This window comes from Osmia lignaria, chromosome 2, assembly GCF_051020975.1.
Source record: "Osmia lignaria lignaria isolate PbOS001 chromosome 2, iyOsmLign1, whole genome shotgun sequence".
In the NCBI taxonomy this organism is placed as follows: domain Eukaryota; kingdom Metazoa; phylum Arthropoda; class Insecta; order Hymenoptera; family Megachilidae; genus Osmia; species Osmia lignaria.
The window spans coordinates 2,710,998-2,855,176 of record NC_135033.1 but is presented as its reverse complement, the minus strand read 5'-3'; the positions used below and the strand labels follow the sequence as shown (position 1 = coordinate 2,855,176).

The 144,179-nt window shown below is 32.4% G+C and overlaps 12 protein-coding genes, 1 long non-coding RNA gene and 1 pseudogene across 44 annotated transcripts in view; 7 read left to right on the top strand and 7 right to left on the bottom strand.

Annotated features, from left to right (window-relative positions):
* VGlut (Vesicular glutamate transporter) overlaps nucleotides 1-5,631 on the bottom strand; it is a 29,606-nt gene extending 23,975 nt beyond the window's left edge. Inside the window, exons 1-2 of the mRNA XM_034327693.2 lie at nucleotides 5,540-5,631; nucleotides 503-635 (exon numbers count right to left, since the gene is read on the bottom strand). Of these exons, the coding sequence (XP_034183584.1) occupies nucleotides 503-576 (74 nt within the window). The 5' untranslated portion in view covers nucleotides 577-635; nucleotides 5,540-5,631. The remainder of the gene's footprint in view (nucleotides 1-502; nucleotides 636-5,539) is intronic.
* A 5,816-nt stretch (nucleotides 5,632-11,447) lies between these two features.
* On the bottom strand, nucleotides 11,448-17,655 carry LOC117605896 (uncharacterized). Its single transcript, XM_034327692.2, has 3 exons — nucleotides 17,432-17,655; nucleotides 15,678-16,111; nucleotides 11,448-15,290 (listed from the first exon to the last, which is right to left on the bottom strand). Exons 1-3 carry the CDS (start codon nucleotides 17,495-17,497, stop codon nucleotides 11,807-11,809), a joined length of 3,984 nt encoding a protein of 1,327 aa, XP_034183583.2. The 5' UTR covers nucleotides 17,498-17,655; the 3' UTR covers nucleotides 11,448-11,806.
* A 14,295-nt stretch (nucleotides 17,656-31,950) lies between these two features.
* Nucleotides 31,951-36,378, top strand: 7B2 (Secretogranin_V domain-containing protein 7B2). Of its 3 annotated transcripts, XR_004581797.2 has the most exons (6): nucleotides 31,951-32,086; nucleotides 32,564-32,653; nucleotides 33,283-33,634; nucleotides 35,257-35,447; nucleotides 35,743-36,162; nucleotides 36,242-36,378. XR_004581797.2 is itself a non-coding variant. In XM_034327617.2 (5 exons), exons 2-5 carry the CDS (start codon nucleotides 32,582-32,584, stop codon nucleotides 35,812-35,814), a joined length of 687 nt encoding a protein of 228 aa, XP_034183508.1. In that variant the 5' UTR covers nucleotides 31,951-32,086; nucleotides 32,564-32,581; the 3' UTR covers nucleotides 35,815-36,378. The 3 variants fall into 3 exon arrangements, 2 of the variants coding, with proteins under 2 accessions (XP_034183508.1, XP_034183507.1); XM_034327617.2 differs by having other exon boundaries at nucleotides 35,743-36,378; XM_034327616.2 differs by lacking the exon at nucleotides 31,951-32,086 and adding an exon at nucleotides 32,136-32,196 and having other exon boundaries at nucleotides 35,743-36,378.
* Trf (TATA-box binding protein-related factor) lies at nucleotides 36,305-37,888 on the bottom strand. Its single transcript, XM_034327612.2, has 5 exons — nucleotides 37,754-37,888; nucleotides 37,569-37,675; nucleotides 37,141-37,384; nucleotides 36,853-37,051; nucleotides 36,305-36,772 (listed from the first exon to the last, which is right to left on the bottom strand). Exons 1-5 carry the CDS (start codon nucleotides 37,850-37,852, stop codon nucleotides 36,696-36,698), a joined length of 726 nt encoding a protein of 241 aa, XP_034183503.1. The 5' UTR covers nucleotides 37,853-37,888; the 3' UTR covers nucleotides 36,305-36,695.
* A 269-nt stretch (nucleotides 37,889-38,157) lies between these two features.
* IFT52 (intraflagellar transport 52) lies at nucleotides 38,158-41,869 on the top strand. Of its 6 annotated transcripts, XM_076689012.1 has the most exons (8): nucleotides 38,158-38,293; nucleotides 39,442-39,731; nucleotides 40,155-40,321; nucleotides 40,390-40,607; nucleotides 40,685-40,793; nucleotides 40,871-41,153; nucleotides 41,228-41,476; nucleotides 41,550-41,869. In XM_076689012.1, the coding sequence occupies exons 3-8, from the start codon at nucleotides 40,182-40,184 to the stop codon at nucleotides 41,817-41,819; spliced, it is 1,269 nt and encodes a 422-aa protein (XP_076545127.1). In that variant the 5' UTR covers nucleotides 38,158-38,293; nucleotides 39,442-39,731; nucleotides 40,155-40,181; the 3' UTR covers nucleotides 41,820-41,869. The 6 variants fall into 6 exon arrangements, with proteins under 6 accessions (XP_076545127.1, XP_034183494.1, XP_034183493.1 ...); XM_034327603.2 differs by lacking the exon at nucleotides 38,158-38,293 and having other exon boundaries at nucleotides 39,034-39,727; XM_034327602.2 differs by lacking the exon at nucleotides 38,158-38,293 and having other exon boundaries at nucleotides 39,034-39,731.
* Nucleotides 41,870-42,136: 267 nt separating this feature from the next.
* Nf-YC (nuclear factor Y-box C) lies at nucleotides 42,137-43,708 on the top strand. 4 transcript variants are annotated; one of them, XM_034327611.2, is made up of 6 exons: nucleotides 42,142-42,332; nucleotides 42,424-42,556; nucleotides 42,618-42,938; nucleotides 43,035-43,085; nucleotides 43,167-43,340; nucleotides 43,419-43,706. In XM_034327611.2, the coding sequence occupies exons 1-6, from the start codon at nucleotides 42,310-42,312 to the stop codon at nucleotides 43,590-43,592; spliced, it is 876 nt and encodes a 291-aa protein (XP_034183502.1). In that variant the 5' UTR covers nucleotides 42,142-42,309; the 3' UTR covers nucleotides 43,593-43,706. The 4 variants fall into 4 exon arrangements, with proteins under 4 accessions (XP_034183498.2, XP_034183500.1, XP_034183502.1 ...); XM_034327609.2 differs by having other exon boundaries at nucleotides 42,138-42,332; nucleotides 42,618-43,085; nucleotides 43,425-43,708; XM_034327608.2 differs by having other exon boundaries at nucleotides 42,618-43,085; nucleotides 43,419-43,705.
* A 13-nt stretch (nucleotides 43,709-43,721) lies between these two features.
* LOC117605851 (uncharacterized) lies at nucleotides 43,722-45,587 on the bottom strand. 2 transcript variants are annotated; one of them, XR_013062366.1, is made up of 3 exons: nucleotides 45,498-45,587; nucleotides 44,783-44,940; nucleotides 43,722-44,247 (listed from the first exon to the last, which is right to left on the bottom strand). It is a non-coding gene; the product is annotated as an uncharacterized LOC117605851 (long non-coding RNA). The 2 variants fall into 2 exon arrangements; XR_013062365.1 differs by having other exon boundaries at nucleotides 45,410-45,581.
* A 6,369-nt stretch (nucleotides 45,588-51,956) lies between these two features.
* eya (eya transcriptional coactivator and phosphatase 2) lies at nucleotides 51,957-95,916 on the top strand. Of its 4 annotated transcripts, none has more exons than XM_034327830.2 (9): nucleotides 51,957-52,559; nucleotides 80,708-80,829; nucleotides 84,390-84,555; nucleotides 86,698-86,881; nucleotides 87,523-87,658; nucleotides 88,066-88,152; nucleotides 88,600-88,865; nucleotides 93,065-93,521; nucleotides 93,581-95,916. In XM_034327830.2, exons 2-9 carry the CDS (start codon nucleotides 80,718-80,720, stop codon nucleotides 93,760-93,762), a joined length of 1,590 nt encoding a protein of 529 aa, XP_034183721.1. In that variant the 5' UTR covers nucleotides 51,957-52,559; nucleotides 80,708-80,717; the 3' UTR covers nucleotides 93,763-95,916. The 4 variants fall into 4 exon arrangements, with proteins under 4 accessions (XP_034183721.1, XP_034183719.1, XP_034183722.1 ...); XM_034327828.2 differs by having other exon boundaries at nucleotides 88,066-88,164; XM_034327831.2 differs by having other exon boundaries at nucleotides 51,958-52,559; nucleotides 88,069-88,152.
* Nucleotides 92,362-92,483, top strand: LOC117606043 (5S ribosomal RNA; annotated as a pseudogene).
* Nucleotides 95,889-99,285, bottom strand: 26-29-p (C1 family peptidase 26-29-p). The gene is made up of 12 exons (XM_034327823.2): nucleotides 99,227-99,285; nucleotides 98,532-98,581; nucleotides 98,302-98,454; nucleotides 98,053-98,225; nucleotides 97,877-97,981; nucleotides 97,641-97,800; nucleotides 97,373-97,565; nucleotides 97,094-97,308; nucleotides 96,922-97,022; nucleotides 96,717-96,848; nucleotides 96,437-96,626; nucleotides 95,889-96,365 (listed from the first exon to the last, which is right to left on the bottom strand). Exons 1-12 carry the CDS (start codon nucleotides 99,268-99,270, stop codon nucleotides 96,181-96,183), a joined length of 1,701 nt encoding a protein of 566 aa, XP_034183714.1. The 5' UTR covers nucleotides 99,271-99,285; the 3' UTR covers nucleotides 95,889-96,180.
* Nucleotides 99,286-101,113: 1,828 nt separating this feature from the next.
* Nucleotides 101,114-111,710, top strand: LOC117605953 (electron transfer flavoprotein regulatory factor 1-like). Of its 12 annotated transcripts, none has more exons than XM_034327839.2 (7): nucleotides 101,126-101,295; nucleotides 101,477-101,605; nucleotides 102,107-102,145; nucleotides 102,207-102,379; nucleotides 102,461-102,548; nucleotides 102,629-102,708; nucleotides 102,785-102,827. In XM_034327839.2, exons 1-7 carry the CDS (start codon nucleotides 101,257-101,259, stop codon nucleotides 102,825-102,827), a joined length of 591 nt encoding a protein of 196 aa, XP_034183730.1. In that variant the 5' UTR covers nucleotides 101,126-101,256. The 12 variants fall into 12 exon arrangements, 10 of the variants coding, with proteins under 10 accessions (XP_076546819.1, XP_034183730.1, XP_076546810.1 ...); XM_076690695.1 differs by lacking the exon at nucleotides 101,126-101,295 and adding an exon at nucleotides 103,307-111,710 and having other exon boundaries at nucleotides 101,505-101,600; nucleotides 102,055-102,145; nucleotides 102,785-102,816; XM_076690694.1 differs by lacking the exon at nucleotides 101,126-101,295 and adding an exon at nucleotides 103,307-111,710 and having other exon boundaries at nucleotides 101,601-101,726; nucleotides 102,055-102,145; nucleotides 102,785-102,816.
* Nucleotides 111,711-114,482: 2,772 nt separating this feature from the next.
* On the bottom strand, nucleotides 114,483-127,304 carry tyf (twenty-four). 6 transcript variants are annotated; one of them, XM_034327814.2, is made up of 10 exons: nucleotides 127,094-127,304; nucleotides 125,579-126,220; nucleotides 122,249-122,362; nucleotides 121,817-122,179; nucleotides 121,401-121,664; nucleotides 120,915-121,308; nucleotides 120,344-120,778; nucleotides 119,892-120,267; nucleotides 118,064-119,751; nucleotides 114,483-117,682 (listed from the first exon to the last, which is right to left on the bottom strand). In XM_034327814.2, the coding sequence occupies exons 2-10, from the start codon at nucleotides 125,840-125,842 to the stop codon at nucleotides 117,612-117,614; spliced, it is 3,969 nt and encodes a 1,322-aa protein (XP_034183705.2). In that variant the 5' UTR covers nucleotides 125,843-126,220; nucleotides 127,094-127,304; the 3' UTR covers nucleotides 114,483-117,611. The 6 variants fall into 6 exon arrangements, with proteins under 6 accessions (XP_034183705.2, XP_034183706.2, XP_034183707.2 ...); XM_034327815.2 differs by having other exon boundaries at nucleotides 125,579-126,063; XM_034327816.2 differs by having other exon boundaries at nucleotides 125,579-125,979.
* A 910-nt stretch (nucleotides 127,305-128,214) lies between these two features.
* On the top strand, nucleotides 128,215-130,523 carry Pis (phosphatidylinositol synthase). 2 transcript variants are annotated; one of them, XM_034327833.2, is made up of 5 exons: nucleotides 128,215-128,369; nucleotides 128,446-128,551; nucleotides 129,229-129,517; nucleotides 129,631-129,794; nucleotides 129,869-130,520. In XM_034327833.2, the coding sequence occupies exons 2-5, from the start codon at nucleotides 128,506-128,508 to the stop codon at nucleotides 130,018-130,020; spliced, it is 651 nt and encodes a 216-aa protein (XP_034183724.1). In that variant the 5' UTR covers nucleotides 128,215-128,369; nucleotides 128,446-128,505; the 3' UTR covers nucleotides 130,021-130,520. The 2 variants fall into 2 exon arrangements, with proteins under 2 accessions (XP_034183724.1, XP_034183725.1); XM_034327834.2 differs by having other exon boundaries at nucleotides 128,259-128,305; nucleotides 129,869-130,523.
* Nucleotides 130,524-131,689: 1,166 nt separating this feature from the next.
* LOC117605951 (leucine-rich repeat-containing protein 47) lies at nucleotides 131,690-135,939 on the bottom strand. The gene is made up of 5 exons (XM_034327832.2): nucleotides 135,521-135,939; nucleotides 134,745-135,426; nucleotides 134,198-134,674; nucleotides 133,795-134,122; nucleotides 131,690-133,652 (listed from the first exon to the last, which is right to left on the bottom strand). The coding sequence occupies exons 2-5, from the start codon at nucleotides 135,331-135,333 to the stop codon at nucleotides 133,451-133,453; spliced, it is 1,596 nt and encodes a 531-aa protein (XP_034183723.1). The 5' UTR covers nucleotides 135,334-135,426; nucleotides 135,521-135,939; the 3' UTR covers nucleotides 131,690-133,450.
* Between the last annotated feature and the right edge of the window lie 8,240 nt (nucleotides 135,940-144,179).

Below are 144,179 nucleotides of genomic sequence, written 5' to 3'. Positions count from 1 at the left end.
ACAGAACCTAACCAAACCTAACCTAACCTTAGCACGACATCTCGAAAACGGTAAGACATCCAGGTCTGAAACCAACTTTAATCGGTTTCTTGTAATTAATTTAGGTTATATACCGAACCTGAGTTCCCAGTTTTGGTGGGGCGATTCGGAAACACAGCTCAAAATTTAAACATCTAATTTAAATCAAAATACATTTTGTGAGTTTGAGTCACGATTAACCGTGTATATCCACTGTTAACTGCAGTAAAATAGGTCACGATAGCCTAAAAACCGTCAATGCTCGCATTACTTATGGAATGACCTGATTAAAAATTCAGGGTTATCAGATTAACAAAGGATTATCAGGGCAAGATCGATTATTCCCATTAAAATAAGACGTTATGCATATAAACAAGCCAATAATTACGTGTACGGACAGAAACGAATGAACGCTGGCTATATGTATATAGTCTTAAACGATTTTTCAGTTGTCGAAGAAGGTAAAGAGCATGCGTGACATTACCCAGCAAACTTTTGCGATGCTTTAGACTTGATGGAATCGAAGGCCACGAGGCCCGCCGCCGCAAATCTGGACATTTTCCAATTATTGGGGTTGCTCACAGGCTGAAAATGATCGCGCTGCTAATCGACAGCCCCTGAAGCAGACAAGCAATCGTAAGTCTTCGACGAATCATTTTCACTGAAAGAATTCTATTATTAACCCTACATTAGTGTAGCAAATAAAAAATAACAAAGATCGCGTTTAGGAAAGAGCAGGTACCCGAGCAGGAATCGGGCGACACCTCAAAAATTCGTTCAGGTACTTGTAATTTCGGGATCCGACACTGCATTCGAGGCATGATTTTTTAAATTCACCTTAAATTTCTAAGTTTTTGAAAATCTTTATTATGTGTTATCGCGTATAATCAGATGTAATTGATTTTCGGGTCGAATTCGAGTCCCAAGATGATATTCGAGTCCTGAAATCACAGGTACTCGTATAAATTTATGTACTAGATAAACTTTCGAGGCCCTGTAGGAATTCGAAAAAAATTAGAATACCCTTAATTTTCCTGTGATTATGCGAAATTTGGATCTTGATCTATTTATTATACATATTTGAATTCCACGCTGTTTTCTTTTACCCTCAACTTACTCCTTTTTTAAAAAGGAACTTGTGTGTTTCTATTCACCTGCCATTGGAGTGCATAGAAAGCCACTTTGCGTGAAGTTTATTTTCTACGTTGTCAGGATAAATGGAATTAGCAGATATTAATTATACTTTTACTCCTGTTTTAAAACAGAATTCGTTTCAATTAATAATCTACAAATTATGCACATAAAATATTTTCATTTTTTCATAAATGGTAATTCATAACAAGCATCCCAAGAAACGTACATTATCTTTGATTTCCAACAACCTCTGATTCATTTTAAGCGATTTCAACGAACGAACATTCATTTTTTAATGATCGTCTATATTTTCTCTTCCAAACATCCAACACACATATACAAAAACGTCTCTCCCCGATTATAAGGCACATGGGGAACTTCAGAGTAGGGATGTTTATTTGGAGTGGTAGTCTCTTCAGCCCTAATCCTCGAACTCCCCGGGGAACGTCTTCAAGGGGTAGAAAAATGCGAGAAGAAGCGTACAACCTACACCGGGGTCATATTTTTCACTTAAGCTTCTCGTAGAAACATTAGGAGGGTTGTGATAAAATAACAGAAGAAGACGCAAAAAAACTCAGAACTTAAATCAACGTGTTGAATTTTAAAGACTTTTTCATTTTAATTTCTTTATGGGCTTTTTCTACAGAAATTTGAATGTCTAATAGAAGTGTCGTTGTATAGGTTTTTTATATGTCTGGGTCACGATTGATCAGCCTCCACCGTTCCCGGGTTTATAAAGCATTTTCAGACACAGATTCATATGAACTTTTTTCATCTACTCGACCTCATTAACACGCTGTATTAATTTGAAGCCAACCTTTACCAACGTCCTATGTACAGGGTATCATTTAGAGAAAGATTGAGATTCTGAATATAATTTTTCTAATGCTGCTTATAGAATTGTATTAGATAAATGCTTACATTGACGTAACTAGGTAGGGGCAGGATGAACCTGACCCCCATAAAATGTGAACTGGCCTCTTCCCAAAAATGAGGACCTTCAACATACTAAGATTTTACAATTTCAGAATACCGAAATTCCAGTACAGACTTCCTGAATTTCAGATTCCAAAAATTTCAAAATTCCAGTTACGCCAATGAATGATTTAAAAATATACTTTCAGGATAGAAAGACATTTACAGCTACAAAATAAATATACAAGTAAAATAAAAAATTAAAATATGTTAATGGACAACGCTTTTTTGTCCAAAAATAAAAAATTGTTACGAGAGTATATTTCTCGAAAGGAGTAACTTTAGAAAGTTTCATTCAAAGTTTCTATATTTATGAAAAAATATTATAAAACTTAACCTTGTGGAAGTATAATATAGTTAGAAGTAGTAGTTTTAATTTAATAACTTGAGAACTATCATAAATATGAATTGTTTGTTCATTTGGAATATGGCATAGTACACTGCAACTCCATCATGGACATTTTCAATGTTATTAGTTCACTGCTTTCTCAGCAAAATATTGAGAAATATAAGTGTAATAATTTCCCCAATTTTAACTTAATTGACATCGTATGATTGATCTTAAAATGCATAGTTCACCAAAAATGCAATCCAACGAACAATATCCTGATCTAAAATACCTAAGAAGTGGCACGGTATATTGGAAATAAGGGAATGCATAAATTGCTGCATTTCAAGTTGGTATACCCTCGATTGTCGAGGAATTGAGACCACTATCAACAGCCAAGAAAATTACACAAAATATTGAAAATTATTGCATTGCTTTGATAAAATTATAAAATCGAATTTTTCATTAGCACTTGTATCATTACAGTTCTAAAATTGAAATATTATAATATATTGAATGTCCATAATAGAATGACCGGATACTATATATATTATTAATAAGTATAAAGAAGTTTCTATCGTTTTTAAGACAGTTTTCTCTATTAATATTTTATATTAAAAGGATAATTTTAATCAAGATATTTAGCCACTTTTGAAGCACAGAATGAAAATATAGTTATCAACCAATTATTGATTAATATTATTTAATTATTTTGAAAATTATTATTGTTATTATAATTTTGTAAATGTTTCTATTTGATTGTTATTTAATCATGAATATGTATATTATGAATTTCTTTTTGAACTTTAAATAAAAAAAATATTATATTAGCAAAATATAGCTTATTTTGCGTCACTTTTTATGCAAATATTAACATAATCGAACAAAACATGTTACAAATTGCATTAAAATACCTAACATTATTTATATGTAGCCAATTGAAACTTTTGTATACTCCAAATAAAATAAACTACCAAAATTGATTTCTTACAACTAAATTTAAAATTGATTTCTATATAATTAAATAAAGTACAGCATAGATCACTTCATTTTTTCAATTCGCTCATTTGTTGCAATAATTTCACATTCTAAAATCATGATTGTAAGGAAAATGAGTTTGAATGTTTCGAAGTGTTACAACTTTGTCAGGCCGTTAAAAGAAAACAGTAATTTTTAAAAAATTCACTTTCAAAACTCGACTGGTTCAAAAGTACAAGTAAGAACCGTTCCTTCCAGACTAATAACTCAAAACCTATAAATTGTTGCACTAAATGAGCAAAATGTTGTACTAAAAGCAAAGATCGATAATAAAGGAAGAATTTCCTATCGAAGGGGGTAGAAGAGAGTGACGGATCCTCGAAGCAAAAAATTGTTGGCAACCAACAAAGCGTGATCACAAAGAGACGTTTCGAGAGACAATGGCTGTCGGATATTAAAACGGCACGTGACAGACAAAAGACAGACAAAATGCACAGCACGTGTGCTAACCAGTTAGGATGCAATGGTGGTGATGGAAACGGCTGATTTCATTTAATGGACGTCATGGGGGACGCGGCTCCCCTAATATTCTTCATGAAAAACGCTATTTACATGGGTCGCCGAATGAAACACGTTTGGATATTGATTTCTGAAATTTTTGATTAGAACATTTGTTAATCAAATCAATTACGGTTTTTTTTCTTTCTAGATATTGGAGTGTATCGTATTACGAATTGAATATTTATTAATAAAATCAATTAAATTTTCCTTTTTTTTTAATTAAAAAATACTGGGGTGTAATATATCGTGAATTGAATTACTGATTTTTATCATCTTTTTCAATTTATGTTTCTCTGACACTGATTAAAATTTTAAATTGAAAAATTATATGAAATAATAATAAAAATGATAATTAAAATATGCACTTTTATCCAGTCATACTTTTAGATAATCCAAATTTCAATTTTATCTATATTCCACATGAAACTATATACTCTAATGAATATATTCACTTCAAAATTGAATACTTTATATGCCACATTAAAATTATAGAAAATTCTGGCAGTTAGTAATTTTAATTCGATATTATTACATTTTGATGATATGTAGGTCTTTATACCCATCTATTCTATCAGTCCCAGAGCATCCATCTTTCAAGGATTAAAGTAGGTGACAGATCCATGTAAAGATTCACGTATGAATTAACTCTTGAACAGCGGAGTCTGAGTTGATTCATTGATTGAACATACACAAACTTACAAAATATACACAAGGATATTAACATTAAATGTATAATTTTTAAATCAAAGTGTTTCATGTATTGAAAGAATAATTTTTAGAGCAAAAAGATTAGAAACAGAATAGAAAATTAAATTAAAATTGCGATTCTCTCGATAGTTTGCTGCCGGAGGGTGTAAAAAAACATCAAATTATTAAATAAATAAATAAATGAATATTCAGGACACGAATCAAGTAATACGACAACAAAACATGTCGCATCAAGTGTTTTTTAATAAGAATTTATAAATTTAAGTGTTTTGAAAGGAAAAGAATGAGACTGGATGAAATGAACCCAGATGCCCAGTACATTTCCCGATCAATACGATAAAGTCTCTGAGATTTTTCTGATCTCTGACATTTCCATGATCCAACCTTGAAAAAAAGGTATTCCCCTCAATGTCGATTCAAAGTTACGATTCACCAGCTAAATGAACCCCTCCGTTCACTGTTCAACACACATACCCACCCACACACTCTCACGTACACCGACGAAAAAATTTCACGATCAATCGTCACTATGAATCACGCTTCACCCTCTAAAAAAGTTCGAGTCCCATGGATTTTTGTCGAGGACTATCGATGGAACGATCCTAAGCCTTCCGTCTAATATTTCAACAACAACAAATCTCACTTTGTTAAACAATTCACAAGGAACAAAATCACAATGCTGCGGGTCCATCTTTGTTTGACACAACTGCACAGAACCGTTGGACCAACCCTTTCGAACGAAGGGTTGGCTATTTTTCGAAAACCACCACTTACGATTCGTGAAGAATTCAGTTCAAGAGAGATTATATTGTGAAATGAAAGAAACTCACGACTCACCAATAATTAAGTCCAGATATGGTTACGAGCGGAGTGGTACGCGACGGAGAACGTCGTCGACGTCGCCTGACGTCGTCCTCGTTGACGGCGGCGGCATCCACGGCAGCAGCGGGGTACCGCAAAGTCAGCTCCTGGTCACGGAGTCAGCGCAAGCCGGAGTCGCGACGCTATTGGCCCTCTAGTTGCGACGCATCGATATCATTGACCAATCGTGCCCGGTTGCAACCCCCTTTAGATAGAACCTAGGCGGAGCATTTGCACCCCAGATCAGGAGTTTTGCAACAACAAAACGTTACGCAGGAACAGGAAGCGTAACGGTATTAACGTTAACATCCGCGCACGATCGTCCTGAAACAGACAAACAACGATTCCACGATCCCTGACGTATGTAAGGGATGTAATTTATGGCGTACTACGCTTATCATGTTCTAATGGATCGATATGAATGATTGGAATCGAAGTATAAGGGGCACGATGGTAGATGAGAAGGTGCGGAGGGTGAAAGGAGGTATTCACTTGGGTACCACTTTTTTCTTCCATTGTAGTGTATTTTAATTTCTATCTTATGTTAGATGTAATTACCGTGATAATTCAGTAGATACTGTGTATCCAATCTATCATAATGTGATATGCATCATTGGCCTCGAAGTAAATACACCCAGTATTGTGCGACAATGATATTACATAGTCAGCTAAACCTGAAGGAGATCTGTTTAGTCTTTTACGTTATTTAGAAGTATTCAATAGATTTGAGACCAAGTTGAAGAAGTGATTTTATTTTTTGGACAAATTACAGACTGTTGCCCAATGGAAATTTGGTCCTTTGATGAAATCAATTCATCAATCTATTTCTTGTATCTCGTGCAATAGTTTAAAATAAATATTAAATAAACTGTTTTGCATTGACTGAAACAGATGAAAATTTAAGAGAGCTATGCCTAGTAAACACTTGGGGCGAGATAAAAGATTATAATCAAATTCCAGTAGTACATATTACAAAATAACATGATTTTTAATTATTAAATGTTGTATAATTTAATATATAATTAAGGAATATCAATAATGAATACATATCAATTTAAATTTTCCTACGTAAAAGGCTACACGCACATTATAGGGCCAGACTTCTATACATATGTATGGGGCCCCTGCCCTACACAGTGATGTGCTTTCGTGGAACTTTTTCACCCTAGGAGATTGCGTACGAATGCGTAAGTAACATTAGAGCTGGGGACACTACGTGATGCTATAGCTGTATACATTAGACGCATGAAAGTTTCCCTAGTTGTAATGTTATTTACGCATGCGCACCCAGCATCCCAGCGAGAAAAAATCCCACGATAGTGCATCACTGGCCCTACACACAGCCGACTCTAATACTAGCCATGCTGAACAACGTGGCAACACCGCTCACGTGACAATCGGGAGTCCTATTTTCAAAAACAGAGTCCTGTGCTCGGAATTGTAATTAACGTCTTTTTTAATTAAAAGCTGTAGTAATGTACACTATTTTGTGTTAATTATGTATAAACAATATATAAACGTTGCAATTATGGCAAATAGAAGTGATGTGGTAGTATAAAATTGTTATAAATGTGATATATATTTTGTGTACTCTCAAAGTAGTTTGGTGTTGTGAAGCATGATATTTGAAATATTTACAGTGGTTTCAAGAAAATTTAGGTATGAAGCAAAATGAAACCATCTTTGGATCAAATTGAAACATTTAAGAACTGATAAACGTGTATATAAGTTAATAAAAACCTTGAAACAAGCGAAATTATTGGAACAAAACCAAAGAGGTTATGTGAAGGCCAGAGAGTAGCCGGGGAGTCTGACGATGTTGATTGGCTAGGAGTCCGGGAGGCAGATAGAGTAGGGTAGGTGTTGATATATTCAGGCCGGACTCCCGCGGTGTTGCCATTTTTACATCAGCACGGCTAGTTCTAGAGTCGGCTGTGCTATAGAAAAAGGCGAGGACCTGGGATATCACCATTTTTCTTTGTGGTGCTTAATTTGAACACCAAGGTACCTAGTCAATTGGATAAAGTAAGACATGACTAACTAGGTTAACCATTTTTATTCCAATATATTGATTTTTATTAATATTTGCATATGTCAGTACTATAATATGATACGATATGTTGTGCTTTAGCAGCAGTTTATCCCTATTGATATCCGTATAGGTATAGATATTCTATTTATCGATTGTCATCATTTTATTGACTGCCAAAATATTGATTAATTTTTTGAGTTAAGATTAGACAGACTTTTTTCTAAATATAGCTACAAATTATCAACAAACAGAATACGAGTGGGAGTATATTTTTGAACTAATTTATTAATTGTGAAATTGAAATTTAAGACCGTTTCAACAATTTCTTGAAAATGTTACATAGTTGGAAATTGTTAATGATCTGCTATAAATTGTAATTGGTAGTATTTCTTTTTATAATACAATTAAATATTTTAAAAATTAAAAATTATTAAATGATACTTAAATGTTTCTGTTTACCTTCAAATGTAAACATAATAATACAGTGTGTTATTACGTATTTCACTTCGTGTCCAGTAGATAATGATGTCCATTTCTATTGCAGTAGATCTGTCAGCAGCACACATACCATTTCTATAATTTTTATTTTCGAGCATTCACGTAACAGTAAATCATGACTTTTATTATTATATCTCCAAATGTCATACTGCTTTTATATGACATTAAAAGTCATTGTTTTTGGAAGAAAGCTGGGCTATTTCACTTTCCAGTTATTCCTAACTCATAAATATGTTTCAAAATTTGATTTTATGATACAAAAGTATCGCAAAGTATCACTTATGGCATATTCATTTGAAGCTTAAAGTTAGATGCATACGACTATATAAATGTTTCATCAACCAATTTACAGCGTAAAATCATTCATTCGCGAAAATCTAATTTTCAATAGATTATATCTCACTGAATTTCGTTCGAGGATATGATCAACTTTAACACGTTAATTGCTATAATGAGACACGAGTTTGAAACGCAGATCACGCGCGGCTTCAATATCGGCCAATTTGTTAATAAAAATAGACTTTTTCAATTTTAAGCCTTAATAAAAAAGTTTAACATTAAGTAGTATTATTTAAATCAATTTATGCATTAAAAAACGTAGGTATTTAAAAATTAATAAGTTCTAAATAATATGTTATATTACATTTAATTTTCAACAAAATCTCAACACAGAAATTTCCATTATTTATCAATACTCCTTCCATTATGCATACTTACATAATTTATACACAAAATTGTTTCTCTTATTCATAAATACTATTTCAGTGACGCAAACCATGACCTCATTATTATGCAAATAATTAAGAAGGTAATTATACCCTACGTTTGTGTTTTCTTAAACTATTCTTATATTTAATTTTTTGCGGAATTATATTTTTGATAAAACTGAACTAATAACGTTGGCAGCTCAAATCTTTCGCTAGTTGTTTGATGCCGACTTGCATTGTTACAAACACAGAGTAACTGGGGTGGGCACCCTCGCCGGTGGTTGCCAAGAAATATCGATCTGGCCAAAGGGATGGATGCTGCTGCTCTCAATGGTTGGTCTACAATACTTTATCTCCTTTTCGTGGTCGGCACGCCTTAAATAACTCGGATTTCACTATCATTTCATCGTGATAAAGCACCAGCAGTAAGTGTTCCTCCTTGAATGCCTGTGTCAGTTACTTCCCTTTCGTTTGAATTGAAAATATTTTTTTTTTTATTAGAAAACGTGAAATACTGCATGCCACAGATAAAATTTTAAATATTATGTTGTTGCATATAAAATGGTAGATTTCGAAACAGAAAATCTAATGCAATTTGGAAATTCAATAGTATTACAAAGTAGTACTTACGTCAATGCAAGATTAATCAATATGCAAAATAAGCACGTGCTTAGAGCATCACGAAAAATCTTTTACGTAACAATAATATTACTAATAATAAGTGAATTTACAAAAAATAAACTTTTCGGTGATTGAGGGCATAGGTGCAATAAAGGCGTGGAGTTATTTTTAGCCCTTTTTGGGTACATCGACTCAATATCTCCTTCATTAAAAAAAGTTTATCCCTCTATTGTAGTTCAAAGCAGTATCTTTCAAATTTTAGGAAGAATGATTCACTACTATTTCAGTAGTATTACATTCAATTAATTGAATATAACAATGTAATCAATGTTCTTCCTCACTTCAATAATATCTCAGTCTTAAACATTGCAATTTATAGCTGATTGAAAATTGATTAATTTCTATAAGAAATACTGTTCTGTCAGATTACAGGAGGTGCCTGAGGAATTGTGTATTGTATTAGAATAAACCAACTGTATACAGGAGACAAAATCTGTTACTGTTAAGCGCCTGGGGCCTTCGTAGATTTTAATCCGGCACTGACTTATGGTATATCAATTTGACTACATAATGACTTCATCAATATTTTCGATACGAATTAACAATAAACAATAAATTCAAACGAAATAAACAATAAATTAACTCTTAATTACCATTATGTGTTTTTTATGATATAACTAACATCGAGGGTGGATTTAGAGTTCAGGAAAATTCTCGATGGGCCGGTTGGTTTTTGGGCGTAATTAATTAAAATTAGGACCCGTATTCTACAAAAAGGCCTAAGTGATAAAAATGAATAAGTAATAAAATATTTACTTGTTTCTCGCTTTAATTTTAATTCCTTATATCAACTGTTTAATACATTGAATAACGTAATTTACATTTGAGAGGAATATCAGTTAAGGGATGATCAATGTACTTACAAACTTTACCCTTTCGTTTTTATGGAGGCCTATATGCCCCGCAGAATTAGAGTGAAAAGCCAGTTTTGTTTCGTTGGAACGAATTATCAAATAAGAATTTCGTTATTCGTCACATTGTTTTTACTACTGATGGGTCATTATTATCTTATAAAAAATACTGTTGAAACTAAACAAAAATTCCATAAACTTACAACAATTTTGGAATCAAATTACAATAAACAACCCTAACCATCCTCTATAATAAAAATTTGAGATCTCAATTTTTGCAAAATTTAAAAATTAATATGCTAACAATTTTCACAACTTTTATATCACATACGCTGATAACTATTTATAATTCATTTTAAGAAAAAAGTCATCTTTTCAACAAATACTAAAATACATATATTAAAACGTTCGTTCTCTGCGTTAGATGTGTTTTAAAAGGGATGAAAATCAAGTTCTGTCATATAATTGAAAACATAACATAATATATCAACGACGTGCATAGTCTAACGCTACACTATTCTAATTTATTTTTGATTACCTTGTAAAAACAGAAGTAATCTATAATGGAAGAATTTCCAAATGGGTGTTGGACAGCGGACCATGAAGACACCCACAATTTTAATTTAATTTTATAATTCATATTATTTTCCACTATTTTCTAAATTTTACACTGAGATTTTAAAATTATCCCTTCAACATATAAAACACTTTCGTTTAAAAATTATTCATTTAACTTTAGGTTAATATCCTTGTATATAATTTGTAAGTTTGGGCCAGGATTGACCCAAACTCTACTGTTCAAAGATTAATAATGTTTACCTTTCATTTCTTTTTTGTAAATAATCATCATTGGCATAACTAGGATTTAATTCTAAGGTGAGAAATATGAGAAATTTTCCTCAAAAATTTTTTAATTGGAGTTTTTCAATTGTTTAATTCTGGAATTTTGAAACTTTTAAATTTTAGAATGCTAAAATTCTAAAATGGTAATCTCCCCGGTCAATATTTTGGATAGGGGGAGGGGGGCACCTTGAACCTTACTTAGTTACGCCAATGATAATAAGTTGGTAATTAAATTTGTGATTTATCTATTTTAACGTACAAAATTCAAAAAACTATTAATTCAAATGGTACTTACTTTGATCCAAAAATAAGTTAAATTTTTATAAACAAATTATAAACATTAAAAAGTAAAGTTTTGCTAAATTATTGTGAAATTTTAGTAATTTATCAGGGAAAGTTTAATCAGTTCCCCCCTATGGAGGAAAAAATGTGATGGTAACGAATTTAATTGCCAATCTAATAAAATAATACCCATAACATTCTTAAACTACATGAAACGAACTAAACAGAATCACAGGAAACAAATTCCTTCGTGGAACCAAGTTATCGTGCAGTTAACCATTTAACACGTTGTCCCATCTAGTACAATCGAGTCATCGGCCTGTCATTCATTGCAGATCAATATCCTTTGCTACATAGAACTCGAGCTACCCTCGTAAACGTCATCGGGTCGTGGCAGCCTCTTCATCAACAGATCCTTCACACTCCTGCAAAGTGCCACATACTGCAACAATTTCAACCTAAAATCAGCATCCAAATCACTGATCCTTCTCTCGTAGTTACCAAGGAGATTCATAAAATCATTGTCATCGTCGTAGTCTTCTATTTTATAGTATTTGAACAAACGTTTCTCGAAAGGCCTTGGTCTTTCATCGCCTAGGGCATCTCCTCCTTCTCTTCCTCTTCTGTGACAATTCTTTCTAGAAATAATATTTGGAGAAGCAATTCCCTCTTTCAAAATTCCTTTCGAAAATTTCCTTCCATTTTTGCGTTTCGTTTCATCAAGGTCGTCGAAGAAAATCACCCTGGTGGAACCAAAAGACTCCATACTGGAACGTCCTCTTCGTTTTCCATCACGATAAAAAGGACAATGCTCCTTCTCATCAATCATTTTGTGATTATCCATCATCGAGCCACTCTTCTGACCTAGAAACCTTGAAATCTCTCTGAGTCTGATCTTCCTGAAGACCTCGTTGTCCTGGATCATCCTTCTGCATCGATCTCTAACACCATCTTCAAAAGTATCTTTCTTCTTCTTCTTCTTCTTCTTCGTCAAGGAACTTCCTTCTGAGAATGTCGTCTGAGAACTTTGATTCCCGACTTGATTTCTAGTCGTAAATGGACAACGAATGGAAGAACAAATACGTTCTTCGTTCAATTTTCCACTCGAGATACTGACTAAGTATCTGTCGTTCTTCAGGTATGTCTTTGAAGTTCCGGTCCCTTTGTCGCGTTCTTCCAGCAACAATCTTCGGAGTTTTTTGCGAATTAGGTACTTTATTCGATCCAAGGCAGGAAACGAGCTGCAGAAGCTTCCTGGGACGATCGATCTTTTCCAGAAACTATTTTTGCGTCGAGAGGGAAGGTAACTGCTGTCTTCCTGAGTTTGGCATCGAGTTTTGCTCGTCGACGAAGAGCAACATGGTTTCTTGGAAAAATTCGATCTAAATTTAGTGCTTTTTAAGTTAAAATTCTTTTGTAAGAAATTCTGAGTATCCATATTTGTTCTGGTACTTGAATTGCTTGAACATTTACAAGATTCAAGGACTTCAGGGTCACGATCATTATTGATTAAATTTTTATTGCAATTCCCTGGACATAAATTAGATAAATTTTCATTTTTCATTATAAAGGTTCTACAGGTTGTTTTCGTAGAACAAATCGAAGGAGTTTCCATAGATTCCTTCAAGTTCATATTTCTTTTTGAAATAGAGTTCAAGGTCCTGCAAGTTTCAGTGTCGAAAGACTTTGTGATATTTTTGCTCCCTTCCTCGGATAAGTCTTTGCCACAACGAGAACACTTGCTGTCGCAACTTATTTTCGAATTATTTTTGGAAACGGTCGAAGAAATGTAATCAATGCTACGTGTTTCCTTCATTTCAGAATTTTTCTTCGTTTCTGAAATTTCTGTTGTAATCAACAGTTTCTGTACTTGAAGAGTACTACTTCTTACAGTGACAATATTTCTTTCCAATTTTGAAAAATCCTGTACTCGAAGGTCGTTACCTTTTGTTTTAGAAATGTCTTCTTCAGCTTCTGGACAATTCTCCAGCCTGTTATCTTCCTTTTCGATGATATTTTCTGATCGAGTAACACACTTTTCTTCCTTCATAGAATTTTCCAACTCTAATTTATCTTTGTTTGTACACAGAACGTGACAGGAACACTGCTCAGGATCGCAAGCCCCTATCGTCGAATTGTCTTGTCCTATCGAACTACGCGAAGAAGAATAAGTGCAAATGTCATCCATTCTTTGATTATCATCCTCCGTAATCGATGAATTTGCATAGCTGTTATTTTTTCCTGCATTTTCTTCGTCATAAACTTTGATGCAATTTCCCTTCGTGCAAGAAATGAAATTTTCTTCAAGGTCCTCGTTGATCTTCGATCTCGTGAAAGAGGAAGACAATACGAAGTCAACTTCCTTTGTCTCTTTCTTCAACCACACAAAATTCACCTCTTTTCCCATAATGTCTTTCGGAGACCTTTTCTTTTCCATCAAATCATGATTGGAGCACTGAGAGTAGAAAGCAATCTGTCGTTCCTGAAATTCCTCCTTACAGCAGTAATCAAGATTCTTATTCGTACCTTGAGATTCTTCAGATTTTATGTTTTTTCTGCAAGAAGATTCACGCTTGTGGACGCTCAAACAGATTGGCACTCGTGCCAAGAACAACCGGACTTTCGATGACCCATCGTCACGTTGGAGGTTCAAATCAATTCGACCCGGATGTATCTGGCAGTTCAGACACAGTCTCTTCATCGTCGAATTATCTAACTTCTTGAAAATATCGTTAAGACAGGAGCAAGCATTGCGAATATCGTGCTCAAATTTTCGTTTCATGAGGATCAAACAGGAGTCTGATAAAGATGGATCTGCCTCGAAGAGACGAACAATTAAGTGACTAGATTTGCAAGGTACAGAAAGACTGGATACCTTTGCAGACTTCCAAAGTGTGCAACGGTTTGTGTTTGTTGTTTTATGAATTACCAGCTTTAATTTGGAACTTTTTGGACACAAATTTTGATCACAATTTTCATTACAGTTGGATAGTAACTTTGTACTTGGGTTTAGAATGTTTCTTCTTGTTTGAAGAAGTTTGGGATCGTAGGTGGTGATTGAAGCTTCATTTGATGGGTTCACAGAGTTTTGCTTAAAACAAAAAGTGATTTCTGATATCTTCGTACTTGATTTTGGTAAATTTCTTCGTGTTTGAAGAGGTTTGGGTTCGTTAATGATAGTTGAAGCTTCTTCTAACGGATTCAGATTATTCTGCTTTGAACAGCAACTAATTGGTAGGTCGTATGGTATTCTTATACTTGATTTTGGTAAATTTCTTCTTGTTTGAAGAGGTTTGGGTTCGTTAATGATAGTTGAAGCTTCTTCTAACGGATTCAGATTATTCTGCTTTGAACAACAACTAATTGGTAGGTCGTATGGTATTCTTGTACTTGATTTTGGTAAATTTCTTCTTGTTTGAAGAGGTTTGGGTTCGTTAATGATAGTTGAAGCTTCTTCTAACGGATTCAGATTATTCTGCTTTGAACAGCAACTAATTTGTAGGTCGTATGGTATTCTTGTACTTGGTTTTGATAAGTTTTCTCTTGTTTGGAGTAATTTGGGTTCGTTGATTGTGACTGAAGCTTTTTTTGATTGGTTTACAATGTTCTGTTTCGAACAGGAAATGATTTCTTGGTCACATTGATACTTTGTTTCAATTTTCTGTTCGCGACAAGTGTCCTTATTGAAAATTTTTTTACAAGTGACTTTAGTTGGAACTTCTTGTTTACTTGAACCGATTTCAACGTCCAAATCACTGCTACTATTTTCTCTTTTACACTCTTGAATTTGAGAATTGATTGTTGGTGGCGGTTTGCAAGTACTTGTAGTTTGTCTGCTAAGGGATATTAGTATAAATTACTAATTTGAATATTTTTATACAAACCAAAAATAGCAATGAAGAATTGGAATAAAAATATTTTTAAAACTAATCGAATGTTAACGTAAGTTTCTTGGTAGTCTTTTATACAGAATAAAAAAAAATGTTTATATGTACATATTTACTTGAAGAAAAATTATATAATATTATGTAAAACAAAAATTACAAATGTTTAAAAAATACAAGAATTTCATAATGCAACTAGATTTTCATAATTTACAGTTTTTAATCTTAATAATAAATTATAAATTTTACACTGATATGTTAGCAAATTAAAATTTATTTCTACCAGAAAAACCGCAAAAATCTTTTTTGATACTTGATTAATAACACAATGCTCACTCTTGATCATGGCACAACCAATAATCTTTTTCCTTGATAAAGCTCCACACGTTCCTATTCTTCATGGCATTCTGCTCGGTCAAGGAATCGAGGTCCACCCTATTTATTCCAGCATTCAGAACGACCGGATCCTCTAAATGTGTCACTCGGCCGTCTTTCAGCAGATATTCGATCGCGTGCTTAATCGCTTCCTCCTCGATGTCCTTGGTGCGAAACGCGTCTAAGTAGTTCAACCAAGCGGCAACTGCGTCCAAGCATCTCTTCAGGCGTGGGAATCGTTTAGAGTACCTGGAACTCGATTTACAAACAAATTCCTCCAATCCAGAATTAATTCTCTTCTCCAGGCACGGACCCAAAAGTGGCTTGATCCTATCAGCGAGTAAGCGAAATCTTTCCAGATCGTACACCCCATTGTTTATCGTGTAAGACGGATCCTGGAAATCATTAGAAAATAATTAGGAAAAGTGTAATTGACTTATAATGTAAAATCCTACTAAAAACCTAGAATCTTTACATTTTATTCGAAATTTTCAGTAGAAGAAAGTATATACAGCATCGAGAAAAGTAGACTTCCCTAGGGAAAACAACGTTGTACGGGTATGAATTCTCCAAATCTTAATGATTTAGAAACAAATTATGTAATATTATAAAATTTAGTATTTAATTGAAAAATATGAATAATAACATAAGTATCAATTCAAATTCTCCCACGTAAATGTTCATACGCAAGTGGTGGAGGGCCACAAACTTATATACCTGTATATGGGACTCTCCTCGGGACCACTTATGGGAAGGAACAGGAATACGAAGAAAGGGAATCCGACGAGGAGAGTTGGAATACATTCGGGAAGGGATGCAAACCCGGGAATATTAGGGAAGGGGGAACTCGCGATATCGCCATTTTCCCGAGGGTAGCTATCCATGCTCGATACTATACATTTTTGTAAAATAACTTGATTGGAAAAAATGGCATTTACAGAAGAATTTTTCTTTTATTTATCTTTTGAAACCTTTTAAATTATGTATAAAAATTTTCTTGCTACTGCTATATTTATAAAAGATAATTAAGTGAATTGTCTTATGTAGTCCAACCTGTACCTCGTACATGTAAGTCATGTAACTAACCATAAAAGTAGAAAAAATGTAATACTTCCTTCACAATTGAACTAAAAATAAAGGAATTATATGGTTTTTATATAAAATTTTATTTTTGAAATAACCAACTTGGTTGTTTCGTCAAATGTAAAATACTATTGATATTTGTGAACGTTGTCTTGAGTTTTATGAATCAAATTAATAAATTTCAACAATGTATTTATTTCGTTTAATTACAAATTGTTGAAAATATTTCTTTCTTTACTGCACAGGTCAGAAACCTATCTATGTATTCACGATGTAATTATACTCTTTATTATCCACAATAAAGTATCGTAGAATATTTGCATTTATTACAAATAAAATGAATTAAGTTATTTTTATTCGTAATTTATTAAACGAACCAGTAAGGCTACTACAGCGAGTCACTACCGCTCTTAAGAAATTAGAAGTATTTTTGAAAATTTTCGATAACGTTATTAAGGATAAATAAAAAAAATAAAGAAAATTAAACTTAATATTATCATGGTACTAATAAGAAATGAAAAAATTTGTTTGACCCCCTTTCAATTAACAAGGTTGATCAAAAAACTTTTTCAAAATCATATGCAGAATAAAAATAATAGGTTATAAATATAAACTTTTTTCTTTGACATTACCAGGAATGCTTGGTCAGCTTCAAATCGTGCATGGGTCAATTCTTCTGTCATGACACGTTTACACATCTGTTTGTAAGATATTTATTAATCTTTCACATTATTCAACAATTCAAGTTTCGGTTTATTTTCAATCCATATGTGGTGGTCTCTGAAGAAAACCACTAATTGTAAATCTTACACGAAGTTGGTTCATCAGTTTCATTTTCATGAATCATTTTTATGAATAATTGTATGTGTATGTACGTTTATAAATTTGAATCCAACAATATTATTGCTGTAGAAATATTTCAACTGGAACTTATTTTATTTCAAAGGTGACATCTAGTTAGAGGCACTATTAAAATTTTAGAAATATCTTTTGAAACATTTTATTAGACTAGATAAAAGAATTAAATGTTTATAAGTTATTTTAAATTCGAAAGTGAAATATTTTATACAGAAATTTGAAATATTTTACTTATTTTGTTTTCACGAGAACATTTTATTGTACAGAGTGTCCCAGAAATAAGATAGGACCCGTGGAGGGATGATTGCTGAGGTAATTCTAAACAACCTTTTCTTTTACCAAAATGTTGGTTAAGGCTCCGTTTTCGAATTATTAACGAAAAACACTGGCCAATCAGAGTGCGCCTTTAGCGCGGGCCGAACCGCAAGAGTGTTAGGCATGCTCTGCGTCACTAGCCATGCTGAACAACGTGGCAACACCGCTCACGTGACAATCGGGAGTCCTATTTTCAAAAACAGAGTCCTGTGCTCGGAATTGTAATTAACGTCTTTTTTAATTAAAAGCTGTAGTACTATACACTATTTTGTGTTAATTATGTATAAACAATATATAAACGTTGCAACTATGGCAAATAGAAATGATGTAGTATAAAATTGTTATAAATGTGATATATATTTTGTGTACTCTCAAAGTAGTTTGGTGTTGTGAAGCATGATACAATATTTGAAATATTTACAGTGGTTTCAAGAAAATTTAGGTATGAAGCAAAATGAAACCATCATTGGATCAAATTGAAACATTTAAGAATTGATAAACGTGTATATAAGTTAATAAAAGCCTTGGAACAAGCGAAATTATTGGAACGAAACCAAAGAGGTTATGTGAAGTCCAGAGAGTAGTCGGGGGTCTGACGACGTTGATTGGCTGAGAGTCTGGGAGTCCGGGAGGCAGATAGAGTAGGGTAGATGTTGATATATTCAGACCGGACTCCCGCGGTGTTGCCATTTTTACTTCAGCACGGTTAGTACTAGTAGAGTCGGCTGTGTCTGCGTTCAAGCCGTGGTCGTGATCAAGTGCATCAGCACCACGTCGGTATAATAGGATTCGGTGGGCAAAAGTTGTATCGAATAATGAATTAAAAAAAGAAAGGAATAATAGTATCGAATTATTGATTGCTCATGAACAACGAACCCTACTACACCGACGTGGTGCCGATACACTTGATCACGACCACGGTTTGAACGCAGAGCATACCCAACACTCTTGCAGTTCGGCCCGCGCTGAAGGCGCGCTCTGATTGGCCACTGTTTTTCGTTAATATCTCGAAAACGAAGCCTTAACGAACATTTTGGCAAAGGAAAAAGTTGTTTAGAATAGCCTCAGCAATCATCCCTCCACGGGTCCCACCCCAGTTTTGGGACACCCTGTAGACACAGTTTTTCTTTACATGGAGGCATTTTTTATTTCCTTAAATTTTTTTTACACAAATTGATTCTGTGGAACAAATAATTGTTCTGTAAACAAATGATTGATTTTGTGTAAAAAATGTTAGGGTGCAGCAATGGCGGGGGTTAGAAGAGTCAGTCGACTCCCCATTAATAAATTAAAAACCTTTCTTTTCTTGAAAATGAAAAAAATTAAACTGATTATTATCATGATTCTAATGAGGTACACCCATACATTTTTCACTTACCCTATCCGATAATTAATTACGGTCGTTGCACCACTGAGGTATAATATAAAAGAAAACTGTTTATGAGGTGTTTCAAATTTTTATATTTAAACGTTATTCGTATATTCGTATATTCGTATATTTAAACGTTAAAAAAAGATTTATATAAACTAAGAAGAAAAGTTCTATCACAGTTTTAATGTCCAATGTATTGTTTCATTAAACTTACTAGTACCGCACTTAAGTGCTTTGGCTTATTCATTATGACACTGCCTTGTTTCAATTATGGCATTACATAATTAGTAAACGCAAAGCCTAACAAAGTTGACAGTCCATTTAAATCAAGGAGAATTGAATTTATGTTGTTAAAGCGCCCTGATTGAAACAAACTACCCTTTAGCATTTGATTCAAGAACCAACACCTTTAATCAACGTAATTTATAATAATTCTTCTTCAGTAAATGTTACGATAGCAATCAGTTTCTTAGTTAATTAACTTTCCAACCGTAATCAGTCTTTAATAAGAATGATTGAAAATTGAAGTGAAAGAAACTAAAAATTCTTTATCACAATATTTATACTGTAAGTATAATAAAATTCTATAATCTGTTTATTTTAATTATGACATAAATTTTAAGTATTCTATGAATCTACATTTCAACAAGGAAAAATTGTATAAATCTTTAAATAGTAGTTTAATTAATTAATATTCAAAGTTTATGAATTCTAATTTCAAAATGTCAAGACTTGTAAATTAAACTTTGTAAGAATTCAAAATTGTGGTAATCAAAAATTTGTTATAATTATTATAGTTGTTATTACAGTTATAATTATAGTTATAATTATGGCAATTATAATATAGTACTTACAATTATAAATATTATGACATTTATTTTGGTAAAATTGTTATAGTTCATGATTCAGAAGATGAAAATAATATGAAATACAAGATTAAATTAAAATCGGATCTCTTTCCATGGTCCGCTGTGCGAAGATTTTAAATTTAATGACAAAATAATTATTTTCATTAAACTTTTCACTTTAAATTGATATAGCACATTTATTAAATTGATATGCCATTTTATGGTACTTTTATGTCATTAAACCGTGTCAGACATTTTATATTTCGAAATGAACCATTTGATATGTAACAATCTAAAAATCTTCTAATTCCTTATTACTTTATCTTCAAACTGTCAGTAACACAAGTTTTAAACAAGAATATTAAAATTCACCACGATGTGATAAGTATAAATGTGACGAGTATAAAAATCTCGCCGTTTACGAATTTCTAAGAGAAAGTTTTCGTTATAAACTAATTTTAGTTGAACGAGCTGAAGTTCGTTATCTGGAAATAGGGGTCGGATAGCAAAATTGAGGCCCCAGCAAATATGCTAATGTGCTTTGGCTTAAGTGCGGTATCGTGTAGGCAAGGGTTCTTTCAAAGGGGAAGAATGATAAGAGAGAAAAGGAAAATGGAAAGGACTACCTTCTGAAAAAGAGCCACGCGAAAGACAAACTCGTCGACACTCGAAGTGACCTCACTTCAGACGACAGATGTAATTACCGACGAATGAATATTGTGAGATGTGCAAAAGATAGGGAGAAAAGAAAATGATTTTTGAGAAAAGAAAGGTAGAGGAAATAAAAATTATATTGATTATCAAATCGTGAATTCTAGAATTGCACACTGAGGAAACACGTTATCTTACATCTTCAATTAATGTTTTTATAAATTAATCGATAAATTAACACTTTGATGCCTGCTGTCACATATTTTTAACTTTGATACCTAACATTCTACAGCTGCATTTTTTACTTTATATTTATTTATTTATTGAGTTGAACTTTTCAGCCAATTATTGACTTTTTTTATACATTCTAATAATATTCGACATTTTGCATGTGTTAGGTTACTTTTTTTACTGCATTTTGATGCTCCTCTCTGCGAACCAAGCAGATTATACTGACAAGGGAACATCGGGGACTGATACACCCCGATTTTGATGAAACTTTGCATAAATATTTATTAGACCTGTTTATGAAGATAACTGTAATTCGTTGGTGCCCGTTTTTCACTTTGAGGGAGATATCAACCCTTTTATCCGAACCGCCCTTTCTATATACGTGGTTATAAATCGTAAACAACCAAAGATATCAAAAAATAGTTGAAATAAAAGTTATACCATTTCTTGAGGTCTATAAAACTGCGTGAAGTTTTTCAAAACGGAGGGGGAGGGAGAATTTAATTTTGCAAAAAGGATGATTTAAAAAAAAAACTTACACGCAGCTTTATAAACCTCAAGAAACGGTATAACTTTTATTTCAACTATTTTTTGATATCTTTTGTTGTTTACGATTTATAAGCAGGTATATAGAAAGGGCGGTTCAGATAAAATGGTTGATATCTCCCTCAAAGTGAAAAACGGGCACCAACGAATTACAGTTATCTTCATAAATAGGTCTAATAAATATTTATGCAAAGTTTCATAAAAATCGGAGTGTATCAATCCCCGATGTTCCCTTGTGAGTGAAATAGATTAACCCTCTGACGCCATTCTCTCCCCTGCACTGCGTCCTGGCAGCGCCGAATTAAGGGGAGGTCTAAGGAGGGCTGCAGCCCCCGGCCCCACTTTGAAATGGACCCCATTATAAGTCTTCCATTTACCATGTCAACAAATATTGAATAAAGTTTCTTTTTTACGATTACCTATTTTCTTTACAACTAACGTATATAAGTGTTGTTTTATTTTATTTAAAAGAAATTTCTATTTTTGAACTAAGTTTATCAACCAAGGGGACTCTCGAATATTTGATAGCCTCGGACCCCAGGAATCTTAAGCCATTATCCTGTACCCTGGATACCATAATGTATTGTTAAAGAAAGTTTATCGCGTAGTAAATACACGTTATTTCTTTTTTTCTATTTTAATTGAAACTGCACCTCAAAACACATGGTAATGTTTTTTTAGATCCACCTAAAAATGATCGGGTGATTATATTTGTGGCTTGGTGCAAGAAATACCAATATTAATATTTATAAAGTTCAAATGCTAAAAAATTCAGGTTAATTATTTTCTGACAGAGAAGTTTGTGCAGTTTCAAATTTCTTTTCTAATACAAAAAGAAATAATTAAAACTTATGCTGTTTTTATACATCTTACAAAAACTGTTTCTTAAACAATTTTATTTTATGAAAAATTGTGATGTTAACATATACAAGTGCCATTATAGTCATTTCTAGATAAAATTAGCAATTGTCGTTTTTATAAAGGATATACAATTGTATACAAACACAGTGACAGTTTTAACTCATTTTTGCAAAAATATTGACATTGGGATTTCTTGTACCAAGCCACAAGTATATTTCTGTGGAGTACTGTAAGTATCTAAAAAATTAGTCAAAGAAATGGTCTTATTGTTACTTGTGAAAGAAAGCTAAAATAACAACGAAGTAAAAGTACAAGAAAAGCTCAGAATTAAAATAATTACGTTACGAGAAGAAGAAATTAAGAAATTAAATGAATTAGACAAAGGAAATGATAAAATCTTAATATATTTAAAATAAACACAAATGAATATAAGGAATGAAAAGTCAGAAATAGTACATAACTAACTTATAATAGGATAATGAAACAAAAAATAACTTCGCTTTTCTGGCGCTTCTACCATGATGCCCTTTTCTATAACATGGCAGACCACTCTACTACCAGACGCAAAAGTAACTAGGCCCACAGCCGGCCCCAACAGAGACCGCCAACGGCAGCACCGTTCGGCGCCCCGCCAGATTCAAAAACATCACTAGACAAAGTGAAGATGGCTGAAGCGCAACATCCATCAGGAAATATAATAAATTCAAAGAACGGAATTAGAGAAATAGAGAAAGAGCTAGGTCAGAGCCAAGGGAGAAAGTACATAACGGAGTTTCAGTGCCAAATAAAGACGAGAAAGAACAAAATGAAAAATCAATTAAAATGAAATAAGACCAAAACCAAAACCGAAAATAAAATAGTGGAGCAAGAAAAGAAGAAGAAAATATAAAACAGAATAAAGAAAATAAAAAATGGTATCACAGTCAAGACAAAAATTTAATGAAGCAATTGTAATCTTCATGTCGAGTAAAACAGATGTAAAGCAAACAAAGTCAGGTACAAAAAAATAAATAAATGCAATGGATAAAGGAATTATAGTCAAGAGTGAGATGAAATGGAGTATGTACATTCGTGATTAAATCAAACTTCCTTAGGGAAAGCGGTGGTATAGGAGAAGCCAGAATTCTGAAAACCTTAATTTTGACGATGTAATTATTAAAAATAATTTAGCAGAAAAATAATATAATTTTTAATTATTAAATAATACAAAATTTAGTATATAAATGAGAAATATAATTAGTGAATAAATTTTAATTCAAATATTCCCGCATGAACGTTTACACCAGACTTGTCTAATCTGCAGCCCGCGGGCCACTCGTGGCTCTTTCCCCTACCACAAAGCTCGCGCTCGGCTCCTCCCACTCTTCCAATATTTGATGCGTATTCCTAGTCCTAGCAGATACAGGGTGATTTTCTCGCAGCCGGAACAAAGGAACACTGGCGACAATGAACCCCTTGACCACACAATGAAGAGGTCCGCATTGTCACGTCCTAGCGGGGACCTACCCAGGCCGAGATGACTCTGTGAGTGTACGGTTCTCTTCATGATGGTCAAAGGGTTCATTGTCGCCAGTTCCTTTGCGTCCGGCTGCGAGAAAATCACTCTGTATAGCATCAACTCAGAAACCGTTGTCCCACTACTGACACTACTGAATGGTGGGGGAAGTCTGAAGCGGTAAGAATGGGAGCACTGGCTCTTTAGCTTCTACAGGGTGAACCTCTCGCAGTCGGACACAAAGGAACTGGCGACAATGAATCCCTTGACCGCACCATGAAGACACACCGAGTCGACTCGGCTCGGGTAGGTCCCCGCTGACACGTGTCAGTGCGGACCTCTTTATGGTGCGGTCAAGGGGTACATTGTCGCCAGTGTTCCTTTGTGTCCGGCTGCGAGAAAATCACCCTGTATCTGCTAGGACTAGGAATACGCATCAAATATTGGAAGAGTCGGGAAACCAACTGGAAGAGTGGGAGGAGCCGAGCGCGAGCTTCGTGGTAGGGGAAAGAGCCACGAGTGGCCCGCGGGCTTCAGGTTAGACAAGTTTGGTGAATAAAGTAATGAATCATTGTTCATGTAGAATGAATAAATCGAATTGATCCAACACTTTTATTTGTTGTACGATAGTAGTTCAAAAAAATACTTGGTAGACACTTTTGAAAAAAAATGAGGAAAACGAATACACGTTTTGAAAATCAAAATAAATTTGAAAATAATAAAAAAAGAATTGAATGTAAATGAAATTTACCAATTCGTCTGTAAATGACCTAGCTGAAAAGAAAATGGTTTGCTGTCACTGGGTCATTGGGATGAAGTTCCGAATACGACCGATCGCCGATCAAGATGAAATTTTGAGGGGCAGGGGGAGGGGGGAGGGGACCCCAAATATAAAGTGGTATCTTCGGCTTCCTATTAATATCTTGGAAACTAATAGGAAGCCGAAGATACCGCTTTATATTTGGGGTCCCCTCCCCCCTCCCCCCAGCCCAACAAAATTTCACCTTGATCGGCGACCAGTCGTATTCGGAACTACAGCCGGTCATTGTGCCGATCCTGAACATTCAAGAAGGAAATACAGACGGGATCATTGAACTCACTCAACCACACGGTCACCATCACTTTTCACAGAATTTCACTACATAGTCCGAAAGGGACCGATTCTTTCAACTAAATAAACATTTTTATTCACCATCACGTTGCTATTGCACTGGACACAAATGAAAAACATGTAATATTCAGCACTACTTCATACGACGTTATAGGTCTCCCTTTCCAACTTCAAATGGGACTTATAGTCAAATGAATTTTAAATGAATTTTAGTAGTAACAGTGGTTATACTTTCCTCCAAAAGTTATATCAACTTTTTCGATGTGGCAGAAGCACCTCATTTGCTCTCAGTTATCAAAAATATGTTGCAAGTTGTATGTAAAATTCTGACTTGTTTGGGGGGGGGGCAAAATAGTATAATACAGGAGCACAACTAAGGGGAGAATCAAGAGGATCAAATCTCCTATTAAAAAATTAAAAACCTTTTTCTTTTAATATTTTGGAAAATTATTTATTATTATTATTAAATTATTATTAAATTTAGGAAACCATTGTCGGAAGTAACTGCAAATGAAAAAAATTAAACTTAATATTATCACGACACTAATAAGGTTCGAAAAAAGTTTAGTATCCCCTTTTAGCGAATTACGGCTGCGCCACTAGTATAATTCTATCTTTGTTAATAAAGTAAAGTGTCCGACAGAAGAATTTTAGTTCATTTTCATATACAGGGTGTCTCAGAACTTGCGTTGGTCCCGTGAAGGGGTGGTAGCTGAGGTGAGTCTGAACAACTTTTTCCTTTGCAAAAAAGTCGTTTGAAGCTTCGTTTTTGAATTATTAAGGAAACACACTGACCAATCCGAGCGCGTATAGGGCGCAGGCTCAGGGACGGCAGCATCGGCTACGAAAGCGGGGCTTGACGTAGGTCGCGATCGAACGACTCGGCACCCCGCTGGCATTGTACAATAAAAAAATTCAACTGGTTGAACATTTTTAGTTGTCGTTTAGAATCTTTAGAATTTCCTTTTTTACATTATGACAGGCGACAAGATTCGTATTCATTTTAAACAACAACTAAAAATGTTTAACCAGTTCAATTTTTTTAACATCTAAATTGTGATGCAAAAATGATTAGTAAAAACTGAACAAAAATTTTTCGAAAAATAAAATTACAAAAACTAATATCATAAAGTTTATTATGTATAAAAGTAGCTCTGTTATTCTATTTTTAAATAAATAAAAAAATAGCTTCAAATGCTCAATACTTTTTTAATCCTAGAACGACCTAGGAGGAAGCCCATCGAATCCCTCAGTTAGACAATGTTTAAAAATATATTATTTTTAAGATTAGTGCTAAAGAAGTGTTTTTGATTTAGTATAAATATTATTAAAAAAAGGAAGTGTTAAAAATGAATTGTTATGTATGAGGCTCAGACTTTCAGTAGACTATTTGACTCTGCCTCGCAGAACCAGTAGAAAAATGGCACTCTATCTTGAAACAAACAAGGAGAAAACGAGAAACAGAACGAAAGTGAAGCAGAACCAAATTTCTCCATCCTTCTCTTTGTGAATATGAAGAGCGAGCAGTATTTCGAGGGAAGGGATGCAAAGAAGAGGATCCTATGGAACACGACAGCGACAGAGACGAGTCTTCCCAGAATCCACGGTGAGATGGTTATAGCCCATTCACGCAGTGGCTGTACAGAGATCAATACTCGTGACACCGAGACGCAGCGTAACAACCCCCCGCAAACGTTTAAAACCAGATCAAAAAATTATACCCTTATGCCTATAATAGAACGCTCCAATAAGTCGTGTAAGTCGTGTAATTGTAAATCAATTATTTATATCATTTCATTAATAAACCGCTTGTTTGTCAAATCGATTAGCTTCACAAAATAAAAGAATTCAAAATTTTTAATAATTCAACAATTTGGAATTAATTACTTTGGCCTATGAATTAAATAAAGTAATCCATATTGACAAAAACCTTAAAGCATTAACACATTCTTCACTAATGAAATTACTAGCCCACTAAAAAAAAATTAAATTTTAGTATAAAAATATTGTTTTTCTCCATTTCATTATAGCAATTAAATGAAATTTGTTTCTAATACTTAGTTAGTGAACATAACGGTTTTAACAGCAATGCTGTTAAAATATGATTTATAGCATTTTTGTATATTGAAATATGTGACTTCGTGAAAATAAACATTATCTTCTTGTAATAGAAAATACTAATTGAATTGTGAATATGCGTAAAATATGTTCGTGATAAAACGAAATAAAAACTCACCCCATTCTGAACAAATTAACGCGGATGTCCAGGAACGTTTTAGTCATTTGGCTGCCGATAACACGTCCATTTACATAAATGACAAGTCCATATACGTTTTGACATACGATTAGCAGAATATTTACAGCGTTATAGAACCATTTCATGTCTAAGCTTATGTTTAACTAGAGATTTAATAAAATTCTTGTTTTTAAAGTATAAGGATTTTAACTTATTTTTTATGTACAGCTTAGTTACCGTATATTTAAAAAAATTAAGATTATTTAAATTTTACTTATTTTATAAATTTTAAAATTAACTTCATTGCTTAAAAATAAAAATATTAAGTAGTTATAGAATTATTTATTTTTCACACTTTGGATATTCTAAGAAAAAGGATGAGCGACAAAAGCGTTTTTCATTATTTTATCCTTAAAACAGATTTCGAAATGATGCAATTATTTTCCTACCACGAAGAGGTAAGCGGATCAGCAGTCAAGCTTGAGATGAGAAGGTGCACCTAATGATCGAACAGCACTACCTTTATTTTCTTCTGTCTTTCTTCATTTTTCTCTTTTTATTGTTTTATTTTCAATCTTTTGTTCAAAAGAATTTTGATTATTGAACGTACGTTACAAAAACTAAAGAAGTTAAAAGCCTACAGTATTTAAGCATTTATTTTGATATAAACGGGTACTAAACATTAATGTTAATTTTAATATGAAGCACTTCTTGGTTGCATAATTAAAAACGTGAAGGTATACAAAATTAGTTATTACCAAAACCTACTGTTAAGCTGTATAGTCTCTTAGCTTTTAGAATATTAATTCCAAATATCAACAATGTGGTATTATAAATTTTTAGTAAGTACCATATGTACAGTCATGGTCAAATCAAACTTCCCTATAAAAAATGGCGACGTAGGGGAGGAGGCCCCATATATTATACATAGGTATACATGTATATGTATAGGTCTGTGGTCTCCCACCACTCGCATATGAACATTTACGCAGGAAAATTAAAAATGATACTTATTTATTATTCATATTTTTTACTTATATACTAAATTTTGAAAATGTACAAATTTTGAAATCACTTGAAAATTGAAAATTATATTATTCTTTTACTAAATTACTTTTAATATTAATATCGTCAAAATTAGGATATTTAGTATTCCTGATCCTTTATATCGCCATCTTCCTTAGGGAAGCATGATTTGATTACTAGTGTATAACCATTTTTCTTAAATTAAGTAGCATTAACTTAAATATAATTTGTATATAATCTTTGACTTTTTTTTATTAAGGGTATGTCAAAATTACTATCGTCTATTACATATTTTACGCTTTCAATACGTAATCTACTGAAAAATATTTCTGTATTAAGAAATATTAATTAAAAAATATTCAAATTTAGAATAGTAATGATAAAGTTATATAATTATAATTAATATATATTACATGAATTTGAACAAATACTATATAAATATTTATGAATCATATACTAAAATGTATAGAATTTATTCATTTATACAATTTTCTATAAAAAATAATATGCAAAACAATGTTTATATCACAAACACGCAATCTAATAAAGAGAACAGTTTCCCTCAACCAGTAGGAAACACGGTAGCAATTTGATTTCAAAAATTGAGTTAGAAGTATGCAAAGCGGAACCATTATTAATGGACGTTTATATACGACCATAATGAGAATGAGGGGTCTTTTGATCTCTCAACCCTCCTGCAAGTTCCATTTCGTGTTTTAGTCATACCCCCAATGATGCTTCATGAAATTGTAGTTTGCAATAAACATTTGCTGCAATGTGTACTCTTCAAAATATAGAAGTTATATTAATTTATATTAATCATAAAAATTTATAACAACAATTTTTGTAACACCATATATTACATAAAACACTAGTTAAAATTAAAGGAATGCAAATATTTTCTTTTTTTTTATTTACATTATATTTATTGATTTAACCAAACATTCCTCTTTTTAATTTATAATTTTAAAAAACAATCAAAACTGTGGTTCTAAGTGCCAATATTAAACAGGAAGGATAAATTAAATCTTTGTCATTTCATGCAGTAGACTCTCGTTATATTGCCGCGACCGACGCTGTAGGAGTGACAAATTTGTTAAACTCCCAAGCTTTTATTTGAGGGGGGGGGGGGGGGAGATAGAAATGTATTATTTTAGTAGGTTATAATGGTGCAGATCTCAATAGAGTTCAAATCTCTCACGCGGCAATATAACGAGAGCCTACTTTAGATGAGAAACTTACTATAAAATATATTGTCATAGAGGTCACTAATAGCCGACATTATAAATTTAATTTAATTAAATAACTAAAAAATTAAAAAACACATAGGTATACAATATCCAAAATAATAAACTAAGAGATTAGATTGAAAAACTAGTTCTGAATACTTTGACAATCAAGAAGTCAACTTATAGTTTCTGATAGAACTCCTTTAAATATATTGTTAAAATCTAATTCTGTGGCAATAAAAAGTGTTTTCAATTTACCCATTAGTCTGATATAATTCCAAAATGACACTTATATCGTATCAGTTTGAAACTTAACACGTTCGGATCCACTTATTGTTAGATAGATCTACTCATACCAGAAAAGCGGTGGAGTTTAAAATCACTAAAATGGACAATATAGTTATCAAAGGAGCAATATGAACCTGAAACATCAGACTGGAACCTGACACACAATATTTTATAGAGTTTTGATATATTCCATGTAATCTTCGACTACGTTATGCGATACTGTGAAATGAGAAAGTAGTAAAGCTTTCTTATAATTTATAAAAATTTTCTAATTTCAAATTGCCAATTTTTTTTACGATTTATATTACAAATAAATATTTGTTATAAATTATATAAAAATATATGGTTTACACATATATATGTATTTTAAAAACACAGACTAAACTCCGAAAGAGTTAATTTATAACCTCTCTTTATCTCGTCCGAGCTGCATCCGTTACTGTGAACTAAAACATTTTAACTCTTCTAATTGAGCCATTCACAGGCAAAAATGATTAACTCCATTTTTTGATCCTTTTAAAATTTTAATACCAAAACACTTGATTTTTCTACCTTTTGTTTTTTGAAGTTAATCAATTTGACAAATGAGTGGGCTAATAATGTGTCATCCATCGGTGTAAGTGAAATGTTTATCTAGGATGGATCAAGTCGCCTAGCCTCATTAAAAGTATCAAGTATATACAGGGTTACAAACTATTATCTCGGAAATCAGCCTAATTCTTTTTTCAAATGGTACAAAGTGTCTGGTTATGTGATGTATAAAAATAGTTGTCTAGAATAGCTATCATGGGGTCAAAATAAACTGACGTCGTCTCTTTTAAATAGAATGCCATATTATTATTAATATCTTTTAAATAGCATTTATCAAACTGAATAACATTTATTCAAACCATTTTTTTACATTCCTAATAATTAACGATTTATGGTAAAGGGAACATCAAAGAAGCGATTACGCGGAGGCATCGAAAGAGAACCAAAACAGACGTATTTTGCCTGAAAATTTATTTTATTAAATATTAAAAATGACGACTATTTATTTGTAAACATGTATTTCTTCCTTTTCTAATATTATGACTTTTATAATATTGTATATCAGACAACATTATTGCAGGTACTGACTTACAAGAATTTTGCATTCGATTTTTTCTTGTGAAGGTATTTGAAGCACAAAGAAGGTATTCTAACTAGCACAAAAGATGATATAAAAACTTGAATACAAAATACTTGTCAGTTGGTAAATACAATAATACTGTCTGATGTACGTTATAACGTCATCATTTTTAATATTTTATAGGATAAAATACGTCTGTTTTAATTCTACTTGACCACCTCTATGTATTCGTTTCTTAAATATTTCCTTTGCTTTAAATCGTTAACTATGAAGAATATCAAAAAATAGTTCAAGTAAATGTTATTCAGTTTGATAAAAGCTGTTTAAATAAAAAAGATTAACACAGCATTACGTTTAAAAAAGACGACGTTCGTTTATTCTAACTCTATGATACCCATTTAAAAAAAAAATTTATACACCACACAATCAGGCACTTTGTACCATTTAATTTGAAAAAAGAATTAGGCTGATAGCTGTTATAGTTTCCGAGATAATAGGTTGTAACATTTTATTTAACTCACCCTGTATATACTAACTTAGCTTTTATTAATGATTTCAAGTAATAAGAACATTATCGTATTACGTATTGCATTTCGATCCAAATATTTATTTCTATTGAAATGAAATTCTACAAATTCACGAAAATTTTATTATTTATTTAAATAATTCTTGATAGGAGTTCAGTCCACATTTTAAAGGAACCAGTTTGGGCCTAATTATTATACCAATGGTGTGCACAGAATTAAATATTTAATGGTTTTGCAGAAATGCTAAACGATACGCTTTTCTTAAGTCGAAATGATCCCTAACATCACGGCGAGATCTCCAAAGAGGCTAGGAATTAGCCTATACTCATTGCTAATTGTCGAAACGACGTCACGAAGCTCGGCCATCGGTTGACCTCTGTTCGTAACTCGCTTTTACGAATGTGGGTTGCGGGGGCGATTGTAGGCGGTGGAGAAAAGCCGCGTGGAAAACGTGGATCAATACTTTGATATTGGACGAGTACAGCGCCACTTCCGGTCGTCGAAGACGCGTGTGCAACCGAAACCGAAGAGCGCAACTCTGAAGAAGCTCTTCGTCGTTCTTTCTTGACAATCGTTGCACAGGTAAGTTCTGTCATCATCTGTGTGTATCTTGAATCTTTGAGGCTGTTATAAAAAAAATTCAATGTTATACCTGTAGAAGATTAATTTTGAAACTGCAAAGAACTTTCAGGGTGATTTTCTTATTGTGAAAACAATTGATGGTTTTAATTTTATTATGATTAATGTTAAAAATTGTGAGCAGGAAATTTAGTGAATTGTTGGTGTTTCTTGACGTTCTTTGAAAAATTTAATCACTGATTAGGACTGACAATGAGTACAATAATGCTATTAAAGCATTATGTAATAACATTGTATAATATAATTATGGTATCAGTGTTATTATTGTTATGCAATATGTTTAACCGAAATAGCAATATTTAATAATGAAAGCAGTTGTGATTGGACAAAATGTTCTTTCTTTCAGAAAATGTGACAATACTTTACTACAACAATTTACTTCAATTGATATTTAATTAACATATAGTTACTAACTTACAGATATCCACATTTGAAACCATGTACTGGATCCTGTTTCTGTCTGTGGCTGTTGCTGTTCAGGCATCAATCTACTTGCCTCCTCCAATTAAGGTAACACTTTACCTTTAAAAATTTAACCAACTTTGCACATTTCAATTCATTAACGCGATCAATCTAGGTAATGATCATAAGATGCCAAACTGTTCGAATTCAACGTCCTGGTGATATCATAAGATTCCTCGCTCAACACGCAGAGTATTGATAAAAAATATTGACCAATCATTGCTTCCGCCAGGCGTAACAGAAGTTCTAGATTAGGATAACAGTTCAAAAGCCATATAAGTCCAAGAGGGCCTTAATCCTCGGACGGCGGACTATGGAAAGAGCCCCAATTTTAATTTAATGTGTATTTCATATTATTTCCATTTTCTTAATTTTACACTATTCCTCTAAAAATTATTCTTCCGATATATACAATTTTTTCATTTAACTTTAGATTAATATCCTTGTACATAAATGTTCTATAAGTTTGTGTCTCGATTGATCCTCACTCTACTGTTCCGGCTGAACGTGTTAGTCCTTCCGCTACAGTAATCAATCATAGTCGTCCAACGTAAAGAATTTATTTTTCCTTGTCATTTGAACTATTTAAAACATTTTTATTTTGTATATTATAAGGAATCATGCTGTATATACTTAATATAAACATTAGGTACATGATAGTTGCCCTCTGATTCAAGGAGGATCAATTGCTGACCGATACTTTTCGGGAATTAATCAACCAAATGGGAAATGAGCTCGTGGACGCAGCTGACTCATATCTAGAACAGCAAGACAAACCTAAGGAAATTCGTATCGAACTACCCGCTGATTACGATGATATGGACACGTTGAACCCCAATCCCAGCATCCGTGATCAGGAATATTTACGGCACAGTACGTTATGGAGCCATCAACGCATGAACAATAATGATCAAGCAAATGATAGACAGATTAAACCTGGAAATATAAAATATATTAAAGATGAGAAGACGGAGAGTGCTTTGCCGGCATATTGCACGCCTCCGAATCCTTGTCCGGTTGGATATACAAGTAAGTAACTTATTGCTATTATTAGTATTGAGTTATTAACCCTCGGACGGCGGACCATGGAGACAGCCACAATTTTAATTTAATTTTGTATTTCATATTATTACACTGTTTCTTTAAAAATTATTATTTCAATATAAAAAACATTTATTTTACATTATTATACATTTCATTTTGGGTTAATATTCTTGTACAGTAATCCCTCCATCTGCACGGTAGATACGTTCTACAAAAACAGCGCGCAAACCGAAACCGCACACTGTGAACTCTACTATGTATGGAACTATGGGGTAAAGTTTGTACAGTAAAGACTCGGTAATTGCGAAACGCTCGGGACCGTACTTTCGCTTATATTGAATTACGTCGTATTTGATATCATTTTAATCAGAAGAATTCCACAATTTTGTTAGTAAAAGTTATATAAAAAGAAAACTAAATATAAAAAAGTTAGCATCCTCATGGTAGTTAGAACCATATAATACGCTTTTGATCTTTGCCGATTGTCGCGATCGGGGCTTCTTTTTCTTTTTAACCGACTTCGAAAAGGAGGAGGTTACTCAATTCGATCAGTATGTATGTTTTTTTGTGTTTTTTTTTTTCTGTGTGTGTTCACCGATTACTCCGAGATGGATGGACCAATCGGAACGAAACCTTTTGCATCTTGTAGGGTATGTCTTCCGATTGGTCCCATTAAAAAAAAATTTTTCATTTTTTCATTGTTATTGCAAAATACATGAAGTTTTTAATCTCAAGATTGGACGATTTCAATGATCTTTTAATATGTTGTCGGAGGCATGATTCTGAACAACTTTTTCCTTATACTTAATTAACGGAAAGCTTTAGTTTTCGAGATATTCGTGAAAAACTATTGTTACTAATACATTGAATTCTACGTATGCCTACGTGTCTCTACCAGTGTATGAGTCAGCATGCAGTCGCCGGTTCTCTACTGTTTCTTGTATACATGTATACTCTGCAAGGCAATTTCCGCGATGATCCTACTTGCAAAAATATATGGAACTTGTTAGCGTTGAAAACTATCGTTATTGCAATTAACCAATAAGAACGTAAACCACCTTACGGCATCCTACAAATACTGCTCGTTCCACTAAAAAGTGTGAAATAAAATAATTTTTAACAAAAAATACAACCGATTTCGAAATGCACTAAAAAGTATGAAATAATTTCTACTTCATTTATACAAATACCCAACAGCTATTAATAAAACCTATTTACTCGTTAAATCGTATACTAAATACATTTCAACCTTTTCGGAGGCGGCGCAAAATTAATAATACCCGAATATACGATGATGCCAATAACGATTTGATAGGTTGCTGACGCCTGAACTAGGATCTTCCTAGTAGAAGAAAGTTTTTAATTTTGCGCCGCACTTGATCCCGACCACGGTTTGAACGCAGAAGATACCCAACACTCTCGCGATTCGGCCCGCGCTAAAGGCGCGCTCTGATTGGCCAGTGTTTTTCGTTAATAACTCGAAACGAAGCTTTAACCAACATTTTGGCAAAGGAAAAAGTTGTTTATATAGAATCACCTCAGCAATATATAAAATATAGCAAACTGTCTGTTTAAAAAAATGTTATATTAAATGCTGTTTGTTACAGGTGAGAACAACTGCATTGTAGATTTTGAAAATACAGCTGCATTCAGCCGGGATTACCAAAGTGCACAAGATTGCATGTGCGACACCGAACACATGATGAATTGTCCTGTTGATTCTACGAATAGTAACAGTCTACCAAGCATGCACATTCCAAATGCCAATTTCAATCAGATTGTCGATCAGTTTCAAGCTGTAAGATACACTGCGATCAATATTTTTGTTTTTTACTTTTAAATTAAAGTAAATCAGGTCATCATAAAGACCTCTACATACCTTGTTTCTTGTATTACTGCATTTCCATTCATTTCTGTTTATCATTTATATTTATAATTTATATTAAATACAAAGACTGCAAACTGCTGGTACATCTCTGTATCCGTAATGAGTCTAAAAAAGATTATAGCTATATGTATACTATATACATCAGTTTTTAATATCTTATTTATTGTTAGTTAGAAATAAACATATTTCCAACTTTTTATTTCAGGAGGATAATCCATTTTTCCGAGGTGAAAAGTTACCAATTGCAGCGAAGAAAGGTTTAAATGTTGTTTACTAAAATATACGGCATACCTCCTAAAACTACTTTAACGTATGAACCAAAAATGTTTTACAATGTATCAATAAATATCTTAGGTTCAGTATACCATTCCATAAAAGATACAAACATCAAACGACAGATGAATTTATACCTATAAAGAAAGATATTACATAATTTAACGATGGTGGTGCTAAGATTACACAAATATTTTAATATTATAATAATAGTATTACCTCCAATGAGAAATGACTTAGAATCAATGTGTATATGTGTGTACATATTTTAAATCTAATATAGATGTGTGTTTAAGAATTAATCGTTTAAGAGAATCTTCAATTATAAAAATTACTGTTATTTCGTGGAATGGTAAGTAATAGTAAATGCAACAATGTTAAATAATTTATCTATCCGTGAAATATTTATGTATTTTCTTTTTCTTTAACAGGCAATATATCTCGTGAGATAAAAGATTTTATGAATTTTATAAATGTACTACTTGTCGACTGTATTTTAGTTCCACAGCGATATAGATCAAATACTTTCATCACTAAAGCATTCAGAAATACATTTTTTTTTTTAAAACAATACCTTGCATTTATTTTTCTTATATATAAAAGATATTTATCAACTAATTTGTCAAGAAAATAATATATATATATATATATATAATATTTTTACAATATTATTGTACTTCATTTATTGTATAAGATTATTTATAATTTGTTCAACTGTTGCGAACAGAAATCACATTCGTACAAAGTTCCTAATTATTAATAAATAACGTTCGCGTCGCCAATAAATTATGTTAATGACTGTAATACCTAATACATGCAGAACATTATCTATTTTCAAATAAATTATGTATAATCGTAAAAAAATTTTAACTATTAAAAATATTGTTACTGTTTTCTGAAACTCTTTAATATTGGATATATATTGTTTAATGCATCTTGCAGCTCAGTACGATTTTTTGCTCCTGAAATGTATATTACTTTATAAAAACCATAACAATTTTGTTTTTTCTTTTTAAATTAATTCAAATTAATTATATCTCACCAGTCAATACAATTTTCCCATTGACAAATATAAGTAATACCACTCTTGGCAATACCATTCTGTATATAAGACCCGGATAAAGCTCAGGTTCATAACTAGAAAATTGCCCATGTATATGATTTAAATTTTCCAGTTTGATTGGAAATTTTAAATCGCATGTGGCAACTATATTTTGTATTTTAAAGTTATAAAATTTAACCTGTAACAAATGCAGTTCAGTAAATTATACAGGTGATAAAAAATAATGAGATTATATTTTTGTTAACACATCGATACAAAGCATCTTACTTGAAATCCTAATTTTTGAATTATTCGTGCAAACTTTCTTGTTGCTAAGTAAGAATCTTCTTCGCACCTTGCTCCGGTACATACTAATTTTCCAGAATGAAAGATCAATGCTGTAGCTCTAGGATTTCTAATTCTCATAATTAAACCTGTGAATCTAGCTGGATTATACTCTGAGTTCCTTGTTCTTGTGTTAATATACATGAGTTTTAATTCTGTACCTAAGTTAACTGTAGAAACTACATTTCTACAACAAAAAATAAAAAAGATTACTTTACATATCATAAAATTGTATTCAATCTGTAATAACTTGATTATTGTTTTTAAATCCAAAATAATTAATTTATCTTAATTATTACAAAATGTAGCCATGCAATAGTCCTTACCAGAATAAAATAAAACTTACAAACTTCAGTAACTTTCTCACTTACTGTAAACATGGTTCTATAACTTCTTTTGTACTATGAGCAGGAGTCAGTGGATTAATCATTAACTGTGGATTAACATTTTGCGATGTGCTCGGTCGTGGGACATTTGTCTACAATTTACACATTAGATTAAAATTAAAAAATTAGAAACAAGTGGTTCAACGCGTGTAACATATTTTGTAATTTACCGATTGCGGCGGAGCCATCGAACATTCCTCCCCAGCATTTTTTGCAGGGTTATTCAATAACCTTTTTAATTCGTTGTCTTCTTGTACAGCAGTAGTCATTTTATCTATTTTCGTTATTAAATGAACTCTTTCCACTCATATGGACCACTAACTATTTTGAACGCCATTTACAATCATTCTGACATCTTAAACGCCATCTGCATCTGATCAGCTGATCATTTAAAGTACTTACATTTAAAGCACACTAACGATAAGGTCAGATCCACACTATCGGTTCGGTTACGGTCCGTTCTCGGTCCGGTATTTTACCGTACTCATACTGCTATGCCACTTTCGAGCCGCTCTCGATCATGATAGTGAATTATAAAAAGTTTTTTTCGATTGTATTTTTGGCATTAATAGATGTAAATTATAAATTCACTACTGTAGATATGGATTCATATGGAAAAAATAATAATGGTGGCATTTTCGCAAACTCTGCTTTTGAAAGAAATTTACAAAGTCGCAAATTGAATGTTCCCGAGGATTCTCCGCTGTCAGGTACAAATACAATAGCACCTTATGTGATATTAGGTAATAAAGTATTTCCATTAAAGAAATATTGGTAATTATTGAGATTAGGTTACACCTCACCGATTTTGATGAAATTTAAATATGTTGTAAAACTCAATATTTTGAACAACCTTTTCCTATACACATAACCGCCGGCCTTAGTTTTCGAGATATTTTCGAAAAACTGCTACTACTATTCAATGAATTCTACGTATACCTATGCATGTACGGCGGCGTATGCGTTACCATTTGACCGCCGCTTATCTACTGTTTTCACAAATACATCGCGGCGGTCGAAAAGCCATAGATATAACGGGTGATCTTTTTAACACGGTATTGACGGTTTATATTTCTTTAATCTATAGATACATATTGCGTCCGAAAAAGTTCAAAATCTAGACGCATTGGCACCCCTTTCCCATAAATTATAACCTAACCTAACTTATTTACCCTATTTACATATTTACACAGTTATGCATCCTCCATCAATAGAATAAGAATGTAAGGTTAGGTTAGGTTATATTTTATGGGGCAGGTGTGAGGCCCCGCCTACGCCTTTAAGAATCCAATGACTGCTATTTGTTCTACTGACTTTGTAAGATGGTTTCGTAACCATCATTTGTTTTAAAACATTTATCCGTTATATCTATGGCTTTTCGGCCGCCGCAATGTGTTTGTGAAAACAGTAGATAAGCCGGATAAGCGGCGGTCCGTTGCTGTCGCATACGCCGCCGTAGATGCATAGGTATACGTAGAATTCATTGTAGTAGTAGCGGCAGTTTTTCGAAAATATCTCAAAAACTAAGGCCGAGCGGCGGTTATATGTATAGGAAATAGTTGTTCAAAATGTTGAGTTTTACAACATATTTAAATTTCATAAAAATCGGTGAAGTGTAACCTAATCTCAATAATTACCGAAATATTGAATGCGGGCTTATCTAAAAGATCAAAAAGTATAGAAGATATTGAAAAAAGAATATTTAATTATCGATTATGTAGAGGAAGAAGATTAGTCGTGTGGGCATTTGGGATTTTATCACAATAACATTCAGAGTTTATTGTAGAAGACTTATAGCTGATCCTGAAAATGCCACTACAATTATTTTAACGACATGCATTCTGCATAATATTATTAGAAATTGTCGATCTATAATTTGCGAAAAGAATTCGGAATATATTGAGACAAATCATGTAAATACAATCTACGAAGCCAAGGTGGAAATGCACAAGCTGAAGCATTTTAAACAAGGGAGCGCAGTCACGCCAAATCACGCTCCAGGAAAATATTCTTCGTGAGTGAACGGAACCTGACCGCGATTGGAGCGTGATCTGATCGGAGTTGGTGCGGACGCTTTTACCGGACAGAGAGCGGACCGACCGTGACTGAACCGATATTGTGGATCGGGCCTAAAAGATATATATGTAAGTAAGTACTTACACACATGTAATTATGCGTAGAATAATACAGAATTTAAATTTTCAAACTAACAATAAGTGTTATTTAATAAGATAATACAAATAACATAATTTATTATATTAATAAAATGTATAAAAGATTCTGTAATAATTTTCTATTTTTGAATCAAATGTTGTCACACTTACTTATGTCGTCGGGTACAGGACCAAGTTTTGAAATTATTATTTTGTTTATGTATATTTAACTATTCTATACATACTATACTATATTATTCTAATCACCAATCATATTCAAAAGTTTGATATGATTACAGTTGCTATTAGCAACCGTAAACTAAAATATAAGAAGACATTTACGAAGAGTATTTTAATTGGTACACAATATAAAAATACGGTGTTCTTTAAAAGTTGATTTAATTGGGATAATTATTAGATTTACAGTAATAAAGTGACAGTCATCATGAGCTTGATCTTTGGTAGCGGTGACAGTAACAATAATTTGAGTGTTATTATTTTTGACGCTTCCAAAAACGAAAGAAAATTGAATGAAGAATTCAAAGTGTTGCAAAGAAAATTAAAATCAAAATGGAAATTCATTGAGTGTGTAAATACATTGATATTATTTTAACTAAAAGTAAAATATTTTCTATAGTTTTAATGTATTTTAGAAATAACGATGTCTTAACAGAAGAGTCATTATCAACAGGAAAAATATTGATACTACCAGAGCCGCGAAATAAATTTACCGAATTAGAAATGAATTCTATTAGAGCATTTTTAAATTCTGGCGGACACGTATTAGTTATGCTCGGTGAAGGCGGTGAGAAAAAGTCAAATACAAACGTGAACTTTTTATTGGAAGAATTTGGCATAATGGTGAACAATGGTGAACAATATTATCACCTTACAATCATTCAAAATGATACAAAGAATTGAATATAACTTTAATTACTTAATTTTTAGATAGTGTAATACGTATGAGTTACAGTCAAACAATGCATCCAAAGGAATGTTTTATTTCACAAGGAATGTCAAATAAATCAATATTTTCGAAAAATCATAATGAATACATGTAATTTTAATCAAATATGAAATACCAGTTAAATTATTTAATTTACAAAATAGAAATAATATGACTATTTGTTTCAGGGATATGAATTTTTTATATCCATATGGCGCAACTTTAAATGTCGCACAACCTTCTGTAGTTGCATTATCCAGTGGATCTATCACCATTCCAACAAATAGACCTATTTGTGCATATCATTACAATGAAATAAATGGTGGAAAATTACTTGTTTTAGGTTCATCAAGAATGTTAACTGATACATACATTGAGAAAGAGAAAAATGATTCATTGAGAGAAATGATATTTGACTTTTTTGAATCAAAAGAAATTGTGGTCAAAGAATCACAAATGGATGAAATAGATGTAAGCTTTAAAATTCTATTATCTGTTTCTATTTTTTGTACATATTATTACTAATAATCACATTGTTTATCCAGTTCTGGGAGTACAACTTAATCCCAGATATAACACAGCAAGCAGATAATCCAAAAGTGTGTACCCATGACATGGATATGATGGATAATCCTCATGAATATACTAAACTGTTTAAACATCATTTTTATTCAATAAATTTAGACATGGTACCAGCTTGTATAAAAGCTTATGAAATTTTAGGACTGAAACATGAACCACTCACCTTAATTCCGCCACATTTTGAAGCTCCTTTACCACCTACTCAAGCTTCAGTAAAGTTTTTTATTAGTATATTGATTTTATTATTATGTTTTAAAAGATGTGATTTAAAAACTTTGTTTACAGGTCTTTCCACCAAGTTTTCAAGAATTACCACCACCAGCCTTAGAATTATTTGACTTGGATGAAGCATTTAGTTCTGATTTATTGAAACTATCTCAATTAACAAATAAGTACATGGCAACAAAAGATTTATCAAAACATATGGAACTGAATCATTACATTAGGGAATTTGGAAGTATTATAAGAATTAGTAATTCTGATACTGATACTGCAAAAGAAGTATTAAACTCTGTCTTTCAAAGTATTTGCAGTTACAAAGCTATGCATGAATGAAAAAAGGTCATATAATTGTAAATACCGTATATTTTTGCTTTGTATTTATTATATTTATATGAAATAAGTGTAAATATGTATATTTATAAAACAAATTTATTCTGTAATATCATGTGTTGTAATAATACATTTTTGAAGTATACCTTACCATTCCATTTGGTCATAACATTATTTTTTGAATTTTAAATTATATATTATTTCCAATTACAAAACAGTTTTCAAAATTCTTCAAAGCAGCTTGTATGTAAACATTTGTAAACTATACATTTCTGCCATCTACCGTGAGTATACTAAACTTGAAAGTAAAATAAAATTGATTATAATCATGGCAGTGTTTTGCTAGTGCAAACAATAATTTTGTTGTGAATATCTTTCATAGCGAATAAACCAAAATATTTACACTTTATTTAGTGTTACTTACAGTTAGCAGGATGATTTTCATAATTTGAGGAATTTTATTTTGTATTATATCAAGCATTAGCTGTAAAACATGTCGGTATTTTTCGTAAATGCGTAAGTAATAATGTTTATTTCTATATTAGGTTATATGCATTTAAGTTTATTATAGTTAACCAAGTATTTATTAACATTACTAACCATTCAGTAATCAAGATAGTGAAGTTGAAGGAGATTCCAATGGAGATCTTCAAATTGCATCACCAGGTAGTTCTGAAGCTCAACAAGCTTTGGCCCAATTTTGGCCAAAGGTTACAGAAGAAATTAAAAAAATTACTACTGTACGTAGGGGGTTAACTGTTACATATATTTCATAATTATTAATAGTTTATAAATTTGTAGATGGATTTAAAAACACAGTCATTACCATTGGCTAGGATAAAGAAGATAATGAAATTAGATGGTGATGTAAAAATGATAAGCGCAGAAGCTCCTATGCTGTTTTCTAAAGCTGCAGAAATATTTATACATGAGCTAACCTTGAGGGCATGGGTTCATACAGAAGATAATAAAAGACGTACTCTTCAACGGAATGATATAGCCATGGCAATAACTAAGTATGATCAGTTTGACTTTCTCATTGACATAGTGCCTAGAGATGAATTGAAACAAAGTAAAGCACAGACCGAAAGTACTGTACGCACTTCTATGAACTCGGATCAGGTACATTATTATTTTCAATTAGCGCAACAACAAGCTTCTGTTAATCAAAATGTACAAAGTGGTAACACTGCTACACAACCTATACAAATTGTACAGCCTTCTACTGGACAGATACAAACAATCAATATTGGTAGTCCTGTAGAACAGGTATATTTTCTATTTTTTATAGAAAAGTATTTTAATTATTTACACTCATTATATTCATTAATTATTATATTTTGATTTCAGGAGACTACTGGTGGAAGTACAACACAGACTGTAACAGTGCAGAGTCCACAACAATCGTCAGGACAACAAATTATACAACTACAGCAAGCTCAACAAACACCTACTACACAAACTGGAGGGATACAAATTGTGCAACAAATTGTGACACCTAGCGGCGAAATTCAACAAATACCTGTATGCACATTTCTCATCGTAAAATTGTTTATTTGTAAGTACTTTGGTATTCGTACAGAAATTTGTATATTATTTCAGATACAGTTGACACCTCAGCAACTTCAAATGATACGTATGCAAGTACAAGGTGGAAGTAATCAGCCAATCATAATACAAACTGCTCCGATACAAGCTCAACCTCAATTAATACAAGTTGCACAAGGTGCCCAAGCACCAGTCTTCTTACAAACTAGCGGAACTGACAATGAGTAAATATTAATTAATTTTAAGGAATATTTAATATCTAGTACAACAATCTTAAATTTAAAACAGGATAAAACAGTAAAGATAAGCTTGTATGGTAAGGAATAAAAATTTTTTTAAATTATTCCTAAAATAAAAGCATTTCCATTTGTCTGTTATCCCTGGTATACCACAATATCTTGAAACAAAAAGAAACATTAAAAAAATTGATGGATATTTGTTTTTTATTTGACGTTACAATGTAGTTATCATTTGATACAACCTTGCTTATTGTTCTCTGCAAACAGATACTTGCAGAAGGTGCTCAACAAAATGTAAAATTATTAAATAGTGAAAGTGTAGTTTTTGATCGTTTAAAGTGCTGATCGTCGAAAGTTTTGATCGTTTAAGAGCTGCGTCCAAGGACGAATATGTATCACGAGCCGGTTATAAGATGCCGATCGAAGGGTTGTCACTGAAGCGAAATGAAGTGAATTGAAGCGAGGTAAGGTGAAGAATAAAGATAAGCAGCCAACGCAAGATGTAATCTGATTCGTACGTCGCGTTCCTTAGCCGCTGGCTGCTTCGCATGGCTGAGCTTAGGACTGGCTGGTGCAACTTGTATTATGTTTCACGTTGCTGCGGTTCTTGTCTGGCAAGTCTTGAGTTCGAAGCCTTCAACAATCTCGAAACGTCACGTAATAATAAATATATTAAAATTTATTTACATATTTGTAAGTCACATCGAAATACATTTCATAATTTAATCAAATAATAAGACAATTCCGTAAAATATTTTACAAACGTTTATGTATAAGTTTTAAAAATCCTGCGCAAATTTGAAAAGCTACGAATCTGATTCTATAACGTCATTTCAAAGATACAATCATCGTCGAAAAATAATTATAGTTGATATATTTTCAAAAGTTAAGAAAATATTCTTTGGAAAAAAAGTATCGAATAAACGGATATTATCTTGGTATCAGGAATATTTTTATAGCAATGCACAGTAACAGAAGGATGAATGCCCTAAGCAGGAAGACTAAGAGACAAGGAAGAGGGTAAGGAAGATGGTGGCACCTACAGAGGTCCTTTTATTAGCACGGAACAAAGATGTGCTCCATTTAGTGACGTTGCCACTATGGCCCTGGTTGCCAGGGTAACCATGTACTCGCAATGTTGCAGTCTCAACCTTGCTCGTCGAAGATTTTAATTCTTACTTCGAGAAGACTCCGACGGGTCCTTCCACCTCGCGATCTACGCCACTGCTTGAATACTCGGATTTCACGACATGTTTACAAAGATCCTAGAGATAAGTTGAGAATGGCCGCCGCAGCCCATGCCTCCTCCATGGGTGTAAGGTGACAGCTGCCTGCGCCTGCGTTACAAGCACACAAGGTGTCCGAAAATTAGCTTCCTATCTTGTTCGTAATTTATTCACCCACCTCTTACTTAAAAATAACCTTTCTTAAGTGCGTTTAAAATTTTAGAATTTTAAAATATACAATAAACCAAATGTGACAATATTATAGAATAAATTAAATACTATATAAATTCATACATGAATTGACTTCTTAAAAAAGTAATTACGAATTAAATTTTATTGAACAGCTAGATAAAGGAAATAAATTATTCACATCAGAAAAAGATTAATGAGATTATTGGCGAAATTCTCCAGGTCCGATAATATCTGACTCAATGACTTTTATTACTGTCACTAATGCCGGAATTTCTGAGTTGTATAATCGTAAAAATTTCGTATTCTGAAGGCAGTAAATTATGTCGACAACAGCAGCGACACTTTTGAATGGTACACCCCATATAAGCTAACATACGTTCGTACATACCTACCAGGGCGAATCTTCTAGTTGTGTTTGTGCGCGACCCCCACCCCCACTCACACATACACAAAAAGGAGAGAGATATCTCGCTTACTTGGCCCGGACTGAACTCACCCGCAGGATCTCTACACGTGTGTGCACTTATTTTAACAGGATCTTACCGTGAGGATGTATACGGTTCGACAGAAAACAAAAGGCCACCTTTTTACCGGAAAAAGAAAGCGCTTTCACTTTTTTTTCCCTCTTCCTGTTGTTGTTAAGGTTAATGGTACTTCGCCGTTAACGAAATTTGATCTAAAATTGCGTGTTTCTATAGATATTTTCGATTTTGAAATAATTTCAGTTGTTTAATTCTTAACATTAAAGAAATACATACTGCAATATAAAATAATTGCATTTAGCAATAAAAATAAAAATCTGGCATATTTTATTAACCCTCGGACGGCGGACCATGAAGAGAGTCTCAATTTTAATTTAATTTTATATTTCATATTACTTTCATTTTCTAAATTTTACACTGTTCCTGAAACTCTTTCCTTAAAAATATCATACATCTAACTTTAGATAGTTCAAGGATTAATAGATACAAAAAACTTTTAAAAATAAATTAATTGCCCTGATCATGTAAGTGCTTTTCAAGTACTTGTTTGCAAAATGTTTCACCTTTTCTGGTTAACAAATACCAGTTGAATTTTCACAAATTTGACATTTATTTTTACAATAAATATCTATAGCAATAGTGTAATTAATTTACTTGAAAACCAAAATTCCTAGAAATTCATGATAATATTTGGACCCTTCTGGATAGGCATAACCATTCTTTTTAACCGACTTCGAAAAAGGAGAAGGTTACTCAATTCGATCAGTATTTTTATTTTATTTTTTTTCTTATGTTACATCATATAATTTAATTAAAATCAATAAAATAATTTTAACCAGCTTTACGGCACAATTACTCCTCTGTGCAACAGTCGATTTCCCTGAAGAGAAAGAGGAATGAAATCAGTCGTTTGGACATTAAAAGGTGTATGTGCTATACCTGGACCTCGACAAAGCAAACACTGTGCCCCGTACTCGTACATTTTTTCCTAGAGCGTTCGTTCGTGTGTGCACCCTTGGGTGGTCGCGTACGTAGAGCATTTATACACATGTACGTACGTTAGAGAAATAGACCGCAAGCATCCCGCATACTTGGAGAAGAGCACGGTTACTTGCATCGTCGTATTTATCTGTACAACACAAGGGTTGTGTCCTGCGAACGTATATAGATTCACGGTGGCATTATATCATAAAGGTAGTAACCCCCATTCCGCCTCCTTTTTCTCCAGCGAGGCAAACCCGGCTGCCTTCGACCAACCCACAGGATGTTGACGCCATTTCTCCTTTACGTGCCTTCCTTTATTACCTTCGATCTTCGTCGAACGACTCTTGGGAAACTCGACGACATCCATTTCGCGTAACACTCCCCCGCGAAGTATATTGAATTTGTATATACATACCCCTGGGCCATCGCGACACCACGATTACGTGGACGTTTTTTAAAGAACTGCGACTCAATCATTATTGACACATACAGCCGATGTTGAAATTATTTTACAATGATGTACGAATAGTTATGATTAACTAAAAACCACGCTTTATTCGGCAATTAATCTCTCTGATATAGAGAAATTTTATTATAAATTCTTACAATTTGTAAATTTTTTTAGTTTGCTCGTGTTTTGCAAGGAAGTTCAAATACAAATCTTATATACTTAAAACTATATTATACAATATATTAATTTTTAATTTTGAAAAACTCCTTTAGATGCACTTTTTGTTTATATTTACCCTTTAGTACTTACAATACTAATTTTTACATTTTTTTAAATAAAATCCTTTTAAATATACATAGGTATGCCAGGTTCAACATGCATTTATTGAAGCAAAAGAAAACATTAATATAATTTACTGAGACAATCTTTTAATCAACTCAATATTTACGATATCTCCTAGATTATTGTTTTTCTGATTATAGTCAAAATAAATGGATACCTTAATACTTAAGTTTCAAAACAATTTAGGACACCTACCAAAATTTTATGACTGAAGTCATTAAAACGTTTAAATAAAAGTAATCTTTTCTCGTCATCAATATTTAATATATTTCTTCTATCCAATCATCCAATTATCCAATCATTTTAAAATTCAATACACAGTTTTCTATGATACATTTCTCAAGCTTTCGATAACACAATAATTTAGCAAAATAAATAATTATTAGCAAAATAATTTAGCAAAATAAATAATTAAATAATTAGAGACGAAGAAAGAACAAAATTAAAATTTTGAACCCAATATTTAACAAATCGTAAGGTATTTATATACAATAATTTATTTAAAAACCTTAGTAACATTATTAACAATAATCGAAGCTATCTCATAGAACCTCATATACATGTCCTCCATATTTCTTAAATATCACCTCTACTAATTTTGATGTTCCAATAACTAGTACATTATTATTTTACAAAATACAGACAAAAATTTTGTGCCCCTTGACCATAGACGTCTTTCGAATATTAAATGTTTTTATTGCTTAGAACATTATATTTTCTTCAATTTAACTAATATTGAACACATGTATACCTGTAAATACATACAACAATGAAACTACATAATCTAAATAATTTATATTATATAATTAAAGATTTAAGATTATCAAGTATATAAATGTCCTAAGATTTTTTATATATTTAAATAATCGTATAAAACTAAATAATTATAAATGAAAAAAAAGAAGAATCATTTTTCAATGTTTGAAATTAGTTCTTTGAAAAATGTTGAAATTAATAAAAAATGTAGCTAGCATATGACAGAACCCATATAACCCATATGAGCTTCAAATTTTAATATTACATATATAAAAAAATAATCTTTTGTTATAAAATTTCAATGAGCAACCATTAGTTAGATTTTAATACGATAAATAAAAATAACAGCATCAGTTTAGAAGAAAGAGAACAGGTATCCAAACTATAACTGAAAATCTGTTTAGAACTTCCCTAAAGGATCTCCAAGTATTTTATTTGTCCAAAATTTGGAGGAAGATTCCTTGCATCCGCTGTACCGTAAAACTACGGTCAGATTAGGCGTACTTATCCGACCCTCCTGCACTTATCCGTCCTTATGTAAAAATACTAATCTTCTTTGTCGTTTGTCGACGGGTCCTCGATCGAAATCGCTTTTGTGTTTCAGTTATTTTCGCTTATCGGTTCTACAGGTACATAAACATGATCGAAATGTACGCTTGACGTTCTCTGCGGTAAATAAATACGAACCATGGCGACCAAGAGGAAACGAATTCGCATAATCACATTCGCTATCGTGTGCACTTTGATACGAAAAATATTACGTATCAGGGATGAGAGAGAGATAATAAAGCAACCGTGGCACATTCTCATCTGTCCCGCGTTCTAGCACATTCTTCTTCATCTCGCATTCTATTCCGTTCTTTGTTCAACCCTAATACGAGGATAATTATTTATTTTGTCGAATTATTACTCTATCGAAAGTGTAATTTATCATATAAAAGTGTATTTCCAATGAAAATTTGAAATATATTTAAATTAAAAATGGTAAATGTTCGGAAGTGTCACTCCTGTCAGAACCGAGCTGATTATTTTTTGTGTGGTTTCTTACAGTTAAAAAACATCATATTTAATATTATTATGGCAGCGCATCAACAAAAACAATATCAATAAATATTTTTTTAAAGATTTTTATTCGTAGATCTTTCGAACTTTTTTTCAAGATTTCTAAAAGAAATATTCTGTTCTTTCAAAATACAATAGACATACAAACTATTTTGACAATTCTTCATTATAAAATTGCTGAATAGCATCGAAGATGGCATGTACGCGTTCACTGTGCGCGGTGAAAACTCGACGGAATAGAAAATCGGCAATATAACCAGCCATGTGGTAATCACGTCGTCCGAATTTTGGGATATTACCACGGCAATTCCAGATGTAAACAAAAAACAAAACATCCCCCACGAGTTGAACAGTAACATATTAAATCCGTTTTGCTGACTGGGGGGCTGCCCCCCCCCCCCCAATAGCTACACTAACTAATACCGATAAATATGTTACTTTGTAAATTGTGTTTATTATTTCCTTATATTAGATAATGGGTATATTTAGGGGGGCTCTGGAGGGCTCAGCCCCCCAGTCAGCAAAACGAATTAAATATGTTACTGTTCAACTCGTGAGGGATGAAAAAAAAATCTTTAAAAAAATATTTATTGACATTGTTTTTGTTGATGCGCTGCCATAATAATATTAAATATGATGTTTTTTAACTATAAGAAACCACACAAAGAAAAATCAGCTCGATTCTGACAGGAGTGACACTTTCGAACATTTACCAATACGATAAACATATCATTAAGGCAAAAATTAAACGAAGCAAAAATTTTATGTTTGTTCTTATAAAGATAATTATTTATTTTACGAAATTATTGCACTATTGAAAGCATAATACATTATAGAAAACTGTACATACACTGAATTTTTAATAATATTTAATAATAGTTGAATAACTAAAAAATGTATTTGAAAATAATATTTGTACCAAATATTGTAAAAGGATATGACGAATGTATCTACTATACATTGAAAATCTTCCGCTTATTTTGAGAAGGTTATTTGCACTTAAAAACCCATAAGTATGTTGCTAAATTCAAAATAACTAAAAATATATTTGTATCAGATATTATATCAGAGGATGAGAAAATTACTGTTTATTGAAAATTCTTCATTTATTTCATAAAGGTTATTTACACATAAAAATACCGTAAATATCATTCTAAACTAAAAGTTAAATTAAAGCAAATTCAAATGCAAATTAGAAAAATAAAATATTAATATTATAACTTGAAATGCTTTAATATTTTGAAAAATTTCATGGTAACATTATCCAAAGGAAATTTGAGAATCCCATTTAGTCGGTATAAAATTCAGAACGAGTATAAGTGCAGGTGGTGCGAAATTAGGTTGCTACCCCTGTCTCTTCTTAGCCTGATTATCATAGTCAAAAATAATATTATCTCTCGCGGGGATACTTTCATTACTTGTAATTTTACACTTCGCAAAAATATTTTCAGTTCGTCAAAATAATAAAAAGAAAAAAGTTATGATTAAAATGATTTAAATGATTCATTTAAAAAAAATGCCTGATAAGTTACCGTCAAACGTTAAGGTTAATCTTTTGTTTTGAAAAAACTTATATTTTAACGCGCAATGACAGATGGGACAAGCATCTCGCGCCACTTTTATCACGATATAATCGATAAAGAGAGAAAAAAGAAAGTAGGCACATTCTCGTTCCAAGAAGCGAGCAAGTATGACGTAGGGTTGGCTGGACCTCCCGTCAAGAATTCTCTATCTCCGATTATAAAACAAAGGGGGAAAAAACACACACGTAGCACGCAGGATCGCGATGCAAAACAACAACGTGGACGATCGTTGTCGCTTCACATCGTCCGGCACGTTTATTCGAGAAACCTGTCCCGTACGAAAAAGAGACGTTAAATGTGAGAATTATCGTGAACACCGGCAGACAATATGAACGAATCTAAAGAAGTCACCACCAGTTGCCAACAATATGATAAAAATTCGTATATTAACTCCTATGTATCCTTTGGACCAAATGGAAATTAAATATTTAATAATTCTTTTCACAAAACCTTCTATTTATGAGAAATCTGCTATCTTTTGTTAAAGATACTCGATGAATATATTCATCGGCGTGATTTCATTGGCGTAATTGAATTGAAATTTATTGAAAATTTAACTCATGTGTCAGATTTCCCGAAGTTATATTTACCTAAATTGCACGTGTCATTATCAAGATGTTCTATAAAGTAGAAGGTACCTTATAAAATAAACCATTCATTTATTTATTTATATACAAAATTTTGTTGTAGTCATCAATTTTTTGTTCGGTATACCATTATAGAGTTAAGTTTTATATGCCTTTCCTTTGAATGACGAGTTAATTTGTCTTCGGTTAACAGGTTAAACGAGCAGCCCCTTCGGTCACGCTAATTCCATATATAACTCCGTTCCTTTCCGGTTATCAAGATTCTAAGTTTCTTTATAGTTATTATTCAAAGATGAAATCCAACGTAAATAAGAAGAAAAAAGTTGTTCCTTTCCGGGCTCTCAGTCGAGTGCGATTCATAAAAACGAACGATGACAGGAGGTGACAATTATTCGAACGAGGGGGTAACTTGGCTGTATTTCTCTTCTCTGTTCACTTTTGGATTCGTCCTTTGTTGTATTTTCTCTTTGTCTGACAATCGAGTGGCCGAGCGAGCTGCCATTAGCCCCCTCTCATTCTAATTAACGAGCGACCTGTGCGCGTCCGATGGATGAAACGGGACAGTGAACAAGACTACCATAGGTAGAACGAAGAGAAACGAAAGGGACAGAGAGGGGGTACGAACGAGGGAGTAAGACGGGAAACGAGTCGGCCAACCACGTGACCAACGGACAGGGGGTGGCAGGCGACATTTCGCATGCTCAGAACTCTACAGGCTGCAGCATATCGCACACCGAGCGATACCCTTCGCAGGGAAACAATAGTACTAGCTGCGTTCGCGACAGAGAGAATTCGTCAAAAGAATCTCGAACGGGAAGTGCATAACCTAAAAAAGATCAACTAACCACTGTTCGCTTCGGTTCGACGAATCAGAACGTACCTTTGCAAGCCGGCTTCCATGGTTTCACCCTTCGCGCGGATACAGCTACGGGAGATGTATTCTCGCGAGATCATTCGACGAGCTTTTCCGATTTATCCGTTTCGTTTCTAGTTTCTTCTGGCTAGCAACAATCGAATCGACTACCGTTTCTGTACACATCGTCGAGAACGATCGGTGTTGGTGTGTCCGTCGGTCGTCATGATGTTCTCGTGGTCGTGGAAAGTGCGAGAAAAGTGAGAGGTAGTGTGCTTAAACCCTGGCAAGTGCGCGGATACACGCATTCACTTATACACAAAGCGAGAAGGGATGACGATGCTGCTATCAGGAGGGAACCAACTACAGCTTCCTTGATCCACGAATATTCCTCTACGAAATACCCTCGCTTGGTCCAGCATAAACACCGGATACAAGGTTTGAACAAATAACAATTGAAAATCATTGCGCGCGATAGTCTTTACAGGTATTTAGTTGCTACGTTCTCAACTATAATATTATAACATGTTTTTAAGAAATGTTCTTTTTCAAAAACCCATAAAAAGAATTCATTTTTTTTATCTAACACAAACTTTCTTTCTTTGTACATTTCATATAAGACTGATGCTAAGTTATTATCCCTCACACGGCGGACCATGGAGAGAGCCCCAATTTTAATTTAATTTTTTATCTCATATTATTTTCGTCGTGTAAAGCTCTTTAGCTTAAAAATTATATATTTAATTTTAGATTAATATCCTTGTATATGTTTTGTAAGTTGGAATCTCTCGATTGATCCAGACGCCGCTGTTCAAGAGTTAAGCGAAAGTAATTATTTTATTTTCGAAATAGCAACCGCGAAAGAGTAATCAAAATGAAATTGGGCATCGTGTGCCACGTGGGAAGCACGATGGCATCGAATGTTTCATACCTTCCTTAAATTATTAGATGTACGGGAGTCACGCGCACTACGCGGATGTGCCGCGGCATACGAAGGCGCATCCGTGCACACGCACACGTGTAAACGTCATTATCACTTGAGCATGCGTAACTTATGCATCTCATTCGGCTCGTTACCAGTAATGTATTTTAATTGGTCAACCGCTACGTAGTGTTAAGTAATTCGTTCTGAAAAACCGCGTAATTTTCACACGATCAAACGTTTCTTGCTCAACGAACGAGCCTTCGATGGGATATTTCCAGATAAAATATACAGGGACGAAACATAGAATGTTTTTCGAACATGTTTGCGATTTCCATGGGCTTGTAGACAACGCGGAGAAAAGCCAGGGCATTTCGGACGAGGAGCTTTTGTCTTGGACCGTGGTTGTAACCATCCCTCCCTTTAGTTTTCTTTTTTCTTCCCTTCGAATGTAAGCTGCCCACGGTCCTTGGGACACGAGTGTCGCACACGAGAGACCTAGCTACGCATTCCTTTCGTTTCGCTGCATTTCTTTGACGACTGACGGACTGACGGACAAGCAAGCTAAGCAACTTGCACCGCTCGCTTTGTTTAGATAAGCAACATCGCCTTTCGTATTTCCTCTCCTGCCACTTATTCCGAAAAATAAATAATGGATATCTATAATTTCCAGCGACTTTGCTACGGCACGAAGTATGTACAGTGGTCCAGAACTGAAATTCAGCTGTTCGGACTTTGAAATGAACAGAATATGTAATCTGTAATTTTTTAAGTAATGGGATTTATTATCTTACATTGTGGTTATATTATAATTAAATGTCAAAAATATTTTAATTACAGTATGAAAAATATTTTTTTATAAACAAAAGCAAAGATAATTGTTATAGACAGTTGTAAGCAATAATAATAATCTATTATTGCAAAAGTCTATTATTTAATGTTAATTATTTAATGTAGAACTTTATAGTAGCCTCTTAACGCATCACGCAGTTCCGGCGACGGCTACGTTATGAACAATAATAATTTTCGTTACGAGACGAAGTGGGATGTAATTCTGGCATGATTATACGGGAAAAGTATGATGAAAATATTTCACTTTGTAAAAGTGTGGTACTATTTGAAACTCAAAAGATAATTCATGTCAGTTATGGAAAACTTTGACGATTCTCTTTAGTCTATTGTGTCTATTGAGTATTTTTTTTTTCCAATAAACTATAAACAAAAGATCCTAATTTAAGGTCCATTCTGATTAGGTATAGATAAATACTCTTCATTTATAATAATAATAATAATAAAAAAAAATGAACACGACATATTAAATAAGCTTTGCAAGGTATCAATAAAAACAAAGGTACATTTCTTCGGTGAAAAATGGTGTTCATGAAACGTTGATTTTTAAACTCTTATTCTAATCACAATCATTAATAAATCTCATTAATTCAATGTTTCAATCATTTTCGAAAGTGATGGACATTTGAAAAGCTAAATACATTCGGTAAACATCGATATGAGGAAATTGATTTTTTAGCAAATAAACAGCTAATTCTTCAGCTATGTGAACCTGACACCCGACCTTGAAATAATTAACTTTTTTTACGGAAAATGATAGTATTTTGTTTGTAGTTGATTGTAGTAACAATATTTTTCTTTTGTGTCAATTAATAAATAAACAAAATTGAAAAATTGACCCGCACCCAACATTCAGATATCTCAAATCGGTTTTTTCCATGTGATGGGGAATCGTTTGTAGTTGATTGTAGTGATTTCCGTTTCGTTTGTAGTTGAATAGTTTAAAAGTTATAGGCGATTGTTTATACGTCCAAGAAGCAACTTCGTCAATTTTTAATATTTTTAAAATCCGTCTTTTCCATCTGATTCAGAATCGTTTGTAGTTGTTTGTAGTGATTTCTCTATCGTTTGTAGTTGAATAATTTGAAAGTTATAGGCGATTGTTTATACGCCTCAGCCAACTTCGTCAATTTTTAATATTTTCAAAATCCGTCTTTTTCATCTGAGCGTCGCCTCACTTTTAGTTTCACTTTCAAATAGTAAAAACATCCTTCTAAGCCAGTGAATAAAATCAAAGTTTAAAAAAATTTATGGAATTTGTTATCTTTAATAACTATCGTTATTGCAATTAACCAATAAGAACAAAAGGAAAAGTCCAGAATTTTTAATTTGTAGAATTTTCAAACCTTAGACTTTTAAAATAATGGGGGGGACAGTCCTCATTTTTGGGGGTGGCTAGGTTCACCCTGGCTCCTACCCAATTACGCCGATGGTAAATAATAGTTTACATTAATGTAATTTTTCTATTTTATTATCTTTACTTCTATAATTATAAAAATTTCGTACATCATTTCAACAGAATGTGTGTCTATAATAAAAGAAATCTTGATAGGTAAATTATGAAAATAGTAATTTTGAAAAGTCGAAACTAAATTATAAAATTTTAATTTGTTGCCGACACAGAACAATTAATAACACGAAATAAACTTTTCTAGGAGCGAAAAATATCATATGAATGTATTGTGTATGATTTGTAGAACATTGGGACCATTCGTAAACATGTTTTTCTCAAAACCACTTCTTTGAAATTGGCGTTCAACATAATTCAGTGCTACCGATACAGAAAATGTAAATACTTTCTTCAGGTAATGAAACTCTACAGAAAATGAAATTGCTTGACCCTCTAGCGACGTTACGGGTCGTTTAATACCAAACAAAAATTTCATCTTTCAGGATTGTTTTCGAATTTTTATTTTTATTGCAAAATTGATTAAACATTTTGCTTAACTAACATTTGTAATTAAATTAAAGACAATAAATATGTTAGAATTTTTGCAGATTTTTTATAATCTGGAACATTAAAAAATTAGCTTCAGAAACAAAAGACCATATTGCCAGTGGAGGATTAATTTCATTTGTTCAAATTCATAACAAGGTGATAAAGCCATCGCCAAAATCGATACTGATTCCTACCACATTATCAACTTTACAATTTTCCCTCCAATTCAAGTCTGATTACCTGCGTACTTTCTTTAAAAAGAAAAATCTTTGCAAGTTTTTGATTTCAAATAAATAAACAGTTACTATTATACACGCCATACAATATAAAAAAAACATCTTTTAAATTTCAAATGAATTAAATATATAGTTGCTGAAAAAATACAAACTTTCAGCTCTTGGACTTTTTTATTTTCCAACTTCTAAGATGTTTCTAAATACACATATGAAAGCACTATGTATATAAATTTAATTTACTAATTTTAACGCGTTGAGTGTTACAGGGGTCACTGGTGACCGACGCGACGCGTAATAGGACAAAACGGTTTTCGGCGATCAAAAGTCGATTTTCACGTATTCGAAAATTGAAAAACTGTTTACGTACATGGATAGAGAACAAATTGATGTTTAACGTAGTGCAATCCGTTTTTTCATATTTGCTATAGTTTTGCTGTGGTCCGTATTCAAAGTCAGTAGAAATTCGTTAAAACAAAACGCTGATGATATTACTTGTAACTTCAATGTACGATTCTACAGAACTTTACTCGGAAAGATGAAATTCAAATGAATTATAAAGTTTACTAGATAAAGTAAGCTGAAATGTTAACAACTTTTTAAAATAATAGGATCTGATTGAAACGAAGTACATTTAACTAAAATCTTGACTTTGTGCACGATTTTAAAAAGTTGCAAGAACTTGAGATAGGTTTAATTATTACTGCAGGAAAGGGTGAACCTTCCTCTATCAGAATCAGAAGAAATTGAGTGCAACTTCGGGCAACTTTTCAAGAAAATGGCGATTGAATTAAATTACACCCATATTGGCCGTTGCGCACGATTGTGGAAAAGCAGTACTAGATACGATTGTTAACCAATTAACTGCATTCGACGTGTATATTCATCATCCAAAACTTTATTTCGGTTCAGTAAAAATGATCAATGTTCAATAAAAATGTAATCTTACCTTGCTTTTCTATACTTTTTTCGTAAAAATTATGATAGGAGCTGTTAGATTATTTCATTTAAATAATATTCTGACAAAAATGAATCGTACATTGAGAAGCATTGCCCTTTGTATTAGTAAAAAAAGAACCGATCGGAAGGGCTTCTAACTGTTTATACCATGAGGCCTGGGTCGTTCTCTTTTTTTAAAGATTTTCCACTGCGTTGTCTTCTATTGACTTCACTTCTTGTGTATCATTCGTATAGTTCAGATGTCTTTCCAAGCTTCAAAAATAAATCGTTAAAAATCGGTACAAAACTGAGTTTTCCAATAGGAGCATTTGCCCTGCGTTCAACGTGTATACTCGACATTGCTTGATTTTAATTACGCATCCCGTGAGAGACTTTCAAAACTAAATCCCACAGTTAAATAGTCAATATGTCGATATTAACTTGTCGATCCTTTCCATAGTGATTGTAATTTAACGATCGCGACAATCTTCAAGCATCTACTACCAGCCATCCTCTGTTAAATACCAGTTGTGCCAATCACAACAACCGAAAAATTTCCCGGAAAAAGCAGAACCAGGATTTGATTCGTCGTTTCGAAGAGTTAGAAGGAAAAGAGATGCGGTGAAAATGTACCCCCACGAGATGTATAGTTTATTACATATAGACAACTGCGGCTGTGTATAAACTGATACGTGTGTAGCAGTCGAGAAAACAAACGGTGTTTCCTCTCGGGATCGTCTGTCAGACTCGTCCAGTGGGGCTGACAACAGATGATCCCTGCCCCAGACACCTATCGCACCGTGATTCAAAACTTGTATTTATTCGAACCGTATGCCGGGCGAGTGCTTGCGAGAGACCGTTTTCACCTCGCCGCCACCTAGCGGTCCCCGGCCTGAACTCAAGGCGTCCGGGGAGACGAAACCCCCTCCACTAAACGATTGCGACACGTGGATTACTTTTTCGCATATCTTGCCACTTTTCCATCTAGCATTGTCAAATACAGTTTCTAAAATACTGCCACTTCTCTTCCGTAAACTACGCATTTCGTGGATGCTAATGGATTAATTTCATTTCTCATAATGAATAAATATAATATAATAACACATGTCTTGTAATTTTGAAATTATTAAATCCGTTTCTCTTACAGTTATTAACAGTTTTGAGTCAAATTTTTGTTAAACAACATAAAATATGTCAAACAAGTGAAAGATATTGAACGCGCTACACTTTATACGTGAATATTTTGACACCCTGTAGTTCAATATGATTTATATTGATACAACTTAAGTACCATAATGTAGGCAAAAACTTTCTAAAATTTCATTAAAATATTTCCAGTAGAACCGAAGATACAGATTTCTGATCGCCGAAAGACATTTTGTCCCACTGTGCGACGCCGCAAATTAGATATATTTAAATAATTAAAAGGAAACAGGAGAAAAATAATATTTTGAATACCATTACTGTTATACTAATAACGTAAGATAGTAAATAGAAAGTCTGAAGTTTATAATTTGCAAATTAGCTACAGTAGACTCTCATTATGTACATATAGCTGCGGACGGGATGTAGGCTCGCAAAATTTTGCAAGCTTCCGATCTTTCAGATGGAAGGGAAAAGTGTATCATTTTCGTAGATTATGATGGTGGAAAGGTGTGAAAGTCAAATTGCAATACGAGAATCTATTTTATTTCAATTCTTAATAATTAGAATTTGATGTCTAACAACAAACCTCCATTTTCATTGTGGTAATTAACGTGTTAATTGAAATATCATTGTATATGTTTCGTAGGTTTGGGTCACGATTAACCCTCAGCTCTGCTGTTCAAACGGTAAACACTTTGACTTCTTAATTAAGAAGATAGATTACCTAGGCCTGTTTAAACAAATACTGTATTTTGGGAATTTATTTCTAGCTGATAAAAATTTGTCAATTAAGACAAAGAATGGAAATAATTAGTTGCCTGATTTCTTTGATTGGCAATAAGTATTGCAGTAGAGATTGAGAGGCTTTTTTATTACGACCAAAATTAAAATTTTAGTGTAGTGCAGATATCAGTATGTAATTATTCTCAGTTCGAGCTGATACGTTCTGCTTTGTATTCCAAGAATTAGAAATTTTTATTTATGAAAATTTTTCACAGAAAAGTTAATACCTCGCTTACCCTTTAAAGACAAATTTTTAATACTGAAGTTATTCACAACTTTTATAAATTTTTAGAATGAATATAATAGGTTTAACCAGATTTTCCTAAAATCTTAAAATTTTTAAATTAGAAAATTAGAAAATTTTAAGAATCTAAGATCCTAAAATTCATATCATTTTATAAGTGGAAAACAAATATGTATTAGTCTTTCAGAGATCAGACTCGATAGGTACACGCATGTACCACGTTTTAAACGGTTAAAGTTACTTATAACATTTAACATTTGATCTATCGCTTGCAGATGAAATGCAAGCATCCAATTTCAAAAAATTGGAAAGAGTAATTCATAACATCAAGGTTGTTTTATTTGGATCGTTTATTTTGAAAGCGGTGTAAGTCCATTTTTGAAAAAATGAACATAAATATTACTTTAATGTGATCTTTTTATTTATAAACAATTTATAATTTCTTTGAAACTGAACTCGCACCACTTTTAAAATAAACGATCCCATACTTGTAGCACTTATTGGTTATTTTTCACCTAATAAGCAACAAAATATTAATAATTTTATTTGTACATGATTCATTTATACATATAAGACCTAATGGATGTGTTACAATAATATATTCTGTTAGATTGCTGTATATCGGATAGCCAACTTCGATTCATAGAAAGTTTTTTTTTCTTTTTTTTTTTTATATTAAGCATTTGAAACCTCATACGAGGTTACATAGAAAGTTTAATATGATTTGATGACCTAAAAGTACTGCAAAATAGCAGTTATGTTATATTAATTTGAGGTTCAAGGTTCGATGAAAATTATTAAATAAACATTTCGTTAATATTCTTAAAATAAAATGGCTGATTCTTCGTTGGAACAATGAACCAACATCCTTAACCCTTTCAGCCTTGCGGGTGGCAATTGTCACCTTCATATTTAGGGCTCTGCTGTACCTGTAATAGACCTGGTGGCGGCAAATACCAAGACGTCGTGGTTTCTGCGTCTATGGTGGAAAATTGTTTAAATTTTGCAGGGCAGTTATAAAACATATTTGTGCAAGAAGAATTTTTTCTTCAAAAGTATCAAAAACTCCAAAGCTGAAGCAGTTAATGAATATGTTATTACTAATTGCTTAGATTCCAAAATAGTAATAGACTTTTCAGTTTTGTGTGCTATAGGCGGAACCAGATTTCTGAACATATACTTGGTTCAAAAATTGAAATTTATTCTAAATAAAATTGGATAACAATGAATCGTAAAGAAAAAAACCTCAGTCAAAGGAATTTTATTTAATATTTTTTTGACATAGTAAATAGGAGGCTTAGAATTTGACCTCGAAAGCGAGTCCCAGTGTTCCTTTTTCGGATTATACAACACTCTTTTGAATGCTTTTGGAAAAATATCAGGTTGTTACATTTAAAAAAAAAAGAAAAATTATAAATATTGGGATATTTCGGGTGAAAATAATACAAGCCGTTGGCGGTCAAAAGGTGTTTATCTCGTTTTCGCGGGCTCCTCAGACTTAGCCAACTCTGTTCACTGTTCCTGGTTCGAATATACATATATACATACACACTTTCCAGGCAATATCCCTACCGAAGCTCATTAGGCCAATCAACAGAGATATGTCCTGATTCGTTAATTATCAGGAAGTGGAGAACAGTTGTTCCGCGGTATTCCTGACAACGGTTATGAATTTGACAACAAAGATGCCGAATTTCACCTATATGTTAACATAAATTTATACTTTGAAACGCAAAAATACGTGTGTAGTATTATGTTTAGAAGAGTTTAGTTTTCAAAGGATTAAATAAAACTCTCCAGTATAATTTTGTTAATATTGTAGAAGAGAAAAAGGCGTTTCCGTCTCGAGATAGTCTGTCAGACTCATCAATAGGGCAGACAACAGACGATCCCTGCAATTTGGAACTTCTATTATACAGGGTGTTTCCTACTTTTCCGGCAAGATTGTAGAAGCATGATCTACAAGTGAAAATAAGAAGAAAATGTTATATGAAGTTTGTTTATAAACGCTTTGTTACAAAATTATTGGCAAATATTGAATATAGCCTGAATAGGTGCGGAACAGCAGATTTAAACTTGAATAATACGGAAGATCGATTGTGTTTACTTTGCCTGTACTTACAAGATATTTCTTAACGTATGAGGATCGTTAAGAATTTTTAAATCATCATTTCAAAATGACCACCTTCTGCATTGACACAAACTTAACATCGCTGTAATATGGAATGTATTACATTTTGAATTTCCTGAGGATTTTGCTGCATCTCAGCAATTGAGGCAAAGTAAATACAATCGATCTTCCGTATTATTCAGGTTTAAATCTGCTATATTCAATATTTGCCTATAATTTTGTAAAAAAGCGTTTACAAACTTCATATAACATTTTTTTCTTATTTTCACTTGTAAATCATGCTCCTACAATCTTGCCGGAAAAGTAGGAAACACCCTGTATTATTCGAACCGCATGCCGGGCGACCGCTTGCGAGAGCACTGTCACCGATCTCTCGCCGCCACCTAGCGGTCCCCGGCCCGAACTAAAGGCTTCCGGGGAGACGAACCCTCTCCCCTCCACTAAACACCTACAATATTATCAAAACTGCAGGAATCATAGATTCCAAAAAATATAGTTATTAAAGTGTTTATCCTGCTTCAAAAAATGTTTTCCAAATATTGTTTATAATTTTCAAATGCTTTCCACAAATTTTCCTAATAATTAATCATTGTTGAAATTTTCACACAAAACAGATCAGTATGTATAGGAAGCGAGTTTAAGATTAAAGCAATAAAACGAAAAGGAAATAATCACAGCTATCTACACGAATTAAAAGCAACGTTTCCACCGATTCATCGAGTTACAATCCCACGCCAATTCGGATACAGTTTGCATTTTCTTTTGTGCCTTTTCCCAGTACAGAGTATCGCTTTGATATAAAAGGTAAAACGAGAGTCGTTTAATATTTTACAGTGTCCATTGTTTTAAACGATTTGCTACTGTTTCTTCTTCTTTTTTTTTTTAACTTTAACTCGTACGTTTTCGAGAAGAAAAATTGAACCTTGTCTCTGTTGTTCAAACAGAGGGATCGTGAGTTAATTGATTCATCGTCATGTTCCAGCCACACTACATAACTCCCAGTTAACGCGATTCATGTCACGAGGGAACAATCGCTTTTCATAGCTACACATAAACTCGATTGTCTGCACTTTTCGCGAAACGATTATTCTCCAACAATGATTTATTCAATGACAAACATCCGATGGAAAATATTTACCTACCGCCCCCACTCTAGTTATCGCGGCATAATTAACAGTGGAATCTATCAAGAGGATAAAATGATTTGTTTGATGTTTCTATATAATTATTACCCAGCTAATTATTATTGATTTTCAATAAAATATCACTTTGTGTTTTCCTTCTTTTTTGTTAAAGCTTGAACAGAGCTTAAATCAATCGTAATTCAAACTTAAAAAACATTTAGAAAAATTTAGAAAATGAAAATAATATGAAATACAAAATTAAATTAAAATTGTGTCCTCTTTCCATGGTCCGCCGTCAGAGGGTTATTAACACTTTTATAGTACTTTTTAAAAATATATAAATCTTTAATATTTGAATGTTTTATATTTTTAATAAAAAAAATTATTGTACACTATTATTTTGTATTAATGTGTAATGCCAAGAAAGTAAGAAAAAGAAATTAAAGTAATACAGTCACTAATACAGTGAAAATTATACCTATAGCGCGCATTTAGACTAAACTTTGCGTAGCCCTAACCGACAGATCTCGACGAGAAGAACACGATGGTTTATTTTTCTTAAATATGACTTCTTGACCCGCTAGGAATCAGAAACTAAAGTCACATAGATCATGGTTTTTTGGACCGATCTCAATGAGTACATCATTTTTCATTTTAACCCAAATTTTGTGGCAACTTGAGACACGTTTACGGCTATTTGGGACGGGTTTGAGGCAACTTGGGATGGGTTTGGGACAACTTGAGACAGGTTTGGGGCAACTTGAAACTCAGGTCAGATTAGGTTAGGTTTTCCCTAAACGTGTCTCAAGTTGCCCGAAATCCATCCCATGTTACCCCAAATCTGTCTCAAGTTGCCCCAAACCGAAAGGAGCAAAACGAAAAATTATGTACTCGTTCAGATCGGCCCGAAACACCATATTTCTGGTAATTTTATTTATTGACCCCTAGCGGATCAGGTAGTCATTTAAGAAAAATATAAATTGGGGCCCGGGACGGCTGTAGCCCCCCGTGGACCTCCCCTTAATGTGGTGCTGTAGATAAGCACGTGGGTGGCACACATTTTGGCGGAATAACTCAAAGGTTTATCTAAATATGCTTTCCACGTCTTCGGTTAGGTTAGGTTAATTTTTTGACAGCATTTTATTGCTCGTCTCTGCAGACCAATTAGATTATGGATAGAAGCAATATGACGTCATATTAACATGTAAAATATACTAAAAACTCTCGATTTTAGATACGTTTAACTTTTGTACCGTTGGATTCCTAAAGTTAAGAATTATTTTCTTGGATTCATCGAAAGCTATTAAATGGCAAAAGAAAGCATCAATAATTATTTTGTGTCCCCTAAAGTACCTAATGTTTAAAAAAGGATAAAAATGGAAAAAGTGCACCGATATCGAATGAATATTCAAAATTGATTTTTTCGAAAATAGAGCTTCGTATAATAAAATTTTACTTTATATTTTCGTCTCACTTTTTCATAAAGTCACCCTTTTTTCTGTTGTACCATCAGTTACCAAATATCCTGTATAAAATACCCTTTTTTATTACTTAAAATTTTATTTTTACCCTATTGTAAATTTATGTTCAATTATTAGTACAACTGAATATAAACTGACGCGTTTAAAACTAAAAGGATACAAATGACACTTTGTTTTTCATTTCCAACATTGTATTTAATAATTTAACTAATTATTTTCGGTTTCAATCTGAAGATTTGAAAAAGTGTAACTTGGATCACCTTGTTTCCAAGTGCCAAGTGTCAAATTGTTAAGTATAAAAATTCGAATACGAATTTATAATATGAAAAGCGATAAATAATAGAGCTAAAAGAAAAGTATTTGTGAGTGAATTCTAGTTTAAAAAATCAGAAATGTTAAAGATAAATATTAAAATGTTGCCCAAATGAATTATAATGTGACATCGCCATTACAACTTAAAAGATTAAATTCTCTTTCAGAAAAATTGCAGTCTATTTGCCGTAAATTTATGCACTTCTGATCAGCACCGCGTCTAGAGCTTTTCGGTCTAGAAAATCGGTGTCTATATTTTTCAATTAAATATTAAATTTTAGGAACGTGCTATGTACCACTTAACCCCTTGCACTATGCTGAAACTCGGAAAAAGCCAGGCCAAACACAGGGCGCCCGAATGGTGGGGATAGTAGCCGAGCGGCGCAGACAGTGTCGGATTGTGAGTGCGAGAGAGACTAATTCGAAATCTCGATCACAAGTCAGACTCGTGATATTCAAGTTTGGCCTAAAATTTTCATCACGAGTCAGACTCGTCAAAATAGTGCAAGGCGTTAATCGTAATTCCTACGAGTAATGTCGAAGCACAGTAGACGGGTGGCACACGGGTCATCACTAGTGATGTGCGGCCCGACTAATGTGTCGGGTTGGTTCGGAAAACATCGAACAGGCTCGGGCGGGCATCCGATACATGCGTGCAGTCGGGTAGCCCGACTATTTCGGGTTCGGTCGGGTACAGTCGGGCAGACTCGGACGAGCTCCCAAATTATCTTATTATTAAATTATTTTATTCCAAAATTCCATATAAAACAGATTTTGCACATGCTTATTGCAAGTATTAACAAGTACATACATGAGAGTTGGACCGCGGCCCGCGGGTACTCGTCCGAATCTGCCCGACTGTACCCGACCAAATCCGAAATAGTCGAGCTACCTGACTGCACGCATGGATCGGACGCGCGCCCGAGCCCGCCCGATTTTTTCCGAGCTCGTAATATCGGGTACCCGCACATCCTTAGTCATCACATTCTAGGTACAGTAAAAGCTGGATATATGCAACAAACATTGGGACCCAGACGTTGCATATATCCAGTCTTGGTATCGATTCTGTGTCCGTACAAATCGTTTGTACCGTGCCGCGTTACCTATTCTACGTTCGTACAAATCATTTGTACCGTGCCGCGATACCTATTCTACGTTCGTACACAACATGCAACGTGTTACATGTTGCATGTTGCGTGTTTGATGTATCTTTGGTGTACGGCCTGCCTTATACATATGTAGCCGAGATGTCAATTCTATATTGTTTATTTTATTATTATTGTTTATTTATTCTATTATCATTCTGTTATTACTGTTAGCTTGTAAATTACTTTAATTTTCAATAGGAAGAAACTGTCCGGTTTCATGGAAATCACGGGCTGTTCCTAACATCATAAAGCACCTAATTTGCAGTCAATAATTCCGCTACTTAGAAATATTCTGAACTGAACCGTGGCAACAATAATTTTATCGACCAGTTTAGTACTTTGCTATTATTACAGTTTTATTATTATTTTAATAAATAAATATAATTCAAATCATGTCGTGTTTGGTACCATTTTAATCAGAAAAATCTCACAAATGCGTTAGTAAAAGTTTCATTAAGAAAAAGTTAAAAATAAAAAAGTTTTATCGTTCAATTAGTATTAGTCACGCCGATATAACGGTCGGATCATATTACATGGTTTCCTCGCCGAGCGGCTCGGTTCGGCTTAGGGGGATCCCCCCAAGTGGAGGGGATAGCGATGTTGCATATATCCAGCCAAACTTTTGTTGCATATATCCAGCTTTTACTGTATATGTCGACAATGCTTCGACGGTGGCAGTGAACGTGTTAAAAGTCGAAGCTAGCGGTCGAATTTATTTCATATTTATGCATTTATGACATACAGAAATACTTAAAATATACATATATTGAACGTGAACTCAATATAAAAAAGTAAAATAAAATATTTCAAGAATAAACAAATATATAAAATAATGTTCCTTGACATATTTTTAGAAGAAACTATACTGTAAAAATGTATATTTGCATAAAAATTCGTAATCTAAAATGACAAATATATACGTATCTATTTTGTTTGGTAGTAAACGCGGCCCTGCTTCTAAATAATAAGAAAATTATAATAGTTTTAAATATCTTCATTCATTATCACGGATGGTGATTTAAACGTTTCAAAGTTCAATGCTCCTTTCTAAGTTAAATTATCATGAGAAAACGTTTATTAAAGATTCATTTAGTCTGATTGTGAGTCGACGTTTGACAGCTAGTTAAAATTTTATTCAAGATTTTAATATAAATCTCGTTATAATTTTAAACTCATCGGGCGTTGATTTCGTTAACTGTTTAATTATAGTAATAAAGCTGAATGGTAATTTATAGAAATTTTATTTTAAATTGATATATGAAACCCAATAACAGTATTCGAAAATAAAATCACAGAAATATGTTCATTATAAGAACTAATTTAACTTTGAACTACGATGGTAAGGTCAGATTTGACTCTATCGAAATTAAATTTGTAGCTTCTATATTCCAGTTGATAATATACGTTATTCTGTGCAGTTTTATTCAATAGAAATGGTCGTGTATTATTTTTTTATATACACGTTGACTGCCACAGTGAAAATGGACATCTGTTTAAAAAAATATTAGGATTTTAGCATGGCTGGTCCTGGGACGATAGACAATGGAGAGAACCGCAAATTAAATTTGATTATATATTTCGTATTATTTTCATTTTCTAAATTTTACACTGTTCCTTTAAAAGGTACTTTAAAAAATTTATTTTTAGTATATTTTTTATAAGTTTGGGTCACGCTAGACCCAGGCTCTGCTGTTAAGGATTATATTGTACAGTCCTCCAACCAAAAGAAAACTCTTACAATTACGTCTTAATACATTTTTAATAGTAGTATTTTCTTTTTATGATTTATTTCATTTGAATTTTGCGTAGTTCAAATCAATATTGCTGCCCCGTGCAAATGACCGGCCCCGGATGCTAATAATTAGGAACCAGAATAGCAAGATTCCAAATGAAAAATTTTCAATTTGCCACTTGACGTTATTAATATAGACCGAGACGGACTGGGGCTTACATTTTTAATGAGAGGTTAGTGACACGGCGGGCTTTCAATTTTAATTAATTAGCCCGCAAATTGATTCATCGGCCACCGGGAAGTTTCCCGAAATTTTGAATACCAGTCCGCCCTTAAATATAGGTAATAGTAATGCTACTCACAATATGTAATATTTTTCTATTATTTAGTTTTCAATTATTCGAGTATATAGGGTGAACCAGAAGCAGAGGGAAATATCTTTGGAGGCGATAATATGGGTTATTTAAAAAAAAATTTAGATCAATATAGTTATTATTCCCAATAGTTTAGAAGATAAATACAATTGTTCGAATGTACTCTGCACGATCCAATTAACAATTGCGAATAGTGAAATCACGTGTTTAATCTAATAACCCTCCAGCGACCACACTCATTGTTTATGGGGCTGAAAACGGAAGTTAATAAAACAAAGTCGAATTACCGAGAGGATTGGATTGTTCGTATATCGCAGGCTGTTACTCGTGTGAAAAAAAAAAAAAAAAAAAGCCAATTGTACTTATTGTTAGAAAAACAACACATAACCTTAAAACACGAGTTGCAGAGTGTATTGAGGTACTACCGATGAACAAAGGTCTCGTGGGACGACATAGGGGCAAGAGGTGATACTACGCACACATCGACTGACCTCCTAGTTTTACATGAGCCTGATTAGTAGATGTCATCACTTCGACCAATCATACGTCACGACCGAAAGTACGTGTGAGCCAAGGTGGGGCGCAACCAATTAGGTTGCAGCCTTCTCATGAAACTTCTGGTCATTGGTGCACAGTACACGGTCCAATTTTCAAGCACTCATCACAAACATAATATATATACTTACGTATCATTGGTTATTATTGTGCTTTAATAAAATTTCCCAAATTATTGGGAATAATAATCATGTTCATCAGAATTATTAGTTTTTCTAATAGTGAACCATATTGCTGTCTCCCGAAATATTTTCTGTATGAACGTCGCAGCGGCGATTAAACGGCGATTTTAACGGCGATTAAACGGCGTAGGGAGTTCAATCTTCTGAACTCCTATTAATTATACATAAGTGAACTGTAGGTTGAATGAATACGGATGGACTTGTGTGCCCACTGAAGGCTGTATATTCAAAGTACCTTCGTTGGTCAAATAATTTTTCGAAAGTGTGTCTTTTCGAAGAATAAGTCCTCGGAGTGGGCGTACAATTTTGGATGAAACGGGATGAAGGAAACCTGTGTTATATTTCCATTGGTTTTGTTAATTTTCCTGGAGGTGGGAAAAATCGCCTTGAAAAACTTACTAGCGGATACCGAAGTTACCTTCGAGTGACGTACGTAGCGGGTCCGCGTGTCCTCTTCGCGTGTCCTCAGAGTGACCGTAGCAAGCAATAAATCCCAGATGTATCTCGACATGAAGAAAGTATGGAACGATAAAGGGACTGAAAGTTATTCTACGGTTAGGGTTTCGACGTCTGGTAAACAGATGCGAGCTGCAATAAAGTGAAATATTCCACAGAAAGTAATGACTTCTAGGGTATTATTGCTGCTACGTGCCAACTATTGAATTGGAATTTTTAAAGAAATATTGTATTACGTATACCATTATATAAAGGGTTGAACCGAGGGTTAATCTTCTCGCTTTCGCATTCTGCTTTTCACCACTCTATGTTTCCCTCTCCTCCTAACTCAACCTGTAATATTATTTCCACTGTCGGTCACCGATGACCTTCACGGCATTTGACGTGTTAACAATTGTAAAACACGACTACTTATACATTAACCCTTGAATGGTGAAGCTGAGTCAGTCTTGGTATTTCGATTAAAATTAAATCTATAAATTATTAGACAAAAGAATTTCATATATGATGTACCCTGAGTTGCATTGAACTTGTCGCAGTGAAGTTAGCCACGCATTCACTCACCGACGCGGCGTGAATGCGTTAGTGAATTTGTAGCCAACTTCACTGCGACAAGTTCAATGCAACTCAGTGTACATACAATAATATTTAAGAAAATAATGTGAAATTAAAAAAATGAAGATAATATAGAACATTAAATTCAATTTAAACTGTGATTATCTCGGTAGTTTATTGTTGATAAATATTTAGAATAAGAGAACCACCTCCGATTTCGATGTCAAGGTCGTCATTCTGAACAACTTTTTCCTCTGCATATGATAGGCGGACTCTTAATTTTCGAGATAATCGCGAAAAACTGCTGCTATTACTACTTTGAATATTGTCTATTCGTACACGTTTTTGGCAACGTATAATATGCATCAGCAGGTGGTCGCTTATATGTATGTTGTTATAAACACATCAGGACGATTAGCAAACAACAGATGAACTTAAAAAACACACTTAACCGATTTCAGCTATAAACTTGATACAGTCATATGCTAAATGTGATAAGTTATATTAGTCATTTATTCGTGTAGACTTTCATTCAGAGAATACATAATTACCATTAATATACAATAAAAATTATAATTTCAACACATCAAAGGAGGTAGAAAAAAATTAATATTTCGTTGGATATCCTTTCCTCCTGTGATTGGCTATTTCATATCATGCGACGTTTCGTGTTGTCAAAAATAACAACACAGTTTAGATTTTTCTAAATTGAAATTTTAAAACATTTACAAACCAAATCATGTGAAAATATTAAGTATAAACATTATAGATTACGGTATCAATTTAGCATAGCAGAATATACATTTTCTGCACAAATATAAAATATAGAATATTTTTATTCAAAGTGCCCAGAATTAATTCCACCAGTGTAATCGTTTAAAAAAGTCGAAAAATTTTTTTTGAATATAAATTCTGCTAAATAATGATTAAAACGATACTCTCTGCAACACAGGAATATTTCCTCGAATTTCTCTCCAAAATCTTTCGACATTTTAAGTACGTGCCCTTGTATCTGGATTCACAAAATTTACGGTGTGATGTTCGTACACATTTTTGTTTATTTGTATGTACTCTTTCCAATAGTCACTATAAATTATTATGCCAGGAGCAATCTTCTGCGAAATGAGAGGCAACAGTACCTCCGTTTTACAAGATAATATTGGTATAACAGAAAACTTTATCGAATGTCGCTCAATACCGCCGAAAATCCATTGTCCTGATATGATTCGTCCTAGATTGTATTTTCGACGACCAAATTTTGCCTCGTCAATCTCCACGACTATTCTGCTTCCACCAATTTGAATTTTGTTTTTTAATAACCATTCATACATAAAGTGAGAAATTATTAATGAAATAAGTTCATAAACCAGAATTGATAATAGTAGATATTTAAGTAATTAATTAGCTCTCAAGAGAAATTAGTCCAGTCTACTGCTGTTAGAAGATGAGATATTAAGTTCTATTTCGAGAAATCTTTGCCTAGCAGTGTTCATCGTTAAAGTATAGCAAATGAATTGACAAGCTGCGTCAACATTTAAATTTGCTTTTGAGAACCGGGTTCCATTAAGTGCACTGATTTTAAAATTACAAGCTAATCGTTTTCTTTTATGGTTCTTCGTTTGTTTATAATAGTGATTTATGCAATGAAAACATAATAGTGATTCCGAACTCTTTAATTTGTTGTGTAACAACGGTAAAAAAAGAAACTTCGCGAAAACGATGCGGTCTAGAAGGGTTCAGACAATTTCGAGAAAAGTCAATTATAGGCTATCGCGGGAGGCAGAGACGCGAGGCGCGACCAAAGCTGCGAGGTGCAAGCGTAGACGCGGAACGCGAGCGCGGAAAACGACAAACTCATTTTTGACGACGCGATCGTTGATTACGGCGGCCACGGATAGCAACGAACGGATATAAATTAAAGGCTCGCGACCGACTCGGCCTATTTTGACTGCTGTTATCTGAGAGAGAGGACGAGGTAAGACCATCGGCCGCTCTTGGTCGGTAGGCTAGGGATTCCAGCAGAAGAGTACGGCGATAATACCTGGATGCCTGCCGGAGAAGAGCGAGAGAGATCCCGGTAGGAGAGTTCGGCGACAATACCTGGACGCCTACCGGAAGAAGAAGAAGGGAGAGTACGGGAGAACTGTTCCTGGATGCTCGACCGACAAGGAGAGTACGACGATAATACCTGGACGCCTGTCGGTCGAGAGAGTACAGAGCATCTCCTGGACGCGCTAGTAGAGTTAATTTTCTAGACGCCCATTCGATATGGAGAGTTCGGCGATAATACCTGGACGCCTATCGAACGGGAAAAGTATAAACATGTCGCTCACCGTAGAATGTCTTGTACAAATAAATTAAAGAAAAACTGTAACCTACACCTTGTAATTCCATTTAACCCAGTGTTTCCCAACCTTTTGTGTGCCATGCCCCATTTAAGCCTTTCTAAAACTCTTATACCCCCTATGTAAAGTAAACATAAATGAAGAAACTTAAATGATAGGTTTCACAAAGAAATCACTAGAAAATTGTTGAGGAAACACAGTAAGTATATTTTCAAAACATATAATGGAGAATCGAAATTCAAGCAGGAAATAAATGAAAGATTTTTCTATATTATTTTAATTATTAGTAATTATGGACGTTTACCCAGCTCGAGTATCGACTGAGAGTAGCCATACGATTAACTTAAACTTGTCCCCCTTAGCAATCAAATTGCCGCCCTGTGGGGCGTGGGTCCCACGTTGGGAAACACTGATCTAACCCAATAAATCCTGTCTGCCCAACAGATTTCCTTGTGTTTTCGATTAACCATGGCTACAGTTGTATGTATGAGTCGGGGCACAGTGTTGCTTGAGGTAGCGAAGGTGTAACATGTGTGAGTGTGCGTGTTCGCGGCGAATAAGTGCGATCGCGGTAATCGCGCATGAAGCGGCTGCACTCCGTGCCGCGCTGGTGACTGGCCGTAATGAGCGTCAGAATTGCAAAAGAATCTTTACTACTCGCTACATTTGTGTAAAGTACACACTTGCCTCGGTTACTTGTGAAAAATACACGCTACAAATTCTAAAATATTTCTACATCGTGGACATTTCAATGTTTGGCGAATAACATTTTTAGAACATAAATAATTAAATAATTCGTCGGGTTTTGATGTTAGAGCTAGATACTTGTAGAATTTCATTTTGGAGCATTGGTATCTATTAATACAAAACTGTACGCTACAACAATTAGTCGTATATAGTCATTAATGACTTTCGACGTTGAGTCAACGACATTAGTAAGAAATATACAGGATGGTTCAAAAGGAACTTTAGTTTTGAAAAATTTATTATAAATAAACTACAAGAGATATTCAATTCAAATAAATTGTACTTTATTCAGAAACCTTGAAAATTTAATGAATGAGATTTCTAAAGTGTTTTCCCTCAGTAACCACTAACAATTCGATCCGAAGAGAACATTATCTATACTGGCCATTGAAAAGTGAGTAAAACACGCGTGAATACAAATCGACTTTTTCTCAATTTTTCAACTGGATGACTTCAGTGATTCTTTCTTTGAGGTGTTCCATGTCTCTGATCACTTCATACACTTTATTCTTGACATAACCCCAAAGAAAGAAATCATTGACCGCTAAGCGATGATAAACACACGTTCTTCAAGGCTGTTTGTGATCTTTACAGTTGCCATTTTAAAACTGAAATACATGTAAAAAAAAATTTCCAACTTTGATCTATTTGTTTATCAAATAATGATTTGAACATCTATAAAAATAAAGAGATGGCGCTGAAATCAAAACTGAAGCTTCTTATGAACCACTCTGTGTATATGTGTATATTGTATACAAAGCACTCTATTGAACGTAAAATGCTATCAAAAATTTATGTAACCTTGAAATAACTATTTTCTCAAATATCTCGAAAACTGAAAGACTCCACCTATCATACGTATAGAAAAAAAATTGTTCAGAATGACGACCTTGACAACATATTTCAAGGTCATCGAAATCTGAGATGGCTCTCTTATTCTAAATATTTACCGCTTATTGCTGAAGGACTGAAAGGATTCAGGGTCAATTTTATTCCCTGTACGTTCTGTATGTGTATTTTATTTCTATAATGTAGTTAAGATAGGAGAAGAAAAATCTTTGCTATGAGTTTCTATACCAGTACACTTGAGGTCAAATCAGGCTTCCATAGGGAAAATGGCGAATACGAGTAGCAGAAATTCTCAGAATCCTAATTTTGACAATATTAATATTAAAAGTAATTTAGAACAAATATAATATACTGTTTAATAATCAAATATTATAAAACTTAGTATATGTATGTATAACTGAAAAATATGAATGACAATGTAAGTATTCATTTAAATTTTCTCGCCTAAATGTTCATACGCAAGTGGTGGGAGGTCACAGACCTATGCGTACTGTTCGTCCGCGAGGAGATGGCATGCAATATAGGAGAGAGGCAACGCGGGATCTTCGTTTGCTCCGCCTGACCCCACTCTTAATGTCTAGTTTAATCCCTACCCATAGGTTCTGGAGGCTATGCCACTGCTTTGATGACACTGCCACCGCATCGCTCCGTTTCAGTCACACTTGACCGATTCACTTGTTTTCTTCGTCAAGCGATTCGACCAATTATGAAAATACTTGTGATGCGAAGTAGGGATTATCGGGTAGTGAGACATAGATTCCTACAAGTTTTAACCATGCCATCTTCTCGCGGACAAATAGTACCTATATGAGGTCCCTTTCTGACATTATCATTTTCCCTGATGATGTTTAACCGCTTCTGCTATAATTTTTTCGATACTTGCGTCAATCGCTTGAATTTTCAAATAAATAAAAAAAAATTGGAGTATCATGTATATGTTACATAGCATTCAGTGATCCTTGACTGAGCAAATTAGAATTAGAATTAAATTCAAAATTCAACCACATTAAAAGTACCAGCCAAGTTTGACACATTTGAACTGTAAGTTACGTCACGAGTGTGGCTCGATATTAGACGGCAAAGGGTTAAGGGAAAGGGTGAGCCTATGGGACATCATCCTTATTCTTGGGAAAACCTGACTTGATCGCGACTGTACATACGTTGTTTAGAAACTAAATTATAATATTGCAAATGAGATGTTGAACCCATAAAATGTGTGATGAGATATAAAATACTCTTTTTGTATTATAAAAATAATATTACATTCCTTCTTATTAACGATAAGTATACTCGGTGTTGCTGGTCTTCTGCTTCTTCTTTCTTTTTTTTTTGTTTCAGCGAATTTTTACTATTATGCAGTTCATGTTATAAAAGTAAATTGTGTTTATTTCTCATTTAAAGGGGCAGAAGAGGAATGATTAATCCTATTTTTAGAAAAAGTTAAATGTCAAAATCCTGAATACGTAATAACAGCTATCATAATATTAATATTTCTTGAATTAGAAGTCACTTTCATCCTTTATTAAGAAATTAAAAACCATTTTTATTTCAATAAATACTGGAATGTTTACGAAAATTTCAAATAACGTTTTCAAGAACAAATAAAAATTTTGGACCCTCTACTGGACAATTATAGTTGCGCCACTGTATCATGATTAAAATGATTTTAGTACGCGAAATAATCAATATTGTATAAGTGAGAGTTTATTAATTACAAATTTATTCTATTATTTTTTTTTTATTGAATTTTTTATCATATTCACCTTATGGGTTTGCAATTTTGTCTGGTAATATATTTTGCAAATATATGTATAATCTTAAGAAATTTGTTGAAATTAAATACCCATTTAACGTAAGAAACCATAAGTCACTTAAGTATGTCTAATCCAAAGAAATAGCTGGCTACTAGACATGGTTGATATCTAATAAAATGTCTGATTTGGAATCTATTAATTAAAATAGCATTTTTATGAGGTGTACGAAGAGCGCAACCATATGGAGAATTGAATTTTGTTCATCTTATTAGCATTGTGATAATATAAAGTTTACTTTTCTTCATTGTTATTTACTCCTCGCAAGGTTTCTTCAACATTTTTGAAAGTATTCCAGTATTTATTTAAAAAAAAAAAGAGATTTTAATTTCTTAATAAAGGGGAAGAGGTTCAAGTGACTTTTCTCCACCCTAGTTACGCTTTACTGATAAAGACTTTTATAAATCAGAATCTAATTTCATTGTATCGTAACGATATTAGCTGTGTGAAAGAGCCCTTATGCAAGATATCCTTCTTTCTCGGTGTATAGTACAGGTTGGCTACTATGTATATACGCAGATAAGGGCGGAGCACGGACAGCTATAGTGACTTGGCAACATAAAGAATACATAATGTAAAACATTGTGAAAGGTCTCATTGGCTGGTACCCGGTTTACCTGGTGTACGCCTACCCATCTGGTCACTCCACCTCTTCGACACGCAATTGGCAGATAATAATGAAGCTGCCGTTAACTCTTTCCCATCAACGTACACCCTCGCTTAAAAGTCATTGGACAGCTACTGAAACTTTATAAAGACCTAAAATAAAATAATTGAAACTATTGAAATATTTAACACATTGATTTATGTAGTGAAAATAGGCATTTATTTATCAAGCTTTCTATTTATCATTAGTGTAACTAGGTAGGGGCCAGGGTAGGCCTGAGCCCTTAAAAAATGAAGACTGTCCTCTTCCTGAAAACAGGAATTGATCTTTGCAATATTCTAAAATTTCACAATTCCAAAATTTTTAATTCTAGGATTTCTCAAAATTCTAGGATTTAAAAATTAAAAATTTAGATTTAATTATTAGTATATAGTAGCAATGGTATTCACAATATCTTTCTATTATTTTCTATTAATTATTCAAATATACCTATCTGATTTACAGTGCCGCACACCGCTGATCCTCATAACACCCAATGTATTAAAGAAAAGCAACTTTCCACTCGTATTTTGCACAATTAATTATAAGATAACGTATTTAAAATCGTACCAGAAATATTAATGATGATTAAATATTCTTTGATCTACATGTCTTACATTCTGCTAATGTTCCAATAGCTATAACAGTATTTTTATTATTTCTGCATTATTAAAGATAAAATATACAAATAGCTATCGTGGTTTTAAAAAAACGAAGATAAAAATTCTGTTCACATTAATCATAACACTTTCCATTATTTGAAAATGACTTTTTGTTTTTTTATAATATGATCTATATGATTATTGTAAAAAACTATTAATCTAATGTGATGTTATCCTCAGCGACGGATTATGGGGAGGTTTAATCGTAAGGTAGACTACAGCTCTGGACTTCACTTTGCAGAGGGTTCCGTTATAAACCTTCCATTTACGATTAAATTTTACTTAATTTTGTTTAGATTAAATTTCAATTTTTCATCAAGATTTATCAACCAAGGAGGCTCTCGAAGGTTTGACAGCCTCAGGCCTCAGAAATCTTAATCCAGTGTTGGTTATCCTACAGGATGTCCCATGAAGATGTTAAGTTATGGCTTTAAAAAAGTATAAAATAAATAAAAATGTCATTAGTGTAGTAGAGAAAAAGGGCGTTTCGTCTCGGAATCGTCTGTCATACTCGTCAGTGGGGCTGACAACAGACGATCCCTGCCTCAGACACCTATGATACCGCAATTCACTAACACCGCTTGCAAGAACACTGTCACCGATCTCTTGCCGCCACCTAGCAGTCCCCGGCCCGAACTAAAGGTGTCCAGGGAGACGAAACCCTCACCCCATCCATTAAACGCCTACATTAGGAAAAATTAAATAGCGTCGAATGGAAGAACACGTGATGCATATGTTGGCTCCAAAAGTCAAGGTGTTTCAAAAATTTCAGGATTAATTTCATTAATGGAATGTACATACATATATTGTTTTAAACATTAGTCGATGCATCTTGTTGTTCTATACAAAAAGATATTAAGATACTTGGGTAAAAAATTGATTACCTCAAAAGATCTTAGGCCCCCCGTTCACTAATCAATTCTGAACACATGTACTGTGCACCGATGACAAGATGTCCCATGAGAAGGCTGCATTTACATTTGTCTCATGGGACATCTTGTCATCGGTGCACTATACCTTAATACATTTTTGTAGAGAATAAAAAAAACGCTGCAATCGATGTCAAAAGAAGTACACTCGCGATCAAATCACGCTTCCCCTGGAAAAAATGGTGACACCCGGGGTTTCAACCCTTAGCCGTAGGCTTCTTTAAGGAGAATGACAATGGAGTGAGCAGCACATACACATAAACCTGTGGCCCACACCACTTGCGTATAAACGTTTACGCACGAAAATTTGAATTACATAATATTCATTTTGTTTCTTAGCATCAGCACCCGTGCAAGGATTGATACGTGAAAGGGTAAATGCACTTGGGGCTTTGACCAACTTTTCAAGGATATTGAAGGTGTCGATGTCGGAACCCTATGTTTGTCATCGGACTTGAGTCCGGCGCGGCAGTAGTTGATACTTGAGGTGCGACGAATTCCGAGAGTCGCGGATGTTTTGTTTATGGATCGGCGATAGAGAGTTCGAATGCCGATCTTCAAAGGTACGCGCGTGCGGCCGATGACCTGAGGTCATGGTGCTGCATGGCACATGTAGAGAGATAAGGGTGATCTCGAAGGATCTGACCACAGAGTGGGAAAGATCTTGCATCTTCTGGTAGGAGGACCACGAGGAACGGCATGGTACTTACAAGGAAGTTCGGTAACTCGAAAATTCCGATTTTTTTTAAACTTTGCAGGTTTATAGGGGACCTCAAGAGAAGTATAGTACAATTTTTGTTTTTGGCCCAATTTCAGTTCTTCAGTGTGAAAACATCTCCTGAAGGTAGATAGGTGTTTCCATATTTCCCTGTATATCTTTAAAACTATCGTAGATATTACAAAATGGTTATAATAAACACATATTATACATATTATACATGTGTGCTCGCACACATACGTGGTAAGTGATAACGCATCGTTTACAGTGCAACGATGGGCGTGCAAAGTGCACGTATCGGTTAAAATTATTTAAATACCTCTTTGTTCGACAAATTTACCATACATATCTGCATTTATAATGAGGTTCTACGTATTTTTCGACGTAACAGAGAATTCAAAATTTTTCAAAATAACAGTGGTGGGGGGGGGGGGATTTTTTTATTTAAACAAAGAATTTTTATCAATTTAATTGCCTCGTTTTATAGAGTATTAAAAACTATTCAATGTATATTATAACCATTTTTTTATATCTACAATAGTTTTAAAGATATACAGGGAAATATGGAAACACCTATCTACCTCGAGGGGGTGATTTTACCCTGAAGAATTGAAATTGGACCAAAAACAAAAATTGCGCTATACTTCTCTTGAGGTCCCGAATTTTCGAGTTACCGAATTTCCCTTGAAAAGTCGCGATTTTCGGAAATTTTAATTACTTATAAATTACTTATAAATTGTGGGTAATGTAAATTAAGAACAATTTGATATTTTATTTTATGGTATTTTTATCTCTTATTCGAGCTTTAACCCTTTCCCAATGAATATTTCTGATCTTCTGTTGGATAATATGTTATACAGGGTGTTCGACAACAGGTCGCAAACGAACGGTGCGGCACCCCGTTGACATAGCACAATAAACAAAGTGAACTGCTTGAACATTTCTAGTCGTTGTTTAAAATGAATAGGGAACGTAATCTCTTGTCGACTGTCATAATGTAAGAAAGAAAATTCGAAGTATTCTAAACAACAAATAAAAATGATTGAAATGGAATAATTAATAAACGTTTGAATTGGAGGCTACGTTAATGATGAAAAGTTTGAAAACCATTTAAATGAAACTTACCCATTCGTTCCTAAATTAACCTGCTACGCTGAAAGCAGATAATTGCCACTGTGTCAGTCCCAACCATTCGACGAGAGAACACCTTGCCTATTATTCATACCTAACTAAGTGTAATAAATGACGCGAGTTCAATGGCCCGACCATGAAATCAACTGTTTTACCAAACGTGTTTCCTCGTCGAATGGTTGGGACCGACACAGTGACCCAATGGCAATTATCTGCTTTCAGCGTAGCTGATTAATCGGTAAGTTTCATTTAAATTGTTTTCAAATTTTTTATCATTAACGTAGCCTCCAATTCAAACCAGTGTTTGAAAGCTGTTATGATATCGATTCCGGTTCTTAAAACAGTTTCGAAGGACCGTTATGATCTGTAACAGTTATTCCGGTTATAGTTCTAGTGCTGGTTCTGATATCGGTTCTACATATATCGGTTCTTTTCTATTCTATACCGATTACGGTTCTAATATTGTTTCTGAAATCGGTTAGGTATCGGTTCTATTTTAGTTCTATAAAAGCTACAGGTACTGTTATAATAGTATTGATTCTAATACCAATTCTATTTCGATTTTACTGTATAATGGTTAGCTGAAGAATTAGGGATAAGGTCATTTTAAAAATTAATATACATATAATTATAGTAATTATGATTAATTTTTATTATAATTCAAATTTTTATTATAATCATAAATGGATTAACCCTGCTTAGGATCGGCCGTACTAGACGAACCTCTTGACCTCTCAGGTCACCAGACCTTTCAACATGTGACTTTTTTTTAAGGGACCACCTCAAACTGGTGATATATGAAAACGAAATAGAAAATATCCTTCATTTAAAATATGATATTAGAACTGCAACCGGTATGGAACCAAAAAGAACCGATATAGAACCGAAATAGAACTAATATAGAACCGAAATAAAACTAATACCAGAACCGTAATCGAAACCGATACATATTAGGTTAGAACCTTTATTCTAATAACAGTTATAACATTATTCCGGTTCTCATAACTGGTTCTTATATATATATAACAGTTTGAAACAGTTATTTTCAGAACCTTTTCAATCCCTGATTCAAACGTTTATTAATTATTCAACTTCAATTATTTTTATTTGTTGTTTGGCGACAAGAGATTAGGTTTCGTATTCATTTTAAATACCGACTAAAAATGTTCAACCAGTTCGTTCTCGACCTACGTCAGGCCCGATTTTCGTAGTCGACACTGCCGTCCCTGAGCCCGCGCGCTATACGCGCTCGGATTGGTTAGTGTTTTTTGTTAATATCTCGAAAACGAAGCCTTAACCAACATTTTGGCAAAGGAAAAAGTTATTTAGAATCACCCTAGCAATCATCCCTCTTCGGCTGTCGAGGCAGTCGTGGGACACACTGTATATGTATTATTTTATATTTTTTTCAGTTTATTTGATTAATATACTACTATCTTTGATTAGCACCTATGACAATAAACAAGATAGCAACGTACTGGATAATTTTTATTTATGCAATAAAGAAAAAGAATGAACTTCAAATAAGAAAAAAACTTCGATCAAAAGTCCTTTACGCAAAGATTCAATAACGACTATGTTTAGGGAAATGATGAACCCTTTAATAATCGATCAATAAATCATTATTCCGATTTTTGTTTCAGGCAGAGTGATATGTTAACCGAAGACAATGACCCGACAAAACCAGCAGGTGTTCTAGACAATGCTGGCAACGTGTCTTCATCCACAGAGGCCTCGGTACAGCACCCTCGTACCACAAACAATGGTAAATAAGGCTCCTATTAATTAACTTATAATCTTGTTTTAGTACTATATACGTATATAAGGCACTTAGAATCAAAGGGATACAATGGGGTGCAAAGTGTCATCTTTTAAACGTTTTGAATTAAAAACAGAAATAGTTAATTAAATCGTTAAATATAATGTAAATGTTAAAAAAATATAAGTAAAAATGTCACTTTCATTTCTTTAGTTTTAAGTGCCTCATATAACTTACTATATGTATAACTTACTTGTATATTGTTGTATTCCACTCGCGATATTTATTTATTTCAATCACAATATGAAATACAAACGAAGTTTTAGATACAATATTCGTCGTGACGTATGTAGACTCTAGTTCCTAAGATGGTTCGGAAAAATCTGACCCGGAAGGAAAAGTGTTGGGTATTTTATACAATCGGAAAAATAGAAAGGTGGGAGTTATTGTGAGTCCAGTGGTTGGTAAGGGATGAGGTCATGAGATGAAGGTTTGGAGAGGACTAGTTCGGATGAATCGTTAGGAATAGAAGGAAGGACTTGGGGTATTTGTTATTGATGGTTGACTTATAATATGACGAGGAATGATTCGGTATACAACAATATCTTACCCATATAATATATAACCTACTATTTAAAATATTAAGCCTTAGCAATTTGTACATACAAACTATAAATTATAATAGAGCTAACCAATAGGACTAATAATTTTTTAAATAATAAGTGTTTTGAAAAACAAATTTGGGTTTTCAAACTTTGATAAGGTTACAGCTATAATTTTGATATATTAAAGTATTGCATATCAGGTGGTAAATTTTGAAACATACAAATTTTGACATGATTTGGTGACATAAAAATATCATAAAATAACGCTTATTCTATATTAATTTACAACTTAAAGTTTGAAGAAATTGGCTATATAAATTATTCATTAACACTCTGAATATGAAATAGAGAGTTGATTGTCAATTACAGTAAATAATGGTCAGTTCCAGAAGATATATGTATTCAAGCAAGATTTTTGATAACATAAAACTATCACAAAGTAACGTTTATATTATATCAATTTTAAGGTTAAAGTTTGTTGAAAATTATCATTTAAATTGTTCATTAATGTTTTTAGTACCCAAACGTTTCATGTTTTAATAAAGCAATAAAGCCTATTTCGAAATCTAACATTTACGCCGGATCCACACAATAATATAGTATGTACAATGTTAATCTTTGAAAGTATTCATACACTCCAACTCCGATCCCGCTCCGATCCCGCTCCAATTCCGTTCCAATTCCACTCCGATCCCTCTCCGATCCCTCTCCGATCCCTCTCCGATCCCGCACCGATCCCGCACCGATCCCGCACTGGTCCCGAGCAATCGCGAAGAATATTTTCCTGGAGCGTGATAGCGCTCCCTCATTTGAAACGCTTCAGCTTGTACGTTTCCACCTTTTCCTCGTAGATTGTTTACTTGATTTGTCTCAATGTATTCCAAATTCTTTTCGCCCTTACAGCGGCGGATCCCACCTTTTTCGGCGACGACTTCGCCCCTTCCGAGCGGGATCGCTCCTTTCGCGATCCCCCTAGGCCCTCTCCTTGAGGGCGATGACCTCCTCGCAGTAGGACGCGCTTTTTTCTTTTTCGTAATCTAACTTAACCCAACCCATTATAATTTCAATTAAAGTTAACGATCAACGACAAAATCTTTTACCAAAAATTATATAAAACAATGATATTTATATCATTACTCCGTTAATGATGACCGAAACCGTATTTCTGATAAAGCAGTTTGAATTCGATGCTTTGAAAGGTTCGACTGTACCGTATTTTACAGATTTCTTCTCCAGCACCCTTGATTGAATTAAACGAAAAACCGTCGGTGATTTCTCTTCTGCAAAATACTAAACACGATCATGGCTTATAATTTGACCAGGCTAATTGTTCCGGAAATTAATTAAGCGTCGCAGTTATGAATGAAATCGAATATCTTCCGATTCATCCATTTTTCTTCCTAAAGAAACTTTAATGGTGGAGGAATTCTAACTATTCACTTCTTCGAAAATAACTCACTTCTTCTTTATGATTGTTAACTGGAAATTTAACTTACCCAACATTTTTTTAATAAATTAATTTTATTATTGTCTCATGAAATTATAAATGTTGATATTTCATTCATTAAGTTGACGGTAGTTCCAATTTGTTTTACGTAAATTTTATTTCTATAATAACGAAAATAAATGGTAAGTTATCTTTTATAAATAATAATGATAATTTTTTAATTAAAAATACAAAAAGGAAAGGCTATTTAGTGAAATAGGTATTTTTGAATTCCTAAAACAACTAATTTATTTAAAGTTTACCTTAAACGCCTAATTTATAATATAGCATAATGTACCGAAAATGAAGGAACATATAGATTTATTGCATTTTGAGTATGTGTTGGTAAATATTCTCAGGAATTAAAACTACTATAAACAGTCAAGAAGATATTAAGAAGATATAAAAAATTCTTACGTTGATTTGATAAAATTAAGAAACAGAAATTTCGAGCATTGACGCAAATACAATTGTCCGATAGAGTGGTAAATAAAGATTTTGTTTCATAGTTTATTAATAATGTAATAATATTAAATTTAATCCTTACCTGGCACACTTCACCAGAACAACATTGATGGCACACTGGGACGATTAAGACCACAACCACTAAAATATTTCCTACGAAGAAGCTATTCATTATTTTAACTTGAAAAAATTCTTAGATAATCTTTGAAAGTTGTTTCAACATATTTCATAGCTAATTTTAGTAAACTTAAATATTAAATATAAAAAAAAAATTGAAAAATGTAGAAAAAATAAGTTTTCACAAAAAAATTCATAACTTTTTCAAATTTTCATATAAAAAGCTAAAATTTTAGTTGGACACATTTGAGGTTGAACATTTTTAGGAAAAGAATAATATAAAAGTGGTTTCAAAAAAGGTATTTATTTGGAGAGTTAAAGGGACGAATTTTAGCTAAAAGTGGCTAAAATTGAAGTTGAATTAGCTAGGAGTCATCTCATACTCCACAGTGCCAGCTAAGGGATAATATTCTTCATTAACATTTTCTAAAATTTGCGTAAATATAAAAACGTTTTCAATTGTTTAACATTTGAACATTTGAAACTTACAAAATACATAAAAGAATATTAAAATAAAGTTAAATGTACAATTTTTAAACAGAAGAGTTTCATATATTAGAAGAAGAATTTTTAAAAGAACATTGTAAAATTTAGATAATGAAAATAATATGAAATTCAAAATTAAATATAAATTGTAGTTCTCTCCATGATCCACCATCGAAGGGTTAATAGAATGGTGAACTTACCTTTGTGACTTGCCCTAGTTGCGCTACTGATTTCGAACATCTCATTTATATCCATATGTATACATATTTTGTAAATACAAGTATAAATAAACAGAATATTGTATGCCCATATTGAGGTGGCAGCGTATCGCATAATAATAAATTTATAGTTAAGAATGTTAAATATTAAAAATATCTGAACGTAAACCATTGTGATCATACTGGCAGCTACGGAAGTTAAGAACGAGGTGCAAGATTGCCCCGAGAACGACAGCGTGCCCGGTGGAGAATTATACATCGATGAAAATGCCGAGGAAAAGGAGCAAGAATATCCCGATTCTATGGAAAAGGCCGACTACAGTTCATTGTACGGAGCCAATCAATACTATAACAGGCATGTATTTCCAATATTCAATCTTGTGTTTCAATCATTTTTGCTTTAATTAGCTACAGATGCTGAAATTATCATATTATTGTGCTTGATTATACGTTATTAATGTGTATAAATTGCACAATTTCAATAATTAACGCTTTTGCAACTAACAAAGCCAGACAAGTTTGGTAACCAACATCGATTTTTTTGAAAGCTTGCAGATCGAAACAAAATTAAAAAATATTATACACTAATTTATTTTATTCGCAGAAATTCAGTAGAGGAGGGGGTAAAACTACCCCTATTTCGCGCAATGCCCCTTAATAAGCCAGGCAGATTGTTAAAATATTGATACTTTGTAGGAGAATAGAGGACTGAAAAATATTATATACGGTATATTCTAAATAAGTGTGTATAGGAAGAGACGGTACGAATATGAGATAGGGTAGAAATATGAAATAGCAAGGTTTTAATCCGTACACAGTACATTGAAATTTTACCAATAATTGAATATTAAAAGTATAAAATTCTAGTTAGATATTAAATTCTAGGGTAAGTTATACTATAATAATCATAGTATTAGTATATCAAAGGGTGTTTGAAGTATTTATGTTTTCATTATGATAAATAACAATAATTGATAGAAAAATAAGATACCTGATTGATAGCAATATGAAAGAGTCTCATATTACTACCACATTCTTAAATTTATTACTAAATAATAAAATGAACTAATGAACATATAAAATGTGCAAATTTTGCGATAAAAGATTTTCTGAAGATTATAAAGGCGAATTGTAAATTGAATGCCTATCATACGCTTGAATGCCTTCGCTTAATTATAGTTGTCTTATTATATTTGACGTTCTGTTATCATTATTAGTACTCTGTCTTAGTTTTACAAGCTTATTTTTCTCAAAAGTAACACTGTCTCATATTACTACCCGAATTTTTATTAGCTCGAATTTGCCATCTATTTGAAACAGTGAAAAAAAAAAAAAGATGTTTTGTGAGGTCTATAATATTTATGTTGATACAACACATTCCACATGAAATTTCCCAAATTTCTATGCTTGATTTGTCTATTGATGATTATTCTGAGACTCTCTAGTACATCCAAAAATAAAATGGCTATCCCATATTCGTACCCCCTTCTCTAAAGTAAGTCAATCTATTTAAAAAATATATATATATATATATTTAATATTTTGTAGTCTTCTGTTCACCTGTACAGCTTCAAAACCAGCATATTTTAAATACGTATTTTTATTACTTTAAGGACTAATTTTCATCCCTTGAAATGAATTTCTGGCGATAAAAAAAAAATAGATGTTTAATAATATTTTTTAATCCTCCATACAACTGCAAAAAATAATTCCTTCTAAAAATTATTATAATCAAGAGCTTATAGTCACCAGTCTGTGATTGTTCACCACACACTCGGGAACGAAAATAAGTGGATACTGTTTAAAACAGAATACTTGAGTTAAAATTGGACCAAATGACTTGAGGTTTTTCGAAAAGCTATAAAAATTAATTTACTAATATATGTGTTTTTGTCGTTTTAAAAAATTACAATTTGTTGAAATCGTGAAAAAAATATAGTGAAGGACAATTTTTTAACTTTTTATGAGCCTTTCGTAGATTTAAATAATTTATATATACATATATTGAAAATTTCACTGAGATCGGTCAACGCACTTAAGAGTTACAAGTAATAAAAACTTTCGAAAATCGCAACTTTCATCTAAGAACATGACTAGTTACGATTTTAGGTGAAAGGTCGCGATTTTCGGAAATTTTAATTATGACTTCTAAATGCGTTGACAGATCTCGATGAAATTTTCAGTACAGGCTCGCGAAACAAAATTAAAAAATTGCCTTTCACTATATTTTTTTCGCGATTTCTACAAATTATAATTTTTTAAAACAACAGAAGCACATGTATTAGTAAATTAATTTTATAGCTTTTCGGAAAACGCCAAGTCATTTGGTCGAATTTTAACTGAGATATTCTGTTTTAAACTGTGCCCATTTATTTTCATCCCTGACTGTATACCAAACCAGTTTCAATTAAATAATTTATTATTTAGTTAGAGTTTTGGATAGTGTTCTGTATCTTCGATTAGATAAGAGAATTAAATAGTAAATTTCTGTTTATAGTATATACAACTCACCCCCGTATGGATCAGCTACAGCTGGGAAGAACACTTCGAGTTTGCAAAGTTCTTACCTGACCTCGTATACGTCACCAAGTTCAATGACTCAATACTCGTCCTACGCTACTTACAACAGCGGCACACCGAATTTTCCCAACGTAACCCAAAATATATCGTCCTCTTCTCAGGTACTCATTTTATCATTTACAGTATTCTTATCTATATAGTGTTGTAAATTTTGAAAAAAAAGAAAAAACACTCGTGCAGTGCCGAATTAAGGGTAGATTGAAGGAGGGCTACAGCCCCGCGCTCCATTTTCTAGGAAGTTCTATTATAAACTTTCCATTTACTATATGCGTAAAAAAATATTGAATGCAATTTTTTTTATTGATGCCCTGTTTTTACAGTTAAATATTATTTAAAGTTAAGTTGGGATAAATTTCAATTTTTTAACTTTTGTCAATCAAGGGCCCTCTTTTAATCCAGTTCTGCATTCATGTGTAAATACAGTTTATACCTGCATACTTACTTGCATCCAAAATTATGTATCAATATTGTACAATCTATTGGTAAGTTCTGAAAACGTTCAGCGTATATGTTTTTATTCATTATTGTTAGTATATGTATAATCCAATGCTCTTATATTTCTAACTTTATATTTAATTTTCTTTATTATCGATTGTACTTTAAATTTTATGGCGACAATTATATGAGACACCCTATAGTATTCACTATGATAGGGTTTGGAACTTATTCCTTGTAGATGCAGAAATTTGATTCTACAAATAGATTTTACTTTATCTTTTACCAATTGAATATTTCTTTTCAGAAGCTAGATTATAGCGCCTACAGTAGCAGTTTATACGGAAACGACAGGGTACCATTACAGTATTCCGGATATTACCCAATGCATGGGTACCACGCGACACCGGCCTCCTTTAACATTGGGAATCTAAATTTTGCTGGTAACCTTCTTATTAATTTCTTCCTATATAGAGATTATTCACGCTTGATATACTTGATTCTGAATCGCATTCATTGACGTAATTGGGATTTTTATCTAGTATAGATTAGGTCCTCTAGTTTTATCAAAAGTGTCAAGTGTCTTATTGCTAATTTTATGTAACTAAAATTATACATTATCCTATGTTTCATAGAAATATTTATTTCTATTAAAATTAGATTTTATAATGGATGAGGGTAGTCCTCACTTTGGAGGAGCCAGGGCCATTATAAAATATTCAGAATTTTGTGGGGTTTAAATTTAAATAGTTTAAATTTGCTCATTTAAATTGCAGTATTTTACTGATTCTTATAATTTTGATTTGTTAGCAATTATAATTTGTCAGTAACGATCTTCCTTCTTTGTAAGAAGATTCGACAAAGTCTGCACTCACGTTGGACGCAACGACTCACGATGCCAGCGATCTAACCGCAAGAGAAACCGCAAACATCGAAGGTAACACGATTCGTACGTGTGATTTTATATTTCTATTACTATTTATTCATTACTTTTTCTATCAATATTCGTGCTCTGATGGGTGTGTGTACGACAGTTTTATCTCACTAAAAATAATAAATAAATTAACCCTTCGCAGACCACGAAAAAAGCCCCAATTTTATGTAATTTTATATTTATAAATAAGTTTAACATTTCAAAACTATTATAATAAGCATATATCTATAAATATTCAATTTTAAAAGATTGATATTTAAAATTCTCTTATTTACTTAACAGTCATTTTTGTTTAATTTTAGAAACTTTTCAAAAAACAAAGCTTTTCAAATCATTTACCATAATGACACTTACTGAAATTAAAATTTAAGAAAAATGGAATAATGCAATTTTATAAGATATTAACCAAAAGATGCATCAAAAAAATGACGATGAATGAACGTGTTTCAGGGGCGACGGCGAAACCTTGTAGACGCGGAAGGCGTCAAAGCGGAAGTGGAAACAGTATAGGTTCCGCAGACACGACAGAAGCCGGTCCTGACCGGATATTCATTTGGGACCTGGACGAAACCATAGTTGTGTTTCACTCGTTGCTCACCGGACAATTTGCAACGAAGCACCGTAAGGATCCTAACCTTCTGGCCCAAGTTGCCTACAGAATAGAGGAGATGATATTTAATTTGGCTGATACTCATTTCTTTTTCAATGATATCGAGGTAAATACATAATTCTTTAAATTGGAGTTCAGCAAAAAAATACAATCTTTAATAAGAAAATTCAAAAATAATTAATAATGTGTAATACTTACAAGTTGGTTAAAATTATTTCAAAAGTATAACGTGTTTTGGAAACATGTTATATTTAAAATATTAAAAATTTCATTTAACATTTTATTTTTATTCGTTTATTTCAGTAACTAGCAAACCCATGCAAATTTTATTAACTTCCGGTTTCAAAACCATTTTTTTTTTTTTTTTTCAATTGGAGACACATCTATGGAATATTATAATACAATATTGTAAAAGGATAATATTAGTACTAAGATGTAAATAATGATATAATAATATTTTTAAATACAAAAAGTACAGTCGGCCATCCGTATCTACGGACTTACACGATGTCTCTTGGTATTTATAACGCCGATCTTCTTTGAGGAAAATGGAGAAAAGTACCACCACTCGTATATAAATGTTTTTTCGGCAAAATTTCATATAATCTTTATTTTATTATTAATATTTTTTAGTTATATGTATAGGTAGTAGATTTTATCATTTTTGGAATTAAAAATTATATTAATTTTAATATTTTTTATACTAGGATTTTGAAAATTTCTCCTACTCGCTATTTTCTCTAAAGAAACCTACCATGCTCGATACTATATAGTCTAAGAAAAAGAGGGTGTAGTGTGCAGTACAATGAGTTGCATTGAACTTGTCGCAGTGAAGTTGGCCACACATTCACTCACTGACGCAACGTGAATGTGTTAGTGAATTTGTAGCCAACTTCACTGCGACAAATTCAATGCAACTCAGTGTACAACTACTCCTATTTCTAACTTCCTGCTTTCGTAGATTATAAAAGTAAGTCAGTTGAATCTAAGTCACAATCCAAACCCCACGTATCGTTTAATGTGTATTATCCACATTTTGGTAAATATGTATAAAAAGTCACACATCTCCGATTTGAGCGCCACTTGGAAGAGTGTTCTGAGTGATTTCTCGTAAGAATTAGGTAATAGTCGACATTGGTTTAGAACAGGCATGTCAAACACGCGGCCCGCCAATATTGATGACCAATACGTTTATTTAACTTTTGACAACATCTTTTAATATGTTTATATTCTATGTATTATTATTTTGTATGTATTGATTTGTTTATAATAAAAGCTATGCTTCATCTTTATTTCTATTTGTTTTGCGGTCCGCAATTTAATATATAATACTTAATATGGCTCTCGGTGGTTAACGAGTTTGACATGCCTGGTTTAGGAGATATAACAAATCAATGTTTGACAATTTTAATGCTTTTGGGTGTACTTCCGAAAGGCCTCCTCACCATAGGGCAGCCAAACTTCGGATTTATAGTAAATGAGTAATTTATAGTAATCAAGTCCGGCAAATAAAACGTTCTCGAGATATATATTCACATCCGGCTTGAAAATCAGACTGCGCATGCGCAGGAGGGGTGAAATTGCGCAATGGCTCTCTTGCTCCCTGGGAAAGTCCTTCGCTTCCTCACGTGCTCCCTCAGCAGAACCAGAATGCTCGCTCGTCACTCTTCCACCAACTCTTAAACGCTAAACTGTAATTCAAATTTTAAAGCTTTTTATTCTTTAATTTTGATTTTAGTTTTTCTCGTCCCTCCATTATTATAAATCCGAAGTTTGGCTATCCTAGGGTGGGGATGTACACCCCCATACGGGAGAGGGGTTTTAGTGGATAGGATGCCACCCCTCGTGGGTGGTATGAGTCCCACACTGCCTGGGCATCCCTTAGCCGAATAGTGCGAAGGGGACTGCTCCGCGCGTACGTAACTGTATTTCCCCTCCGGCAAATAAAAAAAAATAAAAGGTTAGGTTAGGTTAGATAGAGTAGCCTTCGAGAATCAATTTATGACATCATTTGTGATAATTATCTCTAGTTAAGTCTAGTTTACGGGCTAGATAGTTAAGTCTAGTTTACGGGCTAGATAGTTAAGTCTAGTTAAGTCTAGTTAGAGATCCAGCTCTGTAATTAGTCTCATTCGATTTTTCGTCCCTCAATTACTATAAATTCGAAGTTTGGGGGCCTTTCTGAAGTTTTTCCATGCTTTTGCTTAGGTATTATTAATTGATATTAGGAACAGTCGTGTTTATGTACGTCATAGTAGTCTGTTTATGATCTCTAAGTAACAAAGTTTTTATTTATATTATTTAAAGCATAGCTACATGGATATTTTGTCAACAATCGGGTTCATCGATTCCTCGCAGTTCGTTAAAAGCTTTCAACATGCAACTACACGGATTTCTGAGTTTCGTTGAAGATAGTAATAACACACACGTGTGAGAGGATGCAATCTCCCCCCCGTCCACTCAAAGTTATAAAGAGACGTATGCAAACTTTGTTGTCAAACTTTTTATTTGTTATATCATCTAAACTCAGGCCTGGCCAACACGCGGCCCGCCACGTTAAATTGTGCGGTCCGCCGGGCGATTTTATATTTCTGTTGGAACTTTTGTTTCAAAGCTTTAATAAGAAATTGTTGTTATTTGAGTGCCAACTTTCCGCTGTTAAATAACTTCCCAAGAATAACAACCTAAGAATTTCTCGAAATATGCTAATAAAATAAAGAAACTTATAACTGCATTTGATAGTTGTTTCTCAAAATTAGCAAAATATAATAAAATGTTTGAAATATTTTCATGCCCATTTCATGTTGACTTGAACAATGTTCCTGAAAATCTGCAAATGGAATTAATTGAGTTACAGTGCAACAATGAAATGAAATAAATTTTTGCGTCCACATCAAAAATTAATTTTTACAATACTTATATTACATCCGAGAGATATTCCAACTTAAGATATTTTACACAGCGAGTTGTAAGTGCTTTTGAATCCACATATGTTTGTGAAACATTTTTTTCGAAGATGAAATTTACAAAGAGCTCATTACGTATTTCGTTAACTGATGCCAATTTAGAAAACCACCTAAGATGTGCAACGTCGAACGTAAATATAGATTTACAAAAATTAAGTGAAAGAAAGGATAAACAAATATCCCATTAATTAAGACTCGAGAATTAATTATATTATAACAATGAATCATAGTATAACAATAAAGTTTTATTCATTTTGTATTTGAACTACATTTTTTAAAAGCATGTTTACCTAAAATGCGGCCGACCGTAACGTTGCGCATCACCAAAATGGCCCGTGAAACCATTTGGATTGGCCAGGCCTGTCCTAAACCAATGTCGACCGTCACTTGATTCTTGCAGGGAGTTGCTCAGGGCACTACCCGCTGCAACATATCTGGGTGGAGTTTAGATAGAAAATGTGTGACCTTTTATGCATATTTACCTATTATGTATTCCTTAACATATTCGCTGCCACCCAGAAAATATTAGGGACATGCCGTATGCCACTATCACGCGCTGTCGCGAGATTGACAGCGAAAGTGTTAAGTTTTTAATAAGTTTTTACAATGAAAGATCATACCTATATCTTACAATTAGCCAACGGCCATACTGCTTAGGACCTACCGGTTCTCGTCTGATCACCGAAGTCAAGCTAAGGTGGGCGCGGATAGTACTTGGATGATGGGTGACCGCTTGGGAACTCCGCGTCCTGTTGACTTTTTTTTGTCAAATTAATAAATTAACTATATTCAATCAAATTTTCTTCTATTTATTTCTAAATATTTTAATTGCTCAAATCTTCGAATGTGTTTTGATTACAATTTGCATTATAATCGACCCACCGTACATGCAACTTCGGTATCCATGGTTTCAGTTATACGCGCTTCGAAATTCCAAAAGTTTCACAAACTTGATCGACACACATAGAAGCGTAAAACAAAATTCATTGTTAAGAATATCTTACTGTGAATAATTTATAAATTGAACTTTACCATATTTATTATCATTATTATCCGCGATAAATCTTCGAACGTAATACCGTAGACAGGGAGGACCCACTACGTATTATTATTCTTTTATATTATAAAAGAGATCTGTATTGAATCTGCAGAAAACCAACAATTTGCAGTATTAATATTCCTACTATGTGTTTCTTTTATTTTAATATTTAGTTAATATTTAAAAGGTGCTCTAATTATTTATTTAGACCCAAATTAATTTTAATCTCACCAGGTGATTTTTATAAAAGTTTTAAATTATGCTTTGTATTAATAAGAATTGAATGATCTTATTTTGTAGGACTGTGACCAAGTACACATCGACGACGTATCATCAGATGATAACGGGCAGGACCTGTCTTCTTACAACTTTGCGAACGATGGTTTCCAATGTGCGTCTACAAACAACGGTATATGCTTGGCTTCCGGTGTTAGGGGTGGTGTGGATTGGATGAGAAAACTGGCATTCCGTTATCGAAAAATAAAAGAGATTTACAGTAATTACCGGAACAACGTTGGCGGCTTATTAGGTGCGGCGAAACAAGAACAGTGGCTGCAATTACGATCAGAGATCGAAGTATTGACCGACAATTGGCTAACCTCTGCGGTGAAGTGTTTGAGTCTTATCAATAAAAGAAGTCACTGCATTAATATTCTTGTTACGACTACGCAGTTGGTACCGGCTCTTTCGAAAGTGCTGCTTTTCGGAATTGGTGGAATATTTCCAATTGAAAATATTTATTCTGCCTCGAAAATCGGTAAGTCGTATAATTCTTTAAAAAATTACCCAATATATTTCATATATATAAATTTTTAGGAAAAGAAAGTTGTTTTGGAAGAGTAATAGCACGATTCGGTCGAAGATGCACTTACGTAGTGATAGGCGACGATTCGGACGAAGAAACGGCAGCACGTGCCCATAACTTCCCATTTTGGAGAATAAATAGTCATTCGGACATACAGTCATTGTACAACGCCTTAGAAATGGGATTTCTTTAAACAAGATGTATTTATAAAAAATAGGATTGGATGCGAGAAAAATGAATCTGTTCGAATATGTCCAATGAAAGAATACTTTCACAAGATATTTCTATATTCTTTAGTGCGCCTTAAGATAGCGCTTTTATTGAGCGAACCGTTTTAACATTCCTACTATTTATCGATCGTAATTCGTAAATTTGGGGATCGACTGTTCCTCTGAGATCGCCATATATAATTAATTACATGGCTATTCGTCGATCGTCAAATATGACCGATCGGAACAGGGTCCACAAGTGATATACAATGCAAGTAACAGAAAGTAACGAAAAAAAAAAGAAAATCGAAGATGAAAGATTTATATATAGTATGGAGAATATTTTCAATTAATTCCTGCATACTTTCGACCATATGATTTAACAATTGATTCGTTAACAGTTATTTTTTGGGTACTTAAACGAGTTGTATTACTTGCTCTAAAAGCGCGGCAAATTTAAAATTGGTCGAAAATGTTCTTAGATTCGCAGGCGAGATACTGTTACGCATAACTTTGTTAGTTATAATATTTTAATGAATATATATTTTGAAATCTTTGACAATTTTACACAAATATTGTGATACAGTGTTTAATCCAATTATTTAATTATAAAATAATCCCAGTAAACGTAATACAGCATGGTCGAACGGATGCTTACTTTGTGGAAGTTTATAGTCACGTTTTTATTAGTTATATTATACATAGGGAATATATTTGACTGAAATATTATTCATTCGTATCATTTATTTGTTCGTACGTATTAAATACTAATAGAATATTTAGGTACATATATTTTTGAATCGTCCATATCATGGTGTGGTTTAGAAACATTTTTCAGATTTCAAATATTTCGAATTATCCTAGGCAGATGTAGCAGATTATATATGTATAGGTCGTGAGAGTAATTGAAATTTATAAAATTACGATATATATTAAGAATGGCGTAAAATAACGTTTTCAGAATGTACGAGTTTATGTTATATACTGAAAATTTTAATTAATAAAAGAAAAAATATAGGATTAGCAAATGATAACCAAAGTTAACGTCGTTGAATAACTGTAAAATCAATTTATATGTTTTTGAAATAATATCATATATTCAATAAGTAAACATTTGCCAGAATAATTACGGCAAAAATTTGTGCAAATTACATTCTTAAATCAATCAATTTTTTTTTTTTTAATTTAGACGTCTATTTTATAATAAAAAGTCAATTACTTTTTCTAGAAAAACATGAAAGTTGCTTATTGTTTGAAAAATCTATAGAGAAATATATAAAATGCAAAGTACATTAATACATGGTTTAGTAAACTTAATAGCACAAAATCTGCACAAGCTATAAAATCGCGAGAAAACCTAGTATTAAATAAAATTACTTATTGGTGTATTATTCAGTACGAAATTCGACTGAGTAAAAAGTTTAAATCATTCAAATTATATTTAAAAATTAAGATTATATCAAGAAATTCATTTAAAACTGGTATATTTATTTACACTTTTGAGAGATTAATTTTTTCAAATAACTGTATTTTTATGTTACATTCACATTGTAATTACACTGATCAAACATGACAAGTGTGGATCTCTGTATTAAAATAGATTGTCGGATGTAAAAGAAATTATGTAACATTACTACAATTATTATATAAAAATTTACACACGATCAAATAATTAATTATCCATTTGATTTGTATAAAATTCCTTTCGTCGATATATTCAATTTTGTATGGTACGCACAGCGATGTATAATTTAAGAAACTGTATTACGTAAATTGTGCCTATTGAAATTACATATATTTTTGTAAGTAATTGTTATCATACTTCCAGTGTCAGGCTTTCCAATACAACCGATGATAGTTTAATACAAGATTAGATTTTTCAGTGTATAGCAACAATTTCTATATTAAGATAAAAACGTAACATTGTTTATTTGCATAAGTGTCCATATTTGTTTATGCTTTTTTACTTTGTGGACTAACGAATCAGAATTACCACGTAATTTGCTATAAATTCATCGTATCTGTGCGTTCTTGGTTATTCACATGTTTTTTTTTTTAAATAACAAAAAGGGAAAGAAAATTATAAAAGTGCTTTCAATTGCTACCGATATTCAATAAAAATCATTTTATTCATGTTTCTACAACGTTAATTTTCATACGATCCAAATAAAATTACGTCTCATTTACCTTGTACTATTTATATTTATACATCGAATATAACTTTAACAGTTTATTTACTCGTTTAGTGATTTCTTTTCTCGTTTCAGTATATTTTTGTGTAGAAACAGAAAATAGAATTTAACATTTTATTTAAAAGAAAATATATAATTTCCATTTCAAAAACTTGTACATACATATATGTTTATACTAAAAACGTAAAATAGTGTATTATTTGTTCGTTCTTACATGGTAACATATGTTGGTGTTGTTAATACTCCACAATTATTCTTTTCTTGAGACATAAGAATGTAACCATCATTACCCCAGTAATTTGACCATGAATTCTTGATCAACCAATAATCTTTTCCATTCAGTTGACCGTAACCAACAGCTAAAACTGCATGATCCAATGCTTCTTCTGTATTACCTTTGGGTAAATAAATTATATTTATATCAAACATCATTTAAAAAATAACAAAAAATATTATATTTACTTACCACAGGCTGAATCATAATATACACCGTGAGAATAGAATGAAAATGTTTTATGAGCAGCATCAATTGCGACTGAAACTGGTCCGTGCTTCGCAATGGCAATTTTCAAAGCATTGGGATCTCCAGATGTAACATTCACGTAACCAGTAATCTTAGCTGCCCTTGTAACGTTATTAACATGACAATAACCATCCTAAAAAAAAAAATATCAACACGTATTAATCTCTACGTATTCTAGATAATCATAATTACACTGAAAAAGCATGTATTTCTTTTGATTTACCTGTCCAAGATAACCACCGTATTCATCCTCTGCGGGGAGACCTCCATGTTTCATGATCCACTGATAAGATCGAAAATCTTCACCACCATCACAGCCATTATTTCCAAAACCCCATGAACAGTCAATAAGAGCCTATAATTATAGAAAAATAATAAATATTTTCTATTTATACCATTTATAATAACTGCATTCTTAATTTCTTTACCTGTTGAGATAAGCGTACTAATTTTCCATATTTCAAATAATAAGCGCCTTCGACGGCACCTGTTGTACCAAAACTCCAACAAGAGCCACAAACAGATTGATCTATTTAATCAAAAATAATTATTCATTGATTTAAAATCTATAGGATTTGTTACATAAATGTAAATACCAACCTTTAACAGGAGTAACAGCCCCATAAAGCCTCCAGTCTAAAGAATCTGGAACTTCGGTCACTTCTTCAGTATTATAAGGGAAAGGTTGTCCTCCATTATAGCCTTTGGTATATTGTTTACCACGTAAAGCTTTTAATTCTAAATCAGTACGATCTACTAAATGGTTAACATCTAATTGATAGTCCTTATTAGCGCGATTGGTCGAATGAATAAATCTGAAAATGTTTTAAATGAAAATAATTATTACATAATTACAGTATATAAATGCGTAATGCATACCTTAAATTCTGTCTGAAAACTTCTTTGCGTGCCAATTCGTCTACTTCACTTATGTATTCCTTGTTATGAGCCATCTTGAAATTTTCGAACGCTTCGTGCATATGTGCGTCGTAATTATGAACGAATTCACGCATAGGATTGAATGTATATATGTGTTTGTCTCCGGGTCCAGGGAAACTAACGCACGTTAAATCTATTGAAAAACATTATTTAGTTAAAATATTATTGAATAAAATTTATATGAATAGAAAGAAAATATTCCACGTACTTTCCCCAATTTCAAACACTTCTGAACTAGGTGTCTCAGCAGAGTACCAATCATAATCCAAATAGTAATGATCATAGTGAGAACCCAAGAGGCTATTAAATCCTCTCATTTCATACTTTACAGGAATTGGTTCTTTAAATTGAGGTATGCGAGGAGATTTCTACAATCAATTATAAAATAATTAAACAGATACTACTAATTGTAAGTAATAATAAGTAATAATGTAATTATTTTACCTTATATCTTATCCAAAGAGTATATTTGTTTATTTTCTCGTTAATACTTTCTACAAGCCTCCATTTTTCACATAATAATCCATTAACTATTTCTTCCCCAATACACTGAAACAGAGTTGAATATCACAATTCAATGTTAAGTATAAATAAAGAAAAAGGAGAAAATATTGTGTTACCTCCATTCCTAAGGTATCTGGAATAATGGTTTGAGGCTGAATCTTCAATTGGCTAGTACCATTTACTTCAAGACATGTTTCTTCGTTTAAAATACTTTCTGTAGTGATCGGAGCAATTTTTATACTTATTCCATAAGATCCTTTACCTGACAGTTGGAAAGTTTTCACCATTCCTAATTAAGTCAAAAGTAAGTTAACATTTTATTCAGAAAGATTAACAAAAGACTGACTGGTTTAAATGTCAATTACCTCCATAATAATCTATTCTGCTAGATCCACTTTTACCATCATACCATGCATAAAATGGTTCTCGAATTTCAGCATATGGGATATACAAGGTTCCCTTTGCTGTGTAACTAGTGCTAAATGTTGGAGATTTAACAGCCTCAATATCAAAATTACCTATCAAAAAATGATATATATTTATTTAGATACTTTTATTACATGATATATAAATGTATTAATAAATACAATCTTACCTATTATTATCAAAGAGAAAATTATAGTGAAAACACGCATTTTTATGTTTCTGAAACAGAAATAACCAACACAGTATTAAATTAGATATTTACGTCGTAAGTATCCAGAGAGCTGAACTTTACTTTACCGGACCCAAAATTTTGGACATTTTTTTTTTAGGCTGAACTTTAGTTTACCGGACCCAAAATTTTGCACCTTTTTTTTTTGAATCTATAGTTTTTGATGCGGAGAATCCAAAAATGCAAGTCTTAACTTTAAGAATTCAATGGTTAAATAGTTATGAGCATGTAAAGTTTGACACTTTTAGTGCATTTGCTACGTTACTGTGACGCCATATTGGCTTCTTGTCCAATGAACGGTGTCGCTAGCTGCAGGCAGACGCATGTGGGTACCGATCACTCAAGCGAGTTCAGTCAAATCGTAACTTTGATACTGTTTGAGTTAGTTAGGTTTATATTTATTTTAGAAAGAGACTGTACTGCCCATGCGAGAACCAATCAGGTTATACATATAACGCAATATGGCGTCACAGTAACGTAGCAACTCCGCTAAAAATGTCAAACTTTACACGCTTATAACTTTTTAACCATTGGATTTCTAAAGTTAAGACTTGCATTTTCAGATTCTACGCAAAAAACCTATGAATCAAAAAAAAAAGGTCCAAAATTTTGGATCCGGTAAAGTAAAGTTTTACCTGAAACATTCGAAAATGCAAATTAAAAGTTTAGAAAACCACATGTTTAAAAAATACGTAAAAAAAGCGTAAATATTTAGTATACTTTGATAAATTAGTACGACGCCATATTGCTTCTACCCATCCATACCCATCTTCTGATTGGTTCACATATCTCGGTTAGGTTAGATCAAACTAAAATTTCCGGCCGCCGTAAGGTGACCGGTCACTTTTATGTGATATTATATGTACCTCTTATGGATTCTTTGATCGCAGCTATCAAGGAGCAATATATTTCTAAATAAGATAACTGGAAGTTACAGTCATTTCAGCGAACTAATTACAAAATGCGTATTTAGAAACAATATGGTATGGTGTCGTACTAACCTGTCCAAGTATACGCTAAATACACTTTTTTCACATAATCGTATTTTTTAAACCAGCAGTTTCTTAAACTTTTAACTTGTATTTCCGAATGTTTCAGGTCAAAAACTATAATATTTTTTAACCAAAAATTTTTGGTCCCCTAAAACGAAATTTGACCGTTATTTTTGTAAAAATTGCGACCTTTTGAAAGAAACAATCAATTTCAAGTGCTTCTACAGTTTTACACAAAATCATTAGTTTGAAACAAAATGTATAACCCAAAGAAACTTAATTAAAAATACATAAACTTGGATTAGTCGTATTCATCTTTCACTTACAGTAATTGACCTGTATAATGATTTTTACAAAAGACATTAATTAAAAAAAGAAATAATTTTCTTCACATTACACGTACTACTCTGAAGTCGTAAAATGTAAATATAAACATGATCCGACAAATTCTCAGCACCTTCAGCACTTCTTTTAGAATTCACGAACTTGTATATACGACTGCGGTTGATAACAATGCTTCCGATAATTTAAACGGGATAAAGTCCATTGTTTCCGTCACAACGTAGTTATTAATATATTAAAATATCCAGGTTATGACGCTTAGCACTCTATTCAAACATTATTAAAGTTTTTATTTTCATGCTTATAAAGAACGATGTCCAAAAATGGAACACTTTTGTTTTCAAATTCGTAATCTACGAAAAAAATCTATCAAAATGACTTATCGCTCTTTCAAAAGCAAAAAAACTTTCCAAAATGATATAAGGTAACGCTTTCTACAAAACAAGATTTTTATGCAAAAAAATGCATTTTCACAAAATTCCCCAAACATTCGTAATTAGCAGTCCAAAAACATAAAAATAGACTAATTTCATACATTTATATGATGTGGCAAATTTTGGCCACTTTTGGACATCGTTCTTTTTGTAAGCTGTTCTTTTTGTATGTAATTTAAGTAATATTAATGATATTTTAAAACAAACTATATCTGAAATAAAATTCGTAATGTTTAAATTTAAAATATCCCTTTCAATTGGCAACTTTCTATACAAGTTTTAATTTCGAAAAACGAATAAACTTTTATTTTTGAAACATGTTTTAGCACTGTACTGACATTCAAAATTTGCTTCTTCTGGAAGGAACAATTTTAAAGAAATATTCTTTATATTCTACTACAACGTGCACATTTATTATTCTTGTTACATTACAGTATGAGTCAGCTTTATTGTTAAAAGATTACCATCAGCAAATAGGAAATGAAACCAATTAAAAAAAATTAGTTTTTCGTCAAACAATTAGGATAAAAAGATAACATATTTTCAAATAATGATTAGCATTACTTTTTGTCTTTAGCGAAGAGAGAAACAATGGACTTGTTATGCAGTTAATTGATAACGCGTGTTATATTCTGCAAAATAAGCATAAGCGAAAGATAATTAAAAGCATTTTGTTGTTTCACATTTTTGCACATACAGCATCGTTTTAAATGATATAAACCTATCAAAATTGCAATCATTTTGTATATACATATGTATGTATATGTAATATATCAGCGAACAATCTTACGTTGGCAACAAATTAATTTTGTATTCGGTTAAATTTACATGTTTGATACTAAAGTTGATTATACATACATTAATTTAATTCTTGATCAATCGATTTAACTTTGATCGATGTCTCAACGTTCCAAAGTTATTAATTTATACAAAACGGTACGAATTATTTCAATTTTATTCTGGTATATTGAGAACTTATTATTTATTATATTAAATGTATTGTTTTGTACTAAACTAATGATTACACAACATGCAATATGTAATGATAAAAATGGCTAAGATTCGTTTAATTATATAGATTTAAGTTATATTTTCTATTAGTAAGTGATATTTCTAGCTCTTATTTATGGGGCGAGACTATCCAAGAGGTTATGATTTTTTCAAAAGAAAATTAAAAAGAGCGTTCGAAAAGAACAAAGAAGAACGTGACCCTGAAAAAATCGAAAAAATGTTGGAACATGGTAACTTTGTTATTAACGAACTGGAAGCTATGTATAAGCTACGCAAATACAGAGAACTGAAGAAAAGATATTATTAAAAATAATATTAAAATAAATTATAAACAATTTATAAATATATTTATATACGTAGGTGCAAAAAATTTATGTTTTGTTTGTTCTATGAAACTTGTTATTTTACTATATATATAATTTTTAAGAATTTATTTTAATTTTGTTTACAAATACGACAATTGTTGATAAATTTTTAATATCTTAATACAACAATGAAATATACTATGTATAATACTTTATTTCGAAAATACATATTTCTATAATTAAACAAATTATTGAATTTATTTACGTAGTTCATCATTACACTTCAGTTGTCAAAAGTGACATTATAATTTTCGTGTTATGGAATACAAACAATATCAGTACACGTTTATCATAATTTGTAACGAGTTGAAGTTTTCAGTTGTGTATTAAATATTGTTATGGATTATAATACCTCAAACCTGTAATATTGATCAAAAATGGCAGTTTGTGTAGCTGTAATTGGAAAAGATGTATGTATACACTTTTTAAGGTTAAGATATTGTATTTACAACATTTGAAAACTTATTTCAGAATTCCCCAAAATATATTAGGTGTGCAGATGAATCGTCAGCGTTGCAATTTCATTGTAAAGTTCATACTTCAATAGATATTATAGAAGAGAAATTAAATGTTGGAAATAAAACAGCTATAGATACAAGAGAGTTATATTTAGGTTTACTGTATGCTACTGAAGAATATAAAATGTACGTTAAGTTACTGCAATTCATTATAATCTGTTGTTAAACAGTAGTAATAAGAAGAAGTGTTTTATTGTACAATTTTAGATATGGTTATGCTACAAATACAAAAATCAAATTTGTCATAGTATTACAATCATCAAACGCATTACCAAGAGAGAGTGATGTAAAAATGGTATGGATTTGATTTTGGATTACTTGCATTTACAATTATTATTCATCAACATAATTGACAGAAATATATTTCTTTTACAGACCTTCAAAAAATTACATGCAGCTTATTCTAATGCTGTGTGTAATCCATTCTACATTCCAGGTGATCAAGTTAATTCCAGGTACTTCACTTTAATTTATTGTTACAATTATAATGTGTGTAAAAAAATTTAGTAAGTCATACATGTCTGTTTTCAGGTCTTTTGATGTTTCAGTAATGGAAATAATGGGTATTTTGTAGATTTTAATAAAATATATTATTTAAGATTAAAATATCATACATATAATTCAAATAGGTGAAACCTCTGTTAAATTATGTATAAATTATTATAGAGATTGACTTTTGCTATGTAGAGCAAGATTAGTTGAAAAATTGCATCTATATAGAATTTGTAATATTTTAATTTTATAATTTATACATTTTTACATTTGCTGAAAAAATCGTAGATAATCATAAATTGAAATAACATATCAAATAAAGATATAGAATGTAGAATATTACAAACCTGTCAACTTCTGCTTGTTTCTTCTTTCTTGGTAGAGTAAGTTGTATTCAAATCTTTTGCACAACTAATACTAAATAATATTCATGAAAGTCTACTTGTTAACTGTAAAATATTGCATAACAGAGATAAATGTTTTGCACTAGTACCTATAATAAATTCTAGAAATTTAGTAATGAATATTCAAAATTATATTAATTGGAATTACAATTTTCAGCTTATCAAAACAAGATAATATCATTGAGCAGTTTAAATCATCTACAAGGAACTAATATCAGAAACAAGTAATTTTCTCAACAACTTGTAGCACAAGTGACATCATTTAAAGTCAAGCAATGAAAGAACATCAATATCAGATAATTGAAATCATGGCAGAGAATTGTATTTAATAATTATTTAAAGAAAAGGAGAAAAAGTAAAAAGCTTTCACATAATGAGTTAAAAAAAAAAATAAATTCCATCTTACACAACTCAAAAATCCTGTTTTTATAAATAAGATTTTATACATTTCGACAAAACATTACATTGTTTAGTTACAACGACAACATATTTAAAACAAATTTTTAAATCTATCTTTTTCATTATCTCAAAACTTCGCAACACACATTTTTAAAAAATTTCAAAAGAACAAAAAATAGAACGTTCAGTCCAATTGATTGTGCCCATTGTAGCATTATTTCCTGTTTGCTTTTTTGTAATGATATCCTTTATTGTCTCTATTTTACAAAAACAAAGAAGCAACACTGATATATTGCTCGACCGACGACGACGTAACTGATGATATATAATTTGTTAGGAAACGCGATGAAGGTTCATCTGCGCTGTGTTGCGTTTACAAAATTAATCAGCACAACTCGCAGAATCGTATTCTCTACAATACAACTAGAAAAATAGTTTTATTTGAGATGATGCAAATCATCCCTAAGTATCTGACGTTTCTCGTCTCAACGGGATGACATTAATCAGTGAAATTAAAATTCGATGTGGGGTTTTCCAGTTCTTAAGAACATGAAAATACACTACCAACAGACTTTTCTTGTAATAATAACAATAATAATAATAATAATAATAATATTTTTACCATATAAATGATAGAAACATTCAAATGCTAATTATATGTACAGAGTATGATGTAGCATTTAGGATCTGTTTCATAGATGGATTCAGCACTTAAAAAATGATTCATATAAACTTGGGTTTAATTTCATCTTGTTTCAGATTTATAGCGAGCTTGGTATCCCAGTAATAATAGTTTTGGGATTAAAATATTTTGTTAATGAATTGAAAATTACCAAGGAATTCAAGGATAAGATGACGATCAATGAGGCTTACATATTTGTATCAAGATGCAAGGTGTAAATATTAATACTACGTATATTTTACTTAAAGTTTTTATCTTCTATCAAAGTAAATGAATACAAACAGAACTCGCTGTAACTCGGAAACAAGATTGAATTGAACATGTACAAGTAGATGAAGGTATTCACAGCTAAAATACATATAAATTACTACTGTACAAAGCACCATGTATACATATACTTAACGTAAGTTAACATTTCATTTTTATTATAATCAGAGGTAGTGTCAGTTACAAAAGTATTCGAACTCTGTTTATAAGTATTTCTCAAGAATGTCATTTTTTTTAAGCTAATACAAAGTGCGTACTTTAAAAATGGTTTTTTGTCCTACATAGTTTACATGTAAATGCTGTTCGAATACTTTCATACACCAATGTATACTTACATGAACTCATTTTCATTGAAATTGCTTTTAAGTGTTGAATCTATTTCTGAAATGGGTCCCAAATATTACATTGCACTCTTCATATACATGTACGTGTATGTGTATATACATACTATATGTATACACATAACATTTCAACAAAATTACTGATCTTGATTTTTTACAACAGTCGACAAAATTTTGCACAGTTAATGCAATGAATACAAATTCTTCGCGATAACAACGTAACAACTTTTATAAATGGAGCATTGACGGAGAAACTTGCATTCATTGCACATTTGGTGCAACCAAAAAAAAACATGGGCAATTAGAAAGAAATAAATGAGAAAAAAATAGAAGGAAAAAAAGCGTGAAAGTATGCGCGTACCATAAATGAATTTGAGAAGCGCATTTGGTGTTGAGATCGAATGGTGCACACAAGACCATAAAAAAAAACTTAATCGATTGTTTTGATTCAACGTTATGATCAAAGAATTAAAGAAAAAAAAATTAAAAGAAGACAAAATGTTAATATACAACATGTATATACAGGGTGAAGCTAATCGTATAATTGGATAGAAAATGATTCTTCACATAAACATTAATTGAAAATATAGAATAAAGCAATTAATGAAACTATTAATACCACTAAAATCTATTATTATTATTATTATTAGTGGTGTACAAACGTTTGTGTCATCTATGTATAGCTAAGGAAGTGCAATTATCTTTCAATGATTTTATTTACAGATTTCCTTCACTGCAGTATCCATGTTTTATTTAAAGGTGGAACAAAATGATATTGTCAGAAACTGTTCTGATTAAAAATACTCTGTTATTTCTGAAATATTAGCAAAGTAAATTATTCTAAAGAAATGAAAACCTTATATACTACTAATAAGCTGTATTTTTCACATTTTTAAAGTATTAAAAATATAAATGTAAAGGTAACAAATTTTTAAATTGAATTTCTAGAAAACAAAAACCGTTATATTATTTTAATTAATTTTTATATAAGGAATCATTTCTTGCTTCACCTTGTACATCCTATGATGTACGAAAGAAACTAAAAAGAACAAGAACATAAAAACGTTTAACATTGACTGAAAGACGAGAGAAAATAATAATAATAGTTATAATAATCATTCATAATAACAACAAATGACAACGTGCGTGTTACTTATTAGCGTGAACGTAATTCCCTGTCGCATATTTATCTCCTTGCGTTAGCATCACCATTTGCACTTTTCCTTTTCTTTCTTTTTCTTTTTTTCCCACTCTTCTACACTGTGTCCCTTTAAAATACAACACACTCTTTCTTTCATTGAAGACAGAACTCTTATTCGTCACATACATACATATGTACATACACAAAAACAAAGAAAAAAGAAATGGCAGAATACGTTTTACTGGCTAACAATAAAGTGTTTTTCTTTTTTTCGTGAATTAAGGGAGAATGAATTATGGATATAAAGTAACTTGTCATCGGTGTAAGATCGATCAGATAAAGTACCTATGCTGATGAAACATAATGCAAAGGAATGTCGCACGATTTAATAATGGTTTCTTCTTTCTTTCCTTTCTTTTTTTTTTATTAAGTAACCAACTAAGGCCAGTCGGATAGAAAAACGTTAACTAAATTAATTTTATAATTACAAAAGAAATATTGAACGGCGACTAGAATGGTCAGTGTACAGCACACATAAATTTTTAGTTATATAAGTAACAACTAAAGAAATAAGGAAAATTCTAGATAACCCTGATAATTCAAAATAGCAAATTAAAATATTAGATTGAAAAATTAACCGTCAATACATTGATTACTATAGAGGTCATTGATGATTGGCATTAAGAATTTATTAGCTGTACAAATTAATTCAGTGTTTTTTTTTCAAATTGAAGATTTGTTTTAAAAAAATCACGATGACTTTAATTATTCAAATAATCATCGTTGTTACAGTTCTGCGCTACTTATTACTAATATGGTTATTAAGAAGGCGTAGTGCTAAAGGCATTGAATTAATTTGTATATCTAATAATTTAATCAAGTAATTAACAAATGAAAGAAGACATTTTGGAATAGTATTAAAATCCCAATTAAGAAACCGAAGCATTGAATTAAAAAATTATAATTAAGTGATTAATATATAGTATTAATAACAGACTTTAAAGATTTTAAATGGTATTACTATTATCCTATAACTTAAATAATAAATTGTAAAGTTGAATGATGGTACACTGGCGATGAAATCAGGCTTTGCTAAGGAAAGTATTTGTAATATCCCGGGCTCCTGCTCTTTTCCGTAGGCACGCTCGGAGAAAGGGACAATCTAACGAAGAGGTCTCATGTACAGTACTTATATGTACATATGTACGCGTAGCGATCCTCTACCCTTGCGCATAAACGTTTGCGCGGGAAAATTTGAATTAATACTTGCTTTTTTTATACACTATTCAGTAATGTATTAATACATAACAATTAAAAATCATATTATTCTATTAATAAATCACTTAAAATGTTTATATCGTGAAAATTAAGATTTTGAAAATTCTTACTTCCGCTATATGTACTGCAAATTTTTGCTCTGGAAGTCAGATTTGACCACGAGTGTACCTTGCATAATTATTACAGTCAACTTATTAAAAAATCCTAATTTTTTTTTCAAAATATTTGTTCTGTGCTTGCGTGTGTGTGTACATTTTAGCATTTGTTCAAGATGATTCTATTTTCATCATGATAAAAAAAAAAAAAAAAAACCACACACACAACACCCCCTCACTACACGAAACAAAAAAAAAATAAAAAAATCTTTTTAGATGAGCAAATAGAGAAACAAACAGCAATAAATGAAAAACATTGAAAATTTTGTTTCTTTCCCTCATGATTTCTTGTTATCGTGATATTTTATATATTTTCTCGGCGCATCTGTTGCTGAAACCTACAGATTTTCATTTTTTGTTTCTTTACTCTTTTTATTCGATATACAATTAGTCTCTGCGGCTATGCTAGCGGCTCGATCGTTTTACAAATTAAACGCAAATTACCTTGGATTCTTTCTTTCTCGCACTTTTCATGTCGTTACTTTTTCTATTTCTTTTTTTTAATACACATCGACGTTTATCGAGACGCTCGATAAAAATCTTCTCCTTTCGAATTCTACGCACGTATGCGACTAAAGAAAGGAAAAAAGAAAAAGAAACACGAAAAAATTAGAGCGACTTATCATATCACAGTATCGTACGCAAAGCTTATATGAAATCGCAGATAGAACAGTATAAAGGCCAAATGGCGACACTATACGCTCTTTTTTTTCTTCTTCACGGTATTATAATAATTATCTGAGGAGGACAATATCTTTTTTTTGTTTGTTTATATCTCACTTTTTAAGAAGAAGCATTTAAAAACAGCATTCTCCGCACACTTTTTTCTACTTTCTCTCTCACACATACTTTCTCATTCTCTCCGCTACTCTTTCCTTTTTCTCGTCTTTTTACTTTTTTCGTTCACTTCTTCGTTTGTTACACACTCCATGGCAATGATTCTTTTACACCCATGATCCATGATAATCTTTTGCACGAATCTGAAGTTCTCAGTATTATTAGTAACAAAATAGTAAAGCGGTAGCTGTTTTATGGTTTTTTTACGTATTCTGACGATAAATCGGTGGTTTGTGTTTACGAATGGTGGATTTATACGATAGAACTCCTTTTATTTAAAATTTTATTTAACCGTCGAATGGCGGACCGCGGAGAGAGCCCTAATTTCAATTTCATTTACATTTTCATTTTCATTTTCTAAATTTTACTACTACTACTTTAAAAATTATTCTTCCAATATATGAAACTTTTTCGTTTAACCCAGACTCCGCTGTTCAAGGATTAATAAAATGATTAGGGTAATAGAACATAAAAGATAATCTACCCATTGTTAATATTAAAATCGCATTTGATTATCATTTTCGGAGATAGTGTTTTATACTTTTGTTCAAATGAAATTGCATTACTTTTGTTCAAGTTGAAAATTTGTTACATTATTCTTTTAATTAATGAAGATGTTTGTTAAAAATAAATTAATGCTGTTTAATACAAATATGAGATGTACAAATTAATTCAAAGTAATTTATTTTAAAGTAATGATAATTCCAGTTATTGAAGTAATCGTTGTTGTTATATCTTTGTTGTCATTTTTCAAATACACAGAAGCGCGGCAAAATATTCAAATTTAAAATAATAATTAAGAAGATGTAATACTACAAATACCGAATTAATTTATACACCTAATACAATCTTAAGCCTTAATCTCGGGTATTTCCAGGGTGTTTTTTAATTCTGTTCACCAGTTCTGATATTCAAATAACAAATATCTAAATTCTAAAGTACTAATTCTATATGTGTATCCAATTGTTACAAAAATCGTAAGACAAGGATTTATTTGAGCTTAGAAGGCATAAAGATTGAAAGTCGTGTGCCCTTACTAGCAGTCAACGTGTTAAATAAACTATTATTATTATAACTTTTGTTAATTACTACTGATGAAAATTCTAGAACAAAACAGTAAAACCTTTAAATTAAAACAAAATTTTTTATTGTTCGAATACTCTATTAGCCCTTCGTTGCATTATGTTACAAAAATATAATGAAATCCTTATATTTTTTTTAATATTTGTAATTTTAATTTTTGAAAATTTTTAATGTTATACATTTCTACAGCAGCGAAACAACTGTATTTCTTTTTTTAAATTAGAAAAAGAAATTATGCAATAAAGAGTTAAACTGATAACTGAATTCGTGACCTTCCCATATATTTTGCATCAAAATAATTGTTGATTTTTTAGTAAATCTTACAAAAATTGTCCCGAGCTCAGTATGTTAAAATAATTCTGTGGGAAAAAATGTGAAAGTCATGAATTTAATTGCCAATCTAGTAATTATTCGAAACTTTATACACGTTCAAAAAAATAAAGTTCTATTTTCAGTTTCTTCACTATTTCAATCTTCAAATTCGAGATCGATGCTTTTTATTAGGAAAGAAAAATTTTGTCTGAAAATTTTACTAAAGCACCACGAATTATCGTCCGAATACATATTATCACCGGCAAAGTACAGTATGCAAGTAATATTCGATGATAATTTCACTTTGTTTTTCTTTCATTTTAGCCATTTAGCTCGGCAGAAACAATATCTCAATTATAAAATTCGCGATTATCACAATTACTTATCTATACTCCCTAATCACATAAATCATTAAAAAGAAAAAAAGATATGTATACATAAATAAACTTATATCATATTTCGAATCGCTGTAAAAAAATTCCATATTATTCAGTCAATTTCGACGTGTGAAAATAAAAAGAAAAAAAAAAGAGAAAACGAAATTAAGTGGGGAAAAAAGAAACTCGAATATTACTTTATACTGTTTCTTTTTTCTTTTAAATACCCATGAAAGGGAAAACTTTGGTAACATACTAAACGTTGGCAACAACATTCTTTCTCTCCATTGTTCATTATTTTTTTTTTCGTTAGTTTCAGCTGGGCAGCACAGCCTTTATCATACACGCAAAATAACTATTTCTTTTTTTCTGTGTTTCTTAAATTCTTTTTATACGGCACAAGCACTCTGCGATAACTTTTGCTTTTCTTCTTCGTTACCAATTAGTTAGCGATACAATTAATAGTTAATTAATAGTTATTAATATACGTATGTACAGCACAGAAAAACTATTTCATACTGAATAACAAATTGTACAGTGATACAAGGCTAACACTGAGATCGTTGGATACTCGTTTTTTTTTTCTTTGCTAAGTATTATTTTGCCCTTTTGAACACCACCAATACGCCTGCGATAATATTTAAACATTTCTGGAAAGTTTCTTTAATTGAGTGCGAATTCGATACATTCAGCATTGATATTGAAGAAAATTATAATTTAATGCCAAAAATGTTTAGATAACTCGTTATGCGATTACAGTACAATTATGTAATCGGTTAAACATACACAATTACCTCTGCGATGTTTCATGGTGTATAAACAGTACAAAGCGGTTCAAATTATAATGGATTCGTTTTAACCCCTTTGCTACACTTTCGAATTTTATTCGTTTGTTTAATTGTTATTTTTCTGATTATAAGAATATTCAAAATTGATATTAGTTTGAGACCTGCTCTAATATTAACACTTTACCTGCTCTAACAAAGGAGTCGACACAGACCGCTAAGAAATACACAAAGGGACTGTTAAGCAATTAAATTTTTGAAGTATTAGAAAAATAATCTGCAAAGGAGTAGTTTAAAATTTAGAAAAATGAAGATGAAAAACGAAATACAAAAGAAAAATTGAAAGTCAATTAAATCATAGATGGCTCATTAACAATCAGAGACTTATTTATTAGTTTTCGATTGGTAAAGTGTTAACAATTATTACCATAAAGATCTCGTTGTTTACGTAGGAAATCGTCTTCTTAATATTATATTTATAATGTCAGTAAATTAATTAATAACACATCGACTGTCACGAAGATTATTAATTACCGACGCTACCACTTTAATGTAATTAAATAAATTAATAAATGAAACAAGAAATTTTGAAAAATTTTGGCAAATTGTAATAAATTAGAAAATAAATTGTAATACGTTAACTGTTATGGGAATTGTTTGAATACTATTAAAATCACATTGGTAATTGTATATAAAAAACTAAAGCATTTAATACAAAAATTAGGATCAAAGAATTTTAAAAAATAAAGGAGGAAACAACAATTACCGTTATACTAATAATTAAGGTAACAATTTGTGAGAACTTGAGCTTCATTGTGCCAATTTAAATATTAAATTTATCAAAATAAAGAAAAAAAGATATTAAATATCACTGAAAAGACGCAACTATATACTTTATAAAATAGGAACCTGAAATATTATAATAAAAAATTAATTAGTAATATCTTAGTTAATACGTTGTGATCATAGATCTATCTCCATAGCCACGCCAAAATTCTTAGGTTCAACTTCATAAATTCAGAAACCTACGGCAAATTTCGAAAAATCGTTCGACTTTACCGAGTTAAGCAATATTAATTATTAATCGTTGTAATTTAGTACAATTAAAAAAATATGATTTCCATAGAACCTTTTTATGTTCCGAAATTTCAGTTTCAATATTCAAAATAATTTGGAAATAATATTGTTCAAAGATGCATCCTCGGTCAATACGTCTCTGCCATATTAACCATGGAATTATTTCTACCATAACAGTTAACGTGTTAACTAAAAAAATACTGTTTCTATATTTGAAAATGATATTGTTTAAAAGCACGCCCAAGCATTCCAAGCGGTCAAATTGTGTAGTTTTCTGTCTCAGCGAAAGGGTTACAAAAATAATAATAATAATAAGAGTAATAAATAAATATTTTATGCACGATTCAACGAATAGTAACGTTCTCTGTCAGTGTGCTCTCCTACTTGTATGTACACACGCGTTACGTATTCACGAGTTCAACAATTCAAAATGAGATAATAACATCAACCATTTGGCTTCTTTTAAATTAACACATTGCGCGAGAGTCATAATTCAACGGAACAGAAATAACTATAATAAATGTATGATGTTTGTGTATTGTCAAACTTATACAGCTTTAGTTAAATACCTACAAGAAGCTCAAAGTAGATTTATGTCAAATTCATTTAGTGATACGAAAATAAAATAAATGGCTAAAGCTGGTGTAAAAATAGATTGAAATTATGAAATAAATTTTGCTCATTCCCAAACAAATATGCATTTACTTGCAAAACTAAATAAATTTGCAAACATGTAACTTGAATTCGTGGTTTAATACAAATACTAAATTTTCTTCTAAAATCTGACAATTTCCTTATTATTTAATACATGTCCCGTTCAAATAAATATTAATTGTATGAAATTTTAAATTCGTTATCTAATCAACGTATTTGTTACAACTTTGAATTAGGTTTTCTTTTCTAAACTAAATCGTTTAGCTTCAGAAATACTACTAAAATGTAAAGAAATTATTAGAAATTTCTCACCTTGCTATTAATCATATAATTGTATTGTATGTATTTATTTAATTATCTGATGGGGTGGACCTTTTTAACTAACCAAACATCGTAACCACGAATACACGTGTACTTCATAAAATTTCAACAAAATTTATTCCATGATTATCATCTGTACTAAGAATTTTGTCACACTCTATACATACATTAAGGATTAAGAACAAAGAAAATGTTGTACGCAATGTATTAATTTATATTGTAGCGATGTTTCAACAGTTCAACCGAATCTATATCGTTAATAATATAGCTGAGAACAGAATGTGCAATAGCAATTTGATTTTTCTTTCTAGATTACGAAGTTCACAAAATCCGTTTTGTGCCCATTGCGAGAAAAACATATATGTATGTGTACTTTATGTTACAATACAGACTACGAGAGAGTTCATGGATAAATGCAATTAGCCTGTCGTTTGAACGAAAACAACGCTGTCTCTTTATTATTCACATCTTCAAACGCTTTAGAAATGAGAACAGAAAAAGAAAAGATTCGCTTTCTCAATTGTATACCCTTCTCGGATTTGTTAACCCTTTGCACTCTTTTATTCAGTTATTTCTGTTTCATTCGATGTTCATTATATAAATTAAGAATTTTTAACAGAAAAACTTAAACTTACTTTCTCACTAAGAGTAAAAAAAATAGTACTTAGAATAGGTACAAATTTCTGAACATCTTTGAATGGTACTCGAATCAGGATAGTATACAGAGTGTTTAAAAAAAAAGTTTAAAACTTAAATAGTAAATAGTAAATGAATGAAGATTGTTTAGTGAACGTATGTCGAAAATTCAATCATTTATATCTGCATATTTACACAGAAAATATCTTTACATTATAAAATTGCAAATTCAGTAATTTACTGATACTTCATTTAATTTTTCACATGCATCATAATTATGTTGCATCCACAAGTAGATCAGTTTTATTTATACAAAGACAATCCTTTTTTCCCCTTTTGTATAATACAAAAAACAATATTGAAGTATTTGTAGCTTTGGTAAATTAACAGTAAAAAGAAAATGTGTATTATTTTTAAATTAATTGTATCTTTACACTAAGAACAAAATTCTTATGATACTACTTGATTCTAAAAAAAAATTGTATTTATACTGTTATAATAATCTTTTATATTAAATCAAAAATTATTGTTCTTCAATTGATCACCACTGGCCCAAGCAGCATAAAACTTGTTAAAATATAGATATTTACTACAGAAATGCGCAATCTAAATGGCAATGATTAATTATTATTAGCCTTTCTAATAGATGCATGATATTATACTAAATGTATTTTTTGATGTAAGTTATATCCTTTTTTTGTTGGGTTTTCTTTACGTTTTCTTAACAAAGTCAGACCATCAATGAATCGCGTGACCTTAAAAAAGTTAACTGCAATATTAATAAAACATTGGCCTGCCCCCCCCCCCCCCCCCCCCCCCCATTATACCCAAAAACTAGAAACTAAAATCAGTTATCATCTAAAGATAAGAATTGTTTACGGTTTTGAAGGGATTGATTTTTCAACATATATTCATAAACATTTCCTCCTCAGTTGTTTAAACATTGTGTGCTCTGCAGGTCCTAAACCACTTTTATTATAAAACACCCTGTATATTATCTATGCATATTTGTAGTGCAAGCGCAAAAGGTTAATGATTTCTATTAATACAATTTTCCTGCGTTCCGAAAAGAACTGTATATTACATTTTTGTTCTTTTCTTATCGATAAACCACATGTTACAAATATAACATCGTTTCAGCATAGCTGCCACTTGACGCTCGCTAATAAACAAACGCTCTATGGTCCTATTTTCATCAAGTACTTCTGTGCTTAATCTCTGCGAAGTTAGTAATGTTGGCCATTCGAACCGGTCAACGGCACAGGCTGATACTGCATTCTACTAACGTTTTAAGGCGATGGAGCACCTGACTTTTAAATAGTTTTCTGCATGTCGGATCAAACATATACCCTGAAGAAATGTCACCTATCCAATTAAAGCAATGATAAAACGATCGTTACTATCACGTGATGTAATTAGAATAATAAAGAGGTCTTGCGATTAAAAATGAATTAGTCACAATTGGATGTTGCTTTTTTCTACATTCTTAGAGAACTATTTTTGTTGTTGTTTTTCTTATATAATATAGGATACAGTTTATTAAGGAATATTTTTGCGACTATCTTTTCTTTCCTTTACATATGTTAAAAGTATATAAAATGGGTAGTATAAAATGAACAAGTAAATGTGTGCTTGAATGATTCACATCACGTTTTCTATTATTCCGTTAAAATATTAATAATGAAATTAAACGTGGTATTCGAGTTCACGATGTCATGTTTCTTGAAAACCTGTTCAGACCATACAAAATGACTTTCTTCAAGGTATATTCCAAAATGCATCGATAATTTTTTTTTTTCTTTCTTAAATATGTTACATTACCATATTACTCATCTGAAAGCTGTACCCCCAGCTGTACTGTTACTATATTGTTGAACAAAATAGAAAATATCAATGGAGCTCGCATTCTTTCAATAAAATGAAATTTTGCAAAAAGAAAGCAATAACAAAAATTGCCAATTTGAAGTTGTTAATAACTATTAACTTCTCATTAATAATGATAATAATATTAATAATAATTATAATAATAGTAGTAGTGATAGTAATAATAATAATAATAATAATAATAATAATAATAATAATAATAATAATGATAATCTAAATAGACAAATACACTTTCATTCCTTTATACGAAACTTATCTGCAGTAGTCTGTTATATTTTATCATCACTTTCAAAGGCGATAAGATTTCACACACTTTTCTAATCATTCATATCTTTTGCTGAAGATGCGTGAAATCTGCATTTGAATGAAAACACAATGTAAAGTCATCTGTTTCGCTATTTTGTTCACTTATCGAAAAATAAAATATGTATGTATATGTTGGAGGTAGGCTTCCTATACAACGAATGGAATCGTCATGAAAGGAATTATGTTAAATCCATGGTGTTTTTGTATTTTTTTGTTTGTTTTTTGATTGATTACTCGTATAAGTTTGTTTTCATTTTCTTAGTGTAGATCAGTAACAACCACAAAGTGTATTACTGTTTTCGTTTTGCCCAATTTAGAAAACTAACATAAATTCGATTGGAAGTTCGAGAAACAAAAGAAAGAAAAAAAGAAAAAAAAAATTCAAACGTAACTTTCAAAATAAAATTGGACATCTGCTAGTAGAAGAATATCTACATAAACTACACACGCATTCGCACCATCATACTTTATGATCACAAGCAAGTATTTTATTATAATTATCATTACCAGTAATTAATAATTAATTATTCTTTAAATAAGCGAGTCTGTGTAAAAATTTAGCGTTTTTTTGTTTGTTTTGTTTTCGACACATTCGCACTTTTTTCTCACTGTTTCTCATCCAGTTTATGATCTTGAGCGCAACCTCTCTTTGCAAAAAAAAAATCAGTTTATGATTCCTTCTTTTTTTTCTTGCCCTTTTTTCCGTTTTGTTTTTGTTTTAAATCTCTTAAACTATTATCTGTCGCGGCTGGAAGAAGTAACCACTTCAATAAAGTTGCAAGTCAATCACACTATTTTTTCCTTTTTTTTTTTTTTTAAATATTTTACACTTGTTCAATGACACACTTACATTCACCATTTTCATTACACTTCATTACACATCTTTTATAGCTTTCTTTACTTTTCTTTTATGATGTCTTAAATAAAGTACATGTAATCTAGCAACCACTATTTTCCATTTTAACTTTTCTAAAGTTTTTTCTTCGAAGACTCACTGACTGCTGCAACAATCCTTGTTTTAAGACGCTGTTTTTAAAGATCATCTCGACTGGCAACTATACAACATAACTGTTAGTAGTTTAGCAATATTTCTGACGGACGATCTCAATTTGGCATAGTTAACGTAATGGGTTTCTTTCTTTCTGTCTTTTCCTCGACTATTTGTAAACTTTATTACAAAGATCTACGTATGTATTTGTTTACTTGAAAGGCATCAATATTAAACCACTGTCACAGCAGATGCAGTTCTTGAAGAACCTGCTTCGTGGTAAAATTATTTAAAGTTAATTTAAATTGCCTCTATATTTATTTTATTTTCTTCCAAAATGCTTCACTTTCATGTTGATTCGAAAGGTGTTTTCTTCAAAACATATACCGGATATTATATGAATATATGAATTTTCATACTTTTGTACAAGGAAATTTTGCTTGCGTACTTTTCAAGAGCAAAATATATTTTGCTCGTTAATAATTTCAGTCGAATATCGTAATAGACGTCAATACTGAGACTTTTAATGTTGTTACAACCTTCCCAAAGGTATTTGTAACATTTCAGCGTATGTACAGTCAGAACGTACAATACGTAAGTCTTGTCTTCTTCTTCTTCTTCTTCTTCTTCTGATGATTGACTATTATGTACATTATCTTTTGAGGCACGTTTTGCGCCAGTTGGCTTTACAGAATTATCACTGATAATTTAATTTGAAAACTATAGCATAGCTTCTTTGCTATGATCGACACTAAAAGTTTCAGTGATTGTTTGATAGTGGTTCGATCATTTTGTTTCTATTCAGATACATATTTGGTCTTGCATTTTAGTAAACAGACTCTTCGAGCTGTTTACACTTTATAACAGATAACTTGCGATAGAGGTAATTTTCCAGTACAAAAACATTGTGTTATTTACCCCATATTCTTAGTGCCCATTTCACTGACCACTATAGAACTGTATGCGACCACCTGCTGTCACTGGCATTTCTCTCATAACGGCATCCCATGCTATATATTAACCCAGAAACAAAAAGATATGTTAATTTCTACTTCGAAATAAAATAAATATTACAATTATGTTATAGGATATTGGAAAGGAAACTTGGAAACATTTAAAACAGTGATTCTCAAACTTAGAGATCTTGGTAGTCACCATTTGATTGAAATTTTTGAATAATCTTAATTACTTTTAGATTATAATTGAAATAAAAACTCCCATGGATATTTTGAATAATTTGTTCTGAGTAATAACTTCAAAATTTGGGAATCACTTTTAAAGCATTAACGCACAGTTTAATGTTACTTTTCAAATTATTACAACACTGCTAATAAATATTTTAGTGATATATTTAAAAATTGTATACAATTTTAAAGGTGAAAATTGCTTACCTAAGCCAACAAACGAGACAATTTTATCATGATTGTACGTTTGTATATTAACGTCTTCTTCAGGTGCTACGTATAGCATAGAAAAATCCTCTTTTGGTTGATGATGGTATTTGTCCATTATTCCTGGGGGAGGTGCAGGTGGCGGCGGTAGACACGTGGGTGGAGGAAACCTTGAAGGATAACCCATACACGGCAATCGCTGCACCATTACCGAAGGCATAGGCTGTTGCGTTACATGAGTATTTGGAGGTTGCATGAAATTTGGCGCAAATTTATTGCATCTCATATGTTTTTCAAATATTGGAGGGTATCTATCGAAATTAGAAGGTGGTTTACTTATAAGCGGAGAAACTACAGAAGGAAAAACAGAACTGGCAGTTGAAGTCTCTTCGGTTACTGATTCTTCGGATAATAATAGTTGTTCGTTAATTTCGAATCCAAACCTAAGCTCTGTTGGCAATTCACTGTTCTTAGAAATATCGGACGAACTTTCGTCCAATAATATGACCGCAGGTCTTGAAGTCTTTTGTTTATTAGATGGCTGAGATTCGGATTTTTGGTCTTTATCCACAGCTGCACCTTGTTTAGTCTTCTTCGATTCAGCATCTTCTTGCTGATCTTGTTTGGAATTAACCGAATGGGTATTTCCTGATTTAATTATTTCCTGTTTAATATTATTGTTCTGTTCTTTTATAGTTTTCGTTAACTTTTCGTTTTTGGTTATTTTTGTAACATCCGAATCAGTAGTTTGTATCTCTTGCGACAATTTTGGATTATTCTGAGTACTGGATTTTTGTGACTCGACCTCGTCAGATGATCCCGTTCCGGGATTATTTTTAGTCTCAGAATGAGTACTGGAATTTTCCGTGGTATTTGACTTTTTAGTATTCTCATCGTGATGGGAATATCCAGTTTTTTTGAAGTGTTGATCTTCGTACGACGCCTGAGTTTGTACATTTTGATTGCTTTGAACATAGCCTCGGCGTGATCGAGGATTGTTACACCTCATGTTCACAATTGTATCTTTATTATTAACATTGTTACCACTAGAATTATTGTTGTCAGAATCAACATTACAATTCGTTATTGTATTATTGAGCTTTGATGGCACTGGATTCGTTACTGACACCTCATTTGGAATTGTGCTATGACTATTAGTATTTGCGTTCTTTTGCTCTTGCTGCGTTAAATTCTGACGCATTTTTTCAACATCTTGAACATATTTAATAACCTGAATGTTTTTATTAATAGCTTCTTCTTGAGCTTCTGCTTTTTTCCTTTCCGTTAAATTCTTCATCTTTACCAATGTCGGAGAAGGCGGTTTTTCAAAACTTAGGTTCAAAATGTGATTCGAATGAGTGAAGTTATGTTGCCTTGTTTTTCTATCCGAGTGTTGTAATTCATCTAAACTAGGATAATAATCTTGAGGAATCTTATCTGGCTCTGAGGGTGTTTTAGGTGGCACACTAGGCCAAGAAGACGTATTTAACATAGTTGGGACAATTGTAGACATATTCAACACTGAATTGTGTGTCATATTAATAGTTGCCATGCGAGCTATATCTGCGTAACTTGCCTGCGGCGTTCCGCCCGATGAGGTAGCTATTTTTGATAAATTGTGTTTGGACGTGTTTGATGTTACTGGCAATGAATGGACAGAATCAGAGTCACTACTATCCGATTTATCGCTAGAAAAAAAAAAAACAATAATTACTTTAATAGCATTTGACATATCTTCAATAACAACAAGAAATACTAATATCATTAATTTACAAGTTTCATATTTTTGTAAATGATACAAATGAAATAAAAACATTGCATTAATTACCTTGGTGGCATACTACTTGCTGATTTTCTTCTAAGTTCAGGAGAAAGTGGTGTTCTATATTCATTGGAGAATCCTCTGGAGTTTTGAAGATAAGATCCAGACGTTGCCAAATTCTGAGCTCTACTACCGCTAGAACTTCTCCTCTGCTTTTTACTCTTTTTCTTTTTCGTAACTACCAGGAATTCTGTTTCGTGTTCAGGTTCTGGATTGATTTTTTTATTGGAGTTTCGACGACTAGCATAATCATCTCCAGTATCATTGCAATATATAGACTGACCTTCTTCAGTTCCCCAGGATCGTCTATCACCACGACTGTCAATAGCTGCATCCCCTGTGCTTCTTTGTTTTGCACGTCGTAAAGCAACATTGATCGTGGCTATTAAATTAATATAAAAATAGCATTAATATTTAAGTAATAATTTTTATAGATGAAATTGGTATAAAATACTTACCATGTTGACTGGATATACTACTGGCACCACTGGAACTAACACTTTTTTCTGTTGTGAGGTCTTCAAGTTTAGTCTTAGATATCTCTTCAAGAGAATTCGATTTCTGCAATTTGGCAGGTAACTGTTCTCTTTTAGTATCTTTTTCTCTACTCCTTGGTTTTGCTCCAGAGCTAGTTTTCACTCTTACTGGATTACCTGGTTTTCCTTTTTTACTTTTAGATTCCTTATTTTCGATAAAATTAATTAAGCTGTCGATATCTTCGTTACGATGCCCTTCAACTTGTTCAGCATTATATATAATAACATTGGGTTCTTGTGACTGCTTTCTTCTAGACTTCTTTCGTTCTCCGTTATAATTTTGCACTGCATTTCCATTTTCATCTAAAGATTTCTTTTCTCCAGATGCTGTAGTATGTGACGTATACCTGGAACCTTCTGTGCAAAATTCATATACTTTAAATTGTTATAAACTAAAGTTTTAATATTAAAATAAATGTACAAGCTTTGATAATAATTGTTATTTAAATTTTGTTACATAAGTTTACGTAATTAATTATGCGATGTCACCTACCCATTGTAATATTCTGTGTTTGTAAGGATGCAGACATCATGGAGCATAAACTTGGAACTACTTTACCCTGACTAGTACTAGAACTGTTTGCAGTTCCGCCAATACCACATTTCACACTATTAAAAGTTTGAATAGAGAGGGCTCCGGTTACCTCTATACCGTTCACAGATATTTTTGATTTATCTTGTTTTCCACTATGTTCTCGGAAAGAAAAATCTATAGTAGTATCCACAGGAGTTTGAGCTATATCGAACGTAGGGCGTGATATATATTGAGATCTACGTGGTTCAATGATTTTCATTTCAGTTCCTTCATCATCTTCTGTGTCTAAAGAGTGAGGTCTCTGAACCCCACTTATAGTGGATCCCACATTCCTTTCGCTAATACTACCCACCTAAAATAGATATATAACAATATAAAACAGATAAAAACACGATAAAAACTCGCGAACAATTATACTAATAATATATAAACTTCTTTATTCACCTCAGTATCACCTAAATCGATCACCATGTAATCTGACTTATACTCTGGTGGTGGATTATCTGATTCAAGCATTTCATTTGTCCCGTGTTTTCCTTTGTTGCCTCTTTTCTCGCGTACTTCAAGTTCGGTTTCGCACAAATCCTTTTTCGTGTCCTTTTTGTCTTTTTCTTCCTTTTTTGTATTGGTATATGATGGTTTGTCTAGAGATTTGGATTTTTCTTTATTGGTCCAATCATATGTTGTTCTTTCTTCACAGAAACCCTTCTTTATAAATTACAAAAATGTATACTTAATTACATACCATTATTATATCCTGTCTATATATTAAACAATATAAAATTCATAAATGTATAATTTAGGTTTTTAAAATGTATAATTGTATTTAAAAATTTTTATTTAAATTTCAAAATATGTACCTTTTTATCAAACAACAAATCTAAGTTAACCAACGAAGCAAGACTGTGCGATGCATTAACATTTGAGGGTAATGAACCACCTTCCCTTTGCCTCGCAGACACACTGGGTCCTGTATATTTTTTATTTTTTCTTCTACTTCCTCCGTAAGTATGGCTAGATCCAGATGTTAAGTAAGCAAAGCTACTATCAAATTCTGAAGTAATAGGTTGGGTCAAATTTTGTAAAGATCCTCCGTGTGTTAACCTTTCAGACACAGAATCTCGCTTATGTCTTCTACGATTTGATCCAGGTAAACAACGTGAATTAGTTATTATTCTACGACCTTCCTCAGTTTCATCAGCCTCTGCTTCTTGCAGTAGTTCCTGCAATAAGTATAATCGAATAATTGTATTAACTTTAATGTACAAAAATAAAAACAACATTATGCTTACTTTGAAAAGGCTTGATTTTCCTTCACGATCTTTGGGACACTTATATGTTATAGCTTCATCCAGTAGTGCACGTAATTCACCTTCATTTAATGTTGATAAAGTGGCTGGTTCTTCCTAAAAGTTACAACAAAAAGAAAGGGAAAATTGAAATTGAATTTATTTAAAAAATTGAATCACGTATAACACATACACTGACACTATTTTGTATCATCAGGACAATCGAAAATTTTTATAAACAGATAACTAATAAACATGCTAAATCTATTTATACACTTTCATCTTCCAAAAATATATATTATTATAGACTGAAAAACTATTTCCATTGAAGAACAAGTATTATATAAGCTATGATGAATTAACAATATTGAATATATATTTATCTAAAGTACATAAATGACATTAATTTAACAATGAAATATATAAAACATAAAATATTGTACTAAATTCAATTTCACTCTGTATATATTATGATACTTAAATTGTAATATGTTTGCAAACACTTTGTTTTTAACCTATACATGGTGGAGAAACATGTTTTGAAATCTAGATTCAAATATGGAAAGTATGCCAAGAGATCAATCCAAACTTCAGGAGTATGCCATAAGTGAAAATGCATTTGAAGACATACTTAAAAAAATGAAAGATAACCATAATATTATCTGTGACCAATTTAAATTATTTGAATGTATGATTCAATACTTTTTTATTACTTTGCTATTACCATTAATCAAATGTTTACATTATAATTTAAAATACATAAAATTTGTTAATTGAATGTTTAAGATAACCATTAATATAAAATTATCTACAATTATATTATTGTAATTAATTGTAACGTAATAAATATTCAATGTTTGAAAACAATGTATGTTGTTATATTTTTATGTTATTTTCTATTATTCTCAACACTATAGTACAAAGTAGACCACAAGGTAGATAAGCATGGATATAGATAGATTCAGAGTGAATTTAAGGTTTCACTTATTGGATTTTATGAAGAAATATAGAAACCACATAGAAAAAGGTGTATTAGTATAAATGATATACTCTAATGTTATAATTAATACTATATTCAGAGAGGTAAATATACCTACATCCATATATTATTTTTATCATGTTAATTACGCATACTTTAATTCTTATGAATCTTAAAGTATTAAATTCTCAACCTGCTTTAATTGTTTAATTCTAAATTTTTTCTGTAGAATCCATATTTTTATTTTTATCATTATTTTCGGAAATAATAATCATATATATATATATACATATACACATATACATATATATACACATATAAATTAAATATAACATTATTGTATTAAAATGTGTACAATTGTTTACATAACCATAAATATTATAAGCCTATACACAAATTTAATATATCAACTTATAAAATATTACAAGAAACCATACATGTCATTCATTTTCATGGTAATTTAACTAACATTGCTCTGCAGTAACCTGACTGGCTTCATTTAAAGCAAAATATCTTATCAGAATGGCTGCCCATGTAAAAAATAATTGACTACTGCAGTCTTTCTTTTTTTTTCGTTCATCTGAAACAATACACAAACACTGATCGAGACAAAGCGTTTAGTAATATAATTATTGAAAGCTACATATGAAAGCTGAAAGTGATTGCTCCCAGAACATGCAGTTTTTACAAAGATAACAAAACTTATTGACCGTGAATCGTCGTACATACATTGAAGTACTTCATACGTTTTTCGTAGCTGAGTTAATAATAAACTCTTATCACTGTTTTAGCAAAAAAAAAGGAAAAAATTATCATTCGTTTCGCAGTGTTGAGTAATATACCGCGAAAATAAAAAGAAAAATACATGATTTTGTACAAATAATACAAACCAATCGTCTTTGAAGATTCGGTAAAGCACTGTTAATGAATACTCGTAAGCCCTTGGAAATGGGAAAACGATTGCTAATAGCGAATTTTACCTTCGCTTGTAAATTAAAATAGGACACACATCAAGAATGAGTTTGGGCTTGTCCAGAGATCGATAGGGGGTCGCGATTAACTAATTGAGACACGAGATACCGGGGTGACTTACAGACGAAGGAAAAATCTGCTGGGCAGTGCCGGCACGGAATTTATATTTTTAGAGGGCACCTGGGTCGGCTGCAGTCGTCTTTGCTTCGTTGAACTGCAGTCCTGCAGTATATCACCGTTGCGTACAGATTTTGCGCGTTCGAGTATACGAGAAACGTAACCAACGATATGTTATCACTATTCACAAGAAATACTATCGGCAGTATCAAAACTATGCTGCCGATTTAAATGCTATTGTGACGAGCGGGCGCGGCGCGCTCTTCTCAGCATGGCCGCCGCCATTACACTGAGTACACGACCATTCCAGGATCGTAACCAACCGAGGGTCCCTAATGTCCGCATTCGTTATCTTTTGTCAATCTATATTGCACTGTCATATGCCCGAAAGAATTATGTAAATTTATAATATTTTTTTTTTTATTAATTACCATGTATTTATGTACATATGTGATACTGTACTTAAAAAAAAAGAAAAAAGAAAATAGAAAAAAATTGTATCAAAAATTCAAGGAATTCAACTGCATAGAAATTAGTTTATGCAAGTAAATATTTTTCAATTAGTAAATTATTATTCCTTTATAAAACTTGAGTTATAAATTTTTTTCTGCAACTTTTCTGATAAATATAATATAAATATATGAAGAATAAAAGCTATCGTAACATTAAATTATAGTAGTGTGAGGGTTATAATAAATTTATGTATGTATTGAAATATATACTGTGAATTTAAAAACAAAAAGAGTATTAACAAAACGAATGTTTTATAAACAATTATTTGGTCTGAATTTTTATATCGTACATAAATACTTTATAATTAAAATAATAATTGATTAACTATATTGTAACTAAATTAACTTTAAATGAAAATATAAAATTGAACGTTATTACAAAATTGTAATATTTAATAGAATATATAATAGGCTTTTAATTCATGAATTATTAATGTTTATTGAAAATATAAGAGTAATTGTATCTTCATTAGTTTCGTTTTCATTATCAATGTACTATATATAAAATAATGTTGAAAACTAAAATAAATACATGCATAAATACATCCATTAATCATCCTCTTATGTTTATAACAAAATTCATGTGTTTAAAAAATATGTCTTATCTGGCATTGTATGTACAATAACTTTCATAGTTAAATATACTGTTTACCTATAAACAACTAAGTAGTCCTATAATATTTGTCATTTTATTAATGTAAGTTTCAAGAACATATTATATTCATGAATGAACTCTTTATATTTATAACTCACCTGTTTATTGTCTGATGTAACACTGGTTGGTGCACTTTGATTTGTTGAGTCTAAAGCAGTATCAGTGTTCATTGAAGCACATTCTGTGTTTGAACTCTGGTTACTAACAGTTTCAACACCTACCACTGGATTTTCACTAACTCTTTCATTAGAGGTTTCACTGTTATTTTCAGTAGTTTTATCAGGTGCTACTGGTTCTTGACGATGTTCTGGCCCTGGGGCCATTTTGATTGAAACTGACAGCGTTGTGTCCGCTGTACTCATAGTTTTATCATTTTTCTTTGGTGATTTCAAGGTCTAATGACCTGATTTATTTGATCACAGAAAACTATTCCAGTTTCTCTCATTTCGTATCATGATTAGTTTATTGATTTTGTTCATAATATATTAAACCATTACAACTATCACGTCCACATAAATAAAAACATCTTTTACTGATGTCACAGCAGGTTAAGATTGAACGATTCAACCAATCACAAGTTCAGCTTGTTAAATTCGATTTAAGAGAACATATGTTTAAATAACAACAATTATTGTGAGATTCAATTCAAAAAGATTCTTTCAATGTACTTAATTTTACACGCGCTCCCTGCGCGCTACTAAGGTGACAAAAATGGCACCGTCCACCATCTAGTGTCGTGACTGTCGATCAATCAGAAAACTGTTGTCTTAACATATTTAGCGGGATTCCCGAACTAATATTTAACCGTCAATCTTATACAGAATCGTTATCTTTTACATGTAAATATTGAATAAAATAAAATAAATTCAGGAAAATATTATGTTTATTTTCCTTACTCCTGTTTTGTATTTTTAATATAAAGGCTAAAAAAACACTGACGTTCGTATTCGAATCAGTTAGAATCTCAGTGATACATAAAGTGTTGTTGTGTACTTCAAAATATTTTGCAGATCTCGGTTTTAGATCATTTTCTCGTGTTATTGAGGTTATTTTAAATCTTATTTTCGATTACACCTATCGAAACATGTATTATTCTTGTTATTTCAATGACAAATATTTACTACATATATATTTCTGTAATATGTTAATGAAAAGAAAAATACGAAACAATGGAAACACTAATCCCACTTGTATACTGTCTCATTATTGATGTACTTATTTCAAATTATTTGTTACTTTTTCTATGAAATGTAGCATAAAAAATACATAGTTTGTAACTACTTTTTTTTGTTCCAGTATCAAACAAATAAATGTTTCGTTACGATTGAAACTAAATTTAAATTATTCCGTTTACATTGAAATTATAACAGCAAGAAATAGAATGTTTTTTATGCAGTAATCATTAGAATTTCATTCCAGAAATGGAAAGATGCAACCTCACTTGACATATCAGATTACTTTTACACATGTCAGTAATCTTTCAAAAAAATAAGACATTTAAGAAAGTCCAATTTTGGAATTATAAAACGAGCTTTATAATCGTCGTAGTTCGAGGTACTCATAAATTCAAAATGGCCGCTGTCGATATTAAAATGCACACTTTTCTTACGTACGCTTCTTGTAAATTTCTTTTTACACAAAATGCACTTTACTGGTAGCGTTGTTCCAACCATGTACGGATGGAAGACGCGAAACAGTATTTGTCCAAAATGACGATAATATTTCTGGCATTGCTTGTACACACACGCGCGCGCGCGCGCACGCACACGCACACACACACACACGCACGCACGCACGCAACACTGAAAAGTATGTATAGTTTGTTCTTACGACGGTTCTGTTGCACAAAGGCTTCGGAAGCCACTGAGATCACTTTTGAAACATTTCACTGACAAGTAGGAATATCCCACGGAGTTATGAATACCTGAACGGATCATCAAAGCGTATTCCAAAATCGTCGGTGAATTATCGATCGCTTGATGTTACTTTTGTACATACAGTTTTTGACAGCAGCATAAAAAACTAAATACATCGACAGCTTTCTGTCGATATGTTCAATTCAAACATGGACAGACAATCCCGTTAACGGGATTTATTTTAAATATAATATTAATTGTATTCGAATAAAAAGAAAGTAGTCCACCCAAAACTTCATCGCATAACGTCTGAATCCATCTGTACGGTTAATCAATTTTTGCACTAGAACATTTTCACTTGCTTTCACTATTGTTTAATATTATGCTTAGTTAATCACATTGAAAAGAAGTTACAGGAAAACTGACGTAAACCTGCATAGACAGTTTTCAATAAACGAACGCTTTTGCGCAGAGAAACGGCGAACCAGCCGTTTAGCCTCCGAAAATGTCGTCTGGCTTCAGGAGCGTAACTATACGACAAGCTACATACTACAATTATGATTTTCTAACTTATTTAAAACTGATTATAATAACATAAAAATATATTTTCTATGGCTAGTGTTTGTATTTCAACTGATAATTTATAGTGTTGAAATCAATACTGATGTAAATTCAAAGAATTAAACTTAATAAACGAAATGTATCAATAATTATAACTACCACTCGTTTTATACATTAAAAGATAGCACAATAATTCTATTTTGCAAGAAATATGTTTTATAATTATACATAGTATGAATAAATGTAAATTTAAAAGGATGATGAAAATGTGAGTAGTTACGATACTGTTAGTTGTGCAAATGCTAATACGTCACTAAAATCGATATATCTCGAATTCGAACTCGAACGCGATATAACTGTCGATTATACCGATTCATTGACGTTACATGTTGATATATACTCTATAAGGTAATTTAGATTAAATTGAAGACAGTACAGTGTGTATAAAAGCAGTTGAATAGTCGGAAAGTTTGTAAGTTAAGAAATGAAAAATATTATTTGAGATGGTTAACTATAAATAACGGATAAATCCTTACGCTCGGTTATAGATAACAGGTTCCGGTACAATTACATTTCCAAAACAGTGGGGGAAGTTTTGAGGCGGTAAAATGACGGAATCTGAGAATATATTTTTGTTTGTGCCCAACATTATTGGTAAATAAATATTTGCAGTCTAATATTCGTATAAAAATATGTATTTAATTTTAAATCTGTTATGTATAATAAAATTATATATTTTTTAAATTATAGTAAGACTAAAAAATAATACTGATAATCTATACAAAGACTTCATTTACATATGTTATTTGATCGAATATAAATTTATGTATTTTTTTTTATTAATGAATAGAATTAATTTATATAAAGATGTATGATATGACAATATCTTTTATGGTGAAATAACATACTTTATATCATAAATAATTCCTATAATCAATATAAATAGTTTCTACTCTTTTTGCAACATATATTTTGAAATATTAAAAATTTTGATCCCTGGTTATTTTGTGATATAAAATATGATTAAAAAGGGATTAAATACACAGCACTTTAAAGACTTCTTGTATTGATTTGCTCTAATTGACAGATTAACTTTTTAATGGAAAACTTTTTGTACATTTTATATAAGCAACGTCATTTTCTTCTATTTAATAAAATATTCCAATATTAAGAAAAGATATAAATGAAACCTATTACAGCAGTAAACAAATTTTTAAAATAGAACATATGAGTATTCAAATTTGTAGATATATATGTAAATATTTTAAATATTATAGTGTACTGTATGTAATAAGAATATCATAATAATGCGTGCACGTGTGTATTGACAGGCTATGGCAGAGTGATTTTGGCTATTATATCCTTTTACTTTATGAGAACTAACCACATTATAGCATCATGGTGTTACATTATTAGTGCACTATTAGATGCAGTGGATGGCCATGCAGCAAGATATTTCAATCAAGGCACCAAATTTGGTGCAATGTTAGATCAGTTGACTGATCGTGTTGGTACTATGTGTCTTTTAGCTGTATTATGCATATTTTATCCTTCATACTCATTCTGGTTTCAATTAAGCATGACTATTGACATTAGTTGCCACTGGTTATATTTGCATACGTAAGGATTAATTTTATCTATTTATGTATATTTATTATATACTGTATGCATATACATATATTATAATTATTAGATATATTTCTTCATTATAAGATTGTATGGTCCTGTTGTAGGTCTCTTTTGCAAGGAAAGACAAGTCATAAATTTATTGACATGTCTGAAAATCCAATTATGAAAGTATATTACACTAATCGTACAGTTCTGTTTTTTATGTGTGCTGGTAATGAAGCTTTTTATGCAGCTTTATATCTTCTGTATTTTACAGAAGGACCCATTTGTAAGTTATTAATTATGTGTATACTATTTATATTGAACATTAATGGTCAAAAATAATATACATTTTTATTTCAGTGGTTGGTATAAGCTTATTCAAACTGGTTATGTATCTTTCTGCCCCAGTAGCAATCGTTAAAGCTGCTATTTCTTTATTACATGGATATGTATCTTGTATTAATTTGAGTATAATTGATTTGAAGGAAAGACAACAACTAAAAGCAAAATAAGTTATTACACTATCTAGTATCTTCTAGTCACTCTAAATGTGATTAACCGATCTTCCTAATTTAACATTTATTATATGCAAATATATGTTTACATTGGTCAATCCAATTAAATGTGCCACATTTAAAGCTAAAGTTGACCAACTATTTTGTTATCAAATAGGTATATAATACTACTCGATGTTTAATCTCTATTTTAATAACAATAAGCATGCTTCAATCATTACATGTTATCTTCCAATACAACTAATGTTTAAACGAAGGACTCCTATTAATATTAATTTCATTTTTATGTCTTATATTTTTGTACTTAGTAAAACATAATGTTTTTGAATAATATATATATATGAAATAATAATTTTTTTTAGTAAATATGTTTTAACAGAAACAGTGTTAGGAAAACATCGATAAATGTCAGGTACTTTTAACCTTGATATATTTTAATATAACTTGGCAAAAATATATTTCATATTCAATTATCATTGGTTTGATACTTCTGTTGCATCTTTTTGTCATATATTAATGTATCTATAATGTATAAATTTGATGTGGAGAATGTATAAAGTTGTAAGAAAATATTTAATAAATATTTTTGTCCCTTGTACAATATTGACATCTTTATTATACTATAATTATTAATACAAAACATTATAAGTATATTAATACAGTTAATTGTATTAATACAATCAATAAGATATATAAAATAAATCATATCAATCTTACATACATTAAAATTAACTATCATTAAATATTTATTGACACATATAAACATTTTTACTATGCATATGAATCAATTTCTTTACTGCTATAAACTTTTTTTATTTCCATTAGATTAAAAGCAGGTAACGTTGTGAAAATAAGAAAAAAGAATCATCCACTATTTAAACAACTGATATAAAAGAAATAAAAAGAAACCGAATAAAAAATAGTGTAGAAATTTCTGTACAATTGCATCAATCTTTGTAATCTATGATTTCTACAATAAAATTTTTGAAAATGAAACAGCATAAAGAATAATACACATATCGTTTGTTTAATGTGATATTTATAACACAACTATTATTGCTATCGAAACATTTTGCTAAATCATTATAAAAACAATGGATAAATTATCCAATGTGACACGTGTTTTCTGCAACAGTAACAAATTTTCTCCACATATACACCGTATATTTTTCTATTGTAATATTCATTAAGCTGACAAACCTAATTATACGGCAAATTTTCCGATATGCGACAATACTTAAATGACAAAATGATCAACTAACCTCAAAAATTTCGTTCTCATTCCCCCGTCATGACCAGTCATGTTTCGGCGCCATGTTAATACTTCAAACTATTCGCGCATGTTGGAAAGTTCACAAAATTTGTATGAATTTTTTTCTTCTCGTTAAACTGCTCTGAAACAGAACTTTCACTAACTAAGCTTATTAAGGTGAACAAAAACGTCTCACTCGAACAACGTATACTGTTTGCACTACGTTGAAGTATCGAAACAAAGTACAATATTTATAAAAACAGATGAGAATTCTTCACCGGCATACTACGGGATGATTCGCGATACGACAGCGCCAATGTCGTCAGCTGCCTGTAAAATGGCGGTTTTTTACTGGTATTTGAACTTGTGGCTAACCGCTATATCCTCTGCAAGATAATTGAAAATACCTTATTGGATAAATATTACATATATGTGGGTGGTCGAAAATTTCGAATTAGCTAAATTTGGAAATTATGCTCAAATTTAGATTAGATTAGGTTAGGTCCGATAAGGAATTTTATTCGAATCCAGATTCAGATTGGAACCCTGATAGTTTATAAATATAAATATATTTGGTTATTCAAAGATATTTTGAGTGTGCCCAGCTGGATTCGGTACAAATAATAGAATTTTTGGAATTTTCTGTCTTGTTATTGCGGTGTACGCTGTATCCAAATAGTAAACATGGAGTCTTAAGATCATGTTACCGAAAGATTTGAAATTTCACAACCTCAAACAATACATGATGACTTTATGTTTTTCGTGCTTCAATTTGTGTATGATTTATTAAGTTTGGAAATGGTTAATAATAACATGGATTTTAAAAATGAATTTATAAATCACGCTTGTATCAATATTACGTTCTACTAAAATTTATAAACTTTTAATAATTTTGCATATTGGCATCTTTTCATGTTATATAAATCAGTAAATTTATTATATGATAAAAATTTAATATAGTACAAATTGTATTTATTTATTGCAATGTAAAAAGGTATAACCGTATAAGCATAGTGAATCGGCCCCAGCAACAATTTCGGTTGATATTTATACCACATTATACAAAATTAAGTTTTGAGTGACATCCACCGAAAAAATTAAGAATAACCTTTTACTACTTAACTATTATCTGTAAAAGTTTCAAGAGTATCGGATTGGTACAACATGGTTAAAAAAAATAAAACCAATATAACGTCCCTTAAAAAGGCAAAGACAGGCTGAACGTTACTGACCTACAAGGGAACACATTGCACCGGCCCGCCATGATTTAGTGACGTTCACCTATCTGCCTTTTTAAGGAGCGTTATATTGGTTTTATTTTTTTTTAACCATGTTGTACCAATCCGGCACTCTTGAAATTTTTACAGATAATAGTTAAGTAGTGAAAGATTATTCTTAATTTTTTCAGTGGATGTCACTCAAAGAGTTGTTTATAAAAATCACCCGCAAAAATTTGTTTATTAATTTTCAACCCTTCATCATCGGATAAAAATTTTGGAAAAAATATATGAAGTACAGCTAATGAGTATCTACTATTTGCACTTCAGTGTGTTCAAATATCTTAAACAGCTTCTGAGAAAAAAAATAGTAAATTTTAGGGTTGTTACCCTTATATCTCCCCTGCCAAGGGGTGTAGATGGTTAAAATTGCTCACAATTATTCTTTAGGCAAAAAGCACTATGTGGTATAATATAAATATAAATCGAAATTGTTGCTGGTGTCGATTCACTATGCTTATATGGCTAGAGTCTACCTGTTAGACCCTTCATACAACTTTTGGCAGTGAATTTCATATTTTCCTCATTTTCAGGGAAGACAAATTTTTACAGCTGCTAAATTTTTGCAACGTTTATTTTTATTTTTTGATTCTCATAATGTTAAACACTCATTTGTTATTATTTTTACATGTAGTTTTAATCCTTCATTATAAAAATATTATATTATGATTAACATATAATATGCAATCATACATAGTAAAAGGTATCATATAAAATGTCTCGGCAATAACACTGTATGATTAAATTGTTTGTTTTTTATAGAGTTACAAAACACAATTTATAAATTGACCACGAAAGATTATTTTAATATTTTTCATTTTAAAAGAATAAGAAAATAAAAATTTAAAAAAAATCGTAAAACACAGAACACTGAAATTATAAAATTTGCAGTGATATATTACTCACGCAACACAGTTATTAAATTTTCTTCAAGATTCAAATCTGCTCTTGATGGATATAACAGTTTCATGTTACCTTCCATATCTACTACTTTTACTTGTTCTACAACTAAACTGTGATAAGCGGAAGTATTTTCTTGGTCTGAAGGACATCCGAAACCTTGTATGACTAATTCCTTTAAAAACTGGTCCAATATGTTTCTATTAAAATATAAAACACATTATAATCGAATATATTTACATGATCACTGAGGTATTTAATAATTATTTTTAAAACAATATGGTTTTAAAATGAATCAATAACTAATTATCAGTGTTTGTTATTAGTAAATTAAAATTATACCTGCAAACGTGATATGATGTGGCACTGGTTATTTCTATTAGCATTGTATCAGTATTTACTGACATTTTTGTAACATCACTATTTGTTATTGGTGGAAATGAAATAACTTGTTCAGAAGCATCCAATAAACATGGAAACATAGGTTTACCTTCTAGGAGGTAAAGGTACTTGTGAATGCCAGAATATACATTACGTTTTTTTTCTTTTCTTAAATTATCAGCTTCTGTTTGTAATTGTTGAAACAATGAAGCACCAGTATAAATTTTATTACGCATTAATGGTTTAATTTCTAATTCAGTTGGTAGTTTTGCTGTATATGTTAGGTCACCTAAATATCAAATATAGTGTTATAATATATTTTTATATATTTTAAAAATATGTTTTTAATTTCTATCATATTTACCAGGAGTAATCAATTTTACATCATGTGTCGCGATAGTAGCTGCATTTCTTTTTTCACATATTCCATCGTGTAATTTAGTTTGAAGTTGAATGAATTTCTTAAAACTGTCTTCTGTAAATTTTATATTTCTGACAATGCAAGCTGCGATATAGGGCCTAACATTTTTCACATGTTTTGTAATTTTAATCAATGGTGTGTCATTTGTTACTTTTAATACTTTTAACTTATGCGTTAAAATATCTATTGTATTAGCACTATTTTCAGATTCTGATAATTTTTGGGACCTTTTTCCTTTTTTTATTTTGGAATTTGAATTAACAGAACTAGTACTCCTAGAACAATGTGATTTAATATATTCCAATATTTGTTTAGTATGGCATTGATCCACCAATTTTGATAATCTTTTATCCATTAACTTATTTCCTTTTAATTGCAGTTCTTTCAACTTGTTACAGTCAGCTATTTCACCTGGAACAGCTACATCAAAGAACCAATGATTAAATGAATTTTGCAAGAAATAATTTTGCACTTGTTGAAAAAAAATTACCTGAAATTAAATTATCTACTACATTTAATATTTTCAGAGATGACAATTGATTTATAGCTGCAGGAATTTCTTTAATTTGATTACCATTAACATAAATTTCAGAAAGGTGAATCAATTCTGGATAGCAAATATCAGGAAAGGTTTCGAACTGATTATTCGATAGGTTCAAAACACTCAACTTAGTATTACCAATCTGTGTAGGTAAAATTTTTAAAAGGTTTGCGCTCAAATTCATTGTGGTCAGTTGTGGGAGCTTTCCTATTTCATCTGGCAAAGAAGTCAATTTATTTCTGGAGCAATCAAGAACTTTCAATTTCTCTAATTTCCCAATTGTGTCCGGTATTTTTGAAATTTCGTTCGAATGTAACACCAAGTTAGTTAAGTTCACCAACTGTCCTATTTCTTCTGGTACTTCTTGCAAACATGTCTGTGTGATGTTTAGGTAATTTAAATGTTGCAGGTTGAATAAAGATTTGTCGAAACCTCGTTTTTCAATTAATTCGGAAATTGCCGGACCTGACAACACTAACTCGTGTTTATTTTCTGCGGCAGCGGTTCTGATCACATGCCACGAATTATCCATCGTCATCGTTATGGTTATTAATTATAAATACAGCTAAATGTCTGTCAACACTATATAGAACAACGTCATTTAATATATTTCGAGGTTATTTGCCGGCCTCTGCAATTTCAAATTATTAGTTATTAGTTCATAACGACATCTATATATACACATATGTATATGCGCAGATTCACGTGTAGTATTTGTGTATTACCTAGTTTTACAGTTTTAAATCTCTATTTTGATATGAATAATCCTTATAACATTGACAATGAAACCTTTTGTATTTTTTGAATTCAAATTAAAGTTTTTAGAAGAACAGCGTTATATTTGTTATTACGTGTTTCACTTATTATTCTTTAACAAATTTCCATATCAAATTACCCTAGTAGACGGTTATTTTGCAATCCGAATCTAAGAGCAGCTGTTTGGTCTGCGGCAGATAGTAGCGATGGGACGGTGAGGAGTCGACCACGCGTTATAATAACTATTCAACAACAGAAAATGAAGAGTAGGGAGCATCCGTTTCAATTCCTTTATGATCACACAGTACTTTTTATATGTACCTCGTTCATTTTACGTGGTTAAAAATCGTATGAATCCTTATGGGAGGTAGCGGGTAGCGGCGGTGAAAAAATTCGACGTTTTCTTACGCCCTCTAGAATATATTGCGGCCGCAGTAAGAAACAGAACCTAAATCAGTGAGTTTACCAACGACGAGTGTCGGTGCTGAACTCTATCATGAGACATGAGATGATATTTTATCTGGTCGGTGCTATTATTATTTCTTCGGTGATTCGAGTTAAGTTCGTTTTACAAACCTTTCGGAGATACTTTTTAAGACGTAAAATATTTTAAAGGAGGTAACTTAATAACCCTCTTTAGTTCATTGGAAGTTATTTTGTTAATAAATGACGAACTCTAGTTCTAAGTGTAAAGTATGTGTTTTTAAGGTAAATAAATATTCATTTAGAAAGAATGATGAATAGAAAAAAAATTAGAAAAAAAATTATTTTCTTCTAATTTCATTTAGAAATCATTTAGAAATAAAAATGAATAAAAAATATTACATAGGTTCTTGTCACGTCCTGTGACGCATTCTATATGCACGTAAATAAACATAAGTTTCCTTAATTTTGTGATTGATTTCACAATTAAAATCAGTACAATATATGTATTGTCACGTCCTGCGACGCACTCTTGAAACTTCTATTTCATCACCCAAATTCTTTAAACTTCTATTGCACCATCCAAATTCATCGTTCCGCAAATTCTGAGTGAGCAACTCAGCCGGGTCGTCGTACGGCGAGAACGCTGACGATCCGAACGAGGTGGTTCACCCGAATTGCCAAATCAAATGTCGACCTCATTTATCAATATAAAATAACGCGACCGGGCCCGCCCGCACGCAGTCAAATTTTACCAATAGTTCTCGTAAGAAGTTCTCATAGGCGCAGTTCTTATCAGTACATCTAAACGGTTCATCGACTTATCAACATAGTACGAAACCGAAAGTATCGCGATCAGACTAAATCACTCAGACCATCTGTAAATCATTAAATCCGCGAAGATAATCCGCGAAGCACCGCTCAGAGTTCGATACTCTAGAATCTACACGACTCTGCTACGAAGCTCAGTACATACTTCGACAGAGCAAGATTCCGGTAATATCAATAAATTTATTAAGTCTAGCGTTTATGACTCTGCTACGAAGTTCAGGGCTCCGACAGAGCAAGATTCTGTAAGACTCGATCGTAAACGTGCGCGAATCAAGAACTGTACCAGTAACGAATAAACATTCATTGTGATCGAAAGTGCGTGCTCTTCACTCGAAACATCTACCCTACCGCTCCAACACCTGGACGACACACCACCACAGGTTCCGTCCATAGATAGGTTCTACTCATCCAGTGAAAGGTAAGTGAGAACCTCTATCTACCTGACAACGTAGATCAAATTACATAAAGTACGCCGAGGACTCAGTGAGAGAGAGAACTCCGCGACATTACATTCTGTAGGATATAATCAATAATAATAATAATGTAATAATCATAATAATTATAATAATATAATAAGTAACAGGTGTTGAAAAGAAGAGAAATGTATTTCAATAAAATCTTTTATTTAATAGTAAGTAAAAGTTGGATAAATGCAACAAAAGATTGGCTGGATAAGTTCAACATCGCTATCCTCTCCACTTGGGGGGATCCCCCTAGACCACAGCCGACTCTAGTACTAGCCATGCTGAACAACGTGGCAACACCGCTCACGTGACAATCGGGAGTCCTATTTTCAAAAACAGAGTCCTGTGCTCGGAATTGTAATTAACGTCTTTTTTAATTAAAAGCTGTAGTAATATACACTATTTTGTGTTAATTATGTATAAACAATATATAAACGTTGCAACTATGGCAAATAGAAGTGATGTGGTAGTATAAAATTGTTATAAATGTGATATATATTTTGTGTACTCTCAAAGTAGTTTGGTGTTGTGAAGCATGATATTTGAAATATTTACAGTGATTTCAAGAAAATTTAGGTATGAAGCAAAATGAAACCATCTTTGGATCAAATTGAAACATTTAAGAATTGATGAACGTGTATATAACTTAACAAAAACCTTGAAACAAGCGAAATTATTGGAACGAAACCAAAGAGGTTATGTGAAGTCCAGAGAGTAGTCGGGAGTCTGACGGCGTTGATTGGCTGAGAGTCTGGGAGTCCGGGAGGCAGATAGAGTAGGGTAAGTGTTGAGATATTCAGACCGGACTCCCGCGGTGTTGCCATTTTTACTTCAGCACGGCTAGTACTAGAGTCGGCTGTGCTCTATCGTGCTGTATCGTATCACCGTTCCGAACCCTTTTGAATAGGGAGGCGTTGCCTCGTTGCATGTGTCACGTAGAAAGTTCACAGGTTTTTAAATGAATAGCACTTTTAAAGGTTTAGCACTTTATTTTTATAATATGATCCCGACTGACTCTGCTTATGTCCGGTAAGGTCTTTTATAATGTCGTTGGTGGTGGAGAAAGGGCCGATGATTGACAAGGTGGGATGTCCGTGAGAACGCGTCTTATCGAATACTTAAGTAGGTGGTCGTAATATGATGTTTAGGTGTCCGGTCGTGAGGAGTTCAATTGTTCGAATATCGATCGTTTAGGCGGGTGGCCGTAACACGATGTTTGTCCGATCGTGGGAAGAATTCGATTAACGTACGTTTAGGCGGCTCGTCGTAACACATGCAACGGCGTGCTGTGGCTCGGACAACATTTCTTCGTTTCTTGATAGAAACGGTTAGGCAATAGGACTGGGCCACTACAGGCGAGGAGTTTCGTTTTGCTGTGTGCCGTTCCAAAGGAACGGAGGCAACGGACCCGTCCGAAAAATTTGTCGATTCTTTTCCGTTCCATCGAAGGAAAGGTTCATGCGTTTGCACTTGACATAGCGTTTCGTGCCGTCACTTGGGTTTCAATTTATTTGAAATCTTGTAGTATTATTGGATTCATTTCAAAATCGATGAAATTATTTATGAACTTAATCTAATTTAATGTAGATAAGTTTTATCGTCTAAATATATTTAAACAGATCAATTATCTTCGGTGATACGCTGTACATAAAAGAGCAATGTTAATAATCACCTGTATGATTATTGAAAAAGGACAATGTTAATTTTCCAGAGATTTTTCCGTTGCCGAGTATCGAAAATTCTATTGGGCTGTGATACTGAGGTGAAGGAACGGGCCGATCCGAAAATTGTCGGTTTCTTGCTGTTCAAAGCATAGGTTCGGAGACCACTTGAAACGTAAAGCCTCGTACTGACTTGGGCATTTTGCCCAAACGAATGCTCTCGGCGAACGAACGTGAAATTTCTTCGGCTGTTCGCGCAAATCTTTCTACTTGGGGTACCGTAAACCTTTGTATCTGGGTTCTATGTAGAAAGGTTCTTTCTACCGTAAACCAGTCGAAGTCAGAATGTCGACAGGAACAGATGTCACGATCGCTAGTGCAGCGTATATTATTATGAACACAATAATTAAAAGAAAAAGAAGAAGAAAAAATCAAGATAAACGATGGTGGATTAGTCAGATGTATAAAAATAGAGCAACCTCTAGTGGTGAAAAAGTAGTTAGAGATTTACAGATAGAAGCTAGTGGACATTTTAAAAATTTTGTGCGGATGTCATCGGAAGATTTTGAATTTTTAATAAACGCTATCGGTCCCAAAATTCAAAAAAACGACACCAGATTCAGAAAAGCTGAAATGACGGTGAAAGAACGCTTAGCTATAACGCTACGTTTTTTAGCACCGGGAGATTCATATACGAGCCTTTAGTATCTGTTTAAAGTATCCAAACAATTAATATCAAAAATTGTTCCGGATTTCGAAAATCAGTTTATGACGGTTCATCAGGCCATATCATAAACTGAGTTTTTCCGAAGGGTAAATTCGACAGCGGTCGACTAACGGTACTTGGAAATTTGTAACCGGCATAGTAAAATTGTTCGCACGAATATCCTTTGATGGACCGACAGCCGTCGGAAAGCGTTCGTTCGTGCCCAGGGCCTTTGCGAACTCATAATGGGTCGTTTTCGGCGCACGAATGCTCTAGTGAGTACGAGGCTACAGCGGTCAAAAAGCGTTCCTTCGTGCTCTGGGCCTTCGCGAACACATTAACGGGCCGTACTCACTTCAGCATTTTTGCCCAAAAGAACGTTTTCGGCGCACAAATGCATAGGTCAGTACGAGGCTTAAAAACAACATACCCAGGCGAAGGCCCAAAATGCTATGTCAAGTGGAAACATGACACTTGAGGGATGAGATAATATGATTTGGAATCGGATATATCAGTGAGATAATACTAATGCAACGACTGAACTTTGTTATTTTTCATTTTTTTCTTATAAAATTGTTACCAAGATATTTGTGACGTTTTTCTGATTAAAATGATACCAAACACGATATGGTTTGGACAATTACAATAAAGAAACAGCATGCAGCAAATCGAAACTTCTCGCCTATAGGAGTTTCTTTCAAGAAACGAAGAACTATTGTCCGAGCTGTAGCACGCCGTGGCATGCAACGAGGCAACGCCTGCCTATTCAAAAGGGTTCGGAACGGTGATACGATACGGGCGTTTGATACCGGTGGATACCCGGCTTTATATGATCTGAACCGTAATATCGGTGTGACTAATTCTAATTCAACGATAAAACTTTTTTATTTTCAACTTTTTCTTAATGAAACTTTTACTAACGCATTTGTGAGATTTTTCTAATTAAAATGACACCAAACATGATATAGTTTGAATTATATTTATAAACAATAGTAATAGAATAAACAACATAGAATTGACACCACGACTGAATATAAATGATGTCGGCTGAATACAAAAGATGTGTACGGACACAGAATCGGCATGTCGGCTGAATACAAAACATGTGTACGGACACAGAATCAGCATGTCAGCTGAATACAAAACATGTGTACGGATGCAGAATCGACACCTCGCTTGGATAAATGCAACATTAAATGCCCAGAATCGACACCTCGCTTCGATAAATGCAACATTAAATGCCCAGAATCGCCACCTTGCTTCGATAAATGCAACATTAAATGCCCAGAATCGCCACCTTGCCTGAATAAATGAAACCTTTGAAACCAGAGCCGACACCGCGACTGGTTTTGATTTCGAGATCTGTTGCTTTTCGCCAACATTTAACATCAATTTTAGCAAGTAATTATAATTGAAACTATATCGTGTTTGGTACCATTTTAATCAGAAAAATTTCACCAATGCGTTAGTAAAAGTTTTAATAAAAAAAAGTCAAAAATAAAAAAGTTTTATAGTTGAATTAGTATTAGTCACACCGATACGTTTCGGCTCTTTCCTTTCATCATCGGACTTCTCTCTTTCCGCCATTGTCTGTCCCTTTCTACGTTCACGCTTGGCTGGTCGTCGCGTGTAACCCGAGATTCGACACCTCGCTTAGATAAATACAACCACTGGGTCCCAATCTTGGTTGCATTTATCCAGGTTTTACTGTATTCAGAATACGCTGCAGTAATGCCACAAATGATCGGTAATGAGCAAGAGCCGTTATTCCATGTTTGATTGTGAGTCGAGCTACACACGGTGCGATTGATAGCAAAAATTGTAAAAGTAACTAACAAGTGCAATTGTAAGTGCAATTTTGTTTCTTAATCGGTACGGTATTTGGGGTACCTTATTGATGCTAAGGGAGCCAGACCGTTACTGGAGAAGGTACAGGCTATCGTCGAATATAGAAAACCGAATACGATAGCAGAATTACGCCGTTTTTTAGGCATTATTAGTTTTTATCGACGTTTCATAGGCAACGCCGCTTCTATACAAGCTTCATTGAATAAATTTCTTGAAGGTGCAAAAAAAAGAGATAAAAGGCCAGTCAATTGGACTAGAGAAACGAATAGGCTTTCGAGGTTTGTAAAAATTCGTTGGCGAATGTGTCATTATTGGTTCATCCTAAAGATAATTCTTCATTATTGTTGGTTACAGATGCTTCAGATTAAGCATGCGGTGCAGTGCTCCAGCAAGAGGTGAACGGAGTGTGGGAACCTCTTGGTTTTTTTTCTAAAAAATTCACTCCACAAGAACAGAAGTACAGCACTTACGACCGTGAATTGACAGCCATTTACAAAGCAGTTAAGCATTTTAAGCATTTCATAGAAGGACGACGTTTCATCATACAGACAGATCACAAACCGTTAACGTACGCCTTTTTGCAAAAATCGGATAAAGCTTCTCCCAGATATTTAAGACAACTAGACTACATTGGACAGTTTACGACTAATGTTACCCACATTCCGGGATCTTGTAATAATGTTGCTGATGCTTTATCACGGCTGGACGTTATTAGTATGCCAATCGTGGTGAGCACTGAAGACATAGCAAGAATGCAAGCTAACAATCCCGAGCTTCCACAATTATTGCAAGAGAGCACTGCACTGCAGCTGAAATCATTAAAAGTCGATGGGGCTGAAACAATAATATATTGTGATATTTCTACCAATATTATTAGGCCTTATATCCCTGTAGAATTGCGCAGGCGTGTGTTTGATGGCGTTCATGGGCTGTCTCATACAAGCGGTAGGTCCACCAAGAGATTGATTGGTAAGCGTTTTGTTTGGCCGCATATGAATAGGGACATTGTCAGCTGGGCTAGAACTTGCTTGCGTTGTCAGCGAAGCAAGGTAGCCAGGCATACCATTAATAAGCCCCAAAATATAGCTGTTCCAGAGGGCAGATTCCAGCATGTGCATATGGACATAATAGGACCTCTGCCAATAGTTAAAGATTACAGATACTGTCTTACTATGATTGTGTTCGAAAATGCATTAATGTAAACCCTCGCCACGCGGACCGCGGCAGCACTCTGCAGCGCGACCGGCAGCCACCTTGGATGCCGGTCAGGCCATCCAATCACCGAGTTTGACGTCACCGGGAAGAAGCCAACGGCTCTTGCAACGACGAAGCCGGTGGTTCGGCCATTACGGTTTTGTATCGCGACGATCAAGCACGTGCTTTACAGAAGTGAAATTTCCAACGCAATTACAGACTCTCGAATCAAAAAAAACTCATTCTCGCGACGCGGATCTCGTGCCGACGGCCAACACGAACTCGTGAGGTTCGGTAAGCTTAGAAATCCAGGTGATTAATATAATTATATTACGTGGTGCCACGCGTTAATCTAACACGTGGTTTCAAACATCTCGAACTCAATCTCAAATTTCGCCGCGACGCGGGTGAAATTGTGCAACGCACTAACATTTGCATTCTTTGCGTTGTTCGACGAACAACAATTGTACATAGTGTATATATTGTGTAAATACATTGTGCTTGTTAACAACAAACTGTGCAAATCGTTATTTCCCGTCTCACCGCCATTCCTACAACCGAACCGGTAACTCGAACCTTGAACGAGGACATTTTCAAACTCAATTTTGAACAGATTGACAGGTTCTCCCGTTGGCCTGAGGCGGTTCCAATTAAAGATATTACAGCAGATACAGTTGCCACAGTGTTCTATGCCACGTAGGTATCGCGTTTTGGCGCTCCTGCCTCAATAACTACGGATAGAGGCGCACAATTTGAGGGGTAGTTATTTAACTCATTGGCAAAGCTTATTAGTACCAAACATATTCGCACAACTGCATACCACCCTGCATCAAACGGTATGGCAGAACGGTGGCATCGATCACTTAAGGCGGCTATAATGTGTCAAGAATCAAAAGACTGGGTCACTATCCTCCTAACTGTCTTGCTAGGATTGCGATACAGTTACAAGGAGGATATTGGTACCTCAGCAGCAGAGATGCTTTATGGAACTGCCCTCAGATTGCCGGGAGAATTTTTCATAGACACACAGCCACGCGATGATTTTTGCACTGACGATTTTAGACACTACATGCAACTGATACGACCAAAACCGACGTTACATCACAGCCGAAAATCACATTTCTTATCAAAAGACTTGTTTACTACTTCTCATGTTTTTGTTCGAGTTGATGCTTCGAGAAAACCTCTGGAACAGCCGTATGAAGGGCCGTATCGCGTTATTAAGCATGTGTCGGACAACACTTTTTTGGTGGATTATCGCGGAAAAGAATCTGTAATTTTCACCGAACGTTTAAAACCGGCGTATATAGAAATGGACGAAAATTGTGATCCGCAACCAAGAGTGTATTCGCGAAAATCGTCTGCTCTCCTTGACAGGTCGAGTGACTTGGAGGGGGGTAATGTGGCGGCATCTACGTCCGGTGAGCCGTTTCGTCGGAGAGTGCATTTCCGACTACAAGAGCGCACTCTATAGTTTAGGAAAAGCGGGAAAGCGCGTTTC

Coding starts and splice junctions, on each gene's coding strand:
- LOC117605896 (XM_034327692.2), bottom strand. CDS start 17,497: ATGTGTAAACGTGTCATGACAGAAGAATTGACCCATGCACGATTTGAA. Junction 16,112..17,431: donor AAGCTGACCAAGCATTCCTG/GTAATGTCAAAG, acceptor AATGATTTCCAG/GATCCGTCTTACACGATAAA. Junction 15,291..15,677: donor TGGTTGTGCCATGATCAAGA/GTGAGCATTGTG, acceptor ATCCCTTAGCAG/ACAAACTACAAGTACTTGCA.
- 7B2 (XM_034327617.2), top strand. CDS start 32,582: ATGTACTGGATCCTGTTTCTGTCTGTGGCTGTTGCTGTTCAGGCATCA. Junction 33,635..35,256: donor TTGTCCGGTTGGATATACAA/GTAAGTAACTTA, acceptor TGTTTGTTACAG/GTGAGAACAACTGCATTGTA. Junction 35,448..35,742: donor TTGTCGATCAGTTTCAAGCT/GTAAGATACACT, acceptor TTTTTATTTCAG/GAGGATAATCCATTTTTCCG.
- Trf (XM_034327612.2), bottom strand. CDS start 37,852: ATGACTACTGCTGTACAAGAAGACAACGAATTAAAAAGGTTATTGAAT. Junction 37,052..37,140: donor TTCAAAAATTAGGATTTCAA/GTAAGATGCTTT, acceptor CATTTGTTACAG/GTTAAATTTTATAACTTTAA. Junction 36,773..36,852: donor TGGGAAAATTGTATTGACTG/GTGAGATATAAT, acceptor TATACATTTCAG/GAGCAAAAAATCGTACTGAG.
- IFT52 (XM_076689012.1), top strand. CDS start 40,182: ATGAGCTTGATCTTTGGTAGCGGTGACAGTAACAATAATTTGAGTGTT. Junction 40,322..40,389: donor TCAAAATGGAAATTCATTGA/GTGTGTAAATAC, acceptor AATGTATTTTAG/AAATAACGATGTCTTAACAG. Junction 41,477..41,549: donor TACCACCTACTCAAGCTTCA/GTAAAGTTTTTT, acceptor CTTTGTTTACAG/GTCTTTCCACCAAGTTTTCA.
- Nf-YC (XM_034327607.2), top strand. CDS start 42,310: ATGTCGGTATTTTTCGTAAATGC. Junction 42,333..42,423: donor TCGGTATTTTTCGTAAATGC/GTAAGTAATAAT, acceptor CTAACCATTCAG/TAATCAAGATAGTGAAGTTG. Junction 43,086..43,166: donor TTGGTAGTCCTGTAGAACAG/GTATATTTTCTA, acceptor TTTTGATTTCAG/GAGACTACTGGTGGAAGTAC.
- eya (XM_034327828.2), top strand. CDS start 80,718: ATGTTAACCGAAGACAATGACCCGACAAAACCAGCAGGTGTTCTAGAC. Junction 88,165..88,599: donor CATCGAAGGTAACACGATTC/GTACGTGTGATT, acceptor AACGTGTTTCAG/GGGCGACGGCGAAACCTTGT. Junction 88,866..93,064: donor TCTTTTTCAATGATATCGAG/GTAAATACATAA, acceptor CTTATTTTGTAG/GACTGTGACCAAGTACACAT.
- 26-29-p (XM_034327823.2), bottom strand. CDS start 99,270: ATGTGGTTTTCTAAACTTTTAATTTGCATTTTCGAATGTTTCAG. Junction 98,582..99,226: donor TGCATTTTCGAATGTTTCAG/GTAAAACTTTAC, acceptor TTTCTGTTTCAG/AAACATAAAAATGCGTGTTT. Junction 96,849..96,921: donor TAGTACGCTTATCTCAACAG/GTAAAGAAATTA, acceptor CTATAATTATAG/GCTCTTATTGACTGTTCATG.
- LOC117605953 (XM_034327839.2), top strand. CDS start 101,257: ATGTCTCAACGTTCCAAAGTTATTAATTTATACAAAACG. Junction 101,606..102,106: donor AAATGTTGGAACATGGTAAC/TTTGTTATTAAC, acceptor CTGTAATATTGA/TCAAAAATGGCAGTTTGTGT. Junction 102,549..102,628: donor GAGAGAGTGATGTAAAAATG/GTATGGATTTGA, acceptor TTTCTTTTACAG/ACCTTCAAAAAATTACATGC.
- tyf (XM_034327814.2), bottom strand. CDS start 125,842: ATGAGTACAGCGGACACAACGCTGTCAGTTTCAATCAAAATGGCCCCA. Junction 122,180..122,248: donor GAAAATCAAGCCTTTTCAAA/GTAAGCATAATG, acceptor TACTTATTGCAG/GAACTACTGCAAGAAGCAGA. Junction 117,683..118,063: donor TGTCTCGTTTGTTGGCTTAG/GTAAGCAATTTT, acceptor GTTAATATATAG/CATGGGATGCCGTTATGAGA.
- Pis (XM_034327834.2), top strand. CDS start 128,506: ATGACGGAATCTGAGAATATATTTTTGTTTGTGCCCAACATTATTG. Junction 129,518..129,630: donor CACTGGTTATATTTGCATAC/GTAAGGATTAAT, acceptor GTCCTGTTGTAG/GTCTCTTTTGCAAGGAAAGA. Junction 129,795..129,868: donor TTTTACAGAAGGACCCATTT/GTAAGTTATTAA, acceptor TTTTTATTTCAG/TGGTTGGTATAAGCTTATTC.
- LOC117605951 (XM_034327832.2), bottom strand. CDS start 135,333: ATGACGATGGATAATTCGTGGCATGTGATCAGAACCGCTGCCGCAGAA. Junction 134,675..134,744: donor AGTAGATAATTTAATTTCAG/GTAATTTTTTTT, acceptor TCTTTGATGTAG/CTGTTCCAGGTGAAATAGCT. Junction 133,653..133,794: donor ACATCATATCACGTTTGCAG/GTATAATTTTAA, acceptor ATATTTTAATAG/AAACATATTGGACCAGTTTT.